The following is a 144,179-nucleotide window of genomic DNA, read 5'->3' as shown; positions in this document are numbered from 1 at the left end:
AAAATCCTAACTAACCTTTGTGTATAGTATAAGGTTTACAGAGTAATTCCACAAGGATTATCTTATTTAACGCTCACAAGAAAAACAAAATGAAAAAACCCAAAAGAAACTATGAGCACAGTGTTATATCTCCATTTTATAAATAAGTAAAATGGGATTCTAAGTATTTATATGATTTGTTCAAAACCAACAGCTGACTTCTTATACTTATCCTGTGCAGCTGTCTCTTCCTAAAATACAGATACAGCCTCCTCTTAACAAAACAAAATGAAACATCGTTGATGTCTTCTAAGCCCCTACAGAATGCTGCAACCCACCTTTCCAGTTTTAACTCCCCCACACCCTATTCTACAATTACTCACTATTCCCAGAATGTTCCAGTGCTTTCCCAATTCTTCTATTCACACTGTTCCCACCACCACCTGCAATGCCCTTTTCCCCATCACCATTCAACAAAGCTCTCCCCAACACTCAAGGCCCTGCTCAAATGGCCTCACCACCAAGAAACCCCTACCCTATCACCTATGGCAGGCCAAATTAATGCATGCTTTCTCTCTTTTACCAAATCATTTAGAGCATGGTGAATCAGAGCATTGCTTCTGGAGTCTGCCCCTGGGTTCTAGGCCTGGCTGTGTCATTTACCACCTATGGGCCTTGGGCTTCAGTTCCTATCAGTGAAGTGAGAACGATAATAGTACCCATCTCATTAGGTTATGATGAAATGCCAGGCACAGGACTAAACACAGATACACAGCAGCGACAAAACTGATAAGGTTTCTGCAGCTATGAAGCTTCATTCAGAGGGGGAAGTAAAAATAAATGAGTAAAAATAAATGTCAACAGCAAAGCCCATTAACAATTCCCAGGAAATAAAATTAGAATCTGGGTAATAAAATAAAGTCTAACCTTTTTCTTCCTTGGTGCTTAGTCTAGTCTCACTTGTTCATAGTGTGCCCGTGCAGAGGCCTCACACCCAGCCCTTCAGACCAGAGTTCCTGGTATGAAACGGCTGTGCCGACACCTCAACTTGGGACCGGCTGCAGAAGCTGCACACAACACACGGCGACACAAGACGGCGGCAGCGGGCGGTGCGCAGAGACGCCAGGCCTGGCGCTGCGAGCTGGAGCCTGAGCCGCGCAGCCGCAGCGGCCCTGCGAGAACTCCGCCTCTTCCCCTCCCCAGTGAGGAGATCCTTATAAAGCAGCCCCGCCCACGGCCTGTTAGGTAGAGCATGTGCTCTAGAGCTGGAGCACGCCTTCCATTCTCTGATCTGAGAATGCTTTCCTTTGCTTCTGAACTGAGCTCGGTCTAGTCTCATTCTATGGCTCGAACCCCCTGTCTTAGCTAATTACTATTTAACGCCTTAGCTAATTACTATTTAAAAGCCCTCTAAGAAGGTGGAAAATGAGCAGGGCTGATCCATTCAAGGTGCTGAAGGAAGAGTGCTCCAGGTAAGCAAACAGCATGTGCAAAGGACTAGAAGAATGAAAGAAACGGGTATGTTTGCAGAACTGACATGTCCTGTAGTAGAAGCCTAGCAAGTGAAGGGGAGAAGAAACAGATGAAATTGGAGAGAGAAACCCGGTTCGTAAACGACGGTTAAAAAGATTTTATTACATTTGAGTTTTACTGGGAAGAATTGAAACGTTTTAAGTGGACAAACAACATTGTCCAAATTTTGTTTTTAAAAGAATGCTCTGGTGAAAAAAAGGAAGGAAAGAGAAAGGGAGGGAGGGAGGGAGAAAGGAAAAAAGAAAGAAAGGAAAGAAAGAAAGGGAAGGAGAGAAAGAGAGAGAGAGAGAAAGAGAGAGGAAGGGAGGTAGGAAGGAAGAAAGGAAGAGAGAAAGAAAGAAAAGAAAGAAAAATGGGTGCTGATGTTTGTAGAAATGAAACAACCATGTTCACATATTAGCACAGGGGCAGGTAAGCACTTACTGGAAAATTATATCTTCCAAAGGTGCCAGCACCAATATATCCCATCCCACATGCTCTTCTTACAATATGATGTTGGCACTCTACTGTCAAGAGGTGGAGTCTAGGTCCCCTTCCCCTGATTGAGGTGGGCCTATGACTAGAGCAGTAGTGATACCATGTGACTGCCCAGGCTAAGGCATAAAAGACAATAGAGCTTTGTCACTGAAACTCACCCACCATGGGGTGAGGAAGCCAAGCAGCTACATGGAAGAGCCACAGGAAGGTGTTACAGCCACTGCCCAGTAGAGAAACCAGGTTAACAGCCGGAACCAACCTCTAGACCCTTGAGTCAGTGAGCCTTCAGGTGCTTCTAGCCTTCAGCTTTGAGCCACTCTAAGTGATGCAGAGTAAAGCAGAGAGAACCTATCCCTGCCAAACCCTACCAAAATGCAGACTTGTAAACAAATTAAATGTTGTCTTTGTTTTAAGCCACTAGATTTGGGGGTGGTTGGTTGCACAGCATTAGAAAAATGAAGAAGTAAGTGTTAGTATTAATATCATGTCTGCTAATTGCCTATCCAGTAGTATCTCTCCCCTTCCTTTTTAGAATCCGAACCACAATTTTCTTTGGAGCAGCAAAATAACCAGCCAGAAGAACTTATTTCCCTAGATACCTTGCAGCTAAGGGTTGACATTTGATTCATTTCTAGCTAATGAAATGTAAGCGGACGTTTATTGTTAGGGCTTCCAGGAAAGCTATTGTATTTCCGAAAAAAAAGGGACAGTCTCAGTTAACACGTATCTTTTGCCTCCATGTTTCCCACCTTATTGCCCAGAACTTGAATACAAAACCTGGAACCATCTTGCAATAGTAAAGGTCTAGCTTCATGGGCATGCAACCCATGTAGTTGCACAGGGCCCTGAGTTGTGGTTTAATGTTCTTGAAATTCTTAATGTTTGAACAAGCCCCCCCCATTTTCATTTTGCACTGGGCCCCACAGTTACATAGCCAGCACTGGTCTCGCACTAAGAAGAGCTGGAAGTTAGAAGGAGCTAGTGCCCCTGAAGTCTTATTGGAATAGAAGAGCAGACTTCTGCCCTGGTGCTTCTTGTTGACATGAAGAAAATAACCCACTTTCTTGCTTAAGTCACTCCAGCAGAGCCCAATGTTGCTGATACCCTCTTTAGCACTCACCCCTGCTATCTTAGATTAATATAACTGGGTATCAAAGTTTCCCTTGTTACACTATAGGAATCTATCAATACGTAAGAGCCAAGGCATTTCTCACTGACCTGTGTGTTCTCTGTGGACTTTAGAACAGAGCTTTCATTCAGGGGCATCTCCTAATTCTAGGCACCATATTAAAGATAGGACTCTGCCGCAGACACATAACAAGATTGTTCCAGGGCTTCCCTGGTGGCAGAGTGGTTGAGAGTCCACCTGCCGATGCAGGGGACACGGGTTCGTGCCCTGGTCTGGGAAGATCCCACTTGCCACGGAGCGGCTGGGCCTGTGAGCCATGGCTGCTGAGCCTGCGCGTCCGGAGCCTGTGCTCCGCGACGGGAGAGGCCACAATGGTGAGAGGTCCGCGTACCGCAAAAAAAAAAAAGATTGTTCCATACAATGCATTAATTAAAATTATAGAGCTAACACACTTTGGGGGAGAGTCAATAAACATTTGATAAATGTAACTGTGAACAATTACTAACTGTCACCTCAGGTTTGCCATCAGGCCAAGAATGGCACCTTGGTATGTGGTTTTGTCGAACGGTTTTATTATACCTCTCTATACCTTGATTAGGAAACCAGACCTATGCATGCTTATCTTTTTTCCAGGTTTGGGAACAGTACAGCTCTCCATATCCGTGGGTTCCACATCCATGGATTCAACCAACCGTGGATCAAAAATATTTGAAAAAATTCCAGAAATTTCCAAAAAGCAAAACTTGAATTTGCTGTGTGCCAGCAACCGTTTACACAGCATTTGTACTGTATTAGGTATTATAAGTAATCTAGAGATGATTTAAAGAATAGGGAGACAAAAAAAGTATTATATGCAAATACTACACCATTTTTTTTTTTTTTTTTTTGGCGGTACGCGGGCCTCTTACTGTTGTGGCCTCTCCGGTTGCGGAGCACAGGCTCCGGACACGCAGGCTCAGCGGCCATGGCTCACGGGCCCAGCCGCTCCGTGGCATGTGGGATCTTCCTGGACCAGGGCATGAACCCGTGTCCCCTGCATCGGCAGGCAGACTCCCAACCACTGCGCCACCAGGGAAGCCCTACACCATTTTAAATAAGGGACTTGAGCATCCGCAGATTTTGGTATTGGTCCTGGAACCAATCCCAAAAATGTGCTCTGCCCAGGAATTTTAGGGCACTGAAACTATTCTGTATAATACTATAATAATGGATACACTTGCCAAAACCCATTGAATGTACACCACCACAAGTGAACCCTAATGTAAGCCATGAACTTTGGGTGATAATGTGTCACTGTAGGTTCATTGATTGTCACAGACATACCACTTTTGTGGGTGGATGTTGATACTGGGGGAGGCTGGGGAGAGCTGAGAGCATTCAGGGAATCACTGTAGTTTCCACTCAATTTTGCTGTGAACTTAAAACTGCTCTAAAAAATAGTGTTTAAAAAATAAAAACAAATAAAGTGTATTAAAAAGAGAAACTATTCAAAAACATTTTTTATAAAAACAATTTTATACATTTTAATGTATCACCTTTAAGTATATTTTACAAAAATACTTCTTTCCTTTTGGGGTTTCTCCTACTAGATTTGACTTGCGTTGCATTCTCTCATTTCTTGAACATGGGCAGATTACATATGATCTTGGCAGTGAGTTAACTGAGAGGCAGTCAGGCAGAGAACTTAATTGCTTGGCCTTTGAAGTCAGACAATCAGACAATTTGACCACATGAGTTTGGGTCTGTATGACACCTCTGAACCTCAGTCTCCTTATTTGGAGAACTGGAATAGTAACAGTCATTGTTACAGACTTGTTCTGAGGAGGAGTAAACGAGGAGATTTAAGGTACCTTGCACATATTGTATGCTGAATAAACATTAGTACAGTGGACTGTTCTTGATTCTGGCCATTCATAATCCATTCCCTCTAAGTTTGGTAACCACATCCCTATTTCCCTTCAGGGCAGTACCTCTGCCAATCTCAGACCACGTGGTTTTGTTGATGCTGGCCCCACCCCAACTCCAGCTGGTATGCTGGACACAAGCCAGAGCCAGTCAACTCATCACATTCCCCAGGCCAGGCCAATTCATTTAGGGATGGGCAAGCAACCCAACTCAGGCCGAGAATAAGACTTTTGCTGAAATTTCTGGACAGAGTCAGTCACTCTTCTCTTTTCTTTTTAATTTTTATTTATTTATTTATTTATTTATTTAATTTTTGGTTGTGTTGGGTCTTCGTTGCTGCGCGGGCTTTCTCTAGTTGTGGTGAGCAGGGGCTACTCTTCATTGTGTGGTGCACGGGCTTCTCATTGACGTGGCTTCTCTTGTTGCGGAGCATGGGCTCTAGGCATGTGGGCTTCAGTAGTTGTGGCTCTTAGGCTCAGTTTCTCCACGGCATGTGGGATCTTCCCGGACCAGGGCTCGAATCCATGTCTCCTGCACTGGCAGGTGGATTCTTAATAACTGTGCCACCAGGGAAGTCCAGGCACTCTTTTCTAGTGGCCTTAAGGCTGAGAAAATGTAAGGTCTGGGGCTGCTGTAGACCTTTTCTTTTTTTGGGGGGGAAGGGAGGGAGATTGTAAACAAAAGAAATTTATTCCTTGAGAAGTCCAAGATCAATGCCAGTAGATCCAGTGTCTGATGAGAGCCCACTTTCTGGTTTGCCGATGGTCATTTTCTTGCTGTGTCCTCACATGGTGGAGAGAGAGAGGAAGCAGTCATCCTTCTCAAGTCTATTCTTATAAGGGCACTAATCTCATTCATGAGGGCTCTATTTACCTCCCGAAGGCCCCACCTCCAAATTCCATCACATTGGGGATTTAGGCTTCAACATCTGATTTGGGGAGGATGTAAACATTCAGTCCATAGCAAGGAATCAATGGTTTATGAGACATTTGATAAGATTATTTCAGAGAACATCCTGGTGTACATTTTATTTCAAAGAAATTATTATCAAGTCCAGCCTTTGGAAGAAAGAGAACATAAAGTAAATTGTGGAAACTAAAAGTATCATTTATGTCTCTGGTTTATTACTGTTCTAAAACCCTTATTCGTGCATATTTTACTAATTTGTTATAATTTCATTTAGGGTGAGAGTCATCACTCATTCTTTGAAAGAATTTAAGAAACAATAAATAAGTTTAACTTAGTAATAAAACCTACCAGCTTTGTAATCAGCCTAGTTGGATTCCTGGTTATGCCATTTGCTGTCTGTATTTGGGCAAGTTACTAAACATCTCTAAATCTTAGTTTCCTCATCTATAAAGTGGGGATAGTGCCTTTCTCTTCAGTAGTTGTGAAGATTAAAAGAGGTAATGTAAGTGCTGTAGCCCTTTTAACATCATAGGAAGAGAGGATGTCTAAGAACGGCATCAGAGAGAAGAGCAGAGAGCCTGGGAGAGAGAAACTGGACCCTAATGGCATCACAAGTCCCTGCGCCTTTTAGTTATGTGATCAAATAACCTCCCTTTTTACTTCGGCCAACGTTGGTTGAGTTTTCTGTCCAAGGCAAGAAAAGAGTTGCAACTGATTCAGCTATTATTACCAATGAAAATGTTATTGAAAAGATGATGTACATCAAGGTTGAAGAACATAATTGAGATATAATATTTTAATTACTCAAAATTATACCAACCTGACAATTACTTTCGCAGTCTGCATATTACTTCAGAAAAACAGAAGGGAACTTTCTCAACCTGATAAGAGGCATATATGAAAATACTACAGCTAGTGTCATACAAATGGTGAAAGATTGAACACATCCCTCCTAAGATGGGGAACAAGGCAAAGATGTCCACTCTCGTCATTTCTGCTCAGTGTTGTACTGGAGGTTCTAACACTATAATAAGGTAAGAGAAGAAAATAAAAGCAAACAGATTGTAAAGGAAGAAACAAATCCCTATATATTCACAAACGACATGGTTATCTATGTCGTTTGAAAATCGTAAAGAATCTGCAAATAAGCTACTAGAACTAAAACTGAGTTTAGTAAGATGGCAAGTTTAAAGTCAATATAAAAAACCAATTGTATTTCTGTACATTAGCAATGAACAGACACTGAAGTTAAAATTTACCATTTACAATGGCATCAAAAACATGAAATGCTTAAGAATAAATTTGACAAAAGTTGTGTGTGACTCAAACACTAAAAACTACAAACATTGCTAAGAAATATTTTAAAAGACAAGTAAATTGAGAGATAAAATGTGTTCGTAGATTAGAAGACTCAATATTGTTAAGATGCTAATTCTCTCCAAAATCTGCAAATAGATTCAAGGCATCCTAGTCAAAATCCCAGGAGGCTACTTTGTGGAAGTGGCAAGTTGATTTTAAAATATATATGAAAATGTAAAAGGTTCAGAATAGCCAAAACAACTTGGGGAAAAAAGAACAAAGTTACAGGACATTTTGGGTTTTTAAAGGTATTTTTCTAGGAAGTCATTTCTAGGAGTATAATTATTGGATAAAAGGCTAGAAACATCTTTAAGAAAAATCAATCTTATTAAAGTAAATTTTGCAGATAAAAACTGTTTTAGATTTACAATATTTTAAAAGTAAATTAGTAGTTGTCACGAGCTTGAGAAATGCCTGAGTAACTCTGTCCTTCAGACCAGGTGAGAAGGAAGAGGGAAGGAGTGAGAGTGTGGCAAGTGAAGTATATGATGGACAGGGAGAAAAATCTAAGTTACTAAGTAAGTTAATATAGTGGTAAATTTACTAGTAAGTAAAAGAAACATACCTTATTACACAGAAGATATTTTACAAATATTTGATGCTTATTAATTATGCTTTAATTCAGCAAAAAGTAATAACATCAATTTTTAGAAGCTCCAGAAACTGCACTGACCTGGGAATCTGCTGACCTAAAACTTTAGTACTGGGCCTATAACTTATCAGCACTTGGGCAGGTCACTTTACCCATCTGGGTCTGAGCCTTGATATTTTCAAAAGGAGCCTACTCCATTAAAAAGAATGAAATAATGCCATTTGTAGCAACATGGATGGGCCTGGAGATTATCATACTAAGTGAAGTAAATCAGACAGAGAAAGATAGATATCATATGATATTGCTTATATGCAGAATCTTAAAAAAATGATGCAAACAAACTTATTTACAAAACAGAAACAGACTCGCAGGCTTAGAAAACAAATTTATGGTTACCAGGGGGAAGAGTGGGGGGGGTGGGGGAGGGATAGACTGGGAGTTTGGGATTGACATGTATACACTGCTACATTTAAAATAGACTCCCCCCAGAGACTTCCCTGGGGGCCCAGTGGTTAAGACTCTGTGCTCCCAATACAGGGGGTCCGGGTTTGATCCCTGGTCAGGGAACTAGATCCCGCATGACACAACTAAGAGCCTGCATGCCACAACTAAAGATCCTGCATGCCGCAATGAAGATTCTGCGTGTCACAACTAAGACCCGGCACAGCCAAAAAATAAAATATTAAAATAAAGTGGATAACCAACAAGAACCTACTGTGTAGCACAGGGAACTCTGCTCAATACTCTGTAATAACCTAAATGGGGAAAGAATTTGAAAAAGAATAGATACATGTATATGTATAACTGAATCACTTTGCTGTACACCTGAAACTAACACAACATAGTTAATCAACTGTACTCCAATATAAAATAAAAAATTTTTAAAAAGGAGGCTACCGAAGGAAATAATTTCTCAGAGCTCTTTCCAGATCTATGCTAAAAATTCTATTTAGGCTTTTCTGTGTTTTTGAGATAATTTCCATTCATTTCTTCTCTGTAGACTCCAACTCCTTGTAATTTACATATTTTTATTGTAGAATATTACTCTGGGATTATGTGGTCGTGTTCAAGGAATGAGAGGCTATGAAATGGTTTTCCCTTTCACCATCCAGGAAGAGTAAATAAGGCATTTAGCATGTTTCCGTCGTTGATTATGGGTTCTTCTATTTTTTCTTCTTTCTGCAGTCCTCCAAAATGTAGTCTTTGACACATTACATGCCTGAAATAGCACCGTTATTTCTCTCTACTGATTTCTAGAGAAAGCTAGAGTATTGGAGGATACATGAGTAAACTAAAAAAGGTTCAAGATTCTAAATAAAAATAACTGGTTCAATTTCACCAGCTGACCTTTCTCTAGCTATGTCTGAAAAGCTCCCTCTGATATTTTTGTAAGTCTGATTCCTGACTTAACTGGAAGAGCTATTGCGCTTATCAGGCTCTTAATTCAAAAAGACAGTTTATTTAGGCTCTCTCTTTTTAGTGTATAAAGCCAGAATTTTAAAAAGACGTGCAACATGAACAAAATTTTGCAAAGTCTTAAAAAGTACTTTTTCTTTTCGCTGTAATAGAATGAGGTACCCGTACCTTATTCTGCCCTTAGGCAGGTCCCAGATGGCAGATCCTCCCATATAGAGTTCCACTATTATGTAGCGTTTAAGAGAAATGAAATCTCTCCTCTGAAGATCATACCCCTGGGTTCATGACCTTTTGCAATTTTCCTTCCTCTTCTGTTCACTTTATTACAGAACAAACCTTCGGCCCAAAAGACCTGCTAATCTTTACTAGTGCGTGTGAGGCTTTTTGAGATATTAGCTTCATATAATTAAAGAAAATTCCAGACGTGGTCTCATGGTATACAATTACCTTAGCACAGGTTTAAAGAATTAGACTTAAACCTTGGGACCATCTTAATCGTAGCTCTAGCCAGAATCTAAACTCCCTGCTTCAAACCCTTCATACCTACAGACACGGGCTTTGACCCAAGTCTCTTACTTTTTTTAATAAATTTATTTTATTTATTTATTTTCGGCTGCATTGGGTCTTTGTTGCTGTGTGCGGGCTTTCTCTAGTTGTGGCGAGCGGGGTATACTCTTTGCTGCGGTGCGCGGGCTTCTCATTGTGATGGCTTCTCTTGTTGCGGAGCACGGGCTCTAGGTGCTCGGGCTTCAGTAGTTGTGGCAGGCGGTCTCGGTAGTTGTGGCTCGCGGGCTCTAGAGCACAAGATCAGTGGTTGTGGCGCATGGGCTTAGTTGCTTCGTGGCATGTAGGATCTTCCCGGACCAGGGTTCGAACCTGTGTCCCTGCATTGTCAAGCAGATTCTTAACCACTGCGCCACCAGGGAAGCCCCTCTTCCTTTTAGTTTTAAGTAGAAGTAAAACCTCTAATGACCAACTGAATTGCCAAGTTGGCTTGTGTCTCCTAAATATCGCCCTTTGGAAACCTTGACCGGTTTGTCCTAATCTCCTTTTAGCTGAGCCTCCACACCAATATGCAACTCTGTTATTCTGCTTGCTTTCCTTACCTGTTCTTTGTATAATTCTTCCCATCCTTGATCTTTCCTAAAGCTGTTAACTCACAGTGTATTGTCTTAGATTTCCCTCTAAGCCCTTAAACTTTGTATGTCACAGACTTTTAAACTCAGGTCCCAATTTTGTTTTTGTTTTTTTTAAGATTTTTTTGATGTGGACCATTTTTAAAGTCTTTACTGAATTTGTTACAACATTGCCTCTGTTTTATGTTTTGGTTTTTTGGCTGCGAGGCATGTGGGATCAGAGCTCCCCCGACCAGGGATGGAACCCGCACCACCCCACATTGGAAGGCAAAGTCTTAACCACTGGACTGGCAGGGAAGTCCCTCAGGCCCCAATTTTAACCTGCAGATTGTACAACCCTTCACTCTTGAAGAGATATGTGAATTTTGTCAACTTCAAATGGTCCACTCTGAACCTCTTACTATGTGGTACTGAGACTGGAGATAAATAAGTTGTTTATACCCAAATCCTCAAACGTGTTTGCTACTTCCTGTTGAAAGTTTTCCAAATTCAGACTTTTTAGAATAGTGTGAAATAAACCTCATCTTCCCTTTATTGTCACCTCAATCAAGTGGTGTCTAGTTTACCGCACTTGGGGGTGCTAGGCAGCACAAACAAATGTCTTTAGCTTCACTCTGTCTTAGAGGGTAGTAATATGGAGAAATGTATAAAATGACCATCTGTAAAGAAGTGTATAAAATGAAAACGATATCAAGAGTGAATTTTTAAAAAAAACTAAAATCATTAATACTGTCATGTTGATCTCACCAGGTCTCTATGAAAATAGATATTTGATACATTTGAGGTGTTGCTGGAGTCTACATTGATTACTGTACACTAGGTTTCTAAAGTAATTGTGGCAGTGTTTTAGCCACAAAAATTATTTCATTAAAAACGAATACAAGTTGACATCTGTGAGCGCTATCTCACACTTGAGTAAAAATAAAGTCAGCTGCTGCCTGGCTGCAGCAGAACTTTTATTTGACACTTTCAAATACTTGGCTTAAAATGAAGTAGTGTGCTGGCCAACAAAAAGCAAAAGAGCGTGGAAAGCAGCGGGGTGATGAAATTGGCTAAGAGCAAGACATTTTCAGTCCAACTGTTTTATTTTATAGTCTAAGACTATAAAAGCAACAAACTGTAAAACTATACTAAACCATTTACCACTGAATTCTATAATACATGCTTCTACAGTGTGTCATAACCTAGCCTTTTCCTAAGAAAAAAATTGTCAACTTTATATTTCAGTCAAAGAGCCCACAATGCCAATTTAACAGTAATCTATTTAGTGGGCTTAATACATTTTTACTATTCAGATTTCCATCACCCTCTTAATACTGATCTTTCTACAATTATCTTAACATCTACACTTGATGTCTCCATTTTTTCAAATTTGATTCACTTTCTTTGGTAGGTGTAGGAGAGCTGGGGTGAGGCTTTATGTTTCTCTGCATCGACTCTCTCTCACTTTCTATTTTTGCTTCCTTTGTCTTCTTGATCTATGCCATTTCACTTTCTACACAGGCATTCCCTTTTCCATAACCCACCACCCTCTTTTGGAAAGCATCTCTCCAATTCTTCTGCTCCCATAAGAAGCTGACCCAAAGCTGAGTGGGGAGCAGAATTTACTGATGGTACAGAGCAAAAGATAGAGGATTATACTGCAGAGCAATATGGAAAATAAATTATAAATAAATATTAGAAGAAACTCAGCATGTGGGATATTTTAAATGACAACCCAGTTTCTTCGATAAGACAGTAGCATGAGAAACAAAGAAAAAGAGAAGGAAGACGGTCTTCTCTAGATTTAAAAAATTCAAGAGTCAAATTATTCAAATGCAATGTTTGAGACAACCAAGAATATTTTAATATGAACTGGATATTTGACAGTATCAAAATGATATCCAAGAATTATTATTAATTTTGTTAGGTGTGAAAATCACATTGTTATTTTTTAAAGTTACTAAGTTTTATTTAAAAAACATATTTTTAGAGATGCATCTTGAAATATATGGAAGTGAAATGACATTTCTGAGATTTGTTTTCAAATATTCAGTAAAGAGAGAAAACAGATTAAGTGAGTATGGGGCAAACTTGATAACTGCCAAATCTTTATGGATATGGGGGCTTTGTTGTGCTATTCTCTTTTGTATGTGTTTACATTTCATACAACTTTCTAATTTAAAAATAAAAAATAACATATTCCTGTTCTTAGAACTTCTCATTAATCCTGAATCTTAGAAATTTTCACTGGTGTTTCTTCTCCATTTAAGAACTAGCCCAACATATTTTTGGGTTGCCTTGATTTCTTCCTAGAATCTAGCTCTTAATCTCTTGCCTACATCCAAACGTCAAATGTACATTTATTTCCCACCCAGGGCAATTTGGAGTATCCTGCGTTAATATGGCTGTACTCAGAGAACCTGATATCCATAAACAAAATTGTCCATCCAGGTGTTTTCCTATTTGTCCTGTAACGTCATTGATTTTCCTTTTCTCTATAGGCAAAATTCATCATTCACCCTTTAAAAATACTTTTGAAACACCTATATTGGAGCATTAAAATGATGTGTTATTATTTTACTTGTCTGTCTTCTCCCAATAAAGTATAACCTCCTTGAAGACAGCTATCGTGGTGGTTAATTTTACGTGTCAACTTGACTGGGCCACCTGGTGACCAATTATTTGGTCAAACATTATTCTGAGTGTTTCTGTGTGGGTGTTTTTGAATGAGATTAACATTTAAATCAGTAGACTGGGCAAAACAGATTGCCTTCCATGATGTGGGTGCGCTTCATTCAATCAGTTGAAGGCCAGAATAGAACAAAAATGCTGACCCTCCCTTAAATCAGAGAGAATTCCTGCCTTCAAACTGGGACATCTGCTTTTTCCTGCCTCTAGACTCAAACTGGAACATTGGCTCTTACTGGGTTCAAGCCTGCTAACCACTGGACTAGAAATACACTTGGGTCTCTAGCTTGCTGACTCACCCTGAAGATCTTGGGATTTCTCAGCCTCCGTGATCACATGAGCCAATTCCTTATAATAAATTTTTATGCACACACACACACACACACACACACACACCCTATTGGTTCTGTTCCTCTGGAGGATTCTGACTAATATAGGGACCATATTTTATGTATTTCTAAAGAACCCAGAACTGGTACAGTGCCTAACAAAGACATGTTTCTTTTAAAGGTTTGCTGAATGAATTGGTATTTCATTTTTTTTTAACTTCTTTTTTTTTTAAATAGGAGATGGAGCAATCTGCTCTCTCTCTTTTTTTAAATTAGTTAGTTTATTTATTTAATTTTGGCTGTGTTCGGTCTTCGTTGCTGCGTGTGGGCTTCCTCTAGTTGCAGCGAGCAAGGGCTACTCTTCGTTGCGGTGCGTGGGTTTCCCATTGCGGTGGCGTCTCTTGTTGAGGAGCACGGGCTGTAGGTGCACGGGCTTCAGTAGTTGTGGCTCGTGGGCTCTAGTTGTGGCACACGGGCTTAGTTGCTCTGCAGCATGTGGGATCTTCCCCGATCAGGGCTCGAACCTATGTCCCCTGCATTGGCAGGAGGATTCTTAACCAATGCGCCACCAGGGAAGTCCCTGAATTGGTATTTTAATACAGTGATTTTATTACCTCCTGAGTGTAAGACTTAGATTTGATTATTTATTTGTTTATTTATTTTTTAAAAAAGGAAAAGTTGGGCCCTACATTGGAATGAGAAAATGTGAATTCCTTGCTTTTTAAAAAACGCAACTAATCAACTAAAATAAAGAAGGAAACTACTGAAGTAGACCAAAATTCAAATAGTTTCCATATTTTATTGATCCATTCTTTAAATTTTGTCACATCCATTTTTTATCAGACTGGGTCTGAATTTTCTCATCATGGACCATGAATCTGGCTCCTTCTCACGTGTCTCCCTGGCCTTTCATCCCTCTCATCTTTCTCAGTAGCAGTTTCCTAATAAACTGCTTTTATCTTATCCTAAGATTTTCAGCAGGTCTCCACTATCTACATCCTTTATTCTGGTATTCAAAGTTGCTCACAATCTGATTCCAACCTACCTTTTCAGGCTTGTCTGTCATTAAACTTTCAATCAAATCCTCTGCCCTTCCCCTTTGACACACTGAACTAAATTTACTCCAGTTCTTAGAATGCCTTCCCCCTTACTCTTATCCATTCCAAATTCTGGAATTAGAAAACTTTGGTTCTAGTCTTTTCCAATACGACCATGTTGTGTGAAATGGGGCAATTGTCAAATAACTTCTCTGGAACTCAGTTTCCTTATCTGCATGAAAATGAGATAAGACAAGGGGATCCTATGTTCTTTCACAATTAAAAAAGTTATGGTTTCTTCACCTTTCAGGACAGGTGTGTCATTTTTTGAACACAGAACAAACAGTTCTTGAGTATCACTTATGAGCAATGAACGCCTGCTCCATGAAGCCATCCTGAACAGCCCTACCCCACCCCTAACAGCTTGACTTGCTGACTCCCGTGTACTTACTGTCTATGCCATTCATTTGACATATATTATTTTTACACCTTATCTTAAATATAGTATTAGCTCCTTAATAGCAAGAACTTACACTTCTGCATACCTTGACAGATAAAGTTCTCAAACTTTGAAGAGTATAACCTGAGAAACTTGTTAAAATGCTGATTCCCAAGCCTCCCATCCACCTCTTTCCAATTCTGATTCAGTAATTGATAACCTACATTATAATAAACATGCCCCCCACCCCACCCCATGATTCTGATTCAGGTGGTCCAGGGAGCACACTTAGAAAACAAGTCAAAGATGTTTTCCATCATATATAGCACATCCTCTTGCTTGCACTTGGGCTCAAAAAAATTTTTTTGAAAGTCTGTTTTAATTCAGAAGGAGAAGTATACTTGCACTGACACAGATCTAAACTAGAAAATGGCTCAGGAGGAAGGGGAAATTCTAAAATTTTCTGCCCATGTTATCAATAATATCCAAGAGGAAAGAAAAGGAGAAAATGCATAGGAAACCAAAGAGACTGCACAAGGTGCTGCCTGATGGATCAGCTACAAATAGAAAAGACATCAGCTGTAACCCTCAACAATGGTGGAGGAAAGGCTGTCAGGGTGAGCTGATACTTCTCAAGCAGCTGTTTAGCTAAGTCCAGAGAAAGTGTTTAGATCCCTGCTCAGCTGCAGATGGAGACAGACAGCAAAATCTTCAAAATTTCATTTTGTGTTCCTACTTTGCCCCAAGCAAACTTAAATAAGAAAATACAAAACAAACCTCACAGAGGGGTGGGGTGGGATGATGGGGGTTAAAGAAAAAGAAGGAATGGTAACTTTGAGGGGATTCATATCTCAGATCGTAGAGTCACTTATATATTGAGAGTGTATTGTCAATCATCTTTGAGGAAATATTTAAAATAAGAGAAGTTTAAAGAATTTGAAAATGAGATATATCCTAATTTTGAGAGAAGGAAGAAAGTGGGTTCTGAAAATTACAGACTTGAGCTCTTTCACGATTTTAAAACAGATTATTAAAAAGCTTGTCAGCTCTTAGCGATGGAAGAGAGGAAAACTTTGAGCTAGTTTAGGTATGCCAAGGACATGAACGTCAAGCTCCTTGTTTTCTTTTATGATAGATGGGGAGATGCTATAGAAGTTACAACTAATGATTTTAGCAAGGCATTTGACAAACTAACGATATTCTTATGAATAAGATTTTTTTTAAGTTTTTCTATTAGGTCAATTCAGAGTTAGTTGACTAATTTTTTTCAGACGTGATTAATGGAGTGAAGCCTCTGGGGCTTTCCTGGTGATTTTCATTAATTCAACAAATATTTATTGAACATTTCACCATGTGCCAGGAACTGCAGTTGGTAGTGGGAAACCAATGGTGAATAAATCAAAGTCCCTCATCTCAAGGGACTTGGTAGAGAGAGACAGATAATAGACAAGTAAACGATTATATTCTGTTTCAGGTACTGGTGAGAAAAAGAAAAAAAAAAAAAGGTTAAAGGGAAAAAAGAGTAAGGAGGGATTTCTTCTAAAGGCTGTTTAGAGAGGCTGATAGGATATGGTTATAACAGATCTTTAGTTCAGAGACCTGAACAGATGGAATGAGCTGTTCAGTTATCAGGGGAAGAATATTCCAGGTAGTAGGACAGCAAGTATATGAGCCCTGAGATGGAAGCATGCTTGGCCAAGAGGCCCTCTGATAGGCAGAATGACGGTCCCCCTAAGATGTCATGTGATTAATTCCCAGAACCTGTGAATTTGCTATATTATATTAAGGCAAAGGGACTTTGCAGATGGAATTAAAGTTCCAGACCTTAAAATAGATTCTCCTGGATTATCCAGGTGGGTCCCATCTAATCACATGAGCCCTTAAGGCAGAGAACTTTCTCTGGCAGCAAGAGAGATTTGGCAGAAAAGGAAATCAGAAAAATTCCAAGTGTGAGAATAATACCACACACTGTTGCTGGCTCTGAGATGTGCGGTCCCCTGAGCAAGGACCAGAGAGAGGCCTTGGGGAGCTAACAGCAGCCCTTAGCTGACAGCCAGGGAGGAAACAGGGGCCTCAGTCCTATAAACATAAAGCGTGAGATTCTGCCAACAACCAGAAAAACCAGCTGAACCAAATGACTTCTGACCAGCAGAATTATGAAATAATAAATCTGTATTGCTTTAGCTGCTAAATTTGTGGCAATTTGTGGCCTTTTGTTATGGCAGCAATAGAATACTAATAGACCATGACAATGGATTGAAATGAGGGGGGAGTGTAATAGGAGATGAAAGGGTGGATTGGAAGAAGGTGAACAAGGGAGGGCAACTCCTATGGGGCCTTGCGGACCATTGTAAGGCCTTTATCTTTTACTGTGGGTGAAATGGGGAGTCAGTGGGGGATTGGGGCAGGCATAACGTAATCAAACTTACATTGTAAAAGGATCTCTTTGAACTATGCTGTATAAGAATCCAGTTAGATGGATGTTGCAATAGTTCACACAACTGTATAAACTTGGGGAAACTGTAAGAGAGAGAGGATGTCAGGTTCTGGGTACATTAGGCTGAACTATATAAAACTGCCATTTGAGTGGGTCAAAAAGAGTAGAAAATCAAAGGATGAGTCAAGAGGATTTGCTCATAGGTGGCCTATGGCATGCTTGGAAGAGAGGAGTCATTGTTGATCCCTAAACCATCTTGAGCCAAGGGTAGAAAAGTGGTGCTGAGATAACAAACAATGCAGGAGGAGCAAGTCTAGAGGGAGATCGGGGACTAGGGGCAGAGAAGGGTTCATCTCGGGACTTATTATGTACGAAATGCCAATCACACTCCAAGTGGAGATGTTCATTAAGCTGTTAGATACACAAGTCTAGAGTTCAGAGGATTGTCTGGAACTGGAACTGTTAATTAGGGACTCTCACATCAATGGTGTTCAAAGCCTTAAGATGATGAGTTCAAATACCATGGAAAAGAGTGTAAAGAGAGAAGAATGGTACCTCCTGGCTTACCCCTTTCTGAAAATCTCTCCTAGATCGTATTTTTTTTTCTCTGATTTGTAAACACAAATAAATGAATAATCCCACAAACCAAAATATTTTAAAAATATTTAGTTATGTATTTAATGAATTACCTGCCTTAAAAAAAATAAAACTGGGGACTTCTCTGGTGGTGCAGTGGTTAAGGATCCGCCTGACAATGCAGGGGACACGGGTTCGAGCCCTGGTCTGGGAGGATCCCACATGCTGCGGAGCAACCAAGCCTGTGATCCACAACTACTGAGCCTGAGCTCTAAAGCCCGTGAGCCACAACTACTGAGCCCATGTGCCACAACTACTGAAGCCTGCGCACCTAGAGCCCGTGCTCTGCAACAAGAGAAGCCACCAGCCCCCACTCACGGCAACTAGAGAAAGCCTGTGTGTAGCAACCAAGACGCAACGCAGCCAAAAATAAAAAGATAAATAAATTAATAATAATAATAACAATAATAATAAAATTGAATAAAATCTGTACCATCACAGAAAATCCAAAATAAAGAGTCATCACTTAATTTTAGTTAGGTCTTCCAAATTAAACACAGATCATAGAGCTGAAATAGTCCAGTGAAATCAGCATAAGCTGCACAATCATATCAAAAGACTAGTAAATTATATTACTTTGTGGCTCTGAGACATTTTAACATCCTAGAATTATATATGTTTCTATATAACATTTATGCTAAATATCTGGCAAGGAGTATTATATTTCAATTCATTTTGATACCTCAACGCTATGAGAATTCAGTATTTACATGTCTGCAATTAAAAACAAAAACAAAACAAAACAGAAAATTACTAACCCAGCAACTTTGTTCTACTCTTTGTTTTCTTCTACACATACTGTCCCCATTGTGTGTCAGTGGTTGCTCATGATATGGGTCATAGCTAGCTTATTACTCTCACCAACTTTCCTTCTGGGAAAAAAAAAAAGTATTTGTGACCACTTTAGGCTAGTATAAAAACATTAAAACACTTAAAAATAAAACCCAACTCTGTCATAAATCTTTCTCTCTGTATCATGACTCTCTCATTTTCTGTCTTATTCTCTCTCTCAGAGATAAAGGTTTTATTTATACATGTACGTTACATAAATATCTATCTCTATGTATTACAAATATACATCTAAATATATATCTGTATATATACATATATGTCATATATATATATATATAACTTTTTGTATCACAAAGAGTTGCTGAAATCTTCCTACAAGATAGAAAAATTCTTGACCTGATGCAATTATCTAAAGTACCTAAAATACTCCTATAAACACAATTACAGGGCCTCCCTGGTGGCGCAGTGGTTGAGAGTCCGCCTGCTGATGCAGGGGATACGGGTTCGTGCCCCGGTCTGGGAGGATCCCATATGCCGCGGAGCGGCTGGGCCCGTGAGCCATGGCCGCTGAGCCTGCGCATCCAGAGCCTGTGCTCCGCAACGGGAGAGGCCACAACAGTGAGAGGCCCGCGTACCGCAAAAAAAAAAAAAAAAAAAAAAAAAAAAAAAAAAAAAAAAAAACACAATTACAAAATATTTTCTCCAACTACATCACAAAATATTAATGTACTAACTTTAGTTCCATGTTTTGAGCCTCTCCTGGGCTGGGTGTGGGGTGGGAATATGCTCTTTATTTCATCTATTGGATCATCTGCTGACAAAGCAGACTTTTTAAAGCTTACCCATAATCGCCCTAATTAAGCCATCAAGTGTCAGGACTTGCTGTGTGAATTTGATTAACTCTAGCCATCACTGTGGTGCAACTGATGTTGCCGCATCAAGGGACTGACTCTGCCTTGGGAGCAATTTCCTTATGCTTATGGCATCTCCCCCTCCACCTTCCTGTACTGAAAAAGTATTAAGGAAGGTTTGTGATGCTTCCCTCCAGGTCTGTGAAACTTCCTTTTAGCTGGGAGCCCAATCACATCCAAAACCTTTTCTATGCCTATATTACTATTGCCTTTATACCTTTCTGTGGCACTTAATTTATCAATATAATACAACTTGTAATATGTAAGGTAGATTGTTCATGTCTCTAACTTCCACTAGATAGTGAGCAACTTATTTGTTCATCTTTTGATCCTCCCTAATGGACACACTGTCCCCAATACTCTAGCACAAATATTTGATATCATTAAGCAGAAGAAGCCACCTGAAGACCAACATCCAATCTTCCCTCCCCACCCCCCGTCCCCAACCATCCCCATCACCACACAACTGACTGAAAAGAGCAAAGAAAAATAGAAACAAGGGGAGCTGTTTTCTTATTGAAAGCATGCTTTACAGTGTTCACTAAGGGATTTATCTTTTTAAACCTACTTATCACATGCCTTTGAGGAAATGCTATTGAATGAAGGTCATTGTGATGGTTAATCTTATGTGTCAACTTGGTTAGACTATGGTGCCCAGTTGTTTGGTCAAACACTAGTCTAGATGATGCTGTGATTGGTATTTTGTAGACGTGATTAACATTTACAATCAATGGAGTTTAAAGGAGATTACCCTCAATAATGTAGGTGGGCTTCAACAAGTTGAAGGCCTTCAGAGCAAAAAACAAGGTTTTCCAGAGTAGAAGGAATACCATTCCTTCCTCAACACCTTAACATAAAAATCACCCCTATGGATTCGGGACTCAAGACTACAACTTTAACTCTTGTGTAAGTTTCCAGCCTGCTGCCTGCCCTACAAATTTCAGACTTGCCAGCTTCCACAATTGCATGAGCCAATTCCTTAAAATAAATCTCTGTATCCATATATGTATCCGGAGAACGCTAACACAGTTGTGTTTCTAAGCAGTTCTTTTACAATATTTCTGAATGTTTTGCTAAATGAATATATCTATATTCTTACTTTTGTTATACTGAATAAGGGTAGGAGTTTATATACTACTTATTAATGGAAGTCTGGTTCTCTGTTGGTATGAAGAACAAGAGAGTATTGTCAAAGGAACCCAACAACAATGGCACCTCTTCCGGCAAGCATGGAAATCTTACACCAGAGGTTTCCAGTATGAAGCTCTATTTGAGTCCAGAGTGTGCAGCCTACCTAAGCGCTATAACCTATACATTTGCCTAAGCTAGTTCATATGAACTGACAAATCCTAACCAATTTCCAATAAAGAAACTGAGAAGTTTAATCAAAACATTTTCTTCCAAAAAAGATGAGCTATAGTTGGGGGGGGGGGGCAGGGAGGAGGGTTTTAAGAGTTAATGCAACTCAAAATAAGAGGTTGGTTCGCCCAGTTTCCATTGCCTCATTCATCAGGAGAGTTTATGCTGCGACTCTTGGAAGTCAGTTTTATTGCATGATGTAATGGAGAAAATAATGAAGATTACAAATTTTCTTTATGCTTATGTTTTTTTAAACCACTGCCAGTTTGTGGATATTGAAGAAGTCAAAGCAAAGAAAGTATTATAGATTTAGTTTGTTTTAATTTATCCAAGTGGTTAGGTCCTGGAAATTTTTGAAGAAATATATTGAAGTGTTTTTAGAATTAAAAAGTCTTAAATCCCACTTGGTAGACCTCCAAAGGCCCCCAAAGGCTGCACACTTTCCCCTGATGTTACATAACAGAACTCTCTCTGTCCACTATAAAAGTGGATGGTTTTGTATTCAGACTCAAACTTGACATGTGGATTGAGAAGGTGTTGCCTGACACTGTTCTGGTTTCAATGCTGAACTTCTCTGAGCTCAAAAGGAATAACAGATTTGAAAGAGTTACACTTATTTAGTGAAAGAATAAGTCCTGATTTTGGAAGCTATTCATAGATTTTGGTGATTGTTGAGTCGTGGTCTCTGTGACTTTGTGATACAACCGCAGGATGTATGTGATTATAGCGGCCCTGCCCTATTTAGGTGGCTCATTTTCCAAAGAAACAGCTTGTGCTAAAAGCAATCTACATCTACTAACACACGATCTTATTGAACATTTAGAGTTCACTGAGAAAAGAAAGAAACTGTGAAAGGAAAAATCCATATTAATGCGTAACTGTTTGTTACCTCTGCCCCCTCTTCCAGCCTCCTAAAGAGGAGGGTCCGGACTTGAGACCAATTCTTTTGGGCTTGTGTGGTTCTGAATTAGGAGGAAAGAGAGCTGGGGGGAAAGATCTAAAACACGCAGCCAGGACTGGAGAACAGTAGGGCGTTTTGAAAGACAGAGGCACACAAGCAGCTACCTTGTGTGAGAACAGTGGATGAGAGAGAAAAGAGAAGTGTTTAAGATCCATTGTTTGTTACTTATCTGCTTCGCAGTGTCTAGGCTACAAGAATTTTTTGTATTTTGAAATTAGGTTTCAGGTACTTGCCTGTGTGTTTTGAGTAGAGTACTGCTCTAAGTAAGACTGGGCCATGCGGGTCACAGATTTATAAACATCACACAAAATACTAATCTTGAGTTTTAGAAATTTCTGGACAAATTCTGAGTAGTGTTTGTCACTGCCTAGCTTTTTTTTTTTTTTTTTTTTTTTTGCGGTACGCGGGCCTCTCACTGTTGTAGCCTCTCCCGTTGCGGAGCACAGGCTCCAGACGCACAGGCTCAGCGGCCTTGGCTCACGGGCCCAGCCGCTCCGCGGCATGTGGGATCTTCCCGGACCGGGACACGAACCCGCGTCCCCTGCACCGGCAGGCGGACCCTCAACCACTGCGCCACCAGGGAAGCCCTGCCTAGCTATTTTATGAAATCGTAGAGAGAAAAGCCTTCATCAGTAAAATAACCTCAATCAGATTGTTATGAGATTAGAATGAAAACACCTTCATATCTCCTAGAATAGACTAGGGTGTGAATATAAGTATCCTCCTTAAATTGACCAGTGAGTAGCTCTAGGTAGAACAGTATACTTTTTTTTTTTTTTAATACAAATAAGGTTTATTGTACTGGTTTGGGAATTGCATATTTTTTACTGCTAAAAGCATTAACGTTTTGAATTGCGAATAGGCTATACTCACCATCAGTAACACAAATTTAAAATATTCATAGAACTGAGCTGAAAACATGCTCCCAGGCATAGCAGGCAGTGAAATATCTGGTCAACGTATAACTTGAACAATCATTTCTTGAGTAATATACAATATGTTTTGGCTAGAAACAGTGAAAGCTGGCTCTCTTTTAATTAAAAAAAAAGTAGAAATATCTTGTCTTTTTCTGGCCTGTTTAATGTATTAAAGCGCTTTCACAAAACTAATACCATGGCGCCAGTTCAATACAAAAGGCTGGAAAGATGTTCCTCTTTTTCTTCCATAAAGTTAACGTACCTTTTCCACATTTGTATTTGTTCAAAGATTAAGCTTTGTATCTGGAAGTCCTTGACTAGAAGTGGCTGGGAAATAGAAAGCTTGGACTCTGAAGGTTTCATTCAGCCAACATCCCTGCAGCCCCTCCTTTGTGCAAGACACTGTACTCAGTGCCAAACTGGGACACATGGGTCAACAGGAGGCAGTCCCTGCTCTGAGGGAGCCACCAGCCCGGCCAGGGAGGGGCCCAACTAGGACTTCAAAACAAACTGAAATATCACAAGGCGGCTGCACGGCTGACGTGCCCGTAACTGTCACAGCAAAGAAGAGCATCAGTCCACAAAAGCAAAGTCCGCCTTCCGTCTGACCTGTGTAGACCCCCGCGCCCTCCAACCCGCCCCCGAAGCCCCAGGTCTAAAGAACTGGACCTCTACAGAGCAGGGTCTAGTATTCGCCCTCCCGGCCGAAGGGTGTCAGGGCGCAGGGCGACAAGGAGAAACGAGAGGGGGAAGCAGAGGCCCAGGTAGCAGAGGGGAAGTGGCCCACGCGACTCCCGAAGACGCTGCAGCAGGTAGGGCGGGCTAGCGAGCGTCCGCTCGGCTCTCAGCGCCGTTCCTTCCCGAGGACGGAAGCCCGCGGTGCGGCGGGTCCTCGCCGTCTGACCCGAGGCTCCGCTGGCGCGTCGCAAGACTGAAGGCGCTTCGCGGCTCGCACAGCGAGGCCGGAGCCTTGGGGGCGGGACGTCGACGCAGCCCTGCCTCTGGCTCCTCCCCCCCAGGAGCGCGAGCCGGTCCCGCGCGGCGCCATCCCTTTCCCGGGTCATCGCCCCTCCCCTCTTCCGGGCCGCGAGCCCCCCGCGCGCCGCTTCAGAGCCGCGTTCGCTCGCTCGCGCGCGCGCGCCCACCAGCCCGCCCTCTCAGCGCGCGCTCGGCCGCCCGACGACGCGGGAGCCGCACGCGCCAGACTAGGCTCGCCGCGCTCGTTGCCGCCGAGCGCCGGCCCGCTGAGGCGGCGCCCTCGGTTCCCGGCCAGGAGGGAATCTGTGGCCCCAGAGCGGAGGCGGCGGCGGTGAGGAGACCGGGCCTGGAGGAGGCGGACATGGCGGGGCTGAGGGCTTCGGGAGGAGGGTGGTCCGGGCGCCTTTGCGGCCACGTCGAAGGCTCGCGGGCGGGCAACGCGCGGGGGAACCAGGAGGAGCGCGGGGTCGAACCTGCTTGCATCGGCTCTGGCCCGGCGCGAAGGAAGGGCTGGGGACGGAGGGGGGCGGCCCGCGAGGGTTTCCGCGGGACCCTCAGCGGCATCGCGACGGAGGAGACGCCGCCTCGAGGCTCCTGCCACGTTTTCACCGCGCGATACCTTCTGCTCGCGGTGGGCAACAGCCCTGCGCCTGCCCACGCCCCCTCCCCCTCCGCGTCCGTGGGTTTTCTGGAGCCGGGGATCCGGCTCGCTGTCTGGGGGGGGGCGGGGGGGAGTCGCGCCTGAGGGGAGCCCGGTCCTTGAACCCAGGGCTGCCGGAGGCTGGAGCCTGTCCGGGGGCTGCGGACCCTGCGAGGCTGTTCTCGGGAGGAAGGGGAGGGGGCTCGGGGCGCTGCCCCCTTAACTCAGGAAAACCCGCGATTGCAGAAGTTGGACGCGCGTTCAGGCCGTTCTTCCAAGAGTGGGTGGGGACGTTTGGAGCCTACTCACCCGGCGCTCTTCAAACCCAGGCGCGAGTGCCGAGCAGCAGGCTTGGATGGCTTACAAAGCCCAACTCCCGGCCCCGTGGGAATCCTGTCGCTCGGGGTCCAGAGCCCGCTTTGTGTCGCCGCGGAGCCTGGTCGAGGGCTCGTCACCTCCCGCGGCCGGGACCTCCCCCCGCCACCCCCCGCTTCCTCAACCTTGGGAACGTCTGTCGGGAGAAATACTTGTTTCTAGAAACGGCCGCGATGAAGCTCTTCGTTACCAGAGAGGGAAAAGTACAAAGTTATAAACTCCTGGAAGGCAGGACTGGGTTTTCCTTTGGGTTCTCTGCCCGCCGCCGTGAGCAGAGGAGCCTGTGGAACAAAGTAGAACTTGAGGGGCAGCCGCCTCGGTGACTACGTCCCAGGATGACGTCACCGTGCGATGTTTAAAATGGGAGCTTTTCGCTCCGAGTGTGGGTGGAGGAATTGCGGCGACTTACTCGAGACGCCTAAGGGGCATCTTGGCCCTGCTGGCTTCTGGTTTCTCTCTCCCTGACCTCATAACTCTCCCCTCTAGGGCTGCCCTTTTGGTACTCCTAGAATACTGACCGGTGGAGGTGGGTTAAATTCTCAGCTCTTCCAGGCATCATTCCCTCAAACTGAGGGAAAAAAAGTAATTCCATATGACTCATCTTGTGTTACAACCCAAAGCAACCACTAAGTGGTTCTTTTCCTTTCTTTCTTCCTTTTATTTTTTGATATGAAACAGAGAAGAAAAAATAAAAGGAAAACAAAACTCAGATATGTGGAACATAGTTGGCCAATTTAATGAATGAGGAGAATGGGCTAGTTAGGGATTGAGTACCTTTCTTGTTTTCTTTGGTGGGGTGGAGGCTAATGGAGTTCCATCAGCAAGTTTCATCCCAAACCATGTATTAAATTGCAGTGGGTTTTCTTTTCCATCATAACGTGGTGGAGTATAAATATAGCTTTATAAGTGGAAATGGCTGACTTTTTTTCAGGAGGAGGCTGCACAGCAGTTGTGGAGGGCTGGGGTTGTGTGCAGCTGGCCATAGAAGGTAGACTTGGCATTCTAGGGTTTCCAAGAGGAAGGTCTGGGTGTCTTCCCATCTAGCATCAGGGTGGCCATGGCTGCCAGCAGACCTCTCAAATAACATATAGAATTTATTTCACACTGAGGTCCCTTGTTTGAATTTGCACAAGGAGGAAAGGAATCTTATGAAGACGGACTTTAAGAGCAAGTTTGAGAAAAGAAAAAGGAAGCTAACAGAATCAGCTGTATTTTTTAAATGCGAAAGAACACAAACTATAGGCTGGGTTGGTCAGTTTTTGCACTAAACATAACAGGGGCTGTATGTCTTTAATAATTGGCTCTGAAAAGGTGATGTTGCTTAATAAACGCAGCATCTGAATAACTCCAAGTTACTTACAGCAGCCAAATGAATGAGCTCATCAAGCAAAGACAGAATATACATCGAAACAATCCCAGTACAAGGTTTTTGCCTTTATGCATTAATCAGTGATAAATCAGATCTGTCATTTAAAAAGAGTCCTTCTTGAGGCAGTTCCAATATGCAGCTGAATCTCTGATTATTTCTTTTAGATTTTCTGTGAATGATCCTGAATTTCCACTCTCTTAAATATGTTTTGATAGAGCTGGGGTTTTTTGGTCATATTTTTTAGGTAAATATATCTCTGTTCTTGAAAGAGTGCTTACAGAAGCTTGATAATGGACTTTTTTTCTTTGTGTATAACAGCTTTATTGAAATATAATTCACAAACTGTACGATTCACATATTTAAAATGTACAGGTCTTTGGTTTTAGTACATTCACAGAGTTGTACAACCATCAGCACAGTCAATTTTAGGACGTTTTCATCACCTCAAAAGGAAATCTTATACTCAACTGACATCACTCCTTTCCCCCCATCCTCCTACCCCTAGGCCACTAATCTACTTTCTGTTTATATAGATTTGCTTATTCTGGACATTTCATATAATTGGTGTCATACAGTATTTGGTCTTTTGGCTTCTTTCCCTTAGCATAATGTATTCAAGTTTCATACGTGTTGTAGCACATATCAGTATGTCATTTCTTTTTGTTGCCGAATAATATACCACACTTTATTTGTCCATTTATCAGTTGATCAACATTTAGTTTATTTCTACTTTTTAGTTATTATGAATAATGGTTCTGTGGACATTTGTGTACAAGTTTTTGTGTGAACATATGGCTTCATTTCTCTTGGGTATAGAGCTAGGAGTAGAATTGCTGGGTCATATGGTAGCTATATATCTGACCTTTTTAGGAACTGCCAAACTGTCTTCTGTAGTGGCTCTACAATACTGGATTTTAAAGTGGACTTTTTTATGTTTTAAAATACAAGTTATTTCATAGAACTTTAAACTTGAATTATTGTAGCTAAATATTGACACATTTAGTAAAAACTATATAGTGGTATCATTGTAATGCTTCTCTTTGAGTGATATCTCTGATTTTATTTTAGCTAACAGGAGCAATTTGGTGTGCTCTCTTTACTGAACTCCTTTACAAAGCTAGGTGATAAGACTCTTAAACAGTATTTTATAATAAGTTCTTTATGGCATAAATTAGTGACTGTTCCCTACTCCAGATATGAGCCAGTGAAACACAGATAAAATTAGAAGGAGGAAGGGGTGCTGCTGTAAAGGAGGGATATTTTGCAGAGCTTTATCTTCAAGTTTTGAATGTTTTGGTTTTTTGAGAAAAACTGTTTTATCTTTGCAGGGAAAGATGAAGAACGAAATTGCTGCCGTAGTCTTCTTTTTCACAAGGCTAGTTCGAAAACATGATAAGTTGAAAAAAGAAGCAGTCGAGAGGTTTGCTGAGAAATTGACTCTAATACTTCAAGAAAAATATAAAAATCACTGGTATCCGGAAAAACCATCAAAAGGACAGGCCTACAGGTAAAGGAATCGCTTGGACAGTTAGATTGGACTAAATGAAGAGGCTGATCAGCTCCTCAAATGAGTGCCAGGCCAGAGGAATGATGGGTGTGTCCAGTCCATGCCTTTCTCAGTTTATCTGCAAAATACCCAACTCAGGAGTGTCTCAGTTTTATTTTTTCCTTATTCACTTTAAAATACAAGTATTCGTCATTCGAGTCCCACTGCCTGGACTTGGAGGGCCAATAGTATAGGCTCATGGGAGTTAGTCTTGTGGTCATAGTGTGGTTCCTGAGTGTTTTTCTTTAATTATCACAGGTAGTTGAGGGCTTTCCCAATTGTAGAGAACCCCTAAAACTATCACTTAAAAGGGGGCATGGTAAGGGTTGAGGGAAATGAGTTCCTTGTATTTAAAAGTAAATTACACGTTACGTGTTAAAAGTTTTTTGGCAAATGAGAACTAAGATTATTAGACACCTAACATGTTCTTGACACGGGAATAATTTCATTTGTACTGTGCATAATTCGTTGTGGTAGAAGCCATTGTAACCATTTTATAGATGAAGGTAACTTACCTATGATTCACAACTGGTAAATATTAGCTCTGGGATTTGAATTCAGGTCTCACTGACCCTAAATTCTTATGAGCTTTCTGTATACCACTGTCCTCCCACAGCCTTGTCTCTGAGAGTGAAGGCAGTTCTCACTCCCAGCTATCTTTTGTACTGTGGTTTATAAGTTACATTTACAGTTTAAAGAAGAGCAGCCTCCTGTAAAACATGTCCTGGCATGCTCACTCTTTAGTATTTATGTGACTACTTGGGAACCTGAGTTGAGAATATTCTGCTAAACTCAGCTGTCAAACCGTGCCCCATTTGTGGATGTGACCAAAAAAATAAAAGTGGAACAGTTGTGACTATCATGAATACTGAAATTCTTTTATGTATGCATATTGCTGCCCCCAAAGATTCCTCCACAAATCAGCCCTTCACAGTAAAAAGAACTTCCTTTCAGTCGCTGAGCTCTTGAAAGTGTAAGACTGTTCACGGAGTGTGCAAGGGAGGTGAAAATATGATTTGTTTAGTTCTCATTTGCTAAAAGCCAGGTGAGCATATGATCTGTTGAAAAGAAAATAATCAAAGTAATTGATATATTTTCCTCTTCATTTCTATCCAAAGAGGTTTCCTAGTATATTGGAAAATGTGGTGAGTGAAAGTAGAAATGTGGATGTTCTATATAAAGCACTCAAGTTACTGTTTTTTATCCTCTCACTTGATTCTCTTAATTTTTTTCTGCACATCTTCATTTCTGATAGAGTGAACAGCTTTTGTGAATTAGAGCTGTTCAAGCTTTTTACACTGATGTAATTGACATTGGACTAAGGCTTTTGGAAGTGCCAAGCCACCGTACTATTACTGAAAAAGGAGACACTATCAAGTAAATGCTTAAAGGTCAGACAGTGTACAATTTTATTTCCATTAATTCTAAAAACTTGAGGAAAAAAGTTAGCCACAATATTAAATTGGCATATAATCAGAAGTATCATTATTGAGTCATTTTGAAGCCGTCTTTGAAGTAGAAAACTATTAGAGTTAATTGTGGGTCGTTTCTTTTATATAAATGAATAGACTATAGGATTAACCAGAGTTAGTAGACTCTTCAATCTGTAAAGTTCTTTTTCTTCTAAAGTTTTTATAAATTAGTATGTTTCTCTGCAGGGGGGTATATTTCTCTTATACAAATAAGAGCAATTTGGTAACATTATCAAGATCTATAAAAATATTCACAGTCTTTGAAAAGTAAATCTCCTAAAATCTATTCTAGAAGCGTAATCAGAAATGCAGACAAATATGTATGAATATGGATATTTCTTACACTTTATAATTGCAAAAAAATTGGAAAGCGCTACACTGTCAACATTAAGTAAACAATGGACTATTTTTATGCAGCTTTTAAAATCTTGTTTTTGAAGAGTGGTTAATGGGTAAATCGTCGCAGTATCTAGAGTGAAAAAAATAGCATAAAAATATGTAAGGTATGCAAATTTTGTTGAAGCGAGTCTCTATTTAAGCATCTATATTTACACATATTTTTTTAAGCTGAGAGCCTGCATCTCCCTCATTGTAGATAAAAAAAACAAACACATACATCTAAGATCTACCTTATGCTTAATTGCTTTTGATCCTGGTGCACGTGGGACTTTTGAATCAACCTACACAACATTAGAATCTGTAACATAGGACCATATTATAGAAAGGAATAAAGAGTGTCTTACATGGTTTAAAATATTTTTTTTTACTCTGAACTTGCTAAATTGTTAACGGTGATGTTACAATAAGTACAGGCATAATAGGGTTGTTTAATAAAGTGAACTTTGGCATCTGGTCTGGATCTGAACTCTGGATTCATTACTTTCTAGCTGTGTAATTTTGGGCAAGTTACTCAAACTCTCTCTGCCTCCTTTCTTTTTTACAGTGGAGAAAATAGTATCTAACTCACAGGATCATTGTGAAAATTAAAAAAGTTAACATAGGCATACCTTATTTTATTGTGCTTTGCTTTATTACGCATCACAGACATTGCGTTTTTTATAAACTGAAGGTTTGTGCAGCTGCATTGAGCAAGGCTGTCAGTGCCAGTTTTCCAACAGCATTTGCTCACTTTGTGTCTCTGTCACATTTTGGTAATTCTTACAGTATTTCAAACTTTTTCGTTATTTTATTTGTTTTGGTGATCTGTGATCAGTGACCTTTGGTGTTACTGTTACAAAGACTTGCTGAAGGCTCAGATGGTTACCATTTTTTAGCAATAAAGTAGTTTTTAATTAAGCTATGTACATTGTTTTTTAGACATAATGCTATTGCACACTTAATAGACTACAGTGTACTGTAATACAACTTTTATATATACTGGGAAACCAAAAATTTTGTGACTAGCTCTATTGAGATACCACAGCTTTATTGCTGTGGTCTGGAACCAAACCTGCAATGTCTGAGGTATGCCTGTACACGCAGAGCGTTTAGAAGACTCTCCATTGCATGGTAAACCTTCAAAAAGAGTTATTATTATTATTGTTGTTTAGAAATACATATTAGCTGTTACCTAATGAGAACTTTTTTCACTGTTTAAATGAAAGTTGAAATTAACTAATAATTAAACTTTAAAAAATTTAAATAGTACCTTATTCTGTTGATGTTACAGTATTGTATTTAGTAATATAATCAGTATTTGTCAATTAACTTATATTTTCCATATTTTGGGGGTCTGAAGAAGTAAAATGACTTAATCTAAATTCACCCAATAATACTAGTACTCAGGACTCGTACTAAATCTGCGTTCTCTTGATTGATTTCTTAGTTGTAGGCAGTAAATACTTTCACTGTAGCTAACGTTTCTCTATGTAAGCAGAATACTTATTTTAACAGGTATTTTTGCATTCATACTGAGAGCCATCTTTGAGCATTCTGTTAGGTAGCTGTGAATGGTATTTCTTAGGTTAGAAAAATTGGAACAGATGGGAATTCCCTGGCAGTCCAGTGGTTAGGACTCTGTGCTTTCACTGCTGTGGGCATGGGTTAGATTCCTGGTTGGGGAACTAAGATTCCTGAAAGCCATGTGGCACGACCAAAAAAAAAAAAAAAAGGAACAGTCTTTAGTGGTTTAGAATTTTTTTTCTCTCTTTTGATAACTTAAAAAAAAAAGAGGGCTTCCCAGGTGGCGCAGTGGTTGAGAGTCCGCCTGCCGATGCAGGGGACACGGGTTTGTGCCCCGGTCCAGGAAGATCCCACATGCCGCGGAGCGGCTGGGCCCGTGAGCCATGGCCGCTGAGCCTGCGCGTCCGGAGCCTGTGCTCCGCAACGGGAGAGGCCACAACAGTGAGAGGCCCACATACCACAAAAAAAAAAAAAAAAAAAAAAGAAAAGAAAAGAAAACTCGAGTAACAGAGGTTAAGTGAAATAACCCAATAACATTTTCAGATTTTTTTTTTCTAATTAATTAATTTATTTGGCTGCATCGGGTCTTAGTTGTGGCATGCAGGATCTTCATTGTGGCATGTGGGATCTTCTGTTGCGGTGCGCGGCCTTCTCTCTCGTCATGGCACGCGGGCTCCAGAGTGCACCAGCTCAGTAGTTGCGGTGTGGGGTCTTAGTTCCCCAACCAGGGACCAAACCTGCGTCCCCTGCATTGGAAGATGGATTCTTAACCACTGAACTACCAGGGAAGTCCCTGGATTATATTTTAATCTTAAGTACATGGTATGAATGGTTCTGTGTCCTTGACTGATTCGGTATTTAGAGAACAATTATAGGTAAGGCATAGGATACCCTTCTTAAGCAAGGTAACAACAGATCAAAACTTGTCACAAGAATTTCCAAATATTATTTGAACCATTGGTTGAGGTCTTTTGTGAGTTGGAGATTTTGTTATATAGGAATTTGACCTATTAAAACTTTTACCTTCAAAACTCTAAGTAATTTCATGCAACTTTCATACTCCTTGCTCATTTAATGTACGTGTGAGATTGAGTAGTTTCTGTGTGAAATGAAGTAGAGCCAGTTCTAGTGATTTCCCTGTGCTCACACAGACTCTTCTTTCCACCAGGCTGGTTAGTCTTGATGATGCTGCTGCCTCTTTGCCTTTAGTTCAGATTTATTATCTATTTAGGATAGATATTCCTGGGTTCTTTGCCAGGGTTCATTTTATTTTTTTAAATTCATGTTGACAAAAACTAATAGATATAACAAAGTTTCTGATTTACATTTATTTAAAGCTATTAACATTACTCCACTTTGTTGTAGATGCATTCGTGTCAATAAGTTTCAGAGAGTTGATCCTGATGTCCTGAAAGCCTGTGAGAACAGCTGCATTTTGTACAGTGACCTGGGCTTGCCAAAGGAACTCACTCTATGGGTGGACCCATGTGAGGTGTGCTGTCGGTGAGTTCTTGAGTTTGGCGGCTTAACTGATTACCATGCTGGAACTGATTTTATGAAATTCTCTCAGGTACTGCCTACGCATGTATTTTTATAGCCAGGAGCTGGTTGTTTGGCTTTCTCTGCTGTGAATTTTGTAAACTATTCTTCTTGGAGGTGATAGTGAAAGACTGGTTACATTCCTCTTTTACAGCTAAAGAAACTCAAAAACTGATAGAGCAGGGTTTTTTTTAGAGCTTTACCAAGAACTCTATTGTAGAATTTAGACACCTAGACTCCCTATAGGTCAATTATATCTTCTTTCATTGGTGGTGCCCTTGTCTTTCCCCTCTTCAAATTAGGAAAGATGCTAATCCCAAATAATACTGGATATTAACTTTTGGTTGATTTCTGTTTCTGTTTGTTTCTACTCTTGCCTCCCTCCCCCTTTTTGGTTTTTAAGTGGCTGAGTGATATTTTCATGGTTTTATTTTCATAATGGAAATTATTTCTTGTCTCCTAATGAGCAGAATTGTAAAAGGTGAGTGTTAGGTATGAAATCTAATTGAACTTCATTCATTCTAAAAATACTCATTGTGGGCTTCCCTGGTGGCGCAGTGGTTAAGAATCGGCCTGCCAAGGCAGGGGACATGGGTTTGAGCCCTGGTCCAGGAAGATCCCACACGCTGTGGAGCAACCAAGCCCGTGCACCACAACTACTGAGCCTGTGCTCTAGAGCCCGCAAGCCACAACTATTGAGCCCAAGTGCTGCAACTACTGAAGCCCACGTGCCTAGAGCCTGTGCTCCGCAACAAGAGAAGCCACCGCAATGAGAAGCCCGTGGACTGCAACGATGAGTAGTCCCTGCTCCCCGCAACTACAGAAAGCCCGTGCACAGCAACAAAGACCCAACACAGCCATAAATAAATAGATAAATAGATAAATAAATAAATTAAATTAAATTAAAATACTCATTTTGGACCAGGCATTCTTAGTTGTAGGATTTTTTAAAAAATGAAAGTGACAGGCTTCCCTGGTGGCGCAGTGGTTGAGAGTCCACCTGCTGATGCAGGGGACACGGGTTCGTGCCCCGGTCCGGGAAGATCCCACATGCCGCGGAGTGGCTGGGCCCGTGAGCCATGGCCGCTGACCCTGCACGTCCGGAGCCTATACTCCGCAACGGGAGAGGCCACAACAGTGAGAGGCCCGTGTACCACAAAAAAAAAAAAAAAAAGTGACATTCTTTCAGGTAGTTCAGAGTGTAATGAGGGAGAAGAAAGAATAAGCAGATTACAACAGAATGTGATTTGTGCTATAATAGAAGTATGTACAAAATGCAATACTTGGTGGCACAAACGAGAAAGTTACTGCCTCAGGAAAGACTATTGTCAGCCCTTGGTATTGGTGAGGGATTAGTTCCAGAACATGCCCCTGCCCCGGCCACATGCACACACACACACAGGCAGAGGCAATATCCTTGGATGCTCAAGTCCCTTATATAAAATAGTGTGGTATTTGCATATAACCTATGCATAACCTCCCATATACTTTAAATCATCTCTAGATTTCTTATAATACCTAATGCAATGTAAATGCTGTGTAAATAGTTGTAAGTACAATGTGAATGCTATGTAAATAGTTGCTTGAATTGAAAAAAATTCAAGTTTTGCTTTTAGGAACTTTCTGGATTTTTTTTTCTCCAAATGTTTTTGGTCTGTGGTTGGTTGAATGCATGGATGCAGAACCCATGGATATGGAGGGCTGACTGTACAGTAGGTGATACTTGAGCTGAGTGGGGAAGGATGAGTTGCAGTTGACTAGATGACAAGGTTGGAAGGACATTTCCAGGCAGGAGGAACAGGATGAATAGATGCATGGAACCCCTGTGAGTAATTTCCTACAGCTGTCCCTTAGGGTTTTCTCTTTGGTTTAGAGGTACAGTTCACCCATTGATTATAGTAGAGGTGCTTTTTGATGCAACCCTAATATGTTCCAAAGGTGGTCATAGCCTTTGACCTGATCTCCAGAAATGAAAGTGGTGGTGAAGACATGTTGGAAAAATACATGGTAATCCTGCAACAATTTTCTGTACCACCCTGGAGCTGCTTCATATAAGCTGGTGGCTTATATAAGCTTATTGCTTTGGGAAACCAGGTGTAGGTAGTTGATTCTCCAATACTTATTTCTCAGAAAAAGGAAGAGCAAGATACCTCAGTTTTTGGTCTAAGAAGGTCAAACATTTTTAGAGTCTGGGACTAATTAAGCACTTACCGTAGGCCAGGATCAGACTTTGTTTTATAGACTTGGACCACTGAATCCCTGCAGAAGACCTCAGTATACAAGAAATAGCTATCACAAAGTTACTATATTGAAATGTTTACTTTTTATGAGGCCCACACTTTGATCATATTTACTCTTACTTAACACACAGTTCTTTTAAGTTCGTTGTGTAGTTCTTCAGCCCATAAAATATTACATGGCATTTGAAAGGGGATTGTTCCTAGTACAGTTGGCCTTCTGTATCTGAGGGTTCCACATCCATGCATTCAACCAACTTTAGTTCAGAAATATTTGGGGGGGGGGAGAATTTCCAAAAAGCAAAACTTGAATTTGCCATGCCATGCAACTATTTATATAACATTTACATTGTATTAGATATGATAAGTAATCTAGAGATGATTTAAAGTGTATGGGAGGGTGTGTGTAGGTTGTATGCAAACACCATGCCATTTTATTTAAGGTACTTGGGCATCCACAGATTTTGGCATTTGGGGGAGGCAGGGATGGTCCTGGAACCAATCCCCCAGGATACTGTTGTCATAAAGCTACAAAAAAAAGTAACAGTCTGACATAGAGGCAGGAACAAAAAAGCAAGAGTTGACCCAAATGTATTATCACAACATCAAATAATGAATACTTAATACAACGATCTTAAATCATTAGGGAAAAGTTCCCATATCCAAGGACATTTAAGAAGTTGGCTAATTATATAAACATTTTGGACATATTTATTTGAAATGCTTAAACTACATCTTGGCACCTGAAGATAGAAGCTTTAGTTACATGGACATTCTACTTAAGTGGATACTTCATTACTTGATGATGCCAGATAATAAAAAATTACTGTGCTTTAATCTTGTTAATATAAGAAAACCTTTGCATTCAGTAGCCTTCTAATTATTTTATATATGATCAAAATTTTGCCCCAAATTGGCTATGATGTGAGGTTTTTCACGGTTAATAGAAATTATTGATATCTTCAGAATATGAGTGCTCATTCAGTGATGATAGAAATCCCAGAAAGAAAGACCTGTTAGTGATTGGGTAGAGGTGATTGCTATAAATTAATAGAGGAGACTGAGATATTAGTGCTTTTGGACCAAAACTGGAACTATTCTGAAAATTAAAGCTGATATAGCAATAGAATAAATATCTGAGTCATTAAAAATAATAACTCATTGGTATACTAAAGACTAAGGTTATGAAAAAAATTGAAATGCACTCAAAGAGAACATTCTTCATAGAGTTATTCCATCAGGATAAATATTGGAAGAGTGCAAAGTGTTATATAGTTAGAAATATTTCACTAAGTGAAATATTAGAGAAGATACTGAATAGACGACAGATCCTATAAGGAGAAGGCCTGCAAATAGCTGGCAGCTTTATTATCTACTCAATATTCTACACTTCTTTTTTTGTTTGTTTGTAACTTCTATAATCCTTTCTTTTCCTGATAAAGAGCAATAGATACTATTGATTTGTTTCAGATTAACTCAGTAGGCCTGAATGTGTTAGCAGTGTGTCATTGAAAATTGGAAAATTTAAAAGTTGTCCATTACGAATTCTGAGGAATTAACTGCACATTCTAATGTTATAGTAATATAGTAAGCAGCTTCACTTACCCTGAAGAGAGCCCTCATACCAAAATACTACCACGGGAAAAATGCAAACCTAACTGAGCTTGAGTGTCAAAGAAACCTGAGTTAATAAAGCTGATCCTTCAATCATTAGATGTCTGCCCTTGGATTAGGTTTCTGTTTCTACAGAGGCAGGGATTTTTCTCAAATTTCTTGCCTTTCTGTTTTGCTTGAGTTTTGACTCCATTAATGGGCAATACTGAAGGTAGGCCTAAGCCGATTGTTAATACTGCTGGTATTAATATATGAATTAACCTTTGATTTTATTGAAATTTGTTGCGTCTTTAAACCTGGAGAGGACCAAGGGGTAGATTTCCACTGCTACAACCCAAGGCTAAGTAATCTTGAAATTATACTTCATGAATTCTGTGTTGAGAAGAACCCTTCCCACTGTTCAGGCATCTTCTACTAAGAAGAATCACCAGCTGAAGACTAACCACTATCCAGCTATCTTCAGCTTCCTCATTCTGCAGATAGGAAACTAAGGCCGGGAGAGATTAAATAACTTGCACCTGGTAACAGAGCTCGTTAATGACAGAACAGAACCAGAAACATGTCTAGTGCTCTTTCCACCATCCTGCAGCAACTCCTTTTATGAGAGAGACTGAAAAAGAATAGAAAAGGAAATTATGTACCATATTTAGATTGCATTTATGGCCCCATCCAGCCTATGAGAACGGAAGATAGCACAGTTGAAAGACACAGAACTCGCCTGTGAGACTACTTGATTGCCATTTAAACTTTCAAAGGCTTGGTTGCAGTTAGGCCTTTTACTTAATTGTAGATATCATCCTGATTCAGAAATAATTTGAGACAAGAATTATCATGAATGAAATTAATTGACATTGTAGTCAATTAACCCTATTTTCTGTTGATGTTTTTATATTTTTTAAGCTTAGAATCACTTTGTTTAACTTTAATTACATGCTGTGTAAGACTGCTTAACAATTCATTTCCTTTGTCCTAACACTTCCTAGAAATTGTTTCTTAGTGTTTATGTTGTGCAATCTATTAGAATGGATTTGTGGGTTTCTCCTCTGTCCTCTCAATGAAAACTCCTAGTTTTACTGTGTGTTGTGCTATTTTCCCTCATTGCAGAATTTATTTTCCTTTTTTCTAGTACCCAACAGCCGAAGTTACATGTTCTGACAATTATTTTTCTTAGATCAAAGCTTTAAAAATGTTTTGGAAGGATAAAAATGTTTGCTTAACTTAAAAAAATTAAGATGAGGGGTAAGCATTTATCACAGGAATCTCTATGAAATCAGCAGTATAATTCAAGCAAAATCCTTCTATTTTCCTCAACAGTAGTTTTTTTTTTCCCCTTTAACTTCAGCAGTTGCCTCAGTTCTCGTTTTTGTCAGTGTGGATATAGGAAACACAGGCCTCTTTTTTATTTAATTGTGGTAAAAATAAATCCCATAGGAAATGTCTGGTTGAGTTTTGACTTGAATTACTAGGATCTACGTTATAAGGGTCAGTTAAAAATTTGTTAGAAAGTTCTGTATGGCCAGTTTCAATGGTACATACAAAAATGTAATCAAAACAATGAGTTTCTCTGATATCGTAGACAACTATTTTTGTCAGGAGACAGTAGAAAAGAAAATTGGAAAAGAGAATGAGGTCACTTTTTATTTGTACTTTAATAGACCAGAAGTAGAAAATTGTGGCCTGCCTGTTGGCATGGAGCTGGGTTAGGATACTATAGATGCAGAATCAAGTTCTGGGAGGGTTCCTTCTTTGCCTGGGACTGATGGCATGTCCAAACCTGTTCAATTGTTTTTATGGACATTTCTTGCTTTGTTGATGTGACTTCAAGGTGTGTAAGTTTTTTGGGTTTTTTATTCTTAGGTATGGAGAGAAAAACAACGCATTCATTGTTGCCAGCTTTGAAAATGAGGATGAGAACAAGGATGAGATTTCCAAGAAAGTGACCAGGGCCCTTGATAAGGTTACCTCTGATTATCATTCAGGGTCCTCTTCTTCAGATGAAGAAACAAGTAAGGAAGTAGAAGTGAAACCCAATTCAGTGGCTGCGACCCCCAGCCCCGTATACCAGGTAACCATGAAGTGGCTCCATACTGAAGGTCATGAGCAAGGCTTGCAAGGGCATTCTAGGTAGTCCTGCTTATATTGCCCAAAGTTTCTGAGTTGAAATTCTGGATCACAGTTCTTGCCTTCCCACGCTAAGGGGAAAGCTGCTTCCTCTGAGATGAAATAGGCATCCTGAGTCATTTTATCAAAGGTCTGCTTTACTAAATAAGTGGGATGAATACATTGTAAAAACAATAGAAAAAATCATTCCTGATGTTTTAAAAATCCTTATTGCATTCAAAAATAGCCACTAATTTTTTTGTAGCCTTTAACACTTCCAATTTGTACCTAACTTTCATGTTCTTTCCCTTTCTATGATTAAAGAGAAACCTCACTAAATTATTCTTTAATTTTTCACTCAAGCCAAAACAATATTTTTCTTTGCTTTAGCATTTAAAGAGTCATATAGCTACTAATACAAAAATTTAAAGAAGTCCTTTGAGTTGAGCCTTATTCTGTACGTGCAGTTTTTCTAATTTTGAGTATATTTTTAAATATACCTATTTTTATTAATTTGGCCTTAATTAGACATAATTAAACATACCAGGTTTCTGGTAGGGTTTGATTTGGGCTAAAATGAGAATTTAGACCTTAATGAGTGAGAAACCAGAGTATCATGAGTATGAGAAACTGAACCTTTAAATCCAGGATACATTTATATAATGAACATCCTTTCAGTTTAACTTAATTTTTGAGTTCTTAATTATTTATTTATTTTTGCGGTACGCGGGCCTCCCACTGTTGTGGCCTCTCCCGTTGCGGAGCACAGGCTCCGGATGTGCAGGCTCAGCGGCCATGGCTCACGGGCCCAGCCGCTCCGTGGCATGTGGGATCGTCCCGGACCGGGGCATGAACCCGCATCTCCTGCATCGGCAGGCAGACTCTCAACCACTGTGCCACCAGGAAAGCCCTAATTTTTTTTTTTAATTGTTGAATTATCCTTCCTAGGCTTGAGAGGAAGATTAGTTCTGAAGATTATCACATTCTTAGGGGTATATGTATATGTGTGTATTATAACATATGCACCTGCTTTTAAAAAAAATAAAAGACAAAAACAAAAACTTGAAACAGTATGAAAGAGTATAGGGGCTTCCTTGGTAGCGCAGTGGTTAAGAATCCACCTGCCAATGCTGGGGACACTGGGTCGAGCCCTGGTCTGGGAAGATCCCACATGCCACAGAGCAACTAAGCCCGTGTGCCACAACTACTGAGCCTGCACTCTAGAGCCTGCAAGCCACAACTACTGAAGCCTGCACACCTAGAGCCCATGCTCCGCAACAAGAGAAACCACCACAATGACAAGCCCGCACACCACATGAAGAGTAGCCCCCACTCACCGCAACTAGAGAAAGCCCACACACAGCAACAAAGACCCAACACAGCCATAAATAAATAAATAAATAAATTTATTTTTTAAAAATGTATAATAGTGACACGTCCTCCTCTTCCCACAGTGACCAGTCTTGTGCCCTTGCATGGAGGTTTTCATTACCAGTTATTTTTGTATTCTTCCCAAGAGATTCCCTATATAGATAAGTAAACATAATATTTGTAATTCAGGGATCATTTTTAAGACCATTACCATAAATATTTTGGACATTTTTTTCCTCAGTATGATGTATTACGTACTACAGATTACCATTGTTAAATTGCCTGGAATTCATTCAGATGTGTGCTAATTTTACCTCAAGAATTTTATTTGTTACACAGCAAAGCAAGAATGTAAATTCCAAATTGAAGTGATTGCTGCCAATTTTTTCAAGTAAATTGACCTTTAATTTTTAGATTTTCTTTTAAAATTAAATTGTATTTGTTTTCCCCTATGTTGAAAGACTATTAGGATAAAATTATAACAGAAAGGCATAGAAATTGAACTGTCCTTCATGTGCTTTTCTCCTTGACATTATATTCACTTACAAAACATTTCATGACTGAGAAGCATAGCTCTTAAAATCATTGTGTAGAAAGCTGGTGCAGATGGTCCACTTTAATTTTTTTACCTATACATTTTTCCATCTTGAACCTGGCATTACCAAGAGCCTTAAAAAAGAGGTTATCAGAGTATGGGCAAAATAATTCCAAGCTTGGGGTCTTTGTTCTCTGAGGGGGGTCTGTGTTTTCTGAAAGGAACCTCCAGAGATAACTCTCTACTAATTAAGAATGAAGATTATGTTATTTCTCCCCAAACTGATCTGTAGTTTCAACTTGCTATCAATCAAAATCCCAAAAGTCTTTTTCTAGATAAAATTTAAAGAAAGGAGAATTAACTCAGAGATCTCACACTAATATTAAGTCATTATGTTTATCAAGATAGTGTGATAATGATTTAAAGATATATAAATATATTATTGGAACAGATAGAGAGTCCAGAAGTAGACCCATGTGTGTACAATTTTGTTTATGTTTTTTTTTAAATTAAAGTGCCAAAGCAATTCAGTAGGGTAAGTATACAAGAACTAGTACTGGAACAATTGGATAATCTATATATTAAAAAAAAAAAAAAAATGAACCTAACTGCTACCTGATACCATACATTAGAAAACTAATTTGAGGGACTTCCCTGGTGGCACAGTGGTTAAGAATCCACCTGCCAATGCAGGGGGCACGGGTTCGATCCCTGTCTGGGAAGATCTCACATGCCGCGGAGCCACTAAGTCCATGTGCCACAACTACTGAGACTGCGCTCCAGAGCCCGCGAGCCACAGCTACTGACGCCCTTGTGCCTAGAGCCTGTGCTCCACGACAAGAGAACCCACTGCAATGAGAAGCCTGCGCACCGCAACAAAGAGTAGCCCCTGCTCACTGCAACTAGAGAAAGCCCACGGGCAGCAACGAAGACCCAGTGCAGCCAAATAATAAATAAAAATAAATAAATAAGAAACCATTAAGAAAACGAATGGGCAAAAGCATAGACTGGGACAAAATATTCTCAATACATATATTTGTCAAAGGACTTGTTTCCAGAATATACTTTAAAAATCACTCCTATAAATCAATAATAAAAGACATGATCCAGTTAAAAGCAGTGGGCAAAAGATAAGAATAAACACTGTACAAAAGAAGTTATATAAATGGCCAGTAAGCAAATGAAAAAGGTGCTCAACCTTATTTGTTATCAGGAAAATTCAAATTTAAACCACAGTGAAACACTACTTCCAGAATGGCTAAAATTAAAACGTCTGACAATACCAAATGTTGGCAAGGATGTGAAGCAGCTGGATTCATAAACTGTTGATGGAAGTGTAAAATGGTATAACCACTTTGGAAAACTGGCATTTACAAAGTTAAATATGCATCTGCCCTATAACCCAACAGTTCCACTCCTAAGTATTTAACAAGAGAAATGAAAAAAATATCTACAAAGCCTCATATTAGAATGTTTATAACAGCTCTTTTCATAATCGTTTAATAAAAAAAAAGGAAAACAACCCAAATACCCATTAACAAGTGAATGGGAGGAAATTGTGTATTCATTCACACAGTAGGATAATAGCAATAAAACAGAAAGAACTAATAATAGACACAATACGGAAGGACCTAAAAACCATCTGATTGAGCAAAAGAATTTTGCCGGGGGGTTTCCTGGTGGTCCAGTGATTAGGACTTCCCTCTTTCACTGCGGAGGGCGCTGGTTTGATCCCTGATTGGGGAACTAAGATCCCACAAGCCAGGCGGTGTGGCCAAAAAAAAAAAATTGCCAGATACAAAAGAATACATGCCACATGATTCCATTTATACGAAGTTCACAAACGGGGAAAACTCAGTCTGGTGATAAAAATCAGAACAGTGGTTGCCTGTGGGATTGTGTCTGCTTTCTGACAGTTTTAAAAGCTTATCAACACCCCAATGTACAAAGAAATGAAACATTCCACTTTGTTACTGGTTTGTAATATAGGTCAATTAGTTTGAGCGCTAAATTCTTTATTTCCCCATTATTGTAGATAATCAAGAATTAACTGTGCTAAGGTTATTCACTGCTGCATTGTTTTGTTTGCTTTTTTGCATTGTTTTTTTGATATTAAAAGACTGAAAGCAGCCTAAATGTACTATCAACAAGACACCAGTTAATTTAGTTATGGCATAGTCATTGCGTTACTGTCTAGCTGTAAAATGACAAAAGAAGTCATTATGTACTGAGATGAATGTCTCTGAGATGTATTTATCAAGTGCAAAAAGCAGTATACAGAATTTTGTAAGTTTTTATAAATGTGTATATAGATGTATACACAAGTATATTCATAGAATATCTCTAAAGATAATCAAACAATTGATTAGTGTCAGCTGCCTCTGAGAGGGTAGCTGGTAATCACATAAAGAAGAGAGACTTTTTTCCACTGTATACAGTTTTGTACCTTTTGAATTTTCTATCATGAATGCAGTGCTGTTATACAGAATATAAATTTTTAAATGCCTATGCTAGGAAGAGCAGATTAGAAATCAGAGAACTCTGAAACTCAAAGTCACAGGGTGTGGCATTCTGAGCAGAGCAGCCTGAAACTGCTGATAACATTTTGAATGATGTGAACTTGATGTCCCACTTGACTTATGGGATAATCTAAGCCTGTTTTCCAAAATGCTGAACTGGCTACATTAGAATCACCTGCAGTGTCATCAAAATACTTGGCCTTTCTTCCTAAAGTTTTGTTAATATTGTTCAGTAGACCAGGGCTGGGGCATGAACATTTTGTGTTTAAAAGCTTCTTAGGTGACTCTTTAGCCAGCTGTGGAAACCAGTGGTCTAAAACATGATGTATCCTTACAAGCTTCTATTCATTCCGTGTTTTCATCTTCTTTGGTTGAAATAGCCAGAAAATATCCGGTTGCTTTAGAGTGCTGTGTTTGAGTTTACTCATTTTCACTCATTTAGTGAAAAAATGCTGATTGATCACCTGTTATATTTGAGGTTTTTAACATATTTAGACTTGATTGTAGGAATGTGCCTTAGACCTACTCTTAGGGTTGTGGGTGAGTGATTTTGTTTTTCTTTAATGAGTAATCTGGAAGGTAACCTAGTTTTTATATAACACATGACTAATTTTTTCTTTTTATTAACTTACTGTTTTCTCTTCTTTACAGATTTCAGAGCTGATATTCCCGCCTCTTCCAATGTGGCACCCTTTACCCAGAAAAAAACCAGGAATGTACCGAGGGAATGGTCATCAAAGTCACTACCCTCCTCCTGTTCCATTTGGTTATCCAAATCAGGGAAGGAAGAATAAACCATATCGCCCAATTCCAGTAACATGGGTACCTCCTCCTGGAATGCATTGTGACCGGAATCACTGGATTAATCCTCACATGTTAGCACCTCACTAGCTGCTTTGATTCTGTTGGTGTCATGTTGAGAGAAGGTAGAATAAGCCTGACTGCATATTAAAAGTTCATACTCAAAGTAGTAAAGTTAGATGGGCTAAACCATCAAACTTATTTTTATAGAGAAGTTATTGAGAATAATCTTTCTTAAAAAATATATATGCACTTTAGATATATTGATATAGTTTGAGAAACTTTATTAAAGTTAGTCAAGTGCCTGAGTTTTTAATATTGGACTTGAGTATTTATATATTGTGCATCAACTCTGTTGGATATGAGAACACTGTAGGAGTGGACGATCTGTTCTAGCACCTTTGAGCATTTACTTTATGGAGAGTATGTAAGTTATTTATACACAAGGAAATCTATTTTATGTCATTGTTTAGAAGAATTGCGTGAAATCATGTAGTTGCAAATAAAAAGTAGTTTGAGGCATGACAATGTGTGCTTCTGTGCATAAAAAGGGAGAAAGAGCAAAGGGGGTATCTCACTTCCATATGTTTAATATTTAGCAAAGAAAAAAACTAACAATTTTAACTTTTCTTTAAAAAATTGACTTTTTTTTTTTTTTTGCTTTATAACAAATTTAATCAGTTATACATATACATATGTTCCCATATCCCCTCCCTTTTGCGTCTCCCTCCCACCCTCCCTATCCCACCCCTCCAGGCGGTGGGATATTAGCCATACCTTTCCCAAAGGCTATAGTATCAAAAGATTCATATAAAACGTCTAAAGTTTGTTAGTAGTAGATAATTGAAAATATAAAGATAATGAAACATCTTTCAACCATTAGAGTCACTATACGTAGGATTTTCCTAACCAAGAATTTGGCCTGTACAAATTTTGATATGACATCTGACTTATACGCCTAGTACCATGGCGTAAAGCAGAAATGTTCTTATAGCTATGCTAATCTCTGTGCCTTGTGCTTTTTTTCAACATGTTGAAGTCTTTATTAGAGGTCTAAAATAAAGCCAAATAGTACAGTACTTCAGATTCTTCAGTAGTCCCTATTTATACCACGGTAATGCCATCAGTCTCGTAAGTGTACTTGAACTACGAAAAGAGAAAAAAAGATATAAGAATTTAGGTTTTTTCCCGAAGGTAAATTTTTAAAAACTAAAAGATTATGTTTTCTCATTACCTACATCTTTAGATTTCTAGTCTTAAATTATTTGACTTACCAGAAGAATCACAACTTGCTAATAAATCATTGGATGTCCTTGGCTGTTCCAGATATTTCTGTTGTGTTTGCTGATAAAGTCTGTTGATGTACAGACTACCAGAAAAGTGCACAAATCATATGGATACATAGCTCTCAAAGCTTTGAAGTATGTGGAATTCAAAATGTCTGCAACTTCAACAGAAGACAAACTTTAGAGGCCTGTGGTTTTAATGTTATTGTACTCTTTGATAAGCCACATGCAACTTTTAATATATTTCTAAACCATATCTACATTTTTTCCTGAGATTTATAGTGAATGCTTATTCAAACTTGAGCATATTTTCCTAGGGGTAACTGGCATCACAAGGGAGATTAGTTTTATTTAAGTTGGAAAAAAAATTTTTAATTGTTACTGTTCACTTATAGATCCTAGAGAGTTTGGGTGATACTGGCAGATTTCTAGGCAATCGTAAAAGTGGCAGGTTTCAAGTATTTTTATCATGGAGTTAGCAGATAGTATTTGTTCTGTTAGTTTGCACATGTCATAGTTATAAGGCTGTTGGGAAAATCAGAAGCATAATAGCTCTACTGTTGAGGGAAATATTTTTGGTAGTACCTAGCCAGCTACACCTTTCTTTCCACATCAGATTACTATAAAAATCTAAATCTCGGGCTTCCCTGGTGGCGCGGTGGTTGGGAGTCCGCCTGCCGATGCAGGGGACGCGGGTTCGTGCCCCGGTCTGGGAAGATCCCACATGCCGCGGAGCGGCTGGGCCTGTGAGCCATGGCTGCTGAGCCTGCGTGTCCGGAGCCTGTGCTCCGCAACGGGAGAGGCCACAACAGTGGGAGGCCCGCGTACCGAAAAAAAAAAAAAAAAAAAAAAAAAAAAAAAATCTAAATCTCTTATTCATTAGTGTTGACAACTAAATGGCAGAGTGTCTCAGGGAAAATGTTAATTTTGAAGTTGACTGCATATTAGATATGTTACCTGTAGAAGATTCTGCCCTTTATTGACTATCCACCTCATACCTTGTTCCAAAATTTATTTAAAGCAAAAGAAAGCTCATCAATATAGCTTTTCCAATCCATTCCTAATGAAATAAAACCATCTTTCTTTCAGAAGCTACATCTTAAACTCAGTCTAGTAAGTATGCAATTCAAAGTGTGTCAAACTTTTTAACTAGTAATTAGGACTCTAGGAGTTGTAACATCTCTAAGTCTGTCTCCCTCAGACTCCAAGACTGCTCTAATGAAGACAAAATGTTGCTGCATAATTTCAGCTTGACAGTGTTACGAGGCTGTTTGAAAAAGGAGTGGTTTGTGACTGAATGATGAAAATTTGTTTTAATTCTCCATTTTATATTTGTAGCCATAGCTGCAAAGCTCTAAATTTAGAGGTTAAACTGGGACATGGAAATATCAAAAATAAAAGAAAAATATAAATTCTCTTGGTAAGTTATATTACATCAATACCAAAGTGCTTATTTCTGGGTTTTTAGTGTAATATTTATCTCAGAGTATTTAACTTTCTGGCAAACTTCAACGACTTCAAACTAAGATGATAAAGCATTTATATTGGCTTTTACTCAGCTACACTGTTAAAGTGATTTCTTATTTGGTGATTTGGAAGAGGAAAAAAACTTTAAATCACTTATGTGCATTTACCTTGCTAGAGTAACCATTCTATCCATTTTACAGATAATAGTAGTAAACAGTAAGTTTTTAGAATTTGTATTACTATATGCCAACAACTTATTTAATCCTCATAATAACCCCCTGAGGTTGGTACCATTATTATCCCAGGTAAGATAAGGGCTCTCAGAGAAGCTAAAAATGCCCAAGATCACAGAGAGCTAAGTAATGAAGCCCTGACTTAAATCCAAGCTGGGCTTTGTAAAGCCCATGCTCCGTAATGCCTTGGTTCATTAACTATAAAGTCTACCAACTCTTAAAACTTGAGGACAGGTTCGGTATCAAGCCAAGATTTGGAAAAAAAGGAACAGATGCAAAAATTAGATTGAGTGTGAATACGAGACATTAAAGTATCTTGATTAATAACTAATAAACCCCTGACGAAGTTCCTTTTTACAAACTATTAAGATATTTTGAAAAGGGGCTGACTAATAACTTGACAGCCCTTTTATTCGCTTGGACTCTAAATCAAATTGCAATATTTCTACAGCCCAATAGATTGAGGATTGAGATGACAAAGCAAACTACCAATGATTGGTCAAGGAAAAGAGAGTTAGCGGTATTAGTATGGCCCAAGTTTATCACAGGACTTCTTTTTTTCTTAGTATCAAACATTTGTTGATTTGACGTGGTATATGATGTTCTCATGTATTCTCTGGAGTTTGTATCCCAGTTGTGAAGCAGTAACACTGTAAGGCTCTACGGGAAACACAATATCCCTGCATTAAAGATGGTATTTCTAGCCAGGCTAGAGGTTTAATGGCTAACTTCTATACATAATTTTAGTGTCATGACTGTTAAGTGAACTTCACTAGCAATTAAAGCAGGTTTTTTTTTTTTTTTTTTATTTTTTTTTTATTTTTTTGTGGTATGTGGGCCTCTCACTGTTGTGGCCTCTCCCGTTGCGGAGCACAGGCTCCGGACGCACAGGCCCAGCGGCCATGGCTCACGGGCCCAGCCGCTCCGCGGCATGTGGGATCTTCCCAGACCGGGGCACGAACCCGTTTCCCCTGCATCGGCAGGCGGACTCTCAACCACTGCGCCACCAGGGAAGCCCTAAAGCAGGTTTATCTTGATAGTCATAAGATTAAAAGTGTGGGGAGGCAGTCACACACATAGTGTTAGTACAGGCTTGAAAGAGTAATATAACCTTTTTGAAAGGCAGTTAAAAATGTATATATGCATATCCTTTGACCAAGCAAATATACTTCTAGGAATGTATCTACAGAAATACTCAAAAACAAGGAGCTGTTACCTATGTAAAAGTGTTCATTGCAAAATGTTTGTAAACAGCAAAAATAAAAACCCAATAGATGAACAGTTAAATTTGAACATTTGTTCAAGAAAATACTGTGGAAAATACCATGTAGCCACACACACAAAGGTACATCAGTTTCTAATGATGTGGGATAAAATGTTGCAAGTTGGGAAAATACTGCAAGTGGGGAAAGAAATGTTACATCTAGGATGGTGCCAATATTGTCTGGAAAAATAAACACCATTGTTAAAAGTAGTTAGGGTTCTCAGAGGCAGGGGAGGGGCAGATACAGAGAACCTCCATTTTCCTACATTGCACATTTCAGATACTTATACTATTATGACTTTGTAACTGGAGAAGTGAACGGACAAATATTTCTTAAAGAGCACTCAATTTAAGACAAGTTCAGTGGATTTATTTTTAGCAAATACAAATACTATACATCACTGATAACCAAATTGCATATATGGACGATCTGGTACATTTCTGAGTTAAACCATTGCAGTGTGCTGACAAAATTTTATTTGCTGATCATACTGTGTCTAGAAGGAAATTTTCCAAAATAAATGCTTTTAATAAAGTGGTTGTATTACTTCTCCAATGTTCCCAATGATATATATTAATTTCATGAGAAAATTTTTAAATAGTACTTTGTGGGAGAAAAATCCCTGTTACTAAGAAAGGGTATTAAATACCTGGAAGCAAACTTTAACAACAGAAGGGAGTGTGTCCCACAGAGAAAAATTTATAAGAATTTGCCTAAAGTCAAAAATAACTGACTAGAAGAATATGCCATATTTAAATTGATACAATACTATAAAAAACCTTTACTTTTCAAATTAATATGTAAAGTCAATATAAATCAATTAAAATCCCACTGAAATTTTAGTGGAACTTGAAAGCCTGATTTTAAGTTTACATAGAAAGAAGAATAATTCTCAATAACCAGGAATTTTTTAAAAAAAAAGAACAATGGGCAGGGAGTGTTCTTCCTTTTAAGTAATTTATCAATATATGCTTTAAAGTATTGGGTTGGCCAAAAGGTTCGTTCGTTTTTTTCCATAAGATGGCTCTAGTAGCACTTAGAAACAATTTTGTTAGATTATATGTGACAGCTGTCATATCAGCATGCATTCTTATCAAAATTGGTTAATTTTTGTGTAACCATTTTAATATTGAAGATGGAAGAAAAACAACATTTCCGGCCTATTATGCTTTATTATTTCAAGAAAGGTAAAAACACAACTGAAACGCAAAAGAAGATTTGTGCAGCGTATGGAGAAGGTGCTGTGACTGACTGAACCTGTCAAAAGTGGTTTGTGAAGTTTCGTGCTGGAGATTTCTCATTGGACAATGCTCCACAGTCAGGTTGACCAGTTGAAGTTGATAGCAATCGAGACATTAATTGAGAACAATCAACGTTATACCAGGCAGGAGATAGCCAACATACTCAAAATATCTAAATCAAGCGTTGAAAATCATTTGCACCAGCTTGGTTACGTTAATCACTTTGATGTTTGGGTTCCACATAAGTTAAATGAAAAAAACCTTCTTGACCATATTTCCGCGTGCGATTCTCTACTTAAACGTAATGAAAACATCCCATTTTTAAAACAAATTGTGACGGGTGATGGAAAGTGGATACTGTGCAATAAATGTGGAACAGAAGACATCATGGGGCAAGTGAAATGAACCACCACCAACCACACCAAAGGCTGGTCGGTCTTCATGCAAATAAGGTGATGCTGTGTATATGGTAGGATTGGAAGGAAGTCCTCTATTACGAACTCCTTTCGGAAAATCGAACAATTAACTCCAACAAGTACTGCTCCCAATTACACCAACTGAAAGCGGCACTTGACGAAAAGCGAATAGAATTAGTCAACAGAAAACGCATAATCTTCCATCAGGATAATGCAAGACTGCATGTTTCTTTGATGACCAGGCAAAAACTGTTACAGCTTGGCTGGGAAGTTCTGATTCATCCACCGTATTCACCAGACACTGAACCTTCAGATTTCCATTTATTTAGGTCTTTACAAAATTCTCTTAATAGAAAAAAATTTCAATTCCCTGGAAGAGTGTAAAAGGCACCTGGAACAGTTCTTTGCTCAAAAAGATAAAAAGTTTTGGGAAGATGGAATTATGCAGTCGCCTGAAAAATGGCAGAAGGTAGTGGAACAAAAGGGTGACTACGTTGCTCAATAAAGTTCTTAGTGAAAATGAAAAATGTGACTTTTATTTTTACTTAAAAACCGAAGGCACTTTTTGGCCAACCCAATATAACATAGGAGTGAATATACCAATGAAACAATACAAGTGCAGAACCAGAAACATTTAGATACAGAAGTTTACTGTATGGTGAATGTGGCTTTTCAAATGGAAAATAATTCACTAATAAAAAAATTAATTGTGAACTATATTTGGCTATGCAATTTTTAAAGTTAAATTCCTACTTCAAACCATAAAAATAAATTCCAGATAGATTAAAGATAAAATGTAAAATATGAAACTATAAAAGTACTGAGAGGAAATATGGAAGGAGATATTCATAAACTTTTAGCTTAGGAAAATTTTCCCCATGAAGATAGAAAAATTGGCATTTTAGAATTTAAAAAAAAATTTGTAATTGCATATTTAAAGACATAAATACACTTAAAAAGACAAACTCTGGGATTTCCCTGGTGGTACAGTGGTTAAGAATCCACCTGCCAATGCAGGGGACACGGGTTCGAGCCCTGGTCCGGGAAGATCACACGTCCCGCAGAGCAACTAAGCCTGTGCACCACAGCTACTGAGCCTGCGTGCCGCAACTACTGAAACCTGTGTGCCTAGAGCCCATGCTCAGCAACAAGAGAAGCCACTGCAATGAGAAGCCTGTGTACCACAACGAAGAGTAGCCCCTGCTCACCACAACTAGAGAAAGCCTGCACGCAGCAATGAAGACCCAACGCAGCCATAAATAAGTAAATTTAAATCTTCAGAAAAGTTAAAAAAAAATGACAAACTCCAAAGAGCGAGAAATTTTCTACAGAATGTTTAAAAGAAAATGAATTAGTATTCTTAATATACAAATAGCTTCTACATATAATTAAGTTATTTAGCAGAGCCAAATAAATATAAATACAAATGGCTAAAAAATTAAAAGAGGTGCTAATGGCACACTAATGACAAAGGAAGTATACACTGAAACCACGAAATACCATTTTTCACCTAACAAATTTGACATTGAAAAGACAGTGGCTTGCATTCTTTGTGGAAGCCAATTTAACAATGTCAAAAAATTTTTTAATGTGTATATTCTCTTACCCAGTAATTCAAATGCCATATATATAGAAGATAGCCTATGGAAATACTTTCAAAAATGTATAAAAATTAATGTACAAGGGGTGCAGCCTTTTTTTATATAATAAAATATTATAATTCATTTATACTATGTAAGAGCATGAGGCCAGTAAAAGAATGATCTGTATCTGTTGTGGAAAGATGTCCACCATATTGTGAGGGGTAAAAATGGTACAGAAAGTGAGGATAGTAATAGAACTTGATAGGTTTATCATGGAATGAAATAAGATGATTAATATAAAACACTCCAATACATGGCAAATATCAAATGCTCAATAAGTTTTATGTTTACATAAGATGTATGAAGGATGAAAATAGGTACAAAAAGTGAGGGCAATAGAATCTAGGTAGGTTATCACAGGGTAATGTTAACCATTAATAGTTCATACATATGCATACTTGTTTTTTTAAATAGATTTTATTTACTTATTTATGTATGGCTGTGTTGGGTCTTCGTTGCTGCGTGCACGCGTGGGCTTTCTCTAGTTGCGGCGAGCGGGGGCTACTCTTCATTTTGGTGCGCGGGCTTCTCATTGTGGTGGCTTCTCTTGTTGTGGAGCATGGGCTGTAGGTTCACGGGCTCCAGTAGTTGTGGCTCACGGGCTCTAGAGCGCAGGCTCAGTAGTCGTGGTGCACGGGCTTAGGTGCTCCACGGCATGTGGGATCTTCCTGGACCAGGGTCTGAACCCGTGTCCCCTGCATTGGCAGGTGGATTCTTAACCACTGCGCCACCAGGGAAGCCCTGCATACATGTTTATAAAGCATTTCATCCAGCAAAATGAAATTCCATTTGACAGGTACTTAAGTGCTTTCCATTTGATGATAAACTTTTGTGTGTTCTAGTATTATCCTCACCTTATACACAAGGAAACTGAGTCTCAGAGTATTCAAGTTAAGTTGTCCCAGGTGACCTAAACTAGCAGGGCTTCAAACCCAAGCAATATGACTCCAGGACACATGCTTTTAAGAGCAAGATAGGGGGTTGGAAAGATACACTAAACTGTTTCTAACAGTTACCCTTAAACTGTTAATAATAGTGTGTAAGCAATATTTTTTAGAAAGCAATAGAATAGATATTTTGGTATTATTCTCTTAGCTTAGACTGGATTTCAATGAAAAAGAACAAATCACTTTATAAAAATTATTGGCCACAAGAGGGCATCAGATGTTCTTTTTCCAACTTCCAAGCTAAAGGCTGTAAATAATCTCCCTTCTCCATGAAAAGTATTAGTGGTTATAGTTTAAATCACAGCTTTTCCTATGCATCTACATACAGAAATTGCCACTGCTAATGGAGAATGTTAATTAAGTATGCCATAGTTATTATATACAACTTTTAGTTATTAGAATGATTTTTGTTAAAAAAGAAATGTATAGTTCATTTGGGAGAATAAAATTACCTAAAAGCACAAAGAGATCATTAAAATTACCTATAATCCTTCCAGCGAAGATAACCACTGTTAATATTTTAGTGGATGGGGGAATGTTTAAAAGAGGGAGCTTTTCCTTTAGCTCCCTCTTTTTTAGATTCCTGTTTTGTTGTGTTATGAAATATAATCATTTTATGGTCTCACAATTTGGGAATGTGGAACATCTTATGTCATGGATTTTTTCCTAAAACATGATTTTTAATAGTTTCATAGTATTCATATATATTGCCTTAATTGATTTAACCAATCTTTATCATTAGCTATTAAGCTACCGATCTCTTTTGGAAATTTTTTTTCAGTCGTATATCTAAATATATAACTCCTTTGTTGGGAGTAGGTTGAGGGAGGGGGGTATTCCTTTGAAGTCCAGAAATAAATGGGCAAGCTGATTTTAGAACTGCCAATTTAATTTGGCAGTTCTACATACAAAAAATCTATAGATGATAGATTTCTTAGAGTCAAATTAATAAGTAAAGCTGTGAAATTTCAACAGAAAAATAGATTGACTGTTTCACTAAATTCAATGGAAAAAAAAAAAAACCTTTGTATTTAAAAATTTTAAACTTTTCTGAGGTGACTGGAACATGAAGAATGTAAACTTCAGTTTTTATCTGAGTTAAAGTGAAATCTGAGTATTTCATGTTTCCTAATATTGCCAATGTTAAAACAGACTATATTTAAAATCTGATATTGATAGCTAATGAGATCCTTGAGTAAATAATTTTGAAAGGATCATTTGTGATGCTTGACAGTCACTGTAAAATCTGGAAAGGAATACACAAAAAGCTAAGATGCAAGACCTGATATAGGGATTTGGCATGCAGAGTTACTGTAAAATCCCTCTCCCTAGCACAATTAGGAGTGCCAATCAAAAAAGCTTAAGTGGGAAACCACTAAAAATGATACATCCCTTAAATATTTTAAATGTTTAAAATGTATCAATATACATTCAGGCACCAAATTTTTGATGTAGAGTTAAGAATTTTTCTTAGAATATGAGTCTATTTCTAGAAGCTGTTTTCTTTTCTCCATAACCTACATCCATAATATATTGATACTAATTTAAAGTTTGGTTTCTTTGCAGTCAAGTGAAAGCAACATATTTTTGAATCAATGTGCCAGCAGAATCATTCCCTCTGATTATCATGTCTTCACTATATCTAGTACAGTTGGTATATACGATTTACTTTAATTATGTCATCAGCAATACAACAAGCATAAACAGGCTTGGTACCAAACAAAGCGGACCCTCGTCAATCATACAGCCCACCGGGGCCTCCATGGGTATCGTCAAGAATAGTCAGTGCGCCCTGCGTGCGGACCCCATTTGGGGGGAGCAGAGGGCGTGCTTAGGCCAGTCTCCTCTCCTTTCATAGGCTTTCTCCTGGGCTGGTGTTGCCGGGAAGGGGGATCAGAGGTGAGGAAGAGCCACACCTCCCACCTCCTCCCTTCTTCTTTCCTTTTATATAGTTCTCTCAGGGCAGGACTGCCAAGGACTCAAGGTTCCTAGAGAAACACTAGACCAGGAATCAGGACACCTGGATTTCATTCCTAACTACTGGCCTTGGGAAATCAAAACCTTTCCGAATCTTGATATTTTCGTAAAATGATATTGAACTAGATAACATAGCCCATAGATATTTTGGGGGTTTTGTTTGGTTTTTACCAAATTTGAACTGCTATGTAAATTTTCTTCACTTAACTATATTACAAAACTTTTGCCCATAATATTACAAAAACAAAAATGCTACAAAATTACACACACACGAAAATCAAACCTACATAAACATGTGTTTATAAAGTCTTGTTGGCTACTATACAGTGCATCTTTACCTTGTCCTGGACCTAAGATCATATCTTTTAATTGGCAAGGCAGAGATTACATTTCATTTCATGTAATTATTTTACTTTGTGTTCTCTTCTTTTTGTGAACATATAAAATGTCTTCCCCTTGTCAGGAGATCAAAAGTCTGGTGGAGGCTGAATATTGGAGGACTGTGATTTTCAAAAAGGTTGCAAATCATTGGCACAGTAGTTCCTCCCTTATGCATGGTTTCACTTTCTACGGTTTCATTTACTTGCAGCCAACCAAGGTCCAAACAATTTTCCATTTAATATTATTGCTATGAATAAACAATTCATAAGTTTTAAACTGCACTCTGTTCAGTGTGATGAAATATTGCACCATCCTGTTCTGTCCCGCCGGGGATGTGAAGCATTCTTTTGTCCAGTGTACCCAACCCCTTAGTTACTTAGTGGCCCTCTCAGTCATCAGATGGACATTCGTGTCCAGGTAACCCTTATTTTACTTAATAACGGCCTTACAGCCAAGGGTAGTGATGCTGGTAATCCTAATATGCACAAAAGAAGCAGTAAAGTGCTTCCTTTCAATGAAAAGGTGAGAGTTCTTTACTTAATAGGGAAAGAAAAAAAATGCCGAGGTTGCTAAGATCTACAGTAAGAATAAATCTTCTATCCGGGAAATTGTGAAGGAAAAAAAATTGTGTTGGTTTTGCTGTCACACTTCAAATTGAAAAAGTTATAGCTACAGTGTGTGATTAAGTACTTAGTTAAATGGAAAATGTATTAAGTTTGTACAGTAAGATATTTTGAGAGAGACCACATTCACATAAATTTTATTATAGCATATTATTATAATTGTTCTACTTTATTATTATTGTTAGTAATCTCTTACTGTGCCTAATTTATAAATGAAACTTTATCATAGGTATGTATGTGTAGGAAAAACACAGTATACCTAGGGTTTGATACAACCTGCAGATTCAGGCATCCACTGGGGGATCTTGAATTGTACCCCCCCAGGAACAAGGCGGGGAACTACTGTATCTTCGCTATCACACTGTCTCCTCTCAGAATTGCAAGGTCTTTCTACTGTTCTCTAGAAATGTTCTCACTGTTGACAGTTCTGGGACTCCATGAGGAAAAATATCCTACTTAGCAACATGAAAAGAGCACAGTGCCAGTAGCCAACATTCAAATTAGAACAGTGTGTGACAGCTCACCTAACATGTGACCAACACATCTTTTTCAAGTGCAAGATAACTCATTTTCTCCATTAGTAGTTTGTGCTGATTCCATAAAACTGCTCTGGGCAAAAACTCCAGAAACTTGAAGAAAGAAACCAAAGGTAAATGACGAAGAAATACACCATGATGGGAACACTTATGGCAATGACTTGATACGAACATAGCCAGAACTGCTGCAATTATTATCATCAACAAAGTACACTGAGAATCTATTATGTGTTGATCATTTAGATGTAAACATGTTCCACCTTTGAGAAGTCTGGCATCTGCTTAGGGAGAGGAGACAGATTCATGAAGACAGGTGACCCTCAGCTTCCTCTGAGGTTATAATCTCAAGAAGGGAGAAGTTAGGAGAACATCTTAGAAAGGATTAGGATTACATGGTCAGAAAAGGGTAAGCCCATAAACAGAGTCAAAGAAAAAGGATAACCTGGCAAAAGAAAAAAAAGGGGGGGGGGTGTATTTCATGTCACAAAGGGCTAATTTTATTAACATTTAAGAGCTCCTCCAAATTAGCAGAATTGTAATATAAAGAAAAATGGGCAAAGCATATGAACATAGTTCTCAAAAACACAAATGGTTTTTAAACATAGGAAAAGATGCTCAACTGACCAAACAGAAATAGACTTTTAAACCATGACAAAATTTTCTTCTCAGAGATCAGGAAAGATAAAAAGGTCAGATAAGGGGTTCCCTGGTGACGCAGTGGTTGAGAGTCCACCTGCCGATGCAGGGGACATGGGTTCGTGCCCCGGCCCGGGAAGATCCCACATGCCGCGGAGCGGCTGGGCCCATGAGCCATGGCCGCTGAGCCTGCGTGTCTGGAGCCTGTGCTCCACAACGGGAGAGGCCACAACAGTGAGAGGCCTGCGTACCACACACACACACACACACACAAAAAGTCAGATAAGAATATTGGTGAGGATTTGGGGGTAGATGAGCACTCTTATCCACTGCAAGCATAAGCTGCTACACTTATTAAGGAGATATTGTAATAATAGCTGTCAAAATACTCTTTACTCAGTACCTCCCCTTCTAGAAATTTAAGGATATATTTGCATATATGAAAAATGATGTATATACAAATATACTACTTATAATCCATTATATCAAAAAGATGGGATCAACTTAAATGGTCAATTGGAGATTGGCTAAATAAGTTACAGTGTAGCAAGTTGATATATTATACAGTTTTGAAAACAAATAAGGTTGTTTTAGATAAGTAGATATATAAATGATAGATAATACATATATACAGAATGATCTGAGGATTTGCTAAATTAAAAAAACAAGTGTGTATAAAACCTTATTTAAAAAAAAATATATATATATATATATACACGTATATATATGCAAGTGTAAGCACAGAGTCAGTGTTGTAGTGGAGGGCTAGCCATGAAAGTCAAAAGCTAGGCTAGATTTTAGACTTTAAGTTAGAGGTCCAGGAAAGCTTTCAAGCAAGGGAGTGAACCTAAAGCTTTAAGAAAATTAACTTCAAATTGGAGAGTTTTAATCAACTCTTGTCTAGAAAAAAGATAACTGTAGAGAAATGGTCATCTACTTGCTTCTATTGTCAGGTAGGTCATTTCTTTCTAAAGTGGTCCATCACCTCTTCATGTCTTCCTGAGATTAGATGCTTCCAAGTCCTCTCCAAGCAGTAGTAAATGAATGGGAAATGATGTTTCTTTTTATAAAAGCAGCAGAACTGAAACGAATCATAAACTCATACAAGCACGCTTTCACTGAATACTTAATTTTAGTCAGCTCTAGTACCAGATGCTAAACAGGCCAGGCATACAGTCATGATCCAAACCTCATCCGCCCTCTCAGGACCATTCAGGGTTCCTTTTCTGTGTGTGTTAGCCTCTTCTCTCTCCCATGCTTCACCCGAAATTTCCTACTTTCACCTCTTCCCTCAGTCCTCTTACTACCTAGCTACCTTCCCGCCATGCTCCTAGAGTATGACCTCACCTCTACTTACTGGAGGAAAGTGAGATCATCTAATTATATCCCATCCACACAACCACAAACCTATTAAATCTGCCCTCAACCTCACTGATTTTTCCCCCCAACCTCACTGACTTTCCCCCTCAACCTCTGGGGAAGATGTTCTCCTTGCCCTCTTCAAGTTAATCCCGCCCACATTCCGTTTTGGCTCCTTCCTCTTTCCAGGCCCCTTCTCCACAGCCTCAAGTCTCTCCCATCCTCACAAACAAGCTAACCTTTGCCCTACTCTAGTTGCTGTTTCCTCTGGCTTCCTCCTTCCCTTCATGGCCAAGAATATTTAAAGAATAGTCTAGTATAGTTTTCAAATTGCGTCTTGTGAATCAGACATCTCAAGAGCTGGTGGGGATCTTATGGGGAGACAAACAATAGCCGCTTCATCTTTTATATAATTTGGACTCTGTAGGATTTAATCTCAGTGAGGCATGTTTTGCATGCTAACTATGTTTCTAGGTCTCCCTTAGCTCTCATCCACGCTTCAATCCATGGAACTAAGGATTGGCACAACTGTTCCACCAGAAATGGTCTGTCATCATGAGTGACTTCATTCCCAGAATGGTTTCTTTCTCAGTCTTTTGTGCCCCAGGGGGCTGACTTGGGTCCTCTTCTCATTCTAAACACTCTTTCCTGAATGATTGCACCCTCTTTTGTAGATTTAACATATTAATACACATGCCTTTGGCTTAAAAAGTCCAGAGCTTCACTTTTTCTCTTTACCAGTCTCCTCAAATTGTAGTTTAGAGATCACTGCATCCACAAAAAGTAGCTTGTGAAATGATCTGTGTGTAAGAAACAACTTCATAGTGCTTTCACTTAAATCCCACAACTTAATCTGCCCTAACAACCCACTGCTTTAATACCTGTGCTCTGAAATACCTCAAAAGAATGGGAAAAAACTCTAGGAAGCAATATTACTGTATAACAGAAAATTGGAAGCGTCTAGGTCCACAAATAAGAAAAAAATGAATTATGGAACATCAACTTAATAAAACATCTTACAGCTATTAAAATGGATATATATAAATACTTCCAACAATAGCTAAGATACACATACAAGTGTGATTCAACACCAAGTTGATAAAAGAAACTAACAGAGGACATTCAGTTTAAAAATAATATGTAGACTTAAATATACTAGAAGAGAAACAAAACAGAAAGATTTTTGGTACTGATGTCATTTGGGTGAAATATTTTACGTTCTTCATGTCAAGTACTAGATCACTATGACTCTATAAACCCCAAAGGCAGGGTAACCACAGATCTTACTGTCCAGTCTGAGACACTCTAGAGCAAAAGGTCTATTGCTGTTGTAATTACAGTGAGATAACAGGCATAAGACAGAACTATCTTGGGAAAACTGGGATATAGTCCCCTAATCCTATAAGATATGAGGCAAATGTTGCTATTACAACACAATAACAATGATGATGATGACAGCAACCAGTGCTTACAGAGCACTGACATGTGCCAGCCTAAGTGCTTGACATGTATTAATTTATCATTCCCAGAACCATTCCATGAGATAGATGCTATTATCCTCATTTTACTGTTACGGAGAAGGAGTATAGAGGTTAATATTTGAAACATTAAAAAAAACCCATTCATTTCACAAATATTATATAAACAACTTGAAATACAGAACTTTAAAAACTCTGTTTCCCTGGAAAAATAGTTTCATCTTGTCAGCAAGATTCTTAAGAAGACAATCCATAATCATCTCATCAACTACTTTTTCACTTGACAAGCAGATGTGAGGTTAATAGTGTATTATGGTCACTGCATATTTGAAATAAAAATAGTACACTCCTGAGGGTAAGGACGGGGGAGACTGAGAACCATGAAATAACTATATTGGCATAGTTACTCAGGTGCTGCTATTTTAATTGTACCAACTAAGCAAAAAAAACTCTTTGGGAATGTATTCCGTACCAACTTTCTCCATTTTATTTATTAGTCCTGCTTCACAATTTCCAATCATCATTTCTGTTATGGATTGAATTGTGTGTTCCCAAATTCCTATGCTGCAGTTCTAATCTCCAGTACCTGAGAACGTAACCTTATTTGGAAATAGGGTTGTTGAAGATACAATTATTTAAAATGAGGTCATTAGGGTGGGTCCTCGTCCAATATGACTGGTGTCCTTATAAAAGGGGAAAATTAGGACACAGAGATAGACACACACAGAGGGAAGGTGACATGAAGTAACACAGAGAGAAGACAGCCATCTACAAGCCAAGGAGAGAGAACTTCCTTCACAACGCTCAGAAGGAACCAACCCCTCCACCAAAAAAACTACTAGAACTAATAAATAAATTCACTAAAGTTGCAGGATACAAGATTAATATCAGAAATCTGTTGTTTTTCTATACACTAACAATGAACTATCACAAAGAGAATTCAAGAAAACAATTCCATTTACAACTCCATCAAAAAGAATAAGATACCTGGAAATAAACTTAACCAAGGAGATGAAAGACCTATACTCTGAAAACTGTAAGACAATGATGAAGGAAATTGAAAACAATACAATTAAATGAAAAGAAATTCCATGTTCATGGACTGGAAAAATTAATATTGTTAAAATGTCCATACTACCCAAGGCAATCTACCAGTTCAATGCAATACTTATCAAAATACCCATGATATTTTTTGACAGAACTAGAATAATCTGAAAATTTATATGGAACCACAAAAGATCCCCAATAGCCAAAGCAACCTTGAGGGAAAAGAACAAAGCTGCAGGAATCATAATCATGCTCACTGATTTCAGACTATACTACAAAGCTATAGTAATCAAAGCAGTATGGCACTGGCATAAAAACAGATACATAGATCAATGAACAGGATAGAAAGCCCAGAAATAAACCCACACACCTATGGTCAGTTTTTCTGTGACAAAGGAGGCAAGAATACACAATGGAGAAAAGACAGTCTCTTCCATAAGTGGTGCTGGAAAAACTGGACAGCTACATGTAAAAGAAGGAAATAAGAACATTTTCTCACACCATATACAAAACTAAACTAAAAATGGATTAGAGATCTAAATATAAGACCAGAAACCATTAAATTCCTAAACAAAAACATAGGCAGAACACTCTTTGACACAAATTGTAGCAGTATTTTGTTGGATCTATCTCCTAAGGCAAAGAAAGCAAAAATAAAAATAAACAAATGGGACCTAATTAAACTTAAAAGCTTTTGCACAGCAAAGAAAACCATTAACAAAACGAAAAGACATCCTACTAAATGGGAGAAACACTTGCAAACAGTAAGACGAATAGGGGTTAATATCCAAAATATATAAATAGTTCATACAACTCGATATCAAAAAGACAACCTGATTAAAAAATAGGCAGAAAACCTGAATAGGCAATTTTCCAAAGACATATGAATGGCCAAAAGTGCTCATGAAAAAATGGTCATCACCAATCATCAGAAATGCAAATCAAAACCACAATATCTCTTCACACCTGTCAGAAAGGCTATCATTGAAAAGTCTACAAATTAATGTTGGGGAGGATGTGGAGAAGAGGGAACCCTCTTGCACTGTTGGTGGGAGTGTAAATTGATGCAGCTACTATGGAGAACAGTATGGAGGTTCTTCAAAAAACTAAAAATAGAATTACCATATGATCCAGCAATTCCACTCCTGGGTATACAGCCAAAAAAAATGAAAACACTAATTTGAAAAGATAAATGTACCCCAATGTTCATAGCAGCACTATTACAATAGCCAAGACATGGAAGCAACCCAAGTGCCCATCAACAGATGACTGGATTAAGATGTGATAAACATACATATATATATATATATATATAATCTGTAATACACACACACACACACACACACACACACACACACACATATATAATGGAATACTGCTCATCCATAAAAAAGAATGAAATTCTGCCATTTGCAGAAAAGTGAATGGACCTAGAGAATATTATGCTTGGTAAGTCAGAGAAAGACAAACACTGTATGATATCACTTATATGTGGAATCAAAAAATAATACAAATGAATGTATATGCAAAACAAAAACAGACTCACAAATACAGAAAGCAAACTTGTGGTTACCAGTGGAGAGAGAGACAGCAGGAAGATAGGGGTATGGGATTGAGACATACCAACTACTATGTACAAAATAAGCTACGAGTATATATTGCACAGCACAGGGAAATATAGCCATTATTTTATAACAACTTTAAATGGAGTATAATCTATAAAAATATTGAATCACTATGTTGTACACCTGAAACTAATATTGTAAATCAACTGACTATACTTCAATTAAAAAAAAAAAAAAAGGAACCAACCCTACCATCACCTTGATCTCAGACCTTCAGTCTCCAGAACTGTGAGACAGTAAATTTGTTTTTTAAACCACCCAATTTGTGGTACTTTGTTATGGTAGCCCTAGCAAACTAATACAATTATACACAGAATTAATTATAAATGACTAGTCTCTTCAGGAGACTAATCATTTTAAAAGACTTGAAAACAACTGACATTATGTCATTTTTTAAAAATTAAAATCTTCCAAGATACGGTGTTTTATCTCTCTAAGTAGGTCTCCCTAAAAATTCTGAAATATTAGGGACTTCCCTGGTGGCGCAGTGGTTAAGAATCTGCCTGCCAGTGCAGGGGACATGGGTTCAAGCCCTGGTCCAGGAAGATCCCACATGCTGTGGAGCAACTAAGCCCATGCACCACAACTACTGAGCCTGCGCTCTAGAGCCTGCAAGCCACAACTACAGAGGCTGCGTCTAGAGCCCGTGCTCTGCAACAAGAGAAGCCACTGCAATGAGAAGCCCGTGCACCGCAACAAAGAGTAGCGAGTAGTCCCCGCTCGCGGCAACTAGAGAAAGCCCACACGCAGCAATGAAGACCTAATGCAGCCAAAAATAAATATAAAAAAAAAAAAATTCTGAAATATTACTATATTCAAATTAGGCAATGATATCTAAGCATGTAAGTTTTTTGGCCTCACTAAAAAGGTGTACTCAAATATTTCTGAAAGTTTGTGAGGTCCAAGAAAAAACATTCTACCTACTAGTGACTTAGCATGGACACCAGTCATCTACACAGGGTTTCCTAAACAATTCAGAGGTTCCCAAGTTTAGATGATTTTTGAAATAACCTGGGAGAGAAACAGCCACCGATCTTACCCCAAACCCACTCAGAATCTCTGAGGAGGATTTTAGAAGCTTATTTCTCCAATGCTTCTCCACTTCTCTAGGTTTGCATAATAATTAGGTTTGTTTCTGTGTTGGGTCCTATTGAGTCAGGTCACCCAGTCTTTATTTGTGCAAGTTAACTTTTTAAGCCCTGTGCAGAATTTTCCCTTACCACCCATACACATTCACCCTTTTTCTATTGATACTGCGTTCTTGGAAAAAACCAGGCCCGTTGTCTTGCAGAACACATGACGCACACGTGATAAATGCACACTTGCTCCTGATGCCCATAACTTCCTTTCTAAAAATTCATTCAGCATTTACTGAGCAATATGCAAGTCAGAGTTAGGAACTGGGGATAAAGGTGAATGAACCAGCTTCAAACTCATCAAGGAGGTCTATTAAGAATGTTAAATAATTAGAATGCAAAAAGGTTTTTGTGCCATAAAGACCCATACTGGCAATGTAGAGGGCCCAGATGCACCCCTAATTTAACTTGAGTGAGGGGCAGGGGTGAAAATAGGAAAAATGATTCCAAGGAGACAGTTTGGACTGACACTTGCAGGGCACTGGGCAGGTAAACAAGGATGGGTTCCTCTCTGGCTGAGGAAATTGCATGTTCACAAAGGTATGAGACCACATCCCCTTAGCTATGGAGTATGGCTATCACAAAGGTGCACCTAGAGGTGTGTAAAAAATAAACCACAGAGAAATAGAATGGTCATCAGAGACCTTCTGTGTCAGTTTAAGATGATCTGGTTTTTAATATGATCAGATTTACATTTTAAAACAACTAATCCACTAGGACTGTGGACAATGAATGACTTGGGGAAAGACAAGATCACGACGGCTTCTAGCACTTTGTTGAGGGCTGACATCAGGTTTTCCCTCTGTAATTTCCTGTATCTCCTCCCACCTCTCTCGTTCTCCATTAGAGTTAGAATTTCCTAGCTCAGCAGTGAAACGAGAAGCATACCGATCAAGCCCTTGATTAACTAGACTGAAATTTATTTCTCAGTTCTTCATTAACTTCAGAAATTCTACTTTTTCTGCAGTTACCTTAGGACAATTTTTTCCCCTATAAATAGTTATAAAATTTAGAAACATCATTTAAGTAACAAAACAACAAATTCCATTTGATTTATACTGCAGAAATATCAGCAAGAAATACTGAGTTGAATTCCTAGCACTGGCTTTCTGATCTTTTCAGCTGCCTTTACTGCATTTAGAAACTATATTTGTTTATGACATAGACTTAAAACCATTTTTTATCAATATTTAACAACAGATTGTTTTATATTCAATTTTGACTCAATTTCAACATTTTTGCCATTTGGTACTTAATTAACCAGAAATATGATCTGGCCTTTAGAACTTCATGCTTAAAATATGATCTAAATTAAAGGCATTAAATTATACTTAGTAGTTTGTTAGCATATTTTACTGTAATCTTGATTCTTTGAAAATCTGTGTACCACTATCAGCATCCCAGCAAACAGGGACAAGTGCAAAGAATTTTCATTATATCAATTCTATCTCTTTAAAATCCTCCAACATCCCCTGTGATGTAGGTATTTTTATCCCCATTTTAAGCACCAGGAAACCGAAGCTAAGTAAAGCATCTAGTAATAAGTGGTATTCAGATATGTCTGACTCCAAAGCCTATGCTCTTCTTTTAACCTCCGAGTAGAAAACTTCACATTAGTATAAACCACTGGTTCTCAACTAGGGGCAGTTTTGCCCCGCACCCCAGTGGCTATTTGGCAACACTGGAGACATTTTTGGTTGCCACATCTGGGGGAAGGAGGGCAAGAGCTACTGGCACCTAGTAGGTAAAGGACAGCGATGCTACTAAACATCCTGCAATGCACAGGATGTCTCCCACAACCAAGAATCATCCATCCCAAAATGTTAAAAGTGCCAAGGTTGAGAAACTGTAGTATAAACAAAATATTTCTCAAAATACCTTCTTACAAAAGCACTGCTAACCCCATCCTGTTATTTTTCTGAAATCAACATTTAGAGTCAATGAAAATAGCTTTAAAGTATAACTAGATGTGTGTGTACTTAATACATTTATGTACGCACATTTTTAATTCATCTGAAAAACTCTTGAATTTACACTGTAAATTGTGACATGATAACAGAACTTTGGAGGTTTCAACCCCAAATACATTATGTTATTTAGTGTCATATAGATGCACAGGACTGGAGAAATTTCTATAAATATGTTTGATATGTTTTCATTGATGTTACTGTTCTGATATTTATTTTGTTTAATAAAAGATGCAAAGGAGAGGGGTAAAGGAAACCCTGGCTCAGAAAAGCAGGGAGTAAGAGTATAATGAAGCTTTATAAAGTAGACCTTTTTTAATAAAAGGTACAATGAAACCACACCATGAGGCAGAAAACTACTTTCTTGATTTTATTTTATTTTTTAAAGGTACACAAGGTCACAAAACCAGAGCAAGTTTTTGGCTTTTTTTTAAACCAAATTTTGTTCTTACAAATTTCAAAATCTGCACCATTGGATATTTAAGCCAGAAACTTGAAATACAAAAAATCATTTTTGAAACTGACACTATCAGTTCTCTACTTGCATATGTGAAGTGTCAAAATATTACTTCTCAGTAGTATAAGAGTATTTGTCACAGAAATTCACAGTTAGGGATGAAAATCAGTCAATCAGTGAATTGTGGTTCTCTTAACACTTGTGTCATTAAGTTAGTAGAAAACAGAGTTCTTTGGAGCTGTTAGTGTTCAGGGTCAAAACCAAATCCAACTGATATTCACACCACACTCTGAAATTACAAAATAGTGTATTTTGTAAAACTGGATTTTAATGAACAGTGAGAAGCCAAATGCAGCAAATATTTGCTGGTGTTACCATCCATAAGATAAACAGAACCACAATTCACCAATTTATTTATTATTCTTTCCTGCTTCTATTAGGTAGAATTCGTGCTCAGTTATAGACCATTTTAGTGTCAAATGAGTAAAAAAAATCTAACTACAGAACACGTTGCCTTTATTGCAAGAATATCCAAAGGCATTTGAAATATTAAAACTTGCCCAGAGCATTTATACTACTAAACACAGGAATATTATAAAGATATATATATACATATATATAATATATAATGTCACAAGCCACTAAAAAGTTAGTTATGCTAACATTTTCTACAAACTACTCCTTACATGACACATCAAAGCAGTAACCACAAAAAATAAGGACTTTTTCTGTTCACACTGCAATAAGGCATCTGAAAGCCCTAAACACTGTGGAGATGAAACAAGATTAGAAAAAAAACTTTAAACATTCATATAACTTCAGATTTACATGCTGCACGCACACAGAAAGACAGAATAGTTAAGAAGCCATACATTACAGAATTTGACATCCAACTTCATGCAATGAGTTCTTTTCATATTTAATCAAAATGTTTATTTGCCCCTTCACTTGATCCAAATTTCCAGAACTCAATCCTAAAAATTATCTTTTTAATAAAAACCAGGTATTAATTCATACCAATAATCTAATTGTGTTTCTTGAATTAACCTCCCCCTAAGACACAGTCTGTGTTTCCATTGTAACAACTTCCTGGCAGATAGCCCAAATTTAAAGAAAGTTATTTGGCCCGTTTATCAATAAGGTTTTGGTTTTTGGCCTTCTAACAGGGAAATATTAGTAACGTTGACATAAGAAAAAGAAACCTGTAATCTACATATTCAAAGCACAGAATTACATCCTCTATGATATTTCTTTTGAAATTATCCTGCATAACTCAGAAAGATGGTGTCAAGTCTCTGAGGTATAAAGTAGGATGGAAGAGTTTTGCTTTGAAGGTTCAGTGCCGTCCTTGACTGATGTTTGGCTTCTAGTGGAAATGCCTGAATAACAATTTTTTGTTGACTTGCTTGATGATTACCAATAGTAATTCTAGAACAAATACTTGATCTCTAGTTCACCAGAAACTACCACTGAGAATTATTTAGGAAGTTATCAGTACTATTTGACTTTTGGATTCACTGAAATTTACAATGAGTAGCTGGAGACATAAACCTAAAACTGAGTTCTGTCCTCTAAACTCAACCACACCCAGTAGGTCTCTTCAGGTCACAACAGTAGTTTTTCTTCCAAGCTTGTTTCTCAGGCTGTAGCTGGTAATGGCCCTGAACTGGAAGGAAGCATTTCTGGAAGAGATTCCTATTTACTTATAACCAAATCCTAGACTAACTATGAAGTCTAAGGAAAGGAAAGCCTTACATATGTCCACCTTTTGTAGTAATTTCTACTTAGATTGATAGCATAATTTTCATTATATGAAAACTGGGACTAGAGAGGACCAAACTTTTTATTAGTAATGTCTGTGCTCTGCTATTTATTTTTATAATATCTTATAAATTTTATTCATATGAAACAGACCAGAGGCCTGGTATTCAAAAATAGTTATTATAAAATCAGAAACACAGTCAAAAGAGTATAGGGGAGGTTGAAATTTTAAAAACTTTATGAGTAACACAATCAGTTAACTTTCATCCAAAAAGATCAGAAAAGAGGCAAGACTGAAAGTATGAGGATAGAAAGGTATCACAGTGATGCATTTTTAGGAACAGTACCTTCACCTCTAAGCACCTGTCAGGCGATAGCTAGTTCATAGGCACCAGAAATTCATAATAAAAACTAAATTACCCAAAAGGCACAGATGAAAACGTTAACACAAGAGTAAAAGCAATATTATGTAATGTTAAAAACCTATTTTTAAAATGCTTCCAAATATGTAAAACTATACACAAATCCATTACACATTCAGCTTCAATTTACCATTAAAAAGTGTATACAATACTCTGCCTAATCATAAATTCATGCCAACATTAATTTATAATGTAGCATTTACCACCACAGCACCCAAAGAGATGAACAGAAACCAACTCCCTACTAAAATCTAGGGAAAAGGTTTCAGAGCTAGTGAAATAATTTACTGCAGACCATATTACTATAAAGAAACTGGTGGCTCATTCTACTCAATCCACACTCCCTCACAATCTTAAGGAAAGTACAATAAATTCACTTTCATCTACTAAAACAGTACTTAACACATTTGGCAGGTAGGAGTATTCCTTTTCCTTTCATTTCTCTCTTATTTTTTTTCTTTTTTTTTTTTTTAAAGATTAAGTCACTTCCACAAAACTCAGACAAACTTTTCAAAGCTCAGCTTGATTTTCTGCAACTACACAAGACATGCTGGCCATACAATAGCAACTGTACATCCTCCCAAGTCTGAAACACAGAACTGATAGAGGACACTTACTAGTTTAAAGTGTATTTCATCATTCTAAGTCTATGAAGAAAATATCCTCCAGGAACTGCATTCAAGAAGGTAAGTTAAGATTACCTTTCTAGAACATATAATGTACAACACCATCACAAAAACAAAAACAAAACACTGAACCAGGAAAAAAAATTTAAATTTAGAACCAATAATTATGGAATTACAATCTGTAATTGTCAAATAATAAATGAGTTATAATGTTTTCTTTTTAGAAAAATATCACCTAAAGTGGAGGACCAGCATTTACTTGGGAATTGCAAAATACTACACTTCCTTGATAGCAGGTCACTGTTCTGAAGACCACCACAGGCCTCAGGGCATTGGAACATTAATCAACAAAAGTCATCCTCACAACTGCACCACTAGTGTCAGCGCTATATGTAGCGGACAACAAACTTTCTAAATGAATCAGATAAATGCTCTTTTATTTTAGCATACAAAAGAGCTTACTATGTCCCTGCTGCCCACAGCAATCTAGCAATTAAATACTTAAGTCATTTCATATACAAGGTTTATGAATTAACTCAGAACTAGTGACTTCTAGTAGTGTTTTCTAGTTATTAGAGACTCGTCAAACACATTTAGAGTTTTCAAAGAAGCAAAAACAAGAACAAACATAAATCTATGTAAGTATTTTTGCCATGAATCTTTCTTTACCAATTTTGGCAGGGGGTGGGGGTCATAAATTAATTGAAAAAAGCAATATAAAAATAACAGAAATTATAAAGTACCACTTTCAGATGATTCAAGTATCAACTTGGTATGCATGTAAGTTCACCAATTTATTTCTTCACCTATGATTTCATATTCAAAGTGCCACAGCTGACTTAAGTATTGATAGTCAGAAACGTATAAAGTCAAGCTCTTAAAGGAAATACTATTTAGATGGTGAATTTGTCCTTAGAACTTTAATGCCTTTACTATTTCAATATAACCAAACAAAACTTTTTGTGAAGTATTATTCTTATAGTTTTTGGTTAATTTTTATATATATATATATTGTTTTGAGGCTGGTAGCAAAAATTAAAACAGGTGCTCACATCTCCAGAGGAGAGCACAGATGAAGGGTACAGAGGCTCTATACTATGGACCCGTCCTTGCTCTGTGCTGGAATCATCACGGGCACCGCTCCCATCCTACTGAGATTAGGGGCAGCTACCTTAGCAGTTGGGAGTGTCGCACTCTGAGGATCGCGCTCGAAGTCTTCGCTTGGCACTTGGTTATACTGAGTCTTGGAATACCCTTCCATGTTGGAAGGGGACATGGATCCCAGGGATGAGTGATTGCTGCCAAGGTAGCTTCTGGCAGTGGACGTACGGCTCTTCGGAGGAGGCACGTCTTCCCTAGAAATAAAGATCCCAATACACGTTCAAAGAACAAATTTCTAAAAACCTACAATACGTACGCTATGAATCATGGGTAGGGAAGAGCCTCTATTTAAGCATTAAGTACATAAAATCGTGTGTGACACACAAAACACAAGCACAATAAGGCATAATGTCATGAACTGTGTATCTGTCCCAAATTTATCATTTACAGTTTCTATCTTCACACACAATGAAATATTTTTACAAAAATGTGCGATTCTTTAATGCTGTCTTACAGAGAACAAACTTCAAATATTTTCATATTCTAGTATCACTGATCAAGATAACCTGGTTACAGTCACGTAACACTCTATAGTCAATAAAGCACTAACACCTGCAGATATTTCTACCAAAAAAAAAAAAGACAAAATATCCTTTTTATTATCAAAGTTACTCATCTGAGACTTTAGCTGAAAACTTAGCAGATTGAAGTTTGCAAAAACTGAGAATTAGGCATAAGAATTTTCACACTAAGCACTGACATAGAATATATATCTGAGTTACTTCTGTGCATTTAAAAAATAAAAGTGCCCAGAACCACCAAATGTCAATTTTCTGGGTGTTACTTTGGTCATATGTTATTATTTTTACAAGTTCTATAATCCAATGTGCACTTCTAGTTAAGATCTACTGGTTTAGAATATTTTAAAAATAAAATAAAATCACATTACCCATAGTTCTATTAACTACCTATGTCACTTGATACAATCAGATCTTTAAAAAAAAAAAAAAAAAAAAAAAAACCCAGGGCTTCCCTGGTGGTGCAGTGCTTGAGAGTCCACCTGCCGATGCAGGGGACACACGGGTTTATGTCCCGGTCCGGGAGGATGCCACATGCCGTGGAGCGGCTGGGCCCGTGATCCACGGCCGCTGACCCTGCGCATCCGGAGCCTGTGCTCCGCAACGGGAGAAGCCACAACAGTGAGAAGCCCGTGTACCGCAAAAAAAAAAAATGGAGATGTTAAGGTTTGGGGTTTTGCTCCTCCCAGACCGGGGCACAAACCCGTGTCCCCTGCATCGGCAGGTGGACTCTCAACCACTGCACCACCAGGGAAACCCAACATCTCCATTTTTTGAAAACTTTATGCCTGTACTTTTTTTTCTTTCACATCTTTATTGGAGTATAATTACTTTACAATGTTATGTTAGTTTCTGCTGTACAACAAAGGGAATCAGCTATATGTATACATGTATCCCCATATTCCCTCCCTCTTGAGCCTCCTTTCCACCCTCCCTGTCCCACCCCTCTAGGTCGTCACAAAGCTTTCAGCTGATCTCCCTGTGCCATGCAGCTGCTTCCTACTAGCTATCTTGTATTTGGTAGTGTATATATGCCCATGCTACTCTCTCACTTCCTCTCAGCTTACCCTTCCCCCTCCGTGTCCTCAAGTCCATTCTCTACGTCTGCGTCTTTATTCCTGTCCTGCCCCTAGGTTCATCAGAACCGTTTTTTTTTTGTTGTTGTTGTTCCACATATATGTGTTAGCATACAGTATTTGTTTTTCTCTTTCTGACTTACTTCACTCTGTTTGACAGACTCTAGGTCCATCCACCTCACTACAAATAATTCAATTTCATTTCTTTTTATGGCTAATATTCCTTTGTACACATGTGCCACATCTTCTTTATCCATTCATCTGTTGATGGACACTTAGGTTGCTTCCATGTCCTGGCTATTGTAAAGAGAGCTGCAATGAATATTTTGGTACATGACTCTTTTTGAATTATGGTTTTCTCAGGGTATATCCCCAGTAGTGGGATTGCTGGGTGGTATGGTAGTTCTATTTTTAGTTTTTTAAGGAACCTCCATACTGTTCTCCATAGTGGCTGTATCAATTTACATTCCCACCAGCAGTGCAAGAGGGTTCCCTTTTCTCCACACTCTCTCCAGAATTTATTGTTTATAGATTTTTTTGATGGTGGCCATTCTGACTGGTGTGAGGTGATACCTCATTGTGGTTTTGATTTGCATTTCTCTAATAATTAGTGATGTTGAGCATCTTTTCATGTGTTTGTTGACAATCTGTATGTCTTCTTTGGAGAAATGTCTATTTAGGTCTTCCGCCTATTTCTGGATTGGGTTGTTTTTTTGATGTTGAGCTGCATGAGCTGTTTGTATATTTTGGAGATTAATCTTTTGTCAGTTGCTTCATTTGCAAATATTTTCTCCCATACTGAGCATTGTCTTTTCATCTTGTTTATGGTTTCCTTTGCTGTTTCATGCCTATACTTTATTGGAAGAAGGTAGACATCTTGAGAAAAGCATTTTGCAATGCTTCTTAACGTAGAGCCCAAAATGGGGGGGGAGGGCACAATGTAGGTTGGTTGGCTCCACACACTTGAAATAAGTAAAAGCCTTCAAATGTGTTGAAGGGAAGAGCGATAGCTTTCATCCAATTCTCATAGGGGCAAATGCTTCAGATGGTTAAGAGAATTAATGCTTTAGTGACATAATAAATTGAGTATATATCAGTCAACTCCTGTGTCACTTAATTACCTGATATCATGATGAACTTCCTTTTCGTATTTTTCTTCTCTGCGCTTTTTACGACAGCAAAAGACGATAAGACCAATGAGCACTAGTGCAAGCAAAATTCCTATAACAGCTCCTGCAATTGTCCCAGCTCTATTTGAAGCTTGAATAAAATGTTAATAAGAAAATAATTAATATTTTAAAAAAGCAAAACAAACAAACAAAAAAACTTCCATCTAGTCATTTTGAAGGTAAGGATACACAATGACATTGATTTCATTGCATATACTAACGTTAAGAGACAAATTAGTTAGCTTTTTCTGGTCTAGGGGAAAATCCATTAAAAGAACTTTCTTCTGAACTGTGTAAGCTATTTCAAGGATAAAAAGAATAAAACCACTATAAAAGATTTTAATATTCACAGCTATCTTGGTTGGCATATAAGAATGTTCTAAAAAGCCCGTCCTCACTGACATTGGCTAAATACGGTACAAGAGTCAATTTGACAACTCTTGCCTCTTTAATGTCACTACAGTAATGAAGAAGGCCTGGGCTTCCCTGGTGGTGTAGTGGTTGAGAGTCTGCCTGCCAATGCAGGGGACACGGGTTCGTGCCCCGGTCTGGGAAGATCCCACGAGCCGCGGAGCGGCTAGGCCCGTGAGCCATGGCCACTGAGCCTGCGCGTCCAGAGCCTGTGCTCCGCAATGGGAGAGACCACTACGGTGAGGGGCCCGCGTACCGCAAAAAAATAAAAAAATAAATAATAATAATAAGAATAATGAAGAAGGTTTTATTAATAAAATGTAGTACTTTTTTTCTTTCCATGACTTAGAAAAGCTAGCAACCAAGCCACAGAGTGCTTTGCTCCAAGTTAGCATCCCCTTGCCCTTAATACCCACACTCACTGATGGAACCAAAGGAGGCTGTATAAAGATAACACTATCACAGCAGAAAGAAGATAACTTACGAGGAACAACATCCAGGCGTAGCAGGCATTGATCAGAGCCCACTCTGTTTTTGACTGTACAACTGTATGTCCCAGAGTATTCGGTAGTGGCATTTTTTACAGATATAACAGGTGAAGTCATTTCTATGAGAAGAAAGGGGGTAAGGGAGCAAAACCCATTCTTATAGTAACATATTGCTGAGTTTTTAGTAAAGGCAAACTCTACTTGGTTGACAATCCAGGTAAAAGTGAGACAAACTGAAGCTACATACAGAAAAAACTTGGCAAGACACGTGCATGTCTCCGGGATGCAAACGACTGTGCCTCTAGTTCATTTATGTCAAAGCCAAGGTAATCATGAACCCTTCAGCCAGGCACAGGGAGTCTCTGCTGAAGCAGAGCCACGTTGACTATAAAAAACATTCTGTGCCACAAAGGCTCTTAGGTGCAACAGGAAGATTTACAAAATATATTTCATCCCCCCAGACAGAAGAAACATAAAAGAAAGTTAGAGGGGGTCGTATTGTTCAGCCTCTTAGTTTGAAAAACAGAGGTGGAGAGAGATCCTGCTTAAGAGCGGGGTGGGGTGGGAGGGAGGAGGGTGGAGCATGGTAACCAGTTTGAATAACAGGTTAATTATAACATACAGATGAGTAATCAGATTTAAACAATTTGAATCTTTTTGGTTAGTCATAGCTGTTGTTTTGTTGTTTTAACAGACATGCCATGGTTAAATAACCATATCTTCAACATGAATCCAGGCAAAACACTCAACATCCAACTCTTGCTGTAACTTAACCACTAATTTATGATAATGAACAGTTTCCATCAATATTACCAACAATTAATAAACATACAACAAAGAAACCAATTATAATATCCTAAATGGTGATCATTATAAAAATATCTCTTCACTTACACTACATGACACCAAGCTGTCATTATAAAAACACTGACTAATTCCCACAGAATCCTGATTGCTCTGTCTAGAAAAGGGAAGGTATATGGGGATTAAAAAATATACATTTACATGCACAAACCCTACTAGACTTAAGTCCAAATCAATGGCACACGATTCAAAGTGCATCATCAGCAGTACCTGGTAACCATGAGGTGGGCAGTTTCTGTGAGTTGGACAATTTTTGCCATTCATATCGTAATGGGAGTGAACCTTCTTTTGGTTCACATTTTAGTTTAAAGTCACTTCCAATTTCTTCTGATCCATCAATGTAACATCTTGTACCTGAAGGCTTAACTGAGAAAAGAAAATAAGTTATAACTTTATACAAGAGAACGGAATGTATGTTTCTAATGATTACTTAAACACACAGCATGTCGCACAACCACTAACTCGACAGCAGGGGGTCCTGGGTCCAGAGTGGACAAGACTGAAAGGCTACAATAGGTTGCCAACGCCAGTTTACTCAGCCTGATCCAGCACAAAACAGGCAAGAATGAGCTCAGGCAAGCAGCCACTGCACAAGGCCAGGCAGCATCTCAGGTGCGGCTCTGTGCCCCTCCATCCCATGGGGCACATGTGAAAAAAGCAAGGATGATGCGGGCTGGGCTACTTCAGACCCAAGGAAGCTTCTTCCCCCCACCCCCCATTCCTAACCTATTCTACTTGGAGCTTGACATGTAGCCCTCTGGGAGTATGTGCACTGTCACATTCCTCTCTGTGTGCTGTTAACCCAACAATCAGGGGGTTGACGATAAATTATGCTGATAAGAGGGACAATTCGCTTAGTACAGGAAGGACCAGTTATTTTCCACATTTACAGCAATCCAAAACCACCCAGAGAGCAGTGTTATAAAAAGGCAGATCTGAGGTTATATTCCAGGTCTAACTCCATTATGTGAAACCCACCTCAACACTAGGTTAACACCCTGGCAGTTCAGACTCTCTTGCTGAGCTGCATTAAGGCATAATACACATACAATAAAATTAACACATTTTAATCATGTGAGCTGATCACTTTCAACACTAGCAACCACTCCAATCCTCTCCCGAGCAATTTCCCTCAAGCTGACTGCAGTTGATCTCACTGCACAATCCGGGTCCCAGACAGCCACTGATCCAAGATTTCTATTGCTATAGATTAGTTCTGCTGCTTCATGAGTCCTATAAATGGAAAAATACAGTATGCGCTTTTGTTTCTTTTATTCATTGTAAGGCTTTTTAAGACTGATCCAATTGATCTATGTTGTTGTATATAGATCAGTGGTCCGTTCTTTCTTACTACCGAGTTGTATCCCATTGTTTGTTCATTCAGGTATTGATGCACACTGTTTCCTGTCTTGGGGCTACTGTTAAAGCCTAATTAGCTAAACTGGCCAGGAGCAGGTGTGAGGTCTGTGGAAATCAGACTGCTGTGAGGAGCTGGAACAAGGGAGAGAGGGATTCTGAAGGTTCTGAGAAGAGTCTTCTAGAGGCAGAGATCAGTTCTGAATCAGATGCCATTTCTGAGGCAGGGTTAGGAGAAGCAGGGACTAAACTGGAGACGAGGGTCATTTAGCAACCTGAGTGCCCCCAGTAAAGGATGAGCAGTGCAAAGTGGGTCTGGGGGCAGCAATGAGGAGACAGCAGTAGGCTATAGTTTCTCAGCGTCCCACGACCTTGGGAGAGCAACATTCCCCATAAACCCTGTACCTGCCTCTATTTGCATCTCTCCTCCCAATCTGATACATGGCAGGACTGCTTTTCTTCTGTTTTTCTGATTTTCATTCTTTCAAGTCCTGGGTGGGCTTTTATTCTTTCACTACTAAGAATAAACGTGAATGGGATTTACAGTTTGGTACTACGTGAACAGTTTGAACAACACTGCTTGTAAATACTGGTATATGTTTTCCCTTTTCATACCAGGTAAGTAAATGTTTAACTTTATAAGAAAGTGTCAAACTGTTTTCCAGATCTGGTTGACAGGGTCTGTCATACGCAGTGGGGCATCTTCACCTAAGGTGGTCAATCATGATCTCACTTCACACATGTCCTGGTAATTCTTAAATGTAATTGGATTCCTCCCCTTTGTTACTACTTCTACTTTTTAGTAAGGATCAACAGATGCATTTAACTGCGTTGTTGACTTTCCTAAGCAAATCTCTTTCTTTTTCAGATTGGTCAGTTGCCCTGGACATTACATCAACTGGACTTTTGAATCAGTTTTGCGCATTATTTCATCCTCTGAGTCTTCAACAAAATGAGCCTTGTTCTCCATTTCTTCAAACTACCAATAAATAAATCCTTTATTACACAAACTAGCAGTAAGGGAGATACTGAAGCAATGCTTTGGACATCAAACTTCTATTGGTAATACAGCGTTCTAACCCTAACCCTTCTCCTTTTCTACTGAAAAATGTCCCCTGCCCAAACATATCCAATAACAGGCAGTTGTTTAAAGTGGCTGCTCAGGAAATCAGGGTCCCACTGAGTTTGAGATTTCAACATACTCTATGCACAGCAGAACGAGATTTTTACCAGCACTGGTTCTGAGCGGTGCTTAGGACCAGCTGCCTGCTTTCCGCTGGGTGGAGAAAGTGCAAGTCTTTTACATGCCAGCCCCACCATTAAAAAGCCGGGAAGACGAACTCCTAATCCACGGCACTTAGCTGAATTGAAAGATGAAACCACAAAAGGAACAAAAATAAAGTCTTACCCGCTAAGGTTTCTTTGGTCTGGGGCTCCAGGATATCTAGCTATTGTCCTCAGAACATGTGCCACCATGATCATTAGCAGAGCTAATAAAAAGTCCTTCTCAGTTAAGGGTACGTGGCCGTCAACTTGTATTCGGTCAGTGACCCACCAATTTAGCAATGCTGTGCTCCATCTCTGTTATTATATCATCATCCCTCCATGCTAGTGGCTCACTGCCTCAGTCTATAGGAAACACTCTGAATCTCTATTTGGGACAGAATATGCTTTGATCATCACGTCACCCATACAGGAATATTTTTGCTTAGCTCAAAATACCTTGACTCCTGGCAAAATCCATGCATAGATGCTAAAAATCAATGGGCAAAAGTTTGAGGAGAAACAAGATATTTGCATAGTCTTAAAGTGGCTCCCCCACTGGGATTTTTTTTTTAAACATCTTTATTGGAGTATAATTGCTTTACAATGTTGTGTTAGTTTCTGATGTATAACAAAGTGAATCAGCTATATGTATACATATATCTCCATATCCCCTCCCTCTTGCGTCTCCCTCCCACCCTCCCTATCTCACCCCTCTAGGTGGACACAAAGCACCGAGCTGATCTCCCTGTGCTAGGCAGCTGCTTCCCACTAGCTATCTATTTTACATTTGGGAGTGTATATATGTCCATGTTACTCTCTCACTTCGTCCTAGCTTACCCTTCCCCCTCCCCGTGTCCTCAAGTCCATTCTCTATGTCTGCGTCTTTATTCCTATCCTATCCCCAGGTTCATCAGAACCATTTCTTTTTTTTTTTAGATTCCATATATATGTGTTAGCATACGGTATTTGTTTTTCTCTTTCTGACTTACTTCACTCTGTATGACAGACTCTAGGTCCATCCACCTCAACACAAATAACTCAGTTTCATTTCTTTTTATGGTTGAGTAATGTTCCATTGTATATATGTGCCACATCTTCTTTATCCATTCATCTGTTGATGGACACTTAGGTTGCTTCCATGTCCTGGCTACTGTAAATAGTGCTGCAATGAACCCTGTGGTACATGACTCTTTTTGAGTTAATGGTTTTCTCAGGGTATATATATGCCCAGTAGTGGGATTGCTGGGTCGTATGGTGGTTCTATTTTTAGTTTTTTAAGGAACCTCCATACTGTTCTCCATAGTGGTTGTATCAATTTACATTCCCACCAACATGGGATTATTTTTTAATCCCAGAGGAAAAGTAGTAATTTTATAGCGGAGAAACCTATCAGATTAAACTGAAACCAAGTGATCATGGTTAACAATAAGACAGGACATCACGTGCCCCCTGACATTAACTGGAGACTACAGATGTCAATGCAGCAGCGATCTTAGATTTGACCCCAGCACAAAAAGGCATTAACAGGAAGCTGTGAAATTCAAATTAGGCCTGTAGTTTAGTTAATATTATTGTCCCAACATTAATCTCTTGCTTTTGGTAGTTGTACTATGATTTTATAAAATGTTAACATTAGGAAAAATTAGGTTATGGGTATACTCTCAGGAACTTTCTGGTATTTTTGCAACTTTTCTGTAAAACTAAAATTATTTCAGAATAAAAAGTTGAAAAAAAAAATCCCAGTGTTGACTGAGTCCCCACACATGCTGTTGCCACATGTTCTTGTCATGTGGGTGCAGTCTGAGCGCACCATATACACACATGAAGGAAAGTTAACTGTGCATGCTCTCCTCTGCAAAACAACCCAGTCTATTTATACCAACAGGTCTCAATAATAGGCTTTTTCAGAGTTCTCAGGGAAGGTGCTGGTAATGTGTGGCCACCATATTAACCCTCTGTCGATTCCCTTTGTTATCATCACCCCTGTCCAGTTTCTTTCCCGAGTTGCATCCACTTATACGTCTGGTGTATCTGAAAGAGCAGGGTGGGCCCCAGCAATGGAGCGAGGGATAGCAACATACCACCCCTCACACCGAGGCAGCTAACGGTCCACACAGCGCCCACGGCTCACCGAACGAGCTTTCATTACTCCGTGAACACCATGGTGGCATCTTCAGGTTTCCCACAAACGAATCAAAGTATCAGGCAGAGCCTCTGACAGTGAACCAAGCAAGAGCTCCACTGGACTGCCATTTCAGTCTGGTCCCTAGAGGGCACTTTATTTAATCTTTCCTCCAGATTGTCTAAGCAGAATTTTCAGAAAAAAAGCGAGCAAATTAGGCTTCTGTCCAGCTCTCACTTTCAAGAGAAACTTTTAATGTTTTGTCCCACAGTGGTCATGACTCACCTGGAAACACGGAAGAGATAAAGAAATTCTCCTCTGGCTCTGAGACAGCCTCGCCAGGTCAGAGGATTAGTCATCCCCACTTCCCTTCAGCAACCACTGCCCCCATTCTCCCCTACCCCTCATTTTAATCCCTCTCTCCCTCCCTGATTTGACTTCAGGGTTGGCTTGGCCACGGTGACGCCCCACGGAGCTAACAAAAGGAGTTACTGTGTCAATGCTCCCCACAGATCTAGGCTGAGGAATAAGATGCCAGGGGTGTGAGGTTTAAAAGGCCATCCCTCCCGCCCGACAGCCATGGCTGCTGCCTCAGTGTGCCTGGCCAGAGCCTGTTCCTAAGGGATCTCTCTTTCCCTCTCACACACACTCACACACACACACTCACACACACACAGTGCCTGTCCACACCTCTTCTGGGAACATGTGCCAATCGCATTCCTCCCAGTGTACCTGTCCCCATCAGACAGGGATTTCACAATAAATAATTCTGATAAATATGTATAGTCTGCTTGGTACAGCATGAACTAGTTAAATTTTCATATATATCCTAACTCAACGCTTCCTGGAGAGCGGTGCTTAAAGAAGATATACTCAGGGTTATAATTCCAGGTATGCCTGGGCTAAGAGTTCAGACAAATTATTCAACTTTATCTGCTTTCATATTTATAAAAAAGAAAGGCAACTCCATGTTCGCTAAATGTAAACACAAAAGGCTAGAATTTCCAATGTTTCCATATTCCTTTTTCTGGATCCTTGTTCAGGTTCACTTGCTTTCATACCACAGACATATTCTGAATGAGTTCCATTTAGCATGGAGTGCCCTTTACCAGGTCCCCCTCGTGTGCCCCCCTCAGTGATGTTGCCAGAAGACTGCCTTACCAACCAAGACAACCCCTGGAGTTGCCATTGGGGTGAAAAGAAATCCGCATTCTTATTCCTAATCTCTACCTGCTCTGATATTCATTCTTTAGAAAAGAATGCTACTCAGGATGAGTCTGGAATCCAACGCACTTAACCCCTCTGCTCAGTTTCTAAAACAAAAGGAACGAAAGGTAGAAGTTGATGTGGGGGGAGTTGTCCAGATTAGTTATCTCCAGGGGTATAGCAGGTGATTCCAGCAACCAGTATTTCCTACATAAAGTGGGTGCCCAAGTGTCCCCCAAACCTGACACCTTAGGTCACAGGGGAATTTACTGTCACTGAATAGTGCTAGATAGTTGAGATTTTCTACATGGCAGCCATTGTACTTTTGGATAAAGCCTACCACGATAAGATTTTAGAAGTATATTTATGAGCAGTACCTTTCAGAGTTTCTCAGTTTGCAGTGGTAAAGAGTGCTTGTGCATGACCACAGAATCTAGAGGAGGATAACAAACTCTGCCGGCTTTGACTGTTTATAAAGCAGTTTATACATATCTCCTTCTTAACTGTTCTGGAGAGCTGCATCTTAGTGGCCACCTGTCTAATCTCCTCACTTTAAGGATGAAAAACATTGATGCTCATGGAGGTTAAAGGACTATCTAAGGTCTAAAGGCCTTACACCAATTCAATATTCCAGCTACCATGTTCCATCTCCTCTGTTCTAAATACTCCAATTATTCATCATAGAAACCTCGTTTATTCTTTGGGAAATGCAGTTCGAAAAAGCTTAAGGCACACATCACAATTTTGAGCTGAATAAGACTGCAAAGAGATTTAATGATAATTATTTTTATGTTTCGAAAATGTAGGCTGAGGCCCAGGAAATGAAGAGGTTCTATTTAATTCTCAGGGCAAACCTGAGAACAATGGGAAAAGCCTGGATCCCCTAACTCCTGCTTCAGGGTTCTTCTCCCATATCACAGAACTCTTTCGTTTACTTTCAAATGCTTTCATGAACTTCACAAAGAAGTTGGTCGCTTATTTTTCCTACCCCCTCCAAAAAAAGGTAGCTTTATGTTTTATGCTATTAGAGGACATTAGAATTATGTCAAGTATTAAAATTATTATTCTAAAAACCCAAGCTTTGTCTCACTTAAATGCTGCTACTATAGTACTGTAACCACTCACCCTGTTAATAAGTAACATTATTACAAATAACTTACCAAGAACTGTCAGCTGAATCTTCTTATTTCCAACACCGGGAGCTTTTTTCACTTTGCACTGGTATGTGCCAATATCTGACAACTGTAAATTTGTTACATTTATTGATGCATCACCAGATTTGAGATCAGTACTTGTAAAATGTACTCGTCCCTTGAGATCTTGATAGTAGTCGTCATAAATTTTGTCTCCGGAATATAAAATAATCTAAAAGAAAGTCAAGATAAGACAAGGAAAAAACAAACAAGCAAGTAAACTCTCTGTCTCATTAAAGGAGCTCTGGATACACCATGGTACTGTAGGATCCAAAAAAAGAATAAGAACACGGTATCATGCGGAATCTACAATTATTCAAATCACGGGTTAAGAAAATGGAAAGAAACCACAATATGATCCCAAAGTATGGTCACACACTGTCATTGTAGATGGGGAAACCAAGACCGCCACATGATTAAGTAATGTAGCCCTCTATCAGAGAGCCATTCGATGAGACTCCACAAGAGCATGGATTTGTGAATTCTGGAACACTCTATTTTCAGCTGCCTCAGAGGATGCAGTATGCCAATCAACTGTATAAAATCAGGTACAAACCACCACTACTGCCCAAAAAGGGCTTATGATAATTTACCCATGGAACTTACAGACAAAAAAAGACAACATTTTTTGTCTTAATATACTAAGTTGGAGGCACTCGAAGGTTCCAGACCCTAATAGATAAAATAATAAAATAAACCTGTTAAGATGTGTGTGCCCAGCCAGGTTACACAGGACCTTCCAATTAATCTGTGATGAAGAGCAAAGACCTTTCCTAATTCCACTAAGTTTTCTGAACCACTGTTATAGGCTTTGACGGAAATAACTAAAGGCTAGATTTAGAGGGAAAATAAATTCTGCTAAACTTGACTTGGAAGAGAATTATAATAGTCATCTCTAACTATCACTAAAATTAATTGAACACACTTTATAATTTTTCATTCGCTAATAAAATCCTTCATTCTGGCCATCTGAGACCAAAGAGCCAAAGAGCAGTGGTACCAAAGTCAAATAATAATCAGAAAAGACAACTACAGTCTACATCCTGCAAATAATTTTTTATCTGAGATGTTTATTATGAAAAATAAGATCAGAATCAGGGCCATCTGTAGGAATTTCTTCAGGGCACAGACTTGGGTTCTTCTATTATCACCTCCCCTACCATGCTGACCCCACCCCCAATTCACTAAAGATCTTTTGCTTGTATAAAGTGTCTGCATTGCAGACGCACTCAATACCCGTTTGCTAAGTAAATAAAAGACACAGTCGAAGGGTCCACAGCTGACTTACTGTGTAAAACAAGCCATCACTTTGTTTGTTCCATCTTCTCCCCACACCCACTTGACAACAGCAACACTGAAAACTCCTCAAATGAGACAGTGTCTCTTCCTCTATATTAAACCGTGGACTCTCCTGAGCCACAAAGTTCAGTCCCTCATTCTGCTATACACACACTTCAGGAGTCTTTCAAGGAGGGCCTGACAAATAAAATGTGTCTCCACTGTCAGTCATTTTTGTAAACTAACTTAATGTTTTCCCATGAGAACAGTCTTATAAACAGTAGTTAAGAAACCGGGAAGTAACATTTACCAGGCAATTTTGATTCCTCTTTACAACCCAGCAGCGATGGAGACACTATCCACATTTAACCTTCAACCTGAGGAAAGCAGGGGCTGTCACAGACCTACTCTTCCAAAGTCACACAGCTGAGATGCAAACCAGATCCATGTGGCCTGACACTGTATACTGACTGACTTTATAAACATTTCTTTATGACTTACAGGCTTACGAAATGTTAATGCATACAGTATTTCAGAGGATTCTTACCACAACCCTGAGGCAGGTGTACTTGTTCCTATTTTACACATGAGGAGACAGAGGAGGTAGTACACGTTAGTGCAGAGGATAATCAAGTGCGGGCTGGGGGGTGGCGGGCAGGGCAAGGTCAGAGAGACTGGGGTTCAGACCCCCAGCTGTGTCTGTTGCCAGCTGCGTGACCCTGGGCGTGTTCCTTCAAATCCCTGGGCCTCATTTTCCTCCTCCTCACATGTATAATCATGCTCATTCCAGGATGCTGTTTTAAGGCTTAAATAAGTATATATAATTAAAGTATATAAAACACTGCCCAGCACACAGTAAGTGCACAGTACATGGTAACTGTTTGCTGACTAAAGAGATCACACAGGGAATGGGGATGGAAATTTCTCCAGCCCAGTCCCCCACCGCACTGCCTGCTAGCTTAAAAATATTAAAATAAGGATTTAGCGAGCATTATAATGTAGCTGAAATTCTATGTAAGCATCCTCTTCTGCATCAATCTCTCCCTAGCCCTTCTTTCTTTTGGTCTTCCTTTACTGTGTTTTAGGTTAGAGGCTAGGCTTTGCCACATTTGCCAAAATTGCCCAGAAATGGACACTTCGACCCAGTTCCTAGTTTCACACTTGTCTCACAAGTCCTGTAGGCAGCAAGCCTGGGCCTCCCACTCAGCACAGAAGTCCTTGTCTCCTTACATGAATAGAAACACAAGGCTATAGGGCACGCTGGACTTCTTGGTCTCGAGTCGTACCTGGTCACAGGGCTTCACCCGTGAGTCTTAAGCCAGAAGCATTTATGACCTGTGCTCTCCATTCATGCATCTTAACCACGGAACCAGAGTCCTGGACTCTAAAGGGGGATGGGCACTGCACTGGCAAGGGAGTCTGGGGTGTGTAGGACCTCAGGTAGAAGCCTGCGCTCAGGGTGCTGGCACTGCCATGGAAAGAGGGGGGAGATGGGGCTTCCCTGGTGGCGCAGTGGTTGAGAGTCCGCCTGCCGATGCAGGGGACACGAGTTCGTGCCCCGGTCCGGGAGGATCCCCCATGCCGCGGAGCGGCTGGGCCCGTGAGCCATGGCCACTGAGCCTGAGCGTCCGGAGCCTGTGCTCCGCAACGGGAGAGGCCACAGCAGTGAGAGGCCCGCGTACGGCAAAAAAAAAAAAAAAGAGAGAGAGAGAGACGGGATGAAGAGCAAGATGAGAGGGGACAGGGTATCTGGGCTGAGTATACAGGATGAGTCAGGCTCAATTTATTTTGCTTAGGGGGAGAGAAGGAAGTTCTAATACCAGAATCAGGGCAGAGATATACCCTTGGAGGGGGTGGCCCTAGACATTTACAACTTGGGAAAGCACCTTAATTTTTTTCTTCACAAATACATCATAGACAGACTGCTTGTATTTGCCAAAAATAGTTAATTACCTAACTGCACTGATTCAGCCATTAAACAGCTGGATAACCCCTTCTTTAACATGGACCATAAGTAAACATTTCCCTTCCAAATATATTATATATAATATTCCTCCAAATATGTGAACTTCTTTTTCTCTCCCTGGTTTAATATAATTTATCAACACTGATTTTTTAAAATTAAATATATCAGGCGAAGCTAATATGAAGCACTCTAAATGAGTGGAATATTCTGGTACCATTAAAAGGCAAAGCGTGATATGTATATCTGGAGATGAGGCTGAAATCGTGCCGCAGAGGGTTAACAGAAACTGGTGACTAACAGGAATTCCTGAGCTTGTCTTAGAGAACAGCACATAAGAAGAGCACAGCTTGTTCAAAACCCCTCCACTTGTACCCTACCTTCTCTGACCCAGCTTGCCTTAATTATTTTTTAACTCCTTAACCACCTTTATAGACAATGCTGATGTATGGGTCACATAGTGATGGGGGGGCTTAAGTTGTTTTCCAGGAACTGGGAGTTGGCTTCTGTGCAGTTCAAGCCGGCTAAGGTTGGCTGGGGCCACCGACCCTAAAACTGAGTCTGGGCAGGTGTCCACTGAATGGCCTTTTGACGTCAGAGGGCTGAAAACTCCACCCTCAATCATGCTAAGTGCCTCCATTTCTGAACATGAATCTCAAGAAAAAGCATGTAACTAAGATAAATCTGCACAGAACACAGATGACCTCACCTTTTCCTAACTCCAAACACCTTTCCCCATGCGTAAGACCACCCTGCTTCTTTTTTTTTTTTTTTTTTTTTTGCGGTACGCGGGCCTCTCACCGTTGTGGCCTCTCCCATTGCGGAGCACAGGCTCCAGATGCACAGGTTCAGCGCCATGGCTCACGGGCCCAGCCGCTCCGCAGCATGTGGGATCTTCCCGGACCGGGGCACGAACCCGTGTCCCTTGCAACGGCAGGCGGACCCTCAACCACTGCGCCACCAGGCAAGCCCCCACCCTGCTTCTTTATCTCATAAATATGTCAAGTCCCTTGCCTTCAGGGAGGCAGATCTGAGATTTGTTCTGTCTCCTCACTTGGCTGCCTTGTGAATAACTCTTTCTCAGCTGCAAACTTTAGCATCTCAGCTCTTGCCTTTCAGCATTTGTCTTGCTGCAAGTCAGGCAAAGAAACCTGGTTAAATACCAAGGTTATTGGGCAATTTTTCTCCTTTGTGCTACTTTTGGCTTTTCAAGTTTTCTACATTACACTCTTATTAATTTGTAATTAGAAAAAATTCTATAATAATACAGTCATCCCGGGGCTTCCCTGGTGGCGCAGTGGTTAAGAATCCGCCTGCCAATGCAGGGGACGTGGGTTCGAGCCCTGGTCCGGGAAGATCCCGCATGCCGCGGAGCAACTAACCCCGTGCACCACAACTGCTGAGCCTGAGCTCTAGAGCCCGCGAACCACCACTACTGAAGCCCGCGTGCCTGAAGCCTGCGCTCCACAACAAGAGAAGCCACCGCAATGAGAAGCCCGCACGCCACAACGAAGAGTAGCCCCCGCTCTCTGCAACTAGAGAAAGCCCGTGCACAGTAACAAAGACCCAATGCAGCCAAAAATAAATGAATTTAAATGAATAAATTAAAAAAAAAGAAACTAGATCTTAATTATGAAAAAAAATTAAAGTAAAAAAATAATAATACAGACATCCCTCCGTACCCCCGGTGGGGGTGGGGATGGGGGTGGTCCAGGACCTCCTCCCTTTCCCCCTCCCCTCTTCAGATGCCAAAATCCGCAGATGCTCAGGCCCCTCATACAAGATAGCGTACTTATGAGATGACTTAAAGTATATGCACCCTCCCATATACTTTAACTCATCTCTACATTACCTACAATACCTAATACAATGTAAATGGTATGTAACTTGTTGCTGGCATGTGTGAAATTCAAGTTTTGCTTTCTGGAACTTTCTGGAATTTTTGTTCCCAAATATTTTCAAGCCATGAATGGTTAAATCCACAGATGGGGAACCCACAGATATGAAGGGCCAACTGCTGTTTTGTTTTTTAAGGAATTCAATGTATAGGATATTTAACTTGCAAAAATATGGAAAGCAGACTGTAATAATACATACCTTCATTACACTGTTAGACTTGACCCTTATACTGGTAATGGAATCTTTGTGTGAAATGTAAAAATTCAATTCTACCTAACCTTTCACAAAGCCTAGTTTACCAGGCATCCCCTAACACGTTATGCACATTCTTGCTGCACTGTCAGACCTGCTCCATAGCTCACATATACTTCCAAGTCCAGATTTTCAGAACGTTCACAAGTTCCTCTTCTTCCTTGCAGCCTTCTCTAAGAAGTCTGGTGACCTTTTCTTCCTCTTGAAATCGGAGGTCACTTATTATCCACTTCACTCCATTACATAAGTGTCCTCAATTTCCACAGCATGTGCCTTCCTCACCTACACCATAAGCTATGACTTTCTTCATAGCTCCCCACGTCCCCCCGCACCACGTCATCAGCACAGTGACAGACACCGAAGACCAGTTCCCCGGCATCTGCCGAGTAAGCAACACATACCACTTGATCCACCTTCTGATTATCAGCTGGTGATAGCAGCCACTCGATGTCCAGAGGTCCCTGGTCTTCTGGACCGAGGGTAAATTTGCACGGCAAATAGGCAGTTTCCCCTTTGGCCTTTTCAATCATCTGTTCAGGAGTAGTGATACTCAAACTTCTGGCGAAATCTAGAATATGAAACATGCATATCGACTGAGCATCTGCTCTCAGGCTGGCAGCACGCTCAGCACACCTCAGCTCTTCAGAGGGAGCACAGGATGTGGGTGAAACAGGATTTTATTTGGGACCACAGGAATGAAATTCCAACTCAGCGGTCCCCAGTTTTTAAGTTTGTGCTTCTGTAGAAATAGAATGACAAATATTAATATACATCTTATTCAACACAATTTCCTTTCAGAACACTGGAAAGTTCCCAACATTATATGGAATACCAGCATTCTCATATGAATCATAAGAACCTAGTAAAGGATTTCTATTATCCAAGCAGACGTTTAAAACTGAACCTGGCTAGAGTCTCTGAAAAGTCAATTATGTCATACTAATTCAAGGCCACATTAATTCACGCTTTCATAGTGTCAGGGACACACTTGGAACTCCATCACTGGGGCACACGCTGATGAACTTTGACACGTTTTCTGCCAAGGCTTCTGTAATTCCAAATTTTTATTAAATTTGATTCTGTAACTTTTATTGAATGCTTAAAAATATTTCTAAGCAATAAATTTTGATGACAATTCAAAAAGAGAAGAAACTGTCAATTTATATATTTTTAAATGTACCAAATAATTGACCTCAATATTATCTTTAAGACATTTCTTACTGTTTGTCCCTTCTTATTTCCCTTCTGAAAAACAGTCAGACATATTTATTATATCATGTTTTAAAAGACATCATAAAATTCCATAACCTATTCTCAAATTTGTATTCTATGAAACTTCCACTTAGATCACACTAATGCTGGATGGTAATATTTGAAAACTCTATAAAAGCAAAAATAGATGTCCTGAGCCCCAAACAAAAATTCCAACATAGTTTCTTCCAACTGAGTTTGTGAGAGACATGGCTAAAACCCACTGCAACCGGGCTTCCCTGGTGGCGCAGTGGTTGACAGTCCGCCTGCCGATGCAGGGGACACGGGTTCATGCCCCGGTCCGGGAAGATCCCGCATGCCACAGAGCTACTGGGCCCGTGAGCCATGGCCGCTGAGCCTGAGCGTCCGGAGCCCGTGCTCTGCAACGGGAGAGGCCACAACAGTGAGAGGCCCGTGTACCGCAAAAAAAAAGAAAAGAAAAAGATTACAGTTTGAGCAACCAACAACTTAATATAATGCAAATTTGGTCTGTAAATGAACTATCACACAAAACTTTTTTTTTTTTTTTTTTTTTTTTTTTTTACTATTTACACTATAAAAGTTTGAACCACACTAGTCTGTCACTGTATGTTTTTCTTGTGATAACCTAACATTTTCTTATGGGTAAAGTCAAATGTGTAACGTATGCAGATCTGAAGTTTCAAATGAATACACTGGTTTCCATTCAGCAGCTCTACAACGTGGGCCTCTACATCACCCAACCCTGACTTTCAGGGCTGGATGATGACCTGGAAGAGACCCCAAGCACAAAGATTATGATACATGGGGCCTTCCTCTCTCCCCCACTTCCCATCCCCCTGCTCACACCATAAAAATAAACACAGAGCAAAATTAAAAGTAAATCCAAGTCCTAATTCTCCATAATGATGATTTTGTTTCTGGTTTTCAAATGACACATTCCAACAGAACAAACCAAAATGAAGAATTATATTATTATCCATCATATGAACCTTTCCATTAGCTCTTAGAAGAGGCTTAATACACGCAGACTATCAGTTGTAATGAAATGTTAGTAAGGTTGTAGCCAATAGATTGAGAAGGAAAGAAAAGTCAGGTTACATTCAAGACCATTTATATTCAGGCACCATCCTAGGCTTTTACCACATTTAAGTGCACTCATCAAACAGCAAATTAAAATTGGACACAGACTCCCTGCAGGCCCTCCCCTAAATCAGAGGTGGCCTTGTTTTGGTGAATAGAAAGTAGCCTGAGTACTGCTGAGCCAGTCCCAGGGCTAGGCTTCAAGAGGCGTTGCTGCTCCACATAGAGAGAACTGAGGTGTCAGACCAACAGCTATAAGTACCCAACCTGCAGCCACCCTAAAACACCACTCTAGTCCACACCAGCTGCCTGCAGCTCCAGGAGTGACCCTAGACAGGATCATGAACTAATTCACGATTGTTCTTTTAAAGCCTCTAAAGTTTGGGTTCGTTTGCTAAACAGCAAAGATTGGTATGCCATCCAAAACCACTGATTCAGCCCAAATGGACCACTTACCATCCCCCCAGAAGTCCATACTACTCCAATCTCCATTTCATGTGCACATTTCTAGTTTAGATGGTATGATTTGATAGGTATCTGTATAATCGCAACTATTTCTCCTGATTAATATTCAATCCTCTGAATAAATACCTTCTATCATTTCTAATAAACTCAATTCCATTCCTACCTCATTCACTCAGGCACTCTGCTACCTCTCCAGCCTACAATGATTTTTCCTCTGTCTTCCTAGTAATGCTCACAGTACTTTACTTTCTGCTATCCGTTATCACCCATTTGGCGCTCAGCGAATACTATCTTCTTCTTTTTTTTCCTTTTATAAACTCAGGCTCCGTGGTTTTTGTCCCATCTTCTAGATATCGATGAGCTTATCTTCCCATACTACCTTGTAATTTTCAGTGAATGTTTTAAATGCATGCCCTGATTCACCATTAGCTCCATCAGGGTCAGCAGAAATTGTGGATACCTTTATCCTCTGTTGTGTTCCTTGCAGATTAGTAGAAAATAACTGGTGACTGGATTATAAGTTTGATGAATTTTAGAAATGTTGAAAAATAGCATTAATCTGCCAGAAGGTCCTGCTACTTGAAGATCTCCTGTCTATAGCTCCTACAATTGTCTGCATTTGTCTGGGTATGAATACCATATGTATGATGTAAGATAAGAACAATCTAAGTACAGTCCAGGATGAGAATTCCATTTCAAACAAATCAAGACACAGTCCAAAAATATGGAGGCAAAAATATATATAAGTAAGAATGAAAATTTGCCATAAAAAAACCAATTAAAACTTCCTGGTTACTCTGTGCTTCTAGAGCTGTTATTTGATAAAAAATCAAATGAAAACTTTAGAGGCATCAATTAGGTATCTAAATAAGTGAAAGTTTAAATTCTCCTAATTCATGCTCAGTACTTATACTACAGTCATTAGAATGAAATGTAACTTCGTTTTCATGATAGTATCATCCATTCTTTCTTCTTTGATACATAAAAATTACTTTTCTTTTAAAGAGTATCTTGGAAAACAGTTTCATGTGTATAAAAATGATCTGGATAGATATCAAACTGTTAGTTATTTTTCACAACTGAGATTTTAAGAAAGGTGAGCTTTATAATGAGATTTCCTTAATATGTATACTGCTAAAAGAAATTTTAAACAGACTCTTAAACGGTTTTCAGCATTTCTTTTTCCAAAAATGTTTAAAACATTCAACTGCTCTTCATTGTGTTGCACTAGAAATGAATTAAAATCTCAAGATGGTAGAAAACAGTTATTGGGTTTCCTAGCAACACTGAAGGGGCCTCTCTGCACGAGGGCATAGTTTTTCAAGCACTGATGTATGCATCAGTCACAAATTGTAGAAGACAAAAGGCAGACACTTGGTCTCAGGCAGTGTCTCCGGATATTCTTAACACTGCCCAATTCTATTTATGCAGCAAATTGAGTGATAATTTAACTTGCAAACTACTTGTAAGTTCAAACATGGTCTCAAAACTAAGTCAAATAACAAATCTTCTTATAATTTTATTCAAACATATTCAGAATGTGATGAAATACGCAGCACATGATCAACCACAGGTACTTGGAGGGTCCTGTTAACAAGTGCTCAGCACTGGATTATGTAAATAAACAGACTGAATCATGTCCCTTTTTGGCAGTGACTAAAATAACATCTCCCAGTTTTCTGCTTGCTTTCTCTAATCTCCAAATTCCAAATCACTTGAGTCTGTGGAACCTCTCTTCTGCCCAGTCTGACTTCTATCTGAGCATCAAAATGACATGACTTCATCAAGAGTATTTTTCAGCTTTGATGTTGTCATCTTCTGCCAAGGCCTTCGATCTGTTTCCACCGTCAGAAAGGAGCACAACTGGAGAGCGTGGCAGGCAGTACTCCTCCTGAAGGCAGGCAACGTTTGCAACTGATAACCTGCCTTACTCCTTTCATTTCTTTTCAAGTTTAAGCTACATGTTAACCTGGATGGTCTTCAGCTATCTTTTCCTTCTGTCAATCTTAAAATCATAGGAAGTTGGAACGTGCTCATGAAACTTTATAGTTGATTAAAAAAATAAATGAAGTAAATGTGTGAGAATTTTCGATAATGCTTTGACTGAGGAAAGTCTTAAAGAAAACTAGAGGGCCTTCCCTGGTGGCGCAGTGGTTGAGAGTCTGCCTGCCAATGCAGGTGACATGGGTTTGGGCCCTGGTCTGGGAAGATCCCGCATGCCGCGGAGCGGCTGGCCCCGTGAGCCACAATTACCGAGCCTGCGCATCTGGAGCCTGTGCTCCGCAACGAGAGAGGCCACGATAGTGAGAGGACCGCGCACCGCGATGAAGAGTGGCCCCCGCTTGCCACAACTAGAGAAAGCCCTCGCACAGAAACGAAGACCCAACACAGCCATAAATAAATAAATAAAATATTTTAAAAAGGCAAAATTCCTTTAAAAAAAAAAAAAGAAAACTAGAGAACACAAAACAGAGAACACGGAAGCTATGAAGGAAAACACATAAATTTAACTATATTAAAAATCTTAGGTTAAAAAAATCACCATTTAGCTTTCAACAAAACTTGCTGAACGAAGGAAGGTTTTCTGCTGTTCTATCACTGAGGAAATGAGACAAAAGGAATGACCTGAAACGTGTTTTCCACATATTTCTCTATACAAGCAAGACACTAACTGTGGAGTCTGACCAAAGATGGCATATGCACAGGGATCTTTCAAGCAGTGATGAGTGAGGTGTTTTCACCTGCGTGGAGACAGGGGCTCCCACATAAGCTGTCTAGAGATCTAAGCAATCAATGAAATGCTTCATTACAACAGAATCAAATGGCATTCAAGAAATTCTGGATGCCCGAGGTAAGCGGGTCACAATACGCTGGGGACAGCACAGGCAGAGCAAACTCACAGGCCCAAGTACCTTTGTCTAAGAGAATGGAAACAGAAAAAGCCAAGCTAGGCAAAAGTGTTGGAAATATTGCAGCACCCATGGAGGGCGAAGTCCAACTTACTGGACCAACACTACAGGAGGCCTGTGAAATGCAAATGAGCAAACCCACTTTGAGGAATTGAGGCTGAACTCACAAGACCTAATACGTGCAAGCATGCATCTGAAAACAACCCCAATGTCCGACAAAAGGCAGCATCCGAAAACAACCTAGACGCCTAATAACAGGCAGGAGAATTAGGGTAAGAAATCCAAGCTCTCCTACCTGAGACAAAGAACTAGAGCAAACACACTAGGCCAGAACGAGCCCGCTCCAGCCAAAGGACCTGACTAAAATATGGCTTTCAGGAAGTAAAATCGACTCCCACTTATATTAATGGACGTTCGACTAAACACTGCCACCACCAGGTTTAATTCCATTTACCTGACAGCAAAGACAGCTATCTAATCAAATTAGATCTTTCAAAAAGAATATGACTTTTAACATACCCGTTTAATAATAAATATACAAGTATAATAATACTCTGGGGGGACTGTGCTAGTGACTGAATCGTGTCCCATCATAGTTCTTGAGGATGCCTTAATGAATCCCCCATGTGACTGTGTTAGAGACGGCCTTTAAGGAGGTGATTATGTTACATTCGGTCGAAGGGCGGAGCCCTAATTCGATAAGAACTGGTACCTCCTTAATGTAACTTTTTTTTTTTTTTTGCGGTACGCGGGCCTCTCACTGCTGTGGCCTCTCCCGTTGCGGAGCACAGGCTCCGGACGCGCAGGCTCGGCGGCCATGGCCCAGCCGCTCCGCGGCATGTGAGATCTTCCCGGACCGGGGCACGAACCCGTGTCCCCTGCATCGGCGGGCGGACTCTCAACCACTGCGCCACCAGGGAAGCCCTCCTTAATGTAACTTTGATGTTCTGATTTATAATACATATATATTTGGTCTGTGTCCCAGTGCCTGGCACAGAGCTCCTAGGAGCGATCAAGGTGTCTTTTGTTATGATAACGGGGACTTTTAGAGAACTCCTAAGGAACCTAAGGACCGGCTGGTTGCCAAGGGAGGCGATCATGTGATGAGAGGATTAGAACTACCAGTCCCACCCCCAACCCTGGGGGGGAGGGGAGGGGGAGGGGGAGGGGCTGGAGATTAAGTTCATTCACCAGCAGCCAATGATTTGATCCATCATGCCTCTGTAATGAAGACTCTATAAAAACCGAAAAGGACAGTATTAGGATAGAACTGGGTTGTTAAACACATGGAGATGCTCAGAGAGCACAGAAGCGCGAAGCCTCTCCCCATACCTTGGCCCTAGGCATCTTCCATTTGGCTGTATATCCTTTTTATAATAAACTGATGATCTAGGAAGTAAAAATTTCTGAGTTCTGCGAGCCGCTCTAGTAAATCGAGCTAAGGAGAGGGTGGTGGGAACCCCAGATCTATAGAAGCATAGCTGACAACCTGAACGCGCAACTGGCATCTGAAGTGTGTGTGCGCGTGAGGGGGGGTGGCAGGCTCGCAGGACCGAGCCCTTATGAACCTGTGGGTCTGACGCTACCTCCGGGTGGATGATGTCAGAACATCCAGCTGGTGTCAAAGAATTCCTTGGTGGACGTAGCGGGGAGGGCCCCCCACACACACACAGCAGAATTGGTGTCAAATTAAAATATCCCAAATGCAACCATTTTTCTCTATGTCCAGGCCACAACCATCTCTCCCACAGGCTGAGCCTGCCGTCTTCCCTGCACCCACTCTACCTCATTCTGACCACCTCCATGCTTCACCCGTGTGCTCTGAACAGCTGTTTCTGAAATTATACCACTGCCATGCCTGAACACCCCTGGCAGCCCCTCCCTGGTTCAGACACCTTTATCCTCCTCAAGGCCCTTGGTGAGCAGGCGCCTCCCCACCTCTGGCTGCTCAGCACCCGCACTCTCCCCGCGTGCCGCAGCACTGAGCACCCACACGCTTTATAACACTGCCTTCCTTGCTCCATCCCACCTTTTGGACTCACTTCTATTACTTTGGTCTCGGGTCAGGCACTTCCCCAGAAAGCATTCTTTCTTTGTGCCCAAATACGGACTGAATCCAATGGACTCCTCAGTCAGCTGATGAGGCCTCCATCACAAGTACTTACCCTGTTTTACTGAGGTTGCTTCTTCACTGTGTGTCCTTCCTACCCTATACCCTCAATGAATATTTCGCATTTGATTTAGAAGCCAAAGCTTCTTGATTATCATTGATTGCCTAGCAAAATTTCTGGTGCTCAGCTTAAAAAAAAAAGGAAAAGGAAAACTCACAGGCACAAGTAGTACCTTTGTGTAAGAGAAGGGAAACTGAGGATCTACCAGAAATGAAAGATGTTTCATTTCAAAATAGTGAGGAAAAATTAACAAGATGTAATGTGGCTAAAAGTAGGTGAAAATACTTTAAGATTTTTCTCTATTAAAGATGGAACCACAACAATGAAAGTATCCTGGTCTGGAGCCAATCACAGAAGGAAAGCAAAGAAATCAGAGAAAGCACCAAGGGGGAAAAGATGAGTTAAGCGCACACTTGCGGAGCACCTGTGTTTGTGCACGTTTCCCTCGTCTGAAAGGCCCGCTTTCTCCCACTGAAAGCACCTGCAGCCATTCAAAGTACCTCTCACCTGTGGCCTCCTCCGAAGTTTTCCCAGGCCCCCACAGGCAGTGTTAATTGCTTCCTCCTCTCAATTACACAACCCCCACCTCTACTGAAGGTAGCTGTTTACATGTCCCTACCCTTAACCACATACTTTCACTTGCTTAACAGGGTGCCGGGGTTTCACCTCTGGAGGGCATGTTCCAAGCCTTAATTCAACAAGACCCCAGACCTGCCTTGGACGAAACTGCTCAGTTCCAGTGGAGGGCGGGAGCTCAGAGCAGAGGGAAGGTGAAGGAGCCATTTGAAAGAGGAGTGGTGATGGGAGAGAGGACCATGAAACCTTTCGGGAAAAGTATGGGAAGGAGAGCCACGGGAAGACTGTGCATCCAGGGAAGTAAAGGAAAGGAACAGTGAAGTCACTGGAGATATATGGAGCTCAGAGGGAGCTGAACAAGCTTGGTCATATGCTAACAGGAGCAAAGACGGATGCTTATTACTTTAATATTCACGTTACAAGAAATGTTAGCAAATGTGGTAAGAAATTAATGTGTATGCAACTTTATGTTTAGTTATATATATTTTTTAAAGCAGCCTACCTGATCAGTCACTCATTTTTAAAAATATTTTACCTATTTATTTATCTATTTATTTATTCGGCTGCACTAGGTCTTAGTTGTCACATGCAAACTCTTAGTTGCAGCACATGGGATCTAGTTCCCTGACCACGGATCCGAACCCGGGTCCCATACACTGGGAGCATGGAGTCTTAGCCACTGGACCACCAGGGAAGTCCCTAAGTATAGTTATATTAACATGAAAGAAATATGACATTAAGAAAAACTTTTATTCATGAATATTCTAAAATCACAACTAGGGATGAAGAAAAGTTGCTTGTCTATCTATCTCTAGAACAACATGAAGCAAAAGGAGAAAAATGTTACACACCAATGTGTGGTTTCTCAGAATATGTGGAGTTGGACTCCCCTGGTGGCGCAGTGGTTAAGAATCCGCCTGCCAATTCAGGGGACATGGGTTCAATCCCTGGTCTGGGAAGATCCCACACGCCGCAGAGCAGCTAATCCTGTGCGCTACAGCTACAGAGCCCACGCACCACAACTACTGAAGCCCGAGTGCCTAGAGCCCGTGCTCTGCAACAAGATAAGCCACCACAATGAGAAGCTCATGAACCGCGCAATGAAGAGTAGCCCCAACACAGCCAAAAATTTAAAAAAAAAAAAAGAAAGAAAGAAAATTTGGAGTCATTCCAAAGATATTAACAAAAAAGAAAAACTAGGAATAAAAATAAGAATAATTTAACTTCACATTCAGAAGTCTTGCATATTTCTTTGGTTTCTTGAAAAGGGGTATGTTATGATGACCTTCATGTCAATTGTTACAACGAATGTACTTGATATTGACTTTTGTGAGAAATGTCAAAGTATGTCATAGAGATTACTATTTTAAATAGAGAAGATGTTCAATTGTGCTGCTTAATTCAGAATACAGAATTCAGGAACCTTACATAAAAATACAGTAACATTCAATAATAATTCATGAGAACAATGTTAAAAAATAAACTGGGAAAATCAGGAAGTGGTATGTTTAAGGGATTGATCATGACAAGTATAATTTTGTTGTGTATGTTTGATAACAAATACTACACATCAGATGTCTGGGTTAGCAAGTAAGTCATTGGGATACTTTAAACCCTTTTTAAATGTTGCAAAAATGCAACTGCCAAGCTATTTAGACCATTTCCTTGACCCTGATGCCAATCTGCCAATTTCCTTCTCACCAGGGAGTTGTTTTGGGATTAGCAATGTTTAAAATTCACCTAAATAGGGCTTCCCTGGTGGCGCAGTGGTTGAGAGTCCGCCTGCCGATGCAGGGGATACGGGTTCCTGCCCCAGTCCGGGAAGATCCCACATGCCGCAGAGCGGCTGGGCCCGTGAGCCATGGCTGCTGAGCCTGTGCGTCCGGAGCCTGTGCTCCACAACGGGAGACGCCACAACAGTGAGAGGCCTGCGTACCGCAAAAAAAACAAAAAAAAAAACAAAAAAAACCAAATTCACCTAAATAGTGTTTCTTTCTAGAAAGGAAAAAGAAAAACACTTTAAGTATGTTAACACTAGTTAACTACCCCAACTAGGCCTTTAAATATTGCTGGGGAAGAGAAGAAAACACCAGAAGGTAGATAGAAATTACGCTCTTTGCTGTCTAGGAGTTTTTGTTTAATTCCCATGTGTTACTCAATACAGGATGACAATATGTACTTAGCTAAGAAAATAATACTTACAGTCAAATAACAATGAGAAATGACATTAAGTATACTTACTTAATGCTGGTTTTTTCTATGCTGTTTTTTTTTTATATCAATTCTCAGCTCCCCACCCCCAATGAGAAATCAAAAAGCAAGTGCCCAGGAAATAAACTGAGATGGAAATGAGGAAACCATCATCTTAACCATAAATAGTAACTAACAGTGACTGAGTACCTATTATATGCCAGGCATGTTTCAAAACATTTTACACATATTAACTCTTTCAGCCTCATAACAACTCTGAGAGAGGTACTAATATCATCCCGATTTTACAATGAAGAAACAGAGACACTGAGAGGTATCTAAGCTACTATGGGAGCAAGATACAAATCTAGGCAGATTGGCTCCCAAGCCACACTGGTCCTGCAAGAAGAAGTCCACCAGTCAACACCCCCGGACATAAGATATTTCCTTTTAAAAGTCACTACAAAGTAATACAGTGAGTAAGTTATTAGACCCCATTCCAATCACCTTGGTGGAAGAAGGGTTCAGGATTTACACTATTCCTCTCCTATACTAGATTTCCAAGAAGACAGCATTTTAGGCAGCACGTGGTTCTGGAGTTTGGGTGAACCCTTTTTTTTTTTTTTTTCTTTCGGTATGCGGGCCTCTCACTGCTGTGGCCTCTCCCTCTGCGGAGCACAGGCTCCGGACATGCAGGCTCAGAGGCCATGGCTCACGGGCCCAGCCGCTCCGCGGCATGTGGGATCTTCCCAGACCAGGCCACGAACCCGCGTCCCCTGCATCGGCAGGCGGACTCTCAACCACTGCGCCACCAGGGAAGCCCTGGACCCTTTTTTTAAACAGAGAAACAAATACCAGACCAGGATCTGTTGTCAAGTTTGTCACAAAAAAGCTCTATCACTTTGGACATGTTGTTTCTCTAGGGCTCAAACATAAATAAACGGTGTTAGTAAATTATCTGTTTCAGATCTAAATATGTCCTACATATGACCATCAATCAAGCAACCAACAAGAAGCCTTCCCTCAACATCCATCCCCTCCCCTCCTTGCACAACTCAAAGGCAGTAGCAACAGTTCTCTGAGTTCACCTCACAGCAAGTGCAGACATTTCTGACATATGAGCAGACTGAATTATGCAAGCAGTTCTGCCCACAAATAGCATCGGCTCTGAAGTCAGATCTGCATTCAAATTCAAACTGAGCTTACCAAATGCTTAGCGAGGGCAAGTGTCTAGCCTTTTAAAGTATTAACATTGGGGCTTCCCTGGGGGCGCAGTGGTTGAGAGTCCGCCTGCCAATGCGGGAGACACGGGTTCGAGCCCCGGTCTGGGAAGATCCCACGTGCCACGGAGCAACTAAGCCCGTGCGCCACAACTACTGAGCCTGCGCTCTTAGAGCCTGCGAGCCACAACTACTGAAGCCCGTGCTCCTAGAGCCCGTGCTCCACAATGAGGAGCCACGGCAATGAGAAGCCCGCGCACTGCAACGAAGAGTAGCCCCTGCTCACCACAACTAGAGAAAGCCCACATGAAGCAACGAAGACCCAATGCAGCCAAAAATTAATTAATTAATTAATTAATTAATTATAAAAATAAATAAAGTCTTAACTTCTTTTCTGTAAAATGGGAATTAGTAGTAACAATGCTTACTTCTTTATAGGGATTAAGTAAAATAATGTATGTAAAGTTCTTAGAACAGTTCCAGCACAACTTGGTATCATCCTTTCAATAAGCAGTATCCAGGACCCTCTGGCCTTCTGAGATGGCCCACACTCTGTCTGTGGAGTGTGTTTCTCTCTAAATAAATCCACTTCTTACCTATCACTTTGTCTCTCACTGAATTCTTTCTGCAATGAGACATCAAGAACCTGAGGTTCAGGCTTCCCTGGTGGCGCAGTGGTTGAGAGTCTGCCTGCTGATGCAGGGGACATGGGTTCGTGCCCCGGTCCGGGAAGATCCCACATGCTGCAGAGCGGCTGGGCCCGTAAGCCATGGCCGCTGAGCCTGCGCTTCTGGAGCCTGTGCTCCGCAACGGGAGAGGCCGCAGCAGTGAGAGGCCTGCGTACCACACACACACACAAAAAAGAACCTGAGGTTCATTAAGTCCTGAGACCAGATACTGAAACCCCTACCAGGTAGAAGAAGTTAACTGTGTGCTGCATACAAGCAGACCAGTTGGAACCAGGTCGATGATGATGACTCCCAATTACCTCACTACCAACGAATCAGAAGAATGTCCATGAGCTGACCATGCCCTCTTTGAACCGTTACTATAAAACTCCTCATTACCTCCTCCAGGTTGGGATACAGTTTTGAGGGCATTAGTCCGCTGTGGCCCCCTTTGCCTGGCAAAGCAATAAAGCTATTCTTTTCTACTTCACCCAAAGATAAATAAAATAGACAGTATCCAGTATGACAACTGACTGTCATCTTCCAAGCCTGTCATTCCTACTAGGAAATAAATTCGTGTAGTGTTGGGAAGGTGTCGTTTAATCTTTTATCCCTCACACTAAGCAGAGCCTTCCATATAGGAAGAACTCAAAATCTGTTATGTAAATAAAGGACACTGACATGTATCTATTAGGTTTGGCAATCAGAACCTCATTGGTGACCTAGGCCAAATTTGATTTATTGAAGGCTCGGGGTTGGGGGAGGGTGCAATGGGATATTTCTAACTACAGAGGTGGAAATATGTGAGCAGAGACAGAAAATGACTGCTCTTTTGAGGAACATGGCTCCCAAGAGTAGGAGACAGCAGTGTGCTGTGTGGTCAAGGAAAGGCTGTTTCGAAATGAGAAATGTAGAGCATGTTTATGACTCAAAAGGAAAGAGCAAATAGAATGGGAGGTTAAAATACACAGAACAGAACACTCAGAGAGTGAAGGATCAAGACCCCAGGAGACAACGAGACCTAGAAAACAGGGGATAAGACAACTTTAAATAAGATTCGAGGGAAGGACATTTCCTCTGTAACAAAGGAGGCACAGAGTATTTACTTAGAATAAAAGAGGCAGAAAAAAATGTGGGTAGAGGGGTTTTTGGAGACTGGTTCAAGTCTGAACTATGTGAAGAGGAATGGGAGAAGAATCGAATGACTGCAGAATGGTACCATGAGTCCAACAGAGATGAGCTAATAGCTGATGAAGCTGAGCAAAGATATATGGTTTATCATCCCTTTTTTTTCTAGTTTTATATTTATTTGAAATTTTCCATAATAAAAATGTTTTAAAAAGAAAACTACAATGATGTGACACTACACACCTAGCAGAGCAGACAAAATGAAAAAAGGCTATGATGAGGATGTGGAGCAACTCTCATCTCTATTGATGGGAGTGTCAACTGGTACAATTAACTTGGGGGGGGTGCGTTTGTTTATTTTTTTGGCTGTGTTGGGTCTTCGTTGCTGCGTGCGGGCTTTCTCTAGTTGTGGCAACTGGGGGCTGCTCTTCGTTGCGGCGCATGGGCTTCTCGTTGCAGTGGCTTCTCTTGTTGCGGAGGATGCACTCTAGGCGCGTGGGCACAGTAGTCATGGCGCACGGGCTTAGTTGCTCTGTGGCATGTGGGATCTTCCCAGACCAGGGCTCGAACCCATGCTCCCTGCACTGGCAGGTGTATTCTTAACCACTGCGCCACCAGGGAAGTCCTACAATTAACTTTTGAAAATGTTTGGCAGCATCAACTAAAGCTACACAGATGTATAATCTATAAGGCCCCAGAAAGCCAGTCATAGTTAGAGAACTGTATGTACGTGTGCACTAAAACAAATGACTGAGGATGTCACAGCCGCATTTTTCACAACAGCAGAAAACTGGAGGGAAAAAATGTCCATCAACAGTAGAATGGGTAAATCAACCGTGGTATAGTCACACAATGCAATACCATATAGCAAAGCAAATGAATAAACTAGAGCTACACAATGGGAATAATTGTACAAGCATGATAGGAAGCTTAGGGAGAAAAGCTTATACTGTATAACATTTATATAAAGTGCCAACACTAATCTATGCTGTTAGAAATCAGAAGACAGTGAAGGAAGTGACTGCAGGGGGCGTGAGGGGACTTCTGAGTTGCGGGTTATGTAATATACCTTGATCTGGGTGATAACTGTATAGATGGGTCTGCTTTGTAATAATGTTCTCACCTGTAAACTGGCAAATAATGCTTTAAACTGCATGCCATTCTATGTATGCATCTCATACTTCAAATAGAAGGTCTATTTTAAAATGAATTTAAAAAGAACTGAAGGAGTTAGAGGTAAAAAGTTATTTTTATTTTGTCTTTGTTAAAAATATGATGTTCTGGGAATTCCCTGGTGGTCCAGTGGTTAGGACTCAGCACTCCCACTCCGGGATCTGGGTTCAATCCCTGGTCAGGGAACTAAGACCCCGGAAGCTGCGCTGTGCAGCCAAAAAGTAAATATATGTGTGTGTGTGTGTGTGTGTGTGTGTGTGTGTGTGTGTGTGTGTATTATATATATATGTGTGTGTGTGTGTGTATTTTATATATATATATATATATACATATATATATATATATATATATATAAACGTTCTGATGTTTTATAAATGCAATTGAAAAAAAAAGTCTAGCCAAATGGCTAGCCAAAAAGTCTAGCCAATAGTCTCCCTAATGTATGAAGCTATGCATGTGCACTTTTTCTCCAGCTGTGCACCCAGTCCATGAGCAGGAGCAAAGAAACTGGCCTGTAGGATTGATCCACACCAGGAATGCGAGCTGAAATCTGACTATAGGATGCAGGATTAGTGAAGAAATTCTGGTTTTAAAGTAACTGGAAGACTAGAAGCAGGGTGGAAGGGGGCAAGGGCCTGGAGATCGCAATGACAGCAAGGTGTGATGAAAATTTGACAAAGCTGGGAAATAGTGACAATAGAGTTCAAGATTTCTAAGGAAGAACTAAGTGTAAGGAGAGGACTGCCTAAGTGAAATGCACAGAAAATCACTGTGTTTGAGGGATCAAGAACTGTGGAGTAGAGATGTTTGAAAAGCAAACTGTAGGACAAAAATCCTAAAATACCAAGATAATGTATGATGGGAATGGGGGGTATGAGGCAGGGCATTTCATGGTCAGTGTGGGAAAGTAACCAGAAGTTTGGCATAAACAGTGGGCTGAAGGGTTGGTACACAAGGTGAAGGGGGAAAATGATCTGGAGAAGGCAGTGGGTCTGCAAGAGAATAATCAGAAAACCATATGGTTTTACATCACATAACACATCTGCTCAAATCAGTACCCTGCTCTGCCTTATTTATTTACTTATTTATTTGGTTTATTTTACTCGAGAGTAAGTGTCAGTCTCCCTCCTCCAGATTGAAGCGTGCAAATAGTACTGGAACGGCATCTTCCTCATACCTCCTGAAGCACCTATTACAATGTCTCACCCACATGTACAGATTATTTATTTACCCCCCAAACTTCTTCCACAGGGATTGAGATTCTGTATGAGAAATTTAACATATAACTTATAAATCAGGACCAGGGAAAGTATAAATTATAATGTAAAACCAAACGGGGGAGTTAAGAATGTGAACATACAGATAGATTTTCTGTAAGTATTTGTTGAACTGGATTGTGACCCACCCATTCCCCCTGCCCCTCACGAACACACACACATACTCATCTCAGGAAAGCAATCAAATTTCATTTCTGATTAAAATTAAGTCTCGACCACAGGGCAGACAGCAGAAGCAAAAAGAACTACAATCCTGCAGCCTGTGGAACAAAAACCACAATCACAGAAGGAGAAAATGAAAAGACAGAAGACTATGTACCAGATGAAGGAACAAGATAAAACACCAGAAAAACAACTAAATGAAGTGGAGATAGCGAACCTTCCAGAAAAAGAATTCAGACTAATGATAATGAAGATGATCCAGGACCATGGAAAAAGAATGGAGGCAAAGATCGAGAAGATGCAAGAAATGTTTAAAAAAGACCTAGAAGAATTAAAGAAAAAACAAACAGAGATGAACAATACAATAACTGAAATGAAAAATATACTAGAAGGAATCAATAGCAGAATAACTGAGACAGAAGAACGGATCAGTGACTTGGAAGACAGAACAGTGGAAATCACTGCCATGGAACAGAATAAAGAAAAAAAGAATGAAAAGAAATGAAGACAGCCTAAGAGACCTCTGGGACAAAATTAAACGCAACAACATTCTCATTATAGGGGTCCCAGAAGGAGAAGAGAGAGAGAAAGGTCCTGAGAAAATATTTGAAGAGATTATAGTCGAAAACTTCCCTAACATGTGAAAGGAAATAGCCACCCAAGTCCAGGAAGCGCAGAGAGTCCCAGGCAGAGTAAGCACAAAGAGAAACATACCAGGACACACAGTAATCAAACTGACAAAAATTAAAGACAAAGAAAAATTATTAAAAGCAACAAGGGAAAAATGACAAATAACATAAAAGGGGACTCCCATAAGGTTAACAGCTGATTTCTCAGAAGAAACTCTACAGCAAAAGGAAGTGGCATGATATATTTAAAGTGATGAAAGGGAAGAACCTACAACCAAGGTGACTCACCCTGGCAAGGATCTCATTCAGATTCAAGGAGAAAATCAAAAGCTTTACAGACAAGCAAAAACGAAGAGAATTGAGGACCACAAAACCAGCTCTACAACAAATGCTAAAGGAACTTCTCTAAGTGGGAAATACAAAAGAAAAGGATCTAGAAAAACAAACCCCAAACAATTAAGAAAATGGTAATAGGAACATACATATCGATAATTACCTTAAATGTGAATAGATTAAATGCTCCAACCAAAAGACACAGGCTTGCTGAATGGATACAAAAACAAGACCCATATATATGCTGTCTACAAGAGACCCACTTCAGACCTAGGGACACATACAGACTGAAAGTGAGGGGATGGAAAAAGATATTCCATGCAAATGGAAATCAAAGGAAACCTGGAGTAGCAATTCTCATATCAGACAATATAGACTTTAAAATAAAGAGTATTACAAGAGACAAAGAAGGACACTACATAATGATCAAGGGATCAATCCAAGAAGAAGATATAACAATTATAAATATATACGCACCCAACATAGGAGGACCTCAATACACAAGGCAACTGCTAACAGCTGTAAAAGAGGAAACTGACAGTAACACAATAACAGTGGGGGACTTTAACACCTCACTTACACCAATGGACAGATCATCGACAGAAAATTAATAAGGAAACGCATGCTTTAAATGACACAATAGACCAGATAGATTTAATTGATATTAATAGGACATTCCATCCGAAAAGAGCAGATTACACTTTCTTCTCAAGTGCACACAGAACATTCTCGAGGATAGATCACATCTTGGGTCACAAATCAAGCCTTGGTAAATTTAAGAAAACTGAACTATCAAGCATCTTCTCTGACTACAACACTATGAGATTAGAAATCATTTACAGGGAAAAAAACGTAAAAAACACAAACACATGAAGGCTAAACAATATGTTACTAAATAACCAAGAGATCACTGAAGAAATCAAAGAGGAAATCAAAAAATACCTAGAGACAAATGACAATGAAAACAGGATGATCCAAAACCTATGGGATGCAGCAAAAGCAGTTCCAAGAGGGAAGTTTATAGCAATACAATCCTCCCTCCAGAAACAAAACTCTCAAATAAATAATCTAACCTTACACCTAAAGCAGCTAGAGAAAGAAGAACAAACAAAACCCAAAGTTAGCAGAAGGAAAGAAATCATAACTATCAGAGCAGAAATAAATGAAAGAGAAACAAAGAAAACAATAGCAAAGATCAATAAAACTAAAAGCTGGTTCTTTGAAAATATAAACAAAATTGATAAACCTTTAGCCAGACTCATCAAGAAAAAGAGGGAAAGGACTCAAATCAATAAAATTAGAAATGAAAAAGGAGAAGTTACAATGGGCACTGCAGAAATACAAAGCATCCTAAGAGACTACTACAAGCAACTCTATGCCAATAAAATGGACAACTTGGAAGAAATAGACAGATTCTTAGAAAGGTATAACCTTCCAAGACTGAACCAGGAAGAAATAGAAAATATGAACAGACCAATCACAAGTAATGAAATTGAAACTGTGACTTAAAATCTTCCAACAAACAAAAGTCCAGGACCACATGGCTTCACAGGCGAATTCTAGCAAACATTTAGAGAGGAGCTAACACCCACCCTTCTCAAACTCTTCCAAAAATTGCAGAGGAAGGAACACTCCCAACCTCATTCTACAAGTCCACCGTCACCCTGATACCAAAACCAGAGATGCTACAAAAAAAGAAACTTACAGACCAATATCATTGATGAATATAGATGCAAAAATCCTCAACAAAATACTAGCAAACAGAATCCAACAGCACATTAAAAGGTTCATACACCATGATCAAGTGGGATTTATCCCAGGGATGCAAGGACTCTTCAAAATACACAAATCAATCAATGTGATACACCACAGTAACAAATTGAAGAAGAAAAACCATATGATATCTCAATAGATGCAGAAAAAGCTTCTGACAAAATTCAACACCCATTTATGATAAAAAACTCTCCAAAAAGTGGGCATAGAGGGAACCTAATAAAGTCCATATATATGACAAACCCACAGCAAACATCATTCTCAATGGTGAAAAACTGAAAGCATTTCCTCTAACATTAGGAACAAGACAAGGATGTTCACTCTCACCACTATTAGTTAACATAGTTTTGGAAGTCCTAGCCACGGCAGTCAGAGAATAAAAAGAAATAAAAGGAATACAAATTGGAAAAGAAGAATTAAAACTGTCACTGTTTGCAGATGACATGATACTATAAGTAGAGAATCCTAAAGATGCTACCAGAAAACTACTAGAGCTAATCAATGCATTCCATAAAGTTTCAGGATACAAAATTAATGCACAGAAATCTCTTGCATTCCTATACACTAACAATGAAAGATCAGAAAGAGAAATTAAGGAAACAATCCCATTCACCATTGCAACAAAAAGAATAAAATACCTAGGAGTAAACCTACCTAAGGAGGTAAAAGACCGGGACTCAGAAAACTATAAGACACTGGTGAAAGAAATCAAAGATGACAGAAACAGATGGAGATATACCATGTTCTTGGATTGGAAGATGACTATACTACCCAAAGCAATCTACAGATTCAATGCAATCCCTATCAAATTTCCAATGGCATTTTTTACAGAACTAGAACAAAAAAATCTTAAAATTTGTATGGAGACACAAAATACCCAAATAGGCAAAGCAGTCTTGAGGGAAAAAAAAGGAGCTGGAGGAATCAGACTCCCTGACTTCAGACTATGCTACAAAGCTACAGTAATCAAGACAATATGGTACTGGCACAGAAACATAGATCAATGGAACAGGATAGAAAGCCCAGAGGTAAACCCACGCACATATGGTCAACTTATCTTTGATAAAGGAGGTAGGAATGTACAGTGGAGAAAGGACAGCCTCTTCAATAAGTGGTGCTGGGAAAACTGGACAGCTACATGTAAAAGAATGAAATTAGAACACTCCCCTAACACCAGACACAAAAATAAACTCAAAATGCATTAAAGACCTAAATGTAAGGCCAGACACTATAAAACTCTTATAGAAAAACATAGGAAGAACACTCTTTGACATAAATCACAGCAAGATCTTTTTTGACTCACCTCCTAGAGTAATGGAAATAAAAACAAAAATAAACAAATGGGACCTTTGCACATGGCTTCCCTGATGGTGCAGTGGCTAAGAATCCGCCTGCCAATGCAGGGGACATGGGTTCGAGCCCTGGTCCGGAAAGATCCCACATGCTGCGGAGCAACTAAGCCTTTATGCCTCAACTACTGAGCCTGTGCTCTAGAGCCCGTGAGCCCCATCTACTGAGCCCACGTGCCACAACTACTGAAGCCCACGCACTTAAGAGCCCGTGCTCTGCAACGAGAAGCCACCACAATGAGAAGCCCATGCACGACAACGAAGAGTAGCCCCCACTCACCGCAACTAGAGAAAGCCTGCATGCAGAATGAAGACCCACCACAGCCAAAAATAAATAAATAAAATAAATAAATTTATTTTAAAAAAATTAAAAAACAAACAACCCAGTCAAAACATGGGCCAAAGAAGACATACAGATGGCCAAGAGGCACATGAAAAGCTTCTCAACATCACTAATTATTAGAGAAATGCAAATCAAAACTACAATGAGGTAGCACCTCACACTGGTTAGAATGGCCATCATCAGAAAATCTACAAACAACAAATGCTGGAGAGGGTGTGGCAAAAAGGGAACCCTCTCACACTGTAGGTGTGAATGTAAATTGATACAGCCACTATGGAGAACAGTATGGAGGTGCTTTAAAAAACTAAAAATAGAATTACCATATGACCCAGCAATCCCACTACTGGGCATATACCCAGAGAAAACCATAATTCAAAAAGACACATGCACCCCAACGTTCATTGCAGCACTATTTACAATAGCCAGGTCATGGAAGCAACCTAAATGCCCATTGACAGATGGAATGGATAAAGACATGGTAAATATATACAATGGAATATTACTCAGCCATAAAAAGGAAAGAAATTGGGTCATCTGTAGAGATGTGGATGGTCCTAGAGTCTGTCATACAGAGTGAAGTAAGTCAGAATGGAATTTCTATATTCCATTAATGTGGAATCTAGAAAAATGGTACAGATGAACCAGTTTGCAAGGCAGAAATAGAGACACAGATGTAGAGAACAAAGGTATGGACACAAAGGGGGGAAAGCGGGGCGGCGAGGGCGGTGGGGGGGAATGAATTGGGAGGTTGGGATTGACATACATACACTAATATGTATACAATAGATAACTAATTAAAAAAAAAGAAAACCCTTCCATAAATAAATAAATAAAATTAATTCTTAGTGAATTGAGGGGAAAGGAGTAAGCCACATTTCTGTTCAACTCCAGTCTGAAGTTAAGAGGTCTGAAGAAAGAGCAAAGCACACATAATGGAATCCAACTCTTGGAGGGTATCAAAAATGGAATTTTCTTATACAACCTATCTGTTCAAATTAGCATGCAATCATTTTAGCCTTTCTAAATAAAAGTTTTGTTTTTTTAAACCTTAAAAAAAAAATTAAGTCTCAGCCTGTTTTCAATCTATGTAGTGTATTATTTTCCCCATGTTATCTAATACAGAGATGCTAATTTCAGAAGTCTCTGGCAAAACAAATGCAAATAGGGTATTTTGCATTATGGGTAAAGCAGATCCGTTGCCATAGTGAATATTTTCATCACCTTCGTAAAATAACATGTATAGCTTCATTTTAAGAAATCTGCCTTTGCCTCCTCGTTCAAAAACAACCACAAGTTTTCTTTTCTTCCTTTAATTAACATGAAACAGGAAAAGTGAGTACCTGGCCAAAAAAACAACAAAAAAAAGCAAAGAAACTCAGGTGAAGTGTCTTATAAAGATGAGATCACAGGAAAAAAAAAAGCAAAGAGACATAACAGCAAAACAAGCAAATGTCACCTACTTGCGGAAAATACTTAAGTTAATAAAGAAAAGGTTAGTTACAATAATAATAATAATAAAAAACCCTGTTGTAAGCATGTCTAACTGTTGTAAGATTGCCTCAATCTTGGCATGATTTCCTTTCTAATATCCCAAAATAAATTCAAATTTCCTAGCAACCATCACCAGGGACCACTCTATCCTTACTTTCAATCTCTCCATAAATGCATTTATTCCCCACATAGGCAAGCTAAAAATATTATTTTTGTCCATATATTTGTTTTGTCTACCTTATACCTAAAATATAAATGCATATAACTACCAAAAAAGGACAGCTGATATAATTTTGTGTGCAACAAATGCTCTGATGATTACAAGAAACTAAATAACAAGGGACTTTATTTAACTTGTTGTCAACGGGAATACTGTGATACAAATAATTATTTTAGATAAAATCTCATGAGAGCAGTTCCAAAGGCATTTTCCATTTGACAAAGCTGTTTTGATGGCACACCACACCCATGCTATTTTAGTTAGTGGAATGTTCTGAAACTAAATATGGTGGAAGGTGACTGGGAACTAAAGCTCCAAGTTCTAGACCTGTACTGACCAAAAGGGTATCTGCTAGCCACACACAGCTACTGAGCACGTGAAATGTGGCCAGTGCAAACTAAGATGTGCTGTAGGTAAAATACCAGATTTTGAAGGCTTAGTATGAAAAAAAAAATTAATCTTACTGATGTTCAATTTGACCACATATGGAATTAATATTTTGTATATATTGGGTTAAACAAAATATATACAAATTGATTTCACCTTTTCCTTTTCACTTTTAAATGTGACTACCAGAACATTTTAAATGACATATGTTTCTACTAGGTCAGCATTGTCTTGGACCAATGCCATAATTTATTGAACTTAAGGCCTATACAACTTGATTCCTTATTAAAAAAAAAAAAAAAAGTGTCCTTCCTACCCATAGGCTGTCAGGAGAGTGGATTCAAATGAGATGCATGTGAAACTGTCTTTAAAAACACAGTAAGATCACTTTTCTAGCCCAGAGTTACCAGCTCATTCTAAAAGTATCAGATTTCACAGTGTACAACCAAGTAGGTTAAAGAGTCTTCTCAATTCTTACTGTAGAACTATCCAGGGCACAAAACACTTGAAGTTTCTGTCTGGTCCATTAAAGAAAACCCCCATGGGAATAGTCTGGTATTCAAGAGTTCAAAGCACTCTTCACTGGGGAATCTGAGAGACTGAGGAGGGTCAACTAGAGTCACTCTAACGATTCAACAAAGATGTGGCTCAACACGTTTGATTTCACCGTATCTGCATATTCCTTGAGATTCCTTGAGAGCATTTTTATCTGTGCAGCCAAACCATACTTCCTTTGGAGAAACCTGTAAAACTCACACAGGGACTCCCCTGGTGGCGCAGTGGTTAAGAATCTGCCTGCCAATGCAGGGGACGTGGGTTCGAGCCCTGGTCTGGGAAGATCCCACATGCCTCGGAGCAACTAAGCCCTTGTGCCACAAATACTGAGCCCACATGCCACAACTACTGAAGCCCGTGTGCCTAGAGCCCGTGCTCCGCAGCAAGAGAAGCCACCGCGATGAGAAGCCTGCGCAGCGCAACAAAGAGTAGCCCCGGCTCGCTGCAACTAAAGAAAGCCCGCGTGCAGCAACAAAGACCCAAGGCAGCCATAAATAAATATCTAGATAGATAGATAGATAGATAGATAAAAGCTCACACAGAACATACAGTTACACGATAGGGAAGTGAAAAAGTAATCATGATTAGTTATGTTGCTTCTTCCTGAAATCTAAAGTTTTATTTCTTAGAAGTAAATGAAACAGCATTCCCATTCCAACCTGTAAAATATCTTTGAAAGAATGAAAGTGATTTAATAGTCTGTAAAGAAATTTGCATTGTCTCAGTATGTATAAACATTGGTTAATGTGACCATTAATCCTTTTCTCACCAACTATCAAAGGTCAAACTGGACCATGCCACTGATCTCACACCTACCCTAAAAATAGACTGTTACTATCTCCTTCCCTTATCCTACCTTCCCTTTGTCAACAGAGCAGGCAATAACCTTTTCTTCTACCAGCACCCTGCCAATTAAAATAAACCGCAAATACTACTGAGTCAAGCTAAGGCCTTTAAGGCTTAAACTTTAATTGGCTAACTCATTATTAGAAACCAGAAAGGGTGAGTCAATGAGGGGAGGGAAAGCCTACAGAAAAGACCAGTGGGAAAGCACAAAAGAGGTAAATGTTCCTTTAAGTCACCATTTTGCCACTGAATACAGAAACATTTTCAACTTCCTTCCCATTTTCTTTTACGTAGAGACAGTAATGGATTCAACAAAGTGAACAAATTACAAAGAATATCAATAAATGAGCCCCAAGAGATCACCAAACCATAAACTACCAGCCTCCTGTACAGACCACTTCACTGTGCCAAGGTGAAGTTCTCCCATCCCCCCTCACACTCTACCATTTGTAATTTCAGCCCCACCGAAAAAATTAAGTAGAAAATAAAGGAGCCAGGGCTAAAAAAGGTTACTGCTCTTTACTTCCACTTAGCATCATATTCTTAATAGAAACCAATCTAATTCCAAAACCAATCTAACAATTATTCTAGAACATTAGATTTGTTTTCTTTAAAAAATGCAAGGGAGGCACTTCCCTGATGGTCCAGTGGCTAAGGCTCTGAGTTCCCAATGCAGGGGGCCTGGGTTCCATGCCTAGCCTGGGAACTAGACCCGGCATGTGCGCCGCAACTAAAGATCCCACATGCCGCAACTTAGACCGGCGCAGCCGAAATACATAAATAAATAAAAATAAAAATGCTACGTAGATGACAGTAAGATAAAGCCATAAGCTCATTTCAGTTAGATAATTTTTAATTATTTTCCAGGTTACCTTAATAATTACTTTAAAATTTTTTAAATTATTTTAACGTTCACATCCATTACTTGCTGCCCACCAAATGAAGCAAATCAAAAGCTCCCAGTCTCAATTCTTGCCTTTACTTAGTTACACCTGATAATGATTTGAGTATGATAGAGGAAAGGTAGAAACGAAGGGAGAGGGGAGAACAGGTTGAAAGCAGGGGATTAAAATGAGACTGGAGTGGTAACATAAACTCACTCCAATACTGAACGCATGGCAGGGCTGACACACCCAAAGCTGGCCTGTGCAGGACGCTGAGCCCAGCCCTGCTCACACCTCTTCAACGATATACCTATTCTTGATCTTCAAATACTCTTTCCCTTCCAGGTCTTTTCTCAAGCCAACAAACAGAAATTCATGCCTAGTACATCTTTCCCCATTTATTTCCTCACTCAATGAAAAACCAATTATGAAGCTACTTCAACCATCTTAAGAGATGGTGGTATACACTGAGGTATGCTGTATCCCTCCAGGAGTGGCTGGAGGGATACAAGTGACTTCGAAACTGGGTGTAAGCTGGGAAGAGAATATGAAAAGTCAAGTAAGGTACTCAGATTTTTGCCTGGGCATTTTGGTGGCTGAAAATGCCATTTAATGTGCGAGAGAACAGTAGTTTGGAGACAGGTTCAACTGGTGGTACCTGTGGGAAATCTAAGCAGAGCTGTCAAGTGAGCAGTTTGACATTATGGGCAAAGCTTTGGGAGAGTGAGACAGGAAACAGACTGGAGGCTGTAAGGACATAAATGGTAACTGAAGCCAGAAACTGACATTTAAGTAGAGGGAGGAAAGTGGGCCCACAAAGGAGAATGAGGAACAGCTCATGGAGGAAAGAGATTAGTCAATAGAGACATTCTCGCTAAGAGGTCTAAGAGATTGAAGGTGTGACATGTCCACTGGATGCAGCCACAGCGGCCAGTGCAGTTTCACAGGAGTAGAGGGGGGTGAAAATCAGATTGCAAAGGGTGGAAGAATTAATGGATATGAAGGAAAATCCACTCCTTCGAGAAATCCGGTGGAGAAAAGGAGAGACAGGCGGTGCTGAAAGAGGGATATAAGGGTTGAAGCCATGTCAGGAGGGATATTTAAGCTTTTTTAAAGTTGATGGGATCCCTACATAAGGGGTGGGATGAGACAGTGACATCCCCTGGGAAGCCAAAGGGTTCAGAGTCCCGGAATGAGTGTAAAGAGGAATACACTGTTTTAAAGAAGAATGATCATGTGAACAAGGTTCTATGTCTGGGTGGTTGGAAGTTAAGAGTTCTAGATAAACAATGAAGACCTACTGTAGAGCACAGGGAACTATATTCAGTACCCTGTAATAACCTATAATGGAAAAGAATCTGAAAAAGTGTGTGTGTGTGTGTGTGTATACACACACACACACACACTGAATCACTTTGCTGTACACCTGAAACATTGTTAATCAACTAAACTTCAATAAACACACACACACACACACACACAGAAGTTAGAGTTCTTATCTTCTGGCTTCTACCTTCTCCCATGGAGTCTGCTACTGTCCCCTGGAATGAAGGCCATACGTGCAACGTGCACTAAACCAACTGCAAGTGCAAAGTAATCTCTTATTCTCTACTTACCTGATGCCCTCTCCTCAATCTCTTAAAATCTAGCTTTACTCTCAGTACAGGTACTGTCCTCCCTCTGGATTCGATCACTTCCCAGATGTTCTCAATAATCTCCTAATGTAAGACCCACTGGCCTCATTTCTTCATCAGTTTCTGGGACACCCTCATCCTCTAGTTCTCCTGCACTCTCCATAAATTCTTACTGTCCCTGGGTTCCTCACCTCCTGACTACTTATTAGATGTTGATGTTCCCCAGCATCACATTTCACCTTCTTTTCTAGTCCTACCTGCTTTTCCTGGTTAACCAGACACAGATGCCACCTATCAGCAGTGATTCTCAATTCTGTATCACCCATCTTTGCCTCTCTCCTGAGATCCAGTCCTTTGCTTAAGTCTTCCTACTGGGTATCTTTCACTTCCATTCCCCTCAGGCACCACAAATACAACGTGTCCAGCAGATGGAGATCTGAAAGGGTATAATGTGCCTTGGGTTCAGTGCGTATAAGGCATCTAACGAACACTTCTCTTTTTGATGTGCACCTGAGTCATTATGAGGGCGTGAGGACGTGTGAAGACGTGTCACTGTCATCTCCCTAAAACTTGCTTCTCCTTTCTTTATTCCCTATAGGTTAGTGACGTGATCATTCACTCAAGCCAGAAATCCTACTGGCTTCCTCCAACTTTTTCTTGCCACTCATTCAATCCACCAGATACAGGTTCCTCTGCATCTCCCTCAGAACAATTTTCATTTGAAACAGGAAGCCCAGCACCACTCTGCTGTATTTCAACAGGGACTGCTTGTGTCCAGGTCATCCCAGATGGATCAATGCGTTAGATCTATTGGTCCTACCTGCCTCCAAAACTGCTGCAGAGTTCTACACCATTCAAGAGAATAAATCTCAGTGTATAACCTCACTTCTTTAACACCTCCACAAGATTCTCAGTGCCACTCCTGGGGGATCATCTCCTAAGCTCCTGGCACAGTCTCTGGGTCTCTGTACACTCAAAGTGCACTCAGCAGTGACATCATGTGGAACCTGTTAAAATGTAAACTCTCAAGCTCCACCCCACACGTCCTCATAATGACTCAGGTGCACATCAAAACGAGAAGTGTTAGTTAGATGCCTTATACGCACTGAACCCAAGGCACATTATACCCTTTCAGATCTCCATCTGCTGGGAACGTTCCACCAAACCTTTTGCACCTTGCAAACGCCTCTACTATTGTAGGGGCATCTAGCACAGCCATAGTATACAGTAGGCCATAGTATTTGAATGACGGGATCATTTAATCAGTTAATTAATGGTAATTAATGGTAATCAGTTAATTAATGGTAATTAATAGTACAGGCAAATGCCTGTACTATTGTAGGGGCATCTAGCACAGCCATAGTATACAGTAGGCCATAGATATTTGAATGATGGGATTATTTAATCAGTTAATTAATGGTAATTAATAGTACAGGCAAATGCCTGTACTATTGTAGGGGCATCTAGCACAGCCATAGTACACAGTAGGCCATAGATATTTGAATGACGGGATCATTTAATCAGTTAATTAATGGTAATTTCAGTTGAGGACCTGCAGAGTCTGAGGTACTCAAGTGCATTCAGGTGGGATGCCGAATGTTAGGCAGTTGGAAATAGTGGCCCAGAATTCAAAGGAGAGGTGAGTTGGCAACATTTTTAAGTCACTAGCAACGATTCTGAGTGTACAGTGATGGACAGATGAAGTCACCCAGGTTTAAGATGGAGGCTGAGAAGAGGGCTATGGGTTAAATCATGGGGGAGGCTGCCATTTAAGGGACCTATTGAGGAAGGTAGTGAAGGGCAGGTTAACAGAGTAGGAAAGAACCAAAGTAGCTGCCAAGGAGCTCTAAAGAAATAAATGGATTCGGCACGTGGTTATTGATACCTTTGGCAACTGAAGCAGGTGGGTGAGACAGAAGAATGAGGTCAGAGATAAAGCAGAGGCTTAACTTCTAACAATGGAATGAAGAAAGGCTAATGGAATGGTCACTAGTGGAGGACCATCTTTTTTTTTTTTTTTTTTTTTTGCGGTACGCGGGCCTCTCACTGCTGCGGCCTCTCCCGTTGCGGAGCACAGGCTCCAGACGCGCAGGCTCAGCGGCCATGGCTCATGGGCCCAGTGCTCCGTGGCATGTGGGATCTTCCCGGACCGGGGCATGAACCCGTGTCCCCTGCATCGGCAGGTGGACTCTCAACCACTGCGCCACCAGGGAAGCCCAGGACCATCTTTATTGGATGAGAAGGGAAAGAGATATAACTGATGAGAGCCATATCATATACATAGGCCTATGGGCAAAGAGGCTGAAAACATTCAGACGTGCAACATTTGCTGAACACTTGTGATCTGCCAGGTGCCACAAGCTAACACCGGGACTGTGACAATGAACAGCAGCACAGGTAATGCCCCTGCCCTCTGACCTAGTGCAATGAGATATACTGGGTAATTTTATGGAAACCCCACAACAGATAGGGTAAGGAGCCAATGTTGGGTGGCTTGCCTTGGAGAAGGGCAACTTTTGCCCTGGTGGTGGTATAATGACAGGAATGTAATTAAGAGAGAGGCATATGGAGGGGATAAAGTTCACATCTAATAATCTTCATTTTTTTCAAGTAAAGGAAAAAACACCAGGTAGGGACTTCCCTGGTGGCGCAGTGGTTAACAATCCGCCTGCCAATGCAGGGGACAAGGGTTCGAGCCCTGGTCCGGGAAGATCCCACATGCCGCGGAGCAACTAAGCCCACATGACACAACTACTGAGCCTGCGCTCTAGAGTCCGCGTGCCACAGCTACTGAAACCCGTGAGTCACAGCTACTGAAGCCCGCGTGCCTAGAGCCTGTGCTCCCCAACAAGAGAAGCCACCACAATGAGAAGCCCACGCACCGCAACTAAGAGTAGCCCCCGCTCGCCACAACTAGAGGAAGTCCGAGTGCAGCAACAGAGGCCCAATGCAGCCAAAAATAAATAAATAAATAAATAAATAAATTTATTTTTAAAAAACACCAGGTAAAGCAAAACAATAAACATTTCCCACTATATCAACTGATATAGTGGGATTCCCATTCTTGACACCAGCAGCAACTGAAGCACAGAGAACAGGGTCCTGCCGCCACTGCATGGCTAACAAGTGGTTTGGAGACCAGAATCACCGGCCAGTACTTTACTTTCACTCATATTGACACTGTGAAAAGCAGCAGCACCCCAAACTTTAACACTGCCATCCCTAGGTGACAATGATGCTGCTGGGTCATGGGCCATTTAAGCTTACAACACCAGTCTAAGCCCTGGATCCTCGTGTTCGCAGAGGGCCTGAAAATATTCAACTAAGATCAAGAAATTAAAAGGCTAATAATAAAAGCCCTCACTATTTGGTACACGGTCAAACCAACAGCAGGTTCTTAATAAATGACAGATAACCAGTGATACAAATTTAAGATGTCGATTAGAGGTAATCAAAGAGGAAAGTGGCAGCATAGTGATAAGAGCAGGGATTCAGAAGGAAATTTGTGACCTTGGTGAGTAAAGTTATACAACCACTTCATGCCTCAGTTTCTCCACTTGTACAGTAGGGAACATTATAATACATATATATCCTCCAGGGCTGAAAGGTAAATTAAATGAGTGTATGTAAAGCCCTAGAACAGTGCCTTGCATTTAATAACTGAGTAATCAGGGACATTCCTGTTGGCGCAGTGGTTAAGAATCTGCCTGCCATGCAGGGGACACAGGTTCGAGCCTTGGTCCAGGAAGATCCCACATGCCGCGGAGCAACTAAGCCCGTGCGCCACAACTACTGAGCCTGCACTCTAGAGCCCGTGTGCCACAACAACTGAGCCCGCGTGCCTAGAGCCCGTGCTCCGCAACAAGAGAAGCCACCTCAACTAAGAGCAGCTCCTGCTCGCCACAACTAGAGAAAGCCCGCGCGCAGTAACGAGGACCCAACGCAGCCAATAAATAAATAAATTTATTTAAAAAAAAATAACTGCGTAATCAAGGCTTTATTTTTACTACCACTGCTACTGCTCTATCACTACTGACCCTACTATTACTAGTGGTACGACTAGGTAGGCGATAAAAACGCATCAAAAAGTGTTCCATCAGCAACCAGAGTACAACACAAAACTCTACAACCCACATAGACAGCTCTAGAGGAAGATATACTAATAGCACTGCAATTTTTAATATGTAAGCCTCCACCTTGTTTTGCCAATTGTAGAATCCAATCAGGTTACCACTCACACTGAGTTCATGGCAATAAATTTCTAAGATGTCAAGAAGTATCTGAAGAAATAGCCAAAGCTATATATCAATTACAGTTTTTGAGTTGTTTCCTAAGCTGGAAAATTGAAGTAAAATAGTTTAGTTGAAGCCAACAGTCCTTTAAAGAGATGTTCATTGTACCATAGTGTACAGTTTATGAGCAGAATGACTCTATATGTATCAAAATATCCTAGGATGAGATTGTGCCTACCAAAGTGAGGCATCCAGAAAAAAATGAAATCCAGACAATTATCCTGATATCCCTGGGCGGGGTGGGGGTGGGGATCCTCTATATGGTTTATGTTCTTCCACTTCTCTGCTCTAGATATGGGCTAAAACATTTTTTTCCACAGAGATCACAATGTTCTCAACTTCTACTTCAGTTTAGTCCTTGACCAAAACAAGGTGTATCATGTAAAATGGTTACGGACTCTTAGCTTTTCCGGAAGCTTTACTTTGGAAATTTCAGCCATGTCTAAATGATATGTATTAAAAAGGTGGAGTGTAATGCTATAGACTCATATCGAAGATTAGACTTGTTAATAGAATGTTGATCCCATGAGTAATGCTCACAGCTGGGGCATCCAACAATGGAATTAACATTTCAACAGGAAGCAGAGAGCCATCCCAACAGAAAGGGCCACTCGATCCAGCTTTAGAGCGCTTAAAAAAATTATCCTTCCGGAGGCTACACAAAGTGTGCCTCCTAGGGTCCCACCGATGGATTTTTTTGTTGTTGTGGTTGGTTTAATGAATCCTTTGGTTCTAAAATGCTTACTTTGACAAAACAATATCAGTTGGTTAAAGCACGGACATGGCAACCAATCAGTTTTTTAAAGATATCGAACGATTATGCCTTATATCCACGCAGCTTTAAATGCCCTTTTCCCCCTCCCGAGAAAGGCGCAGTCGAACATGCATTACTTGGCGAATCCTTTCGAAATTCCCTGTACAAGTCATCTTATCAAAATGAATCAAAACATTATAAACTCAAAACCAAGGTTACTAATTTCTCCTTTGCACTTTGCCCCGCGACTGCAGAAATCAATACTGCATTTTTGCAGGAATCTACTTCTGATTTTCCACAGTCCACTTCGTCGAGTTACCGTCTAGTTAACAGCTCGTGCCTGGGCTCGCCTCTTCCATGAGACCAAGAAGGCTCAGCCTACAGTTCGTTCAGCGCCTCTTTCCTAGAGGTAGCTTGGACGATCCGAGGCACTGAAAAGCTCAGTGTCCATTTAATCATGGCGTTTGTAATTCGGTCTCCTGGCTTGGACTGCTCGACACCTGAAAACTCGCCGCCCAAGGCTTCTGAAACCGGGTAACCCCGATGGAAACGACACCGCGGCTAACAAGGGAAAGGGCAAGAGCAAATAAAGCAAAGCCCGCACCCGCGGCAAAGAATAGCCTGGGAGAGACGCCAGGCGCAGCCGGCACGCCGCGCCCACCCACCCGCGCCCGGGGAGCCCTCTCCACCGCCGCCCCACATCCCGGGGCTCCGTCCCCCACTCCAACGCCCCCCCCGGTACCCCACGGCCCCGCAGGGCTCCCCTCCCAGCGGCCCCACCCACCTTCGGGGCTCGCGCGCCCGGTCCGGCAAAATCACCCCGGTGCAATTCCGCGCGCACCGCCACCACTGCCGCAGCGCCCCCAAATCGCGCCCGCCCCCTCCCCCAAGCCCCATTGTTCCCGGGTGGCCGCAGGCAGCGAGCGCCCCAGGGTTGGCCAGGCAATAAAGACCCGAGGGACCGATCTGTCCCCCACTCACCCGCGACACCGCACAGGAGCAAGAAGCGCAGCAGAAGCGCCATGGTGGCGGCCCAACTGTGGGCGACGACTGCAGGTAGGCGGCTCTCCTCACCCGGGGTCTCAGTCACCGGGCTCCCCGCGCGTTCCCGACCCGCTGGCTGCGGCGGCACCTCGCAGCCCGGTCCCACCCCGCCCTCGCTCGGCAGGTGAAACACGTCACTTCCGGTAGTAGCGAAGCCCCGCGGCGCGCGCCGTCCCTGCCAGGCGCGTGGGGTTGCTATGGCAACCGGGAGCCCCCCCCCGGCGGGCTGCCCTGGGACCCACGCGAGTAAGGAACTCCTGCCAGCGGAGCTGGGGCGTTGACGTGCGCCGGCAGCCACTCGCCCCAAGCCTGAACTCGGATCCCCCCCTCAATGCCTTCAGTTAAATTGGGTTTGTGCACGTGGGTCGGGCCAGCCCCTCTCCCCAGACGACTGAAACTGCTATCGCACCCTGGCTTAAAGGCAAGACACGGGACAAAACTCGCCCACCTGCCCCCGGACCCTGAAAGGCAACTAAAGCAGTCAGCCCCGCCTGCACTTACCCCACCCTCCCCTCAGGGTAGTAGGGGTGGGAGCCTCCAGCCACGCCTCCTGTCTCTGGATGTTTGCTGCTGGGGCGGGCTCTTCCACCTAAGGCCCTAGAGGAAGCCAAGTGGGCAGCCCTGGCATTTGCTCCCATCTCGTAGAGTCCTTTCAGGCTGATGAAGAAGAATGCTAGAGAAGGCTTTTCCCCATCTCCAGTAATGACTAAGCTAATTTGGGAAATACCCGGATTGGGCTTCCTCCCTTGTGTTTAAACGTTATTCCAGCTCTGAAATTGGCCAACAAGGAACAGTGAGGTTGAAAAGCGGGGCTAAGTAGGGACGGTTAAAGGCTTGGGGCGGAGGGGGCGCGGGCGGTAGCTGGGAGACCAGGGGATTAGAGATCTTGAGTCTCGCAGAATCTCCCGGTCAGCCCTGCAATGTCGCCTCTGCCTCCTGGTGCCCTCCGTTACTTGTTCTTCGTTGGTCTTTCCAGATAACGTTTATTTATATCTGCTGAGAGACTTTGGTGTTCACGGCAGCTCCTTATGAGGAGTCAGTTAGTGAGGAGAGAAGCAGTATTGTGCAGTGGGTAAATTCTTGGGCTCCGGAATGGGGTAGTAACTGGTCAAGTAACTTAGAAACAGCACCTACACCAAGGGTAACTATGAAAATTAGAGACAATGCGCAAAAGTATGCTTGGCACCGTGCCTGGCACATAGTAAATGGTCAGTAAAGTGGAAGCTAATAGAAAATAATATTGGAAAACTCTTGTTATTTATTGAACTAGCGAAGAAATTAAACCAGTTATCGGGAAGACCAAAATTGCCCAACTGCAATTTAGGCAGGTGATTTGCAACCCTGGCCTGCACATTAAAATTATCTGGAGAACTTTTGTAAAATACGAATACCTGAACCCCTACTCCAGCGATCCTGATTTAACTTGTCTCCAGTGGGATCCTGGCTGATCTAAGGAGAGTCCAGAGTAACTGCTAGGGACTTCCTATTAGTTGAGGAAACAGGAATTATACTGGATATGATTGAAGGTATAAAATATTTGGAACTTGAAATTTTACGTACCACGTTATATGTTATGAGATTAGAAGAGATTAAGTATTAAAGTTCATATCTATTTCAGACTGTTTATGAGGACTCTTCTAGTATTAATCACTTCCAAGCGGCACACATTTTGTTATCAGGTTGCTACCTTGAGTGTCTCCTTCAGTAGAAAGCAAACCCACCCTCAGGGGTCATCTCAGGGGTCATCTAGAGGAAATCTTTAGCAATTACCCAAAAGGATTTTCATCTTAATCCTTTTCCTTCTGGTACTTTGTTTTACACTCCTTACATTTTGCCTCCTTCTGTGGTAGGCATTTTCATACCTATCAATCACTTCTCTTACTCTGAATATTCCTAGAAGGCCAAAAGGCACATTATTCATCTTTTTTACTCTGGGGAGCACAGCCCATAGTAGGTTCTCTAGCATTTGTTGAGCTGAATATATTTAATTCATATATTAATAAAGTGTATGTAAATATCTGTACAATAACTCACAAATCATTGCATCTTAATATAGCTTTTTAGCAAGTAAAGGTAAATTTCACGAAATTAATGTTTTCTACTTCTTTAGGTTACTGAACACAGGTTTTTCTAATGTATCATCTCTAAGATTTAAGTAACTTTGAAAGGAGCAGTTTATCTTATTGAGTGAACCGTTTTTCTTTTAGAAATTACATTAAAACTGGGGAAAAAAGTTATTTGAATTGAAGTCATCTTTAGACTTTGGCTTATGAGTACATTCTTTCATATAAACAGTAGCTGAAATTATGCAGTAGTCTGAAACTTCTTAATGACACCTTAAATAGTCTTTGTTGTTGTTGTCAGCTTGGAAATTATGTCTCCTGGAATCTGTAATGAGATAATCTCATTAATTCTGGAATGTACAGATTATGGATTGTTTGGTATCCTCAAACCAAGGTAACAAATAGCACGCAACCATTAAATAAATTGCCCTTTCTTAGGGACCAAGCACTCCAAGACAAGTGTTTGTTGGAAAGGAAAGGTTGCTTTATTCAGGAGGCCAGCAACCTGGGGAGAAGGTGGAACTCCAGGTGGAGTTATTCAAGAACCAACTCCAAAGACTCTGCTCGACCATGAAAAGTTTTAAAGGGAAAAAGGGGGTGTTAATTGAAGTTAATCATTTGGGGAGGATTTTAGAGTCTTTGTCATCTTCCACTGTATTCAGACTTTCTTCTGATTGGTTGGTGGTGAGGTGACAGTTTGGTGCTCCAGGACTCTTGTGCTCAGCCTGGAGTTACCTTCCTCCGCCTGGGTCGGGGGCTTTAGTTCCTGCAGAAGAACTCAAAGATATTGTTATGTATATTCCTTGAGCAGGACCCTGCTTTATTGCTGTGCTATTGTTTCTTTTTTTTTTTTTTTTTTTTTTTTTTTTTTTTTTTTTTTTGGCATTACGTGGGCTTCTCACTGCTGTGGCCTCTCCCGTTGTGGAGCACAGGCTCTGGACGCGCAGGCCCAGCAGCCATGGCTCACGGGCCCAGCCGCTCCGCGGCATGTGGGATCTTCCCGGACCGGGGCACGAACCCGCGTCCCCTGCATCGGCAGGCGGACTCTCAACCACTGCGCCACCAGGGAAGCCCTGTGCTATTGTTTCTTGATTGCTCTTCCTTTGTTTCTGCATTCCCTCACTTTTCTGATTAGCAACTGTTTGAACCTGCCCTTTGGACTTCAGGGAAAGTCAAAGAGGCTGATTGAAACCTATTTCCTACAAACAAGAAATGGGGACACAGAAAGGATTTGTACCCTGGAGGGCCCCATGGGGTCCTGCTCAGTTTTGAAACTATTTGAAGCTTCATTTGGACCATTGCTGGCCTAGAATTCAACTTTCTTTTTTTTTTTTTTTTTTTTTTTTTTGTGGTACGCGGGCCTCTCACTGCTGTGGCCTCTCCCGTTGCGGAGCACAGGCTCCGGACGCGCAGGCTCAGCGGCCATGGCTCACGGGCCCAGCCGCTCCGCGGCATGTGGGATCTTCCCGGACCGGGGCACAAACCCGCGTCCCCTGCATCGGCAGGCGGACTCTCAACCACTGTGCCACTAGGGAAGCCCCAGAATTCAACTTTCTTGAGTGCATTCAGTCAGTAAACTTTCATCCATCTGCTTTTCAGTTTCCAAAAATTTGGTACTTCATCTTCTGTCTTCTTTGTCCTTATACCTGGAGGCCTTTTAAAGTCTATTTACTGTGATTTTAGTGAGGTTTTCTTTGGGAGAGTAGAGGCAAATGCATGTGTTTAACTCTCCATCTTTATTCAAAAATCTGCCCTTGATTGGGGTGAAATGTTCCCATGAATATTGAAATTTTTTAAGTCTGAAGAGAATTGACATCTTTACTCTTCCCCTGAATAACACAAGGATCTTAGACTGGTTTAACCCCTATCAAATCCCTCTCCTAATTTATTGTAATCCATTGTTTTTGTTCTGTCTACCTTATAATTATACATTGTCTTTTTTTTTTTTATAGCCAGTGTCTAATTCGATTTGTCTTGTGGAAAGGGAATGTTGCCCGCCACTCCAATAAACAAAGAATGTTGCCTGCCATTCCAGTTCTACAAGGATCAAGCCATCAACCACTGCAACTGCCCTCCCCCACCCAGTAGTGCACCCTGAGGAGAATTCAGGATGGAGAAAAACAGGAAGCATTCTGTGCTTTGGATACCAGCCCTAGATAGTTAAGATGCTTGTCTAAGGAATGATTTCAGGGAGCCCAGACTCTTGCATCTTCCCACGTAGAGAAAAGCACTAAAATCACTGACTTGAGATATCTGTTTTTTTGTGATTAGCAGTAATATTTTGATGTTTGACGACATGTGTGTGCGGTGGGGGTTTTTTTCAGCAAAAAACTCCTATGTATATCCTGGCTCCTCCCTTACCTCTTTAAAGCAGTTCCCCATAACTATCTGAGAGACTGTTCCCCAGGCTATATCCTCATAAGGTCCCCAAATAAAACTTCATTCACAATTTTTTTTTTTTTTTTTTTGTGGTACGCGGGCCTCTCACTGTTGTGGCCTCTCCCGTTGCGGAGCACAGGTTCCGGACGTGCAGGTTCAGCGGCCATGGCTCATGGGCCCAGCAGCTCCGCGGCATGTGGGATCTTCCCCGACCGGGGCACGAACCCGTGTCCCCTGCATCGGCAGGCGGACTCTCAACCACTGCGCCACCAGGGAAGCCCTTCATTCACAACTTTTAGATTGTGTGTTTTTCTTTTTTTAAAAAATTTATTTATTTATTTATTTATTTTTGGCTGTGTTGGGTCTTCATTTCTGTGCGAGAGCTTTCTCTAGTTGCGGCAAGCTGGGGCCACTCTTCATCGCGGTGCACGGGCCTCTCACTATCGCGGCCTCTCTTGTTGCTGAGCACAGGCTCCAGATGTGCAGGCTCAGTAGTTGTGGCTCACGGGCCTAGTTGTGGCTCACAAGCCTAGTTGTGGCTCTGTGGCATGTGGGATCTTCCCAGACCAGGGCTCGAACCCGTGTCCCCTGCATTGGCAGGCAGATTCTCAACCACTGCACCACCAGGGAAGCCCTGTGTGTTTTTCTTTCATCAACAGTCTACACATTCTTCACCATTTCTTCTTGTATCTCAAAACGCTTCTTTTCCTTCCTCCAGAAGTATGTCCTTTACAAATTCCTTCACTGAGGATCTCTTTAAGGTAAACTTTGTTTCTGTTTGTCTAAAAATATGTCTTTATTTTGCCTTCATTCTTAAAAGGTAGAGTTCTTGATATAGAATTTGGGGCTTATTAGTCTGTTCTGTCAATGCTTTCAAAATACTATTCCACTGTATTCTGTCTTCCTTTGCTGCTCTAATGAAGTCAATCTAATGATCCTTGTAGTTAATGTGGCTGTTTTTAAGAGCTCTTTGATTTGTTATTCAATTTCATTACAATTGTGTCTAGTTTGGAGTTGCTGTTTATTTATCCAGCCAACGATTTCCTGAACCTGAGAGAATTACTGTCATCCCCCAATTCTGGAAAAATCTCAGTATTCAAAATCTTGTTGAATATTGCTTTTCCCACTTTCTTTTATCATACTCTGAGATACCCATTAGATGTATTTTACACCTCTTCATTCTAACCTTCATATCTCATTCTCATATTTTTCATGTGTTTGATATTCTGAACTGAATCCCAGGTTTTATCTTCCAGTTAATAACTCTGCTCTTCAGTTGTGTTGAATCTTCTATTCAGTTCTCCAAATGGATTTTAATTTCCACTACACTTTTCATTTATAGATATTTAATCTTTCTTCATATTTGTTTGTTCCCTACTCATACTTCCAAATATCTCTTATATTTCTTTAAGCATATTAAACACATTTAATATAGATTAGGTGTACAATAATTACATTATTTGAAATCTGTGTGTCCCATTTTATTTCTTTGTTGTTTATGCAGATTCTTGCTCATGTTAGGCTTCTTTTTTCATGTTTTATGATTATTTTTTAGCATAGTCTTGGTATTTGTGGAACTTTATCTGTGTGAATCATTTGAGGGATTTAAGTGCTTTCCTTGAGAGAGGATTTGTATTAGCTTCTTCCAGGATCTTAGGGGCACTACCAATCCAGGGAAACTTAAAAACTGATTTTTGGCATTATGTTTATCAGATAACACAGTTAAGGTAAGTTTGGATCAGAAACCAGCATGAGGAAGGGCTTGTAGTTATAAATTCTCAATGAGGCTCATCACTCTGATCACTTCAATAGCCCTTTTAGATAAAATAACAATCCCATGCTCTGTAGATTAGCTGTATAGAGAAATCAAACCACATCTTCCTTTGTTGATCACCCTCCAGATTTTTTCACTTAGATGGCTCCATTCAGTTTGTTGAATCATTTGAAAAACATTATATTTAGTTGCTTTTGTGAGATGCTCTGTTGTCTGGGTAGAAAAATAAATCCTTGTTAAGGATTTCCTCAGCAACTTTTCTTCACAATATCTAAGTTAGGGCATTTCTAAGGCCACGTTCTAACTTTCACAGGCCCTGGGTGTTTTTGCTTTTGTGAACCTCTTCTACCAATAAAAAAAATATTTAAAATTGTCTTTTATGGCTGTGTTGATATAAAGACAAACTTAATTCAGGCTAGATCATATCATTATTTCTTCTAATTTAGAAGAGCTAAAGGAGGACTTCCCTGGTGGCGCAGTGCTTAAGAATCCACCTGCCAATGAAGGGGACACGGGTTTGATCCCTGGTCCGGGAAGATCCCACATGCTGCGGAGCAACTAAGCCCCTGTGCCACAACTACTGAGCCCGTATGCTGCAACTACTGAAGCCCATGCACCTAGGACCCATGCTCTGCAACAAGAGAAGCCACTGCAATAAGAAACCCGCACACCACAATGAAGAGTAGCCCCCGCTTGCCACAACTAGAGAGAGCTCGTGCACAGCAACGAAGACCCAACACAGCCAAAAATAAATGAGTAAAATAAATAAATTTAAAATAAATAAATAAAAGAACTAAAAACATTTTCACAGGCCCTGGATAAGTTGGCACTGGGCATTGCTTCTCTCTCCCTCCCTCTCTCCACCCCTAATATAAGTTGTTACGAAGATACCAATAATATTAAAGGTTTTCTTTGAAAGGAAATAAAAGGAGTCAGCTTTCAAAGTTCCTTCTCATCTCTGTCTCTATTTCACTTCTTTTGCCAAAAGTCCCTAACCTTATGGTTTCTTCATCTGCAGTTCCTTTTGTCTACTTTTCCTCTTAGGCCAAAACCATACATAATGTATTAAATTGCCCTATACTAAAGATAAGAAAGAGGTAAGATATTTACCTAGGGGAGAAAGTTTATTGCTCGTTTGGTTTTTTTTTAAGCTCTTCCTCCATCTCCATGTTCTATAGTTTATATTTTGGCTTTGAGGTATTTTTGTTTGCTTGTTTGAGTGAAAACCAAGCAAACAAACCATCACTAGGACTGGCAGAATAAACCAGGAGCTTATTCCTCTTTGGCAAATTTTACCCTAACTTTGGTGGTGACCTTTAGAAAAGAATGTAAACTTTGTGAACTCTATCATAATTCTCAGGAAGAAAGAATTATAGTGGCTGGTGTTCTGAGAATAGATGACTTCATATTTGCAGAGTGCTCTGGGCATTTTAGATCAAAGATGCTGAGACTACCCAGCATTAAGCCCATTTAATTTATACCTAGATTATAAATTTAAGTATTACAGAAGTAGATGGAGCCTCATATACTTTATATTTTGCTGGTTTCTTTTTGGCTGGAGACAACTTTCTGTCTGATAGGTAATAACAATGCTTTATATTAATAAGCTGTATAACATCTTTCATCCAAGGAGTTCAAAGAACTCAGCAGTTATGACTCATTGTTCCTTAAAATATCTCTACAACACTTGAGACAACACACTGTGAAGTAAACTGGTTATAGGCAAAGAAACTTGAGTCATGGAGCCATTAAAGTGATAACAAAGCATTCCAGGAGTCAGAGATGTAATTCAGAATACGTTCCCCTCTCTTTGATTAGACCATAATGACACAGAGTAGCACACATTCCCTCCGTATAAAGTTAGCTCTTCAAGGGCTTCCACTGTGTTTATGACAGAGATGATACGTCTTAACTATGAATGGGATTAGCTCTTACCTACCTTTCCAAGCTCATCTCATACTCCCTATGCCCCTGTGGCTACAGCCACTTTGCAGAAACTGTTCTCTCTGCCTGGAATACTTGACCTTCTCAAGTGGGTATCTCCTAGTCACCCTTCCTGTTTCAGATCAAGTGTCCCTCCCTAGGAAACCTCTGGATTAAATCAAATTTCAGCTTTAGAGTTTCTCAAAGTACCAGGCACCTTCCCTTCAGAGCACTTGCAGTTTTATACTTGAATATGTTATGTGATTGGTTAGTGCCTATTCCACTCTCTCTTCTATAGGCTCCAGGAGGGCAGGGAACATACCTGGTTTTCCTTACTGTTGTTGCCCCAGCATCAAGTTTAGTGCTTGGTGGTAAATATGGGCTCAAAACATACTTGTCAACTGAACTAATTTAGATTTTAGGGAAAGTGTTCTCTCAGAGTTTGAACAGGAAGAAAATGGTTGGCATTCTAAGTCCTTATTCTAACATATCCGAATAGGAAAATATATAGACTGTTATAACAACTTAATTCAAACTAAAACCATTAAAATTCCAGTAAGATGACAAGAGACATATCAGGAAAATGGTGAAAGGGGGAGAACACATAAAAACTGTGATTAAGAGGAGCTACCACAACTTAACACAAAATTTATCTCTAGTCTTTGGAAATCTGAGATTAGACAAGAAAGTTAGGAGGTTATTTCTGTAGCTGGAGTCCCCACTTGAACCCAAGAAGAGGACTTCCCTCTGTATTTCCCTTTGTCTCTGTGACCTCCAGTCATCAACTCACATTTATTTGATTGGTCAGGAGGGACTCACGATAGAGCAAGCCTGAGAGACTAGATGCATTTGAGCTGTCTGTTCCCTGGCCTTACTGAAGGGCTCACATCTGAGCGTGCAGAGTTGCTGCCAGCAAAAGCCGTAGATGTACTGACCACTTGAGTGTAACACAGAGTGGGCAATAACCTCTCTTCGTGGTGATCATTTTGTAATGTATGGAAATATCAAATCTCTACACTGTGCACCTGGAACTAACATAGTGTTGTAGGTCAATTATACTTCAATTAAAAAAATTATATACCTAAAAAAAAAAAAGAATCTTGTGAAGTCAGGTGTGTGTGTTGTTTTTGTTGTTGTTATCGCTTTTTGTTTTAAACAGGGCTTGTCATAATCCTGTGTTTTGGGAAGAGGCAGTACCAAGGATGGATCTGAAGAGGGGAGAAAGAAACAAAGGAAGGAGATCATTGAAACCACTGTCGTCGTCACAGTAAAAGCTGGTGGGGTCTGAGCTCAAGTTATGGTGGTGAGTGAGGTTTGGGAGACATTTCAGAGAAAGGACTAGCAGGATGTGAGCCTGTGAGGAACAGGAAACAAGCACAGCCATCTCAGGCTTCCAGGTCTGAGCAATCAGTGGGTAAGGTGCTATTAACTAAACAGGGAATAGAGAACAAGCAGGTTCAGTGGAGTGTAAATGTTAGGTTTTTGGCGCCTGGGAGACATCCAAGTAGAGGTGCCAGAAAGAAAGACGACCTGGCTGGTAATCCAGATTTTGGAACCTAGATTACACTCCTTTGAGGAATTAGTTTTTTTTTTTTTATAGTGGTTGTAAATCTCATAGCAGCCATGCTAATTTCTGAAAGCCCACAAACATTCACTTAGACTATTATGTTCCTGATAGAGCAGATGAAATGTCATTCATAAGAATGTTTCTATGGGGACCTGCATTTACAAGGCCCACACAGGACCCCAGTAAAGCAGCTTCTCTCACTCAGACATAGAACTGGGTGTGAGACTTCTTTGCCAAAACTTATTCTGTTCGCCAGGAACAATGGAGCATAAAATGTTTAAGGGCAAATCACGTATATTATGGTGTGGAACCAGTATTGTTTGTAGTTTTAGGGAGAAGGGACTCTGTTTGCATTTAAAGAAGGGAGAGGGAGAATTGGCAGATCATTCAGGTAGGAATAAGTGATCTAGCATGGGTAGATGCTGGTACGGATGCTGTGGAAGTTGGAGTGAAAGACCCTGGTTAAAGTTGGAGGAATAGCAGGGGTGGTGGATTAGCAAGAACAGAAAGCATAGGGACTTTCCTGGTGGTGCAGTGGCTAAGACTCTACACTCCCAAAGCAGAGGGCCTGGCTTCGATCCCTGCTCAGGGAACTAGATCCCATATGCATGACTCAACTAAGAGTTGACATGCCACAACTAAGGAGCCCACGTGCCACAACTGAGCCCGCCTGCTGCAACTAAGACCCAGTGCAACCAAATAAATAAATATATTTTTAAATCTTAAAAAAAAAAAAAAAGAATAGAAGGCCTGGGACCACAGATCCCAGGCAGCTTTGGTGACCTTGTTGATGAGTTTGGGAAGACAATAGCTGTGATACTGTGATATGTATTTGGTCATTCGGATGACCAAAATATGTTTCTCATATAGATTTGGTCTTTGTCCACAGTACCTGGCTCACAGCTCCCAAAACTCTTGGAATTTTCCTAAGCAATAAGGGCAATGGGAGCATCTGTTTCATAGTCAGTTGGTCAGAAGTACAGGTAACAACGTGGATTTATGACTGGCAACTGAAGTCTGCTCTAGGAAATTAACTTGAACCCATGGTGGAGGTGGTTGGAACTTCCAATCTACAGCCAGTTCGTCAGAAGCACAGGTGATAATAAGAGCTTCCAACTGGCCTGTGAAGGTGTGTGTGTGTTTTTGTGTGTGTGTGTGGGGGGGCAGTCCTTGAAGGACTAAGCTCTCAGCCTGTGGAATCTGGTGCACTATCCAGGTAGATAGTGTCAGAATTGAGTTGAATTGTAGGACACCCAAATAGTATCAGAGAATTTCTTGGTAGCGTACACACTCATTGGAGTTGGAGAACAGAACTTTTAACAGCCAGGGATTCTGCTAATCAATAGTGAAAAAGAGAAGAAAGGTGATGTGGAGGGGGCCCAGGGGCCGTGAGAATGGGCAGGGAAAGGCTGTTCTTTGGACACAACCCGGTGACTCCCTGGCTAAGACAGCCAGTCATAGGTATACTGGTTATTTTCAATTTCGGATTTCTAGTAGAACAAATTAGCCCAATTTACAACTCAAGCTCTAAAAGACTAGGAAACTTGTTCTGGGAGGAACTTTACTACTGTGAAGACGGGCATGCTGTCAAGGTGATCTCAACTGTCCCTACTTTTATAGGTTTAAAAGTAAGTTAAGGGCTTCCCTGGTGGCGAAGTGGTTGAGAGTCCACCTGCTGATGCAGGGGACACGGGCTCGTGCCCCAGTCTGGGAGGATCCCACATGCCACGGAGCGGCTGGGCCTGTGAGCCATGGCTGCTGAGCCTGTGTGTTCGGAGACTGTGCTCCGCAACGGGAGAGGCCACAACAGTGAGAGGCCCGCATACCGAAAAAAAAAAAAAAAAAAAAAGTAAGATAAGCATCCTTGATTCAAAAGCACTTGAAAGATTTAAGATGTCCCTCTTATCATTAAAAAAAACTTTCTTATCAGTGCTGAGCATTGTGATTTCACTTTTATGTAAACCTTATATAAAAATAAACTGGCTGATTTTAGTTTTCTGTTTGTTTATTTGTTTTCTATTTTCCTCGTGCTGCTGTTACTAAGCAAGGAAGGAATATAGGGAGAATCAGTGAAAGAAAATTAATTTTTCTTGTGTCGGAGGGTCAGACAAACTTCCGATTTGGCAGGAGATGCTGGGTAGGGATGGGGGTGGAAGTTGACCCTTTGTAGAAACTTAAAACTGAGGAAAGGACATTTAAACATATTTAATATGTACTTATTTAAAAAGTATTTAGGTAGCTCCAATTTATAGCATTTGTTTTTGTGCTATTTTGGTAGAGATTAAGTACACTCTGCTTGACCAAGTAGAAATGCGTTCGGTGCATATGTTGGACTCTGTTAACATGAGAGGAATTTTCCAAACTGTCCTGTAGATGTGCTAGGTCATATCTTTTTTGAGTTCTTTTCTCCATTATTATATGTTTCCTACTTGCTTGATTAAGAAAATAAATGGACTTCTGGTGACTGTCCCAGCATGCCCCATATGGCTCTCAACAAATGGCTGTTGGTTTCCTGACATTCTTTTTCTGCAGATGCTCTTTCATGCACTATAATTGCTTAATGGACAGGAGAAGACTCAAATGGACAAACGTTGGCAACTCAAATAGAAACTCAGATGACAACTCAAAGTGGATAATTAGGTTTGGTCTGCAGAACTGCAAAAAACCATCTGCCAAAAGACATGCCTGTGGATTCCAGGGGCCGACTTCTTAGAATGCTACTAAGACTCCAATTAATTCCTTAAGAAGCATGAGAGCCAAGTAATGGCAGCAAGAAGGAAGAGTCTAAATTCAAGTCAAAAAACAAATAAACCAAAGTAGGTTGTAATCTTCAACAGAATGAGAAAATAAACACTTAGTGTCCTGATAGCCTAGGTCAGCTCCCTTTTCACTCGTTGTATTTTTTTCCTCAGGCCCCAAAGGGCTGCTGAGAAATTTTAAGTAGTGGTGCAGGGCATAGGAGCCTAAAATTTTAGGAAGAGTAATGCATTTTCCCATACGTTACCTTGTGTGGTATGGAGTGTGGTGAGGTTGAATACAAAATAGGGTCTAATGTAACCACTAAGGAGCGATTAGCAAAACGCAGGTAGGTTTCCAAAGATGGATATAGAACTAGGCCCATTAACAAGCATTCTGATTTTAGTATTGGTTGGTTGGAGTACAGATGACCCAAATGACAGCCAGAATGGATTATCTATATGGGAACCAAAAGGGGAGTGGTTTGACTTGGGATGACGCTGAAGTACAGATCTGAGTACAGGTTTTTATTTAGAAGGTGATCCCAGGACACACAAGTAGGGAAATGGGAAAGTGAGACAACCATGGAAGAAAGCCAATAGAAGGTATGTTGATGAGCAGATTGACTCTGTGATTAATGGTTTAATCCCAATGGGAGATCCTGGAAAATTATGTAGAGTAGGTCTTTCTTGGCATTGTTCCATATGATGGATGAGGAGGTGGGGTGTTTATTTTCCAACTCTCATCTGTCAATGGCTCAAGGCTATTCCTGGAGACATTAACTCCTCAGCATTTCCCATCTGTCCTTTCAGGACCTAGCACACTCCATAACTGGAGAAGCTCTTAGGCAGTCAGTCACTGGTTCTTCTTCTTTTTTTTTTTTAATATTCTTTTTTTTTAAATTTTTATTTATTGTATTTTTGGCTGTGTTGGGTGTTCGCTGCTGAGCGGGCTTTCTCTAGTGGTGGCAAGGGGGGGCTACTCTTCATTGAGGCGTGCGGGCTTCTCACTGCGGTGGCTTCTCTTGTTGCGGAGCACCAGCTCTAGGCACTCCGGCTTCAGTAATTGTGGTGCATGGGCTTAGTTGCTCTGTGGCATGTGGGATCTTCCCAGACCAGGGCTCAAACCCGTGTCCCCTGCACTAGGAGGCAGATTCTTAACCACCGCACTACCAGGGAAGCCCCAGTCATTGGTTCTTACCCATAGGAGATATGGGAACAGTAAATGTAGGATGGATATAGGCCAGGCACCTACAGCATGTGTTACATGGCTCTTAAGTTGTTTTGGCGGTTATCAATCACTTGGAGAATTTGATTAAAAGTCATAGATCCTTTCACTAGAAAAAAAATAAGTGCATATATATACATGATTTTGCGTTCAATTTTTTGGGATTGTAAAGTTCCAGTTGAGGTGTCAAAGAATCTCAGTCTTTGGGGATCTATGCTGACCTATAGAAAATTTTTACCTTGTCTCAGCTTGCTGAAAGGTGAATACAGAGTGGCTGGGGCCAGCTAAGGAATTATCTATCTTGGAAAGCCTTGTGGGAGAAAGCATTGTCAGATCTGAATAATAGACTCCATAGTTATATTGAAACACCATGTTCTAGATGGAGGAATGGAGGACATTATTAGGGGCATTCAGAGACATGAAGGGGGGGAGGCCCAGGTGTTCCTGTAACAGGGGGCATAGCTAAGATGTTTTAAAGTGTTGTGTCAGAGAGATACCTAGTGATTGAAGAGTAGTATTGCCATAGGCTGGATGTTTGTGTTGCCCCCAAAATCATTTGTTTGTTTGTTTTCCTTTGACTGTGCTGTGCGGCATGCAGGATCTTAGTTCCCAAACAGGGACTGCACCCATGCCCCTGCAGTGGAAGCGCACAGTCTTAACCACTGGACCACCAGGGAAGTCCCTCAAAGTCATCTGTTGAAACCCCTACCCCTAATGTGATGGTATTCGAAGGCGGAGCCTTTGGGAGATGACTGGGTCATGAGGTTAAGCCCTCATGAATGGAATTAGTGCCCTTGTAAAAGAGGCCACAGAGATCTACTTCACCCCATCCACTATGTGAGGACACGGTGGGAGGAAGGTCGTCATTCAACTGGGAAATTGGTCCTTGCCAGACACTGAATTTGCTGGCACCTTGATCTTGGACTTCCCAGGCTCCAGAACTGTGAGATATAAATATTTGTTGTTTAAGCTACTCAGTCTGTGAGTGCAGACCAAACAGACTAGGACGAGTATCTTCCGCAGTGGGTGAATTTTGAGTCTTAGTTTGATTTTAGTAAGACCACCTAAAATTCCTATAAGAACAGCACAATAAGCTATTTTATTTTACAGTTTGTTGAGTGGATAATGCAATAATATAACGCCAACTTCAGTAACTATAAAAGGATATAAAAACAAAAATCATGACTTATGCCCTGACTGCCAGTCATCTCTAATTTTTCCAGAAACAGTAACTGTTATCAGTTTCAAACATGGTAGTGTTAATAGTGCTGAGAGCCATAGGAGGGAGATTCCCAGTTCCTAGGAAAATGAACCATTATTGAAACAGTGTCCACTGTTGCCGTGATGTCCTCATGACTTTGGAACAAAGGCAACATCACAAAACCATCACTAAATATAGCCCTCTCTGTTGGCTCCAGGTTAAGAAGATGGCTTTCAGGTTTACTGGTAAGATATTTTTTTTCTTTTAATTTATTTTTATTTATTTATTTTTTTGTGGTACGTGGGACCCTCACTGTTGTGGCCTCTCCTGTTGCGGAGCACGGGCTCCGGACGCTCAGGCTCAGTGGCCATGGCTCACGGGCCCAGCCGCTCCACGGCATGTGGGATCTTCCCGGACTGGGGCACGAACTCGTGTCCCCTGCATCGGCAGGCAGACTCTCAACCACTGCGCCACCAGGGAAGCCCTAAATACTGTTTTTTTTGATTACTGAGTTTTGTTTGCATCCTCTCAAGTGTTGCTCCTGAGATGAGTGCCTCACTTGCCTTACCCTAGTCCTGACCTGCTTCAGGCATGGCTGAATCCAGAAGTTCAAATGAACACATCATGACTTAGCTAGTTCCTTTGGCTCTGTTTTTTCTCAGTTTGGCTTTATTTTAGGTAGGCCCTTTCTACATGTGGCTTTTAGCACTCATAAATCTAGAGGAAGAGAGACCTCTCCCTACATACTCTTAGATCTTTGAAAAGACTCTGCTTGAATCCATCTGAAAACTAATGCATTCTGGAAGAATTTTGAATTATAGGGTATACTCCAATCCAGGAAGACATTTAATTTCTGGATTCTTACTGGCTTCTTCTTGGAAATGCAATCTTTTTGTTTTGTTTTGTTTGTTTGTTTTTTTATGGTACGTGGGCCTCTCACTGTTGTGGCCTCTCCCGTTGTGGAGCACAGGCTCCAGGCGCGCAGGCTCAGCAGCCATGGCCCACGGGCCCAGCCGCTCCGCGGCATGTGGGATCCTCCCGGACCGGGGCACGAACCCGCGTCCCCTGCATCGGCAGGTGGATTCTCAACCACTGTGCCACCAGGGAAGCCCGGAAATGCAATCTTTTTTTAATCATATTTTTAGTTTACAAAATTTTTTCTCACTGGAATGCAAAACCAGTTTTAACTAACTTCGCATATTAACTAGATGAGAAAACCGAAATATCTTTCACTGAGGCAGCTTTTTATGAAATAATATATCTCTCTTTGTGCAATAATAATATATCAAGAATATTTTGTTAATTGAAGAAAGCAAGATACAAAACTGTGTCTATCATATACCACTACTTGTGTGAATGTATATGAGTGTGTGTATGCATATGATTATTATTTCTGAAAAGAAATAGAAAAACACTGATGATAGTTATTGCTTCTGAGGAGGGTAGTTGGCTGTCTGGGAGACCATGGGAGAAAAACTTTTCACTGTATATCATATAATATCTTTTGAATTTCAAACTATGTGCATACATTACCTATTCAAAAAATAAATAAATCACTTTAAAATACTCTTTTCTTTTTTCCTCAATAAATATGTGATGGATACTATTATATACATTAGGGATAAATTAGGGAGCAGGATAGACAAGTTTTCTGTGCTCCTGCAGTAGATTACCAGGCCTTGATTTGGTAGAAAATGCAATTCATTATAAGATCCCTTGAGTGTAATATGGTCAAAATGGTGTGATTATGTCTGAATGTTCAGTATTGATGTGGAAGGCATTTTTCATTTTTTAACTCCTGACTTCTTTTATTCAAAATGAGACCTGGGCAGAGGTGCAGTCCCAGGGATGCTAGAGTTTTGACAAAGGATGCGTGAGATTAAAGGAACTAACAGAAAACCAGTGTTAGTTTATAACAGCAGTCTGTCCTGAGTAGTAAATGCAAACTGGAATTCATTACTGACCCCTACCCCAAGCAATAAATATGGGTTGTTTTGTCAATAATATTAAGGGCTGCATGAGCCTTTATTTACTTTTTAAAATTATTTTTATTTATTTTGGCTGCACCAGGTCTTAGCTGCGGCACACAGGATCTTTGTTGTGCCATGTGGACTTCTTAGTTGTGGCATGCATGCAGGATCTAGTTCCCTGACCAGGGATCAAACCCAGGCCCACTGCATTGGGAGCTCAGTCTTACCCACTGGGCCACCAGGGAAGTCCCACATAAGCCTTTAATAAACATTGGTATCTAGAATTCCTGGAGCACCTGGGTATTGGGTCAAAGAGGAAGTATACTGATTTCATGAAGCTCCATGTTCTAGGGGCCAAAGAGTTAAGAGTACTTCAGGTTATCATGGTGGGAAATGATTCTCTAGTTATATCGGAGCATAGGTGCCTTCATGAATTTGTAGGGTCCCTCCTTACTACTCTAGGAGGCAGTAGGTGGTCATGACAGTGATAGCAGAAGCTAGGCTAGGTGATGGCAATGTATGCTCCCTCAACTAGGAGACCTTGAGAAGCACTGGAAAAAACAGTGATTTAGTGATAATGAGTAGAATTACCTCCCGTTTACTTCTATGCTAAATCCCATTAGGTCCAGTTTCTGGGATTTATAACTTCAACTCCAGAATTTATTCAATGAATGCATCAATTTCTGGAGGAGCTCAAGGGCAAATGATAATTGACTTCTATGAACATAGTAATGGTAATACAATTTCCAGAGTCTATACCTAACTAGGTCAGAATCTGCAGTGCTTCCAAAATCAATGTCAGGAGCTGATGGAGGGATATATCAATGTGCAGGAACCATAGTACTGAATGAAAATCCCATTACCGAAGGTAGGAGAAGGTGCTGTCATGCTGCCAACTCATCCACTGAATAAAGAACTGCTCAGGTGCTGTGTGGCTAGATTGGCTTCTTCTGGTAATTTCTTCCCTGGACCACTTCCCTTGCAAGTCTGGAAAAATCAGTTTTTCTACCTTCATCTTCATCTTTTTTTTAATATCATGGACTTTGCTGTTAGGTTGGTTATTCAAGTCTGTTCAAACTTGTTAGATGAAGTATATTTAGTTTCAGTGTTTCCTCCACTTATGGTTTTAAATCACCATAGGTTATTCTCTAACATCTATGTTACTACATCAGAAAACTTTAGACACAGAGAAAAGCCAAGAGATCAATCCATCTTGCTCATTTTGCAAATGTGGATGCTAAGGTTCAGGGGGAAAAGAGGTATTAATTTATTCTTATTCAAAGAAGAATTATTTTGCTAAAATCAGTTGACAATTTGGAAAAATACATTTAGTTAGTTCACTTTACAACAATATACCCAAATAGATTAAAGAATTTAAAAATAAAGTAATAAAATAACCAAAAGAATATAGATATCTGTGTGTGTGTATATATACACATACATATATAGGCTAGAAAAGATCTTTACTAGTTTTGGTAAATTTTATTGAAATATAACATAAATATGGAAAAGTGAACAAATCGTAAGTGTGCTGGATAGATTTTCACTGAGTGAAAACTTCTGTGTAATTACATAAAACCAAAGGAGGAAAACATAAGGGAAATGAATCATAAAGTTGACAACACAAATCATTTAAAACATCTGTATGTCAAAAAAATGTCAGACAAAATTACAGGTGAAAATGACAAACTGTGAAAATGTTTGCAAATATATGACAAGGATAATTACTTTAATATTTATTTTTCCAAAGTAAAAAAAATTATTAAGAAATGTGAATACCCCAGATAAAAATGGTAAAGTATACACAAGAATCAATTAACTATATGAAAAAAAAGAGAACCCTCTTTAGTAACTAAAGAAGTTGGCAATACTGAAAAACATATAACACCCCACGAAGGAAGGTGCTGGGAACAGGCTTTTGTATGCATTTCTCATAAGGGCATAAATGGGCTTTCCTGTAAATGCGAGGTGTAAGGTGAGGGTGATGGCTGGGCACAATTTGCAGTAGGTATTGTGAACCAGAACGTGTATAGATACTTCTACTCAAGAATCTACTTCTAGAATTGAAGTCGAATTATTAACTTCTACTATTCTACTACTTCTACTATAATACTACTTCCACTATTAACTGCTTGGAGTTACTAATAGTAAAACACAAGAAACAATTTTAAATGTCTAAAAATAGGAGTTGGTTAAATAGTAGAGCTATATGATATGATCTTCAGCCATTAAGAAAATCACAAAAGAGGGCTTCCCTGGTGGCTCAATGGTTAAGAATCTGCCTGCCAATGCAGGGCACACGGGTTCGAGCCCTGGTCTGGGAAGATCCCCCACATGCCAAGGAGCAACTAAGCCCGTGTGCCACAACTACTGAGCCTGCGCTCTAGAGCCCGTGAGCTGCAACTACTGAGCCCATGTGCCACAACTACTGAAGCCCATGCACCTAGAGCCCGTGCTCTGCAACAAGAGAAGCCACCGCAATGAGAAGCCCGTGCACCACAACAAAGAGTAGCCCCCACTCACCTCAGTTAGAGAAAGCCCACGCGCAGCAATGAAGACCCAACATAGCTGAAAAAAAAAAAAAACCACTAAAGAATATTGAATAACATGAAAAAAAATTTGCAATATGTTACATGAAGACATCAAACTGTAAAACTGAATGTATGCTCAGAACCCAGTTTTTAAAATAAATGATATATATATGTGCTGAAAAAAATACTGGTAGATCTTACATCAAAATGTGAAGAGGTTTAAATCTGAATTTAGAAATGTGGATGATTTTTATTTTTTTCTTTGTGCTTTTCTATATCCCCCATGTCTTCAGTAGAGAGCATTAATTAATTTTGTAATCAGAAAAAATATTATAGGTAATAAAAATAATTTTTTTTAAAAAGTCAGTGCTATAAACACATTTTATTTTTTTTATTTTATTTTATTTTTTTTTTATTTTTTTGACAGTTTTGCTTTATTTATTTATTTTTATTTATGACTGTGTTGGGTCTTCGTTTCTGTGCGAGGGCTTCCTCTAGTTGTGGCAAGCGGGGGCCACTCTTCATCGCGGTGCGCGGGCCTCTCACTGTTGCGGCCTGTCTTGTTGCGGAGCACAGGCTCCAGACGCGCAGGCTCAGTAGCCGTGGCTCACGGGCCCAGTTGCTCTGCGGCATGTGGGATCTCCCCAGACCAGGGCTCAAACCCGTGTCCCCTGCATTGGCAGGCAGACTCTCAACCACTGCGCCACCAGGGAAGCCCATAAAAATAATTTTAAAGTGTTCTATAGTTAAAGTCCACATCCTAGGCAGTAAAAATTTCCTTTTATGTGCTAGTTGCACGTAAAAGAAATAAAAAAACTCATTCATTTTATCTCTGTCTAAAAGTGTTAAGAAATTTCATACTCATCTTTAAAGACTAATATGTTATGACTGCCTCTGTGGTGAAATCCAGAATCTTGACAAGCATTCATACAACATCAGGATTAATTAACAATAACCACTAATAAACAACCAAGGTACTAGTCTTGACACACAAGAGGTATATATTCTCCTAGAACACTAACTAGATAAAATATATCGAATTACCAAATGTATCAAGTTACTATGATAATATCTCAGCATTGTCTGCAGGGTTTCACCGAATTAACAAGCATATAAATATTAAACTTCTATTGACTTGCCAAATGGGATTATCTGCCAAATTTATGCCCTAGAAGGGATTATATAAATATTTTCTCTCTTTTCTTATGCAAAAATGTTACCACTCCCTCCTTGTACCAGTAGAGATGGAAGATCACCTATGAGTAGATCATTATGCCTTTTGTACACTAGGAGGACATGGGTGATGCCCAGAAGAAAGGTAAAAGAAGGACTTCGTTTAAAGCCAGCTGCTGAGCTGAGAAGTTGAGGGAAACCATGGGCATCAGGATCCCAGGGGTCTTCTTGGAAGGGAGAGATAAATACTTCAATCCTTGCTCCCCAGGTTTTCTACCTGAGGTTTGATTTCAGGTAGATTGATGGATTTGGACTAGGATGGTCCCAACCAAGGCCCAGGTGCAAGTAATGCAGCAGGGCCTCCGAAATAAGAAGTGGGAACAAGGAGCTGGCTCTGACCCTAAACCAAAAGGAGAAGTAGGGCCTTGGAAGAGCTAGCCCTGCCGTCTGTCCTGAGCCAGCTCTTCTCCTCCTGGACTTGCTATTGCTGTGAAAGTAAGAGGTGAACGCTTTGAACTCTCACTCGGGATTCTGGCCTTTGAAGGAATGCCTGCCCTCGAGGACCTACTGAGAATTTTTTTTTTTTTGCGGTACGCGGGCCTCTTACTGTTGTGGCCTCTCCCGTTGCGGAGCACAGGCCCCAGTCGCGCAGGCTCAGCGGCCATGGCTCACGGGCCCAGCCACTCCGCAGCATGTGGGATCTTCCCGGACCGGAGCACGAACCCGCATCCCCTGAATCGGCAGGCAGACTCTCAACCACTGCGCCACCAGGGAAGCCCCTTACTGAGAATTTTAAAGGGCTCTGTTCCAGCAGCTCTAACTGTAGGAACCTCAACTTGGGTGTTCTGCACAGAAACTCTGAAGATGGAAGCAATAATCACTCCCTTGCAGTAGTTAGGCTCTTAGAACTGGGCAAGAGATACTGATGCCCTGGGTCCCACACTGTAGAGGGCCACACATATCACAAAAACATCCACAAAAAAAATGTATAAAGAACACATGGGTATCTGCTGTAGACTGAACATCTGTGTCCCTCCCAAATTCATATGCTCAAACCCTAACCCCCAATGCGATGGTATTTGGCAGCAGGTCTTTGGGAGGTCCTGAGGGTTCTGCCCTTAGGATGGTGTTACTGAACTGGGTTCATTTTTGTCGTGCAGCAAGCCGAAACAGTGGGATGCCACGGTTTGCAGCCAAGAGAGGATTTATCCTCAAGGTAGCCAAATGAGGAGACAGGAGGACAAGTCTCAGATCCACCTCTCCCAAGGCAAGGTGCTTGGGGTATTTATGGGGTAAAGAGTAATGAAAGCAGGGCTGTCTGAGTCTGGGGAGCACGGGGGGCATGGGGAAAGGTGATTGGAAAAGGTGACTGGAGGGCTTCCCTGGTGGTGCAGTGGTTGAGAGTCCACCTGCCGATGCAGGGGACGCGGGTTCGTGCCCCGGTCCTGGATGATCCCGCGTGCCGCGGAGCGGCTGGGCCCGTGAGCCATGGCCGCTGAGCTTGCGCTCCGCAACAGGAGAGGCTGCAACAGTGAGAGGCCCGCATACCGCACAAAAAAAAAAAAAAAAAAAAAAAAAAAAAAAAAAGGTGATTGGAATGATCATTATTCTGCGTAGGCATACTAAGCTACAGGCCTGTGCGCATTGTGAAATGGAGGCGCTTAGCACCATCTGATGACGTCAAAAGGTCACCGAACAGACACTCGCGCTTGCCCAGTTGGAAGGTCGGTGGTCCTATCCAGTCTTAACCAGCTCACTTCTATCTAGACACAGCTGATTTCAAGTTCCTGGAGAATAACTCTGGCTAGTATTATATCGTTTAGGCGATCTGCCTCTTGGAGGACGTGCAAGTCTCAAAATGACCTTGATTAGTGAAGGCAGGTGAAATGGCAAGGGGATTAATGCCCTTATAAAAAGAAGAGGAGGGGCTTCCCTGGTGGCGCAGTGGTTGAGAGTCCGCCTGCCGATGCAGGGGACACGGGTTCGTGACCCGGTCCGGGAAGATCCCACATGCTGCGGAGCGGCTGGGCCCGTGAACCATGGCCGCTGAGCCTGCGCGTCGGAGCCTGTGCTCCGCAACGGGAGAGGCCACAACAGTGAGAGGCCCGTGTACCGCAAAAAAAAAAAAAAAAAAAAAAAAAGAAGAGGAGAAAGGGGAGTTCTATCTGTGCGTGCACCAAGGAAGACACGGTGATGATGTAACGAGGAGGAGGCCCCTCACTGAGAAGCTGACACCCTTAGCTTGGATTTGTAGCCTCTAGAACTGGGCGAAATAAATGTTTGTTGTTTAAGTCTCCCAGTGTAAGTTATGCTGTTGTAGCAGCCTGAACTGCCTGAGACAGCACCTTTATCCTGGGCACGTGGGTCCAAGAGGCCTGTGACCCTCAGATTCACTCCGGTGGCTATCATTCAGGCCCCAGGGAAATGCTTCTCCTGGCTTGAGGTCTGCTGCTGCCAGTGTCAGAAAAACACACTGCCTTACAGTGCGAGGAGGATTAGCAGAGCAGGAATGCCAGGTAAGAGAAAGGACAAATTGTCAAGTCCTTCCCTTCACATAGCACAAATGCAGTAGATCCTTGCTTAATGGATGTGTCTTTTTCCAGTTAGTGGGGAGCTTCCAGTTTCTTGCTTCTGTTCATGTTCCCAGTTGTGAGTACCTCTCAATTTGGTGCTCACATGGTATTTGGAACGGTGGCAAATGAGGTTGAAGAGTTCATGTTACTCTTACATGTACATACTGACATGGGATAATGATTCTTTACGTTGGCAACTCAATGGACAGTGAATGCTAGAATTATGCTTAGTTAAAAAAATTAATACAATGCAATTAAATTTCCAAAAGGTAAATAAAAATTCAGCGCTTAAAAATCATGTTGATTTAAATCGTGATATTGTTAAATTCTAATTTGTGTTAGAATTGTAGTTTCATTTCAATGCATCTTTGAATATTTTTGAAAAATATAGAAATTTTTATTATTTGATTTTTTACCTTTAATTTCCATATTTTGATGAAAGTACTTATCCAATTTCTACACTTTGTACTTTCATCATCAAATTTTGAATACTTTGAATATAATTACATTTTTTAAATTCTTGAGATCATTATTGTCAACTGTCTACAAATTATGAGAGTATGTTGAGTATAATATCAAAATGCTTGTTTTGACTGCAATAAGGATGAAAAAATTGGATGAAATAAGTAGTAATGTTTAAATTAAATATGTCTCTATCTGGTTCAAACATTAAGCAAAGTCTTAGGAGTACCATTATTTCTCCTTCTCTTCCCCTATCTTCTTGTATGCATAGAAAAAAAAAAACATAGGATAGTGATGAAATTATCAGTAATTTCAAACAAGCTCAGTTTTGCCCTCATTAACCAGAGGTTTCATATCAAATTAATTTTAAGAGTTTGATTTACCAAAATTACTCTGCCAGTTCTCCACTTATTTACATTCCTCTTTCCAAAATGAATATTATGGCAAAGAACAGAAAGGAAGCTTAGTGTTGGAAATTCACATAACACCTTTAGGATGCATATATGATGTGCAAGCAAAAGGAAGTAAGTTCTGTTATGCATAGGTCATCTCTTTGGTGTATTATTTTTCTTGGCACTCTTGGAACCCAGTATAATCTGCAGCAACATAAATCTGTCAACAACATTCCTGGTGGGAATGTAATGTGTGAGGCTTTGATAGAAAATGTGCAGGGTATATTCAGAACTTTATAAATAACAAGATAACAATTGGGTAGCTAACTTATGTTGAGCTCTTCTTATGTATCAGCACTAGTAAGAGTTTAGTGTACATTTTCTCATTTAATTCTCACAATGGAAGGTACTATTATGAACTCCATTTTATAGAAAACCAAAGCCAAAGAGATTAAGTAACTTGCATAGATCCCACAGCTAGTAAATGGGTGCTCGTGAGATACAAACCCAAGCAAACTTTCACTTTTGAGGATGGAGTTATGTCCTGGGGTTGTCTTGCTTTGTTTCCAATCCTGCCTCCACCACTTACTAATTGTGCGACTTCAGGAAAGTTATTCTCTCAGCCTAGGTTTTCTTATCTGCAAAATGAGAATAGCAACAGTATTAACATTGTAGCATCACTGTAATAGCTGAAAGAGACGATATGACTGAAGTTCTTGGTAAAATGTCTGATACAGAGTAAACTCTCAA

At 40.4% G+C, this 144,179-nt stretch overlaps 2 protein-coding genes across 5 annotated transcripts; one reads left to right on the top strand and one right to left on the bottom strand.

Moving 5' to 3' along the window:
* Positions 1-24,154: 24,154 nt before the first annotated feature.
* Positions 24,155-44,437, top strand: BTG3 (BTG anti-proliferation factor 3). The gene is made up of 5 exons (XM_079705327.1): positions 24,155-24,232; positions 27,614-27,792; positions 32,571-32,708; positions 38,453-38,660; positions 43,772-44,437. The coding sequence occupies exons 2-5, from the start codon at positions 27,620-27,622 to the stop codon at positions 44,009-44,011; spliced, it is 759 nt and encodes a 252-aa protein (XP_079561453.1). The 5' UTR covers positions 24,155-24,232; positions 27,614-27,619; the 3' UTR covers positions 44,012-44,437.
* A 588-nt stretch (positions 44,438-45,025) lies between these two features.
* On the bottom strand, positions 45,026-119,453 carry CXADR (CXADR cell adhesion molecule; the record flags this gene model as incomplete). Of its 4 annotated transcripts, XM_079705323.1 has the most annotated exons (8): positions 45,026-45,067; positions 69,622-69,805; positions 72,327-72,465; positions 73,270-73,392; positions 74,348-74,503; positions 81,248-81,452; positions 87,074-87,240; positions 119,396-119,438. In XM_079705323.1, 8 exons carry the CDS (start codon positions 119,436-119,438, stop codon positions 45,026-45,028), a joined length of 1,059 nt encoding a protein of 352 aa, XP_079561449.1. The 4 variants fall into 4 exon arrangements, with proteins under 4 accessions (XP_079561449.1, XP_079561451.1, XP_079561450.1 ...); XM_079705325.1 differs by lacking the exon at positions 45,026-45,067 and having other exon boundaries at positions 69,448-69,805; positions 119,396-119,453; XM_079705324.1 differs by lacking the exons at positions 45,026-45,067; positions 72,327-72,465; positions 73,270-73,392 and having other exon boundaries at positions 69,618-69,805.
* Positions 119,454-144,179: the final 24,726 nt, after the last annotated feature.

This window comes from Hyperoodon ampullatus (genome assembly GCF_949752795.1).
Source record: "Hyperoodon ampullatus genome assembly, chromosome: 5".
NCBI classification, from domain to species: domain Eukaryota; kingdom Metazoa; phylum Chordata; class Mammalia; order Artiodactyla; family Ziphiidae; genus Hyperoodon; species Hyperoodon ampullatus.
The sequence above is the reverse complement of the archived record's forward strand: the minus strand, read 5'-3'. Positions and strand labels throughout refer to the sequence as shown.

Bases quoted from the DNA above. Each gene is read 5' to 3' on its own strand.
- BTG3 (XM_079705327.1), top strand. From the start codon at position 27,620: ATGAAGAACGAAATTGCTGCCGTAGTCTTCTTTTTCACAAGGCTAGTT. The intron at 32,709-38,452 runs GTGAGTTCTTGA...TTTTATTCTTAG, and splicing joins CCATGTGAGGTGTGCTGTCG to GTATGGAGAGAAAAACAACG. The intron at 38,661-43,771 runs GTAACCATGAAG...TCTTCTTTACAG, and splicing joins CCCCCAGCCCCGTATACCAG to ATTTCAGAGCTGATATTCCC.